Raw genomic sequence first — 144,179 nt, forward strand, 5'->3', positions numbered from 1 at the left:
TAATGTGTAATTAAAAAAGGATTATTTTTTTATTCCTGGTATAGGATTATTTTGTGAAACACTGTTGTGTTTTGAGTATCTCACTTTATCTAAGTGCTCAACAGTAAAACTCTGTGTCAACATATGGCAGGGACCTATTTGTGCACAGGTTCAATCTGATTGATTTGATCAAGGCATTACTGTCGCTCCTTTGTTCATATGTCAGGATTTCTTTCAGAAACAGAACTTCACGTAACAAACGAAGCAACAGTAAATGTTGTATCCTAACTCGTAGCACTCATGAAGAGTGAGTGAGTTTGGTTTTACACCACATTCAGTAATATTCCATGTATGACGGCGGTCTGTAAATAATGGAGTCTGGACCAGACAATTCAGTGATCAACAGCATGAGCATCAATCTACGCAATTGGGATACGATGACATGTGTCAAGAAATATCCAGAACATCTTCAAGCATACGACAGACGCTCGTCTTTTCACTTCCATTGAACAGTTTGTTTCAAAAAGGGGTTTGTCTATATCCTCTTCTCATATTATACAAATGAAAACTTTTGAATTTTGAGATAAGTTCAAATTCATAGATAATGATGAATTTTATGGAGAAGCATGTACAATGTGAATGACCCCCTAAAAAAAATTATGTATAAAATAAGTGACCCCCCTGCATGTGATGTACAAAATCAATGACCCCCCTTCCCCTTCCCACAATTTCTAAGCATAATTTTAAACATATTTTTATGTACAAAATTGCTGACACTCCCCCCCAGTATGTATGTACAAAATTGATGACCCCTAGCTCCCCAGAACAAAATGGGTGACCCCCATAAAATTATCATCAAAACACCCCCACCCCCGCCATAAATTATGAACGGTCCCTAAACACAAGACACTGTACCTTTACACATAAGACACTACATGTATATATATGCTCAAACATACGACACTGTTTTACACATAAGTGTCCGGACTTTTGCACACGAGACGCTGCACTTTCATGCATAAGACACTGTACCTTTACACACATGACACTGTGCAGCTGGGCTTATTACTGATTTCAGCTGGAAAAAGTTGGGAAAACGACTTTAGATGTTATCAACACTCGTAAATATAATGTTAAAACATGTCTTTTTTCATATTTTAAACCAGTGTTGACATATTTGATATCAAAACACACAAGGAAGAGATTCTTTTTCATTTCGGGGGAAAAAAGTAATATTTTACTTCTTCGCGATCAACACTCAACGGGCACCTGCTCTGTAAAAATATGAACACAAACCCATTCAAACCTTCCCGCGTGGGGAAAGTGTCATGTGACCAGCGGAATTTGATGACGTATTGTTTGGCATGCAGGGGGTCTGAGCATGTGCGAGTAAGCGAAAACATTGATGGCTACCTTTCGAAACACAACCAAATGCAAGTGACAAGTCGACATTCTCGCCCACACAGGTATATTTACTCGGCTTGGCTTAGACTTTCGTTGTTACCCTTTCACACCAAGCAATTTAACTCCGTTCTAACACACGCACCCCGTTTTAACGCAAGCACTTCGGTCATAAGTACTTTCGCGTTTTCCCACAACTGCGTGTGGTGTTCATTCATAAATAGGGAACATTGGACCGTCGGCCGGAGGTTGGGTAATAGGCTTGGACAACATGGGGTCGTTCTGTCAAGAGGCTTAATAGGCTTGTGAGAGTTGTGCTTTCATTACCGCAGTCATGAACTAGCATTAAGCAGTTGTTAGCGAGTCCGCACACATTCTTTGAATATCTAGCGTATTTAAACCCCCTGTTGCTTTCGGCGTGTTTATTTACGTCACGACAACATAGTTTATGAGTGATATATGGGCTTACGCACTACTTCGTCCGGATGGCTAAACATTATAATGTCATGGTATTTAGGCAGGGGTTCTTTCTTAGGTTTATTATTATTTACACATTATATGCAGTAAAGAGGGTTTCGCTATTATGGCACAGTCAGAAGAGAGAGAGAGTGAGGCCCTTTAGGCTCATCATCAGCTCAGGGCCTCAGTCCCCTTTATTACAGACCCATTCCCAGACAGTGTAAGGGATGCTCCCCATGTCGTGCTGCCTAGTCGAAAAGGTCTCCAGCGCATATACATTGGAGTTACATGCATTATACAATCATATACAGCTTGAATACACAGATGACTTTAACAGAATATCACGCTTTGACATTGCATTGTAAATGTGTTGTGATGGTTTCAAGTTGATACAGTTGTCATTAGAAGACAGGAATTGTTTAAATGCTACAGTAGGTGACTTGGAGAGGTATTTTGGAAAGTATGTAGACTCCCCAACACTGCATCCTTTTTGCATTACCCAGACTGTCAGAAGGGCATTGTTCCTGGCAGCAAATCCCAGGTACTCTTCCAATCTCAGTCAAGAGACTGGGAAATTTCAAACCTAAGGCACTGAGAACAAGGGGGAGACAACTTGGTACTTGGGATGCAAATGTAACATTTCGTAAGCTAGGTCTGTATATTTGCCATGTTTTTCCTGAATCTTTCCAATCACATTCATGTCAAAAGGGACAGAAAGTTCAATGATATAAATAATTTCGTTAGTTTTATCAGAAACGACGAGGTAAGGTGTGTTGGCTTGCATATATGTAAGGTCTAATCCAAAGTGCTTAACAGTGGCATGGTATCTCATTGAGCTAGCACTATATACAGTCAAATCCCAATGAGTCGAATCGCTGGGGACCAAGTAATAAATTCGACTTATCGATGTATTCAAGACATAGGTATGTCTATGAGGGTAGAAAAAAAGATGATCCAGTCCTAATTCTTCCGCCTAAGCAGTTGTTTATCTAATGATTTCCATATCACTAATAGGGGCACCTTATCAGTTCCAGTCTGATTAGCACAGGCAGTGATTTCCGTAAAATCACTAATCTGCCTTTTGAACTCACCCGTCAATGGCGGAAAGGTGTGAGCCACGCTGGTTTGTTAATTGGATCAGTTTGCTACACCAATCAACTTCTCATTGACTGACTTCGGCTTATGTATACAAGATTGCTGTTGTTTGAATCTCTTGGGACCAAATTTCCTTCTCGAGTCATCGTGTGTATTTATGAGACGAATTTGTGTAACCGGTATTCAAATGATGACAACTATAACAGGGAATGGTTGGGACCGACAGGTACTTCGAGTTATGCATAATATTTGAGACACCGGCATTCGACTCATCGGGATTTGACTGTATATGAAACCAGCTTAAGTCTGGGCTAGTACAAGCAGCCACACATACACATGCAGGCACGTCGTCATATGAGCGAAATATTCTTATGTACCACCTTAAACCCCATTTCACCTCACCTCACCTAATCCAAAGAATTTCATAGGTGCTCTTCATACTCAGGGTTGTACCATGGATGGATCTATGGGTCAAAACAAGAAGCCATGTTGAAAACTGTAATGAAAGGCCCAAGCCATACCATCATGTCGCTTAGGATACTGTGCTTGTGCCAACGCTGTGCACCCACTGACGAGTCTTGTTAAATTCATTTATAATCTACATTTCATGTTTACATTTTTGTTCAAAATCCCACATTGATAATCTTGAGACATTAGCATCACCAAATTTTATGCAAAAGATGCTAACAATATTTAATAAATGTTTTCCTTCAGTTCCATGTATTGCGTGTATGAATTGTGACGCGTAATAATAATGTCCATATTGGTGCTGAAAATGAGGTGTGTGTCATCATTTACAAATTTTGCCTGTATGATGTCTTTTGTGTCTCAAAACTGCTTAAATAATGATTTCCTTCACAATAACTAAAAATGGGTGTCATTCTGGTGACATATATTTTGCTAAGGTTTCAATGAAAAAGTTAATAAAAAAATCTTTACTACACGTTCTTGTACTTTTCTATAGTAAATATGCAGTGTGTCACATCATAGTGGACCGCCTCCGTGGTGTAGTGGTTAGAGCGTCTGCCTGGAGAGCGGAAGGTCGCGGGTTCGATCCCCGACCGCGTCATACCAAAAGACGTTAAAATATGGTACTTGTTGGTCCCTGCCTGGCGCTTAGCATTAATGGGTACAGCAAGGACTCGGCTCGGAGTCAGTATAATGTGTCTGAGTGGGGTATTCATGCTTCACTGCGGCATGGTATCTCAGTGAGCTAGCACTATAAAACCAGCTTCAGTCTGGGCTAGTACAAGCAGCCGCACCTACACATACACACGCATGCACGTCGTCATATGAGTGAAATATTCTCAAGCACGACGTTAAACCCAATTTCACCTCACCTTCACCTCACCTCATAGTGGGGGCCACCATTGTGCATTTGCCACTGCCTGGGTCAGGGAAACGCCAGCACAACATACATAGGGAACCAGGCTGAATCTAATGACAATTAGAATTAAAAAGACACCTGTCTTGTACTCAGGCATCCTTGATTATTGCAGGTGTTTTTTCTCCATTCTTCTGTGGTAAATACCCTGGGACCTTTTGCCTCCATGTGGCTTTGTTTTTAATCTCCATCTCTAGAATCACTAAGTTCAGAAATTCTGTTACGAATTAGCTTGAAATTAACAACAAATGCATTTGTAAGTGATTTCCAGCCTCAATTGAAAATCTCTATTTGTCTGATCAAAATAATTTAAAAAATTAATTGTGGGGTGGAAAAGATGTCAGATTGGTGGAGCTAAGTCATTTTAATGTCAAGATGTATTTAAAACGGTATGTACAACAAGGGGAGGCACTCACTCACTCACACCCTTCTAAAGCATCATTTACCCAATTACTTTCTTGATATGGTGTATTTAATTGGACCAGCAGTATGTCTTTAACAATTCTATTTGGTGAAATTATTTTTGAAATATATAAACATGGTAGGCAAGCCCTTGCTATGAGGTATTTTAAGATGCATTTCAGAGGTCCAGTGACAGTCACCTTGCTGCTTGTTAGTGTCACACAGTATACAGTAAATTGACAGCTATTTTTAGAGTTGTTATGCTCAAGCTGGTCTAAGAACGAGGCTGTAGTAATAACCATTTTTAGTTTTCAATAATTAATTGGAGGTATATGTACTGGAATTGTGAAAGATGGTACTGAAACTGAAGTGGTTCAGTCATGAAGAGTGGTTCAGTCATGAACAGTTGCGTCAGTTTTGATATAAGAATGCTGGAAAGTGCACTAGTATGATACGCTTAATAATGTCCTGTGACATTAACTCATTTAATAATATATTATATGGATCTCAGTATTATCCAGTACACTGCAATATGTAAGTTGTAATTCCATCACCCATATATAATGCCCTGCCAAGTGCACAGTGATATTACTCAACTCTATTGTGAAATGATGATTCATTTTGTCGTGACACATACTTTGAAATTTCTGTTTGACATATGATACGTGCATATCATTTTACTGAGTGCAGTTGTATTGATCATGATATTTATTCTGGGGAAAATCGTGATAAGGCCACACCAATTTTATTTCTTGTTTTACAAATTTTTGTCCGCAGAAAACCTAAAGGCGGGAGGGAATAAAAAAAATCACCAGTCGAAGCAAAAAACCCCATGAGTTTCCATGTTATCTCATTTGGTTTGTTTATATCAACCAAATATAAGTTGAGCGAGTTTAGGTTTCACACTGATTTCAAGAGCATTTCACTTATGTCAAATTAACATTAGGATTTTATTTTTTGAGCAGGGAAGATTTATATTTTTTATTATTCTTGAAAGAATACGACCGGTGGATCCGTAAAATGAGAAATAAATATGGTCTGGCTAATGTTGAAAAATAAATTGCCTGAATGTTCTTGTTTTTTAAATTCTTTTAATTAAAAATGGTAAGTTTTATTGTGATTCGCTACAGACTTGGGGCTGAATATTGGCAAGTCAAGATACGTCCCTGGAGTTTGCCTGTTGGTAAGAGACAATTTAATGGTTGGATGATCAAACAAAGTGATATGGTTGATGGTAATGGCAGTGCTATGAAATTTGGGAGTGCTCATATTGTTCGAGTACTTACCCAGCTTTGTAAAGTTGGGCCTTGGATAGTCAGGTTGATGTATCTTCACAATACAATATGTATGACTCCAATTTTGATTGGATGAGAGGTGGTGGGGTAGCCTAGTGGTTAAGGTGTTCACTCATCACACCAAAGACCTGGGTTTGATTCCCGACATGGGTACAATGTGTGAGTGATCAAATATTGGGTGGTGTAGTATGTACAGTCAGGATTAGGAGACCAGATCCATTAACAACAGGATAAGAGAAAGATTAAAGTTTTTATCAACACAAGAAAGAAACTTGTTGGAGGCGCATATTTAGTCCAGATATATATTACCAGTGCAAAGAGTACTGCATTTAAGAAAGAATGTTGTGGTTAATCTAAACTGGCCTTTTCTTGAGCAGTTGACTTTGACTTAGGTCAAGTGCTCTTTAGTATTCTGTTAAGAGATAAAAGTATGAATCCTTTGATAGTGTACTCTTTGCAGTAATTACATGTAGGCCAAACCATTTGTCAATTGCTTGTACAATCAGTGTCACTGTCAAACACTGAAGCTCCCAATATATCGCAAGTAAGTTTGGGAATACAGGTACCAGAATCGCAATATATTGCAATACAATTTATTTGCTAATATACAGCCCTATAGATCAATATGAATAATGTTGATCACTGGATTGTCTAGACCAGTTTCAGTTATTTACAGACTGCCGTCATGTAGCTTAGATTTTGGTGAATATATTAAACAACGAACAAAACAAACGTGCAGTGGAATAAACGTGAGGAGCCAATCTAACAATGTAGCTGAAAACTAATAAACTAAATTTCGAATACTTACCTTTGGCCTAAACAAGGAACTAAACGGGACAACTATAACAAGTGAGAAAACTGTGGATGATTTATAATCAACTGTGATTCTCTTCAAGTGATTCTAAGTGAAGAAAATGAACTATTAATGAAATGTCTAAATACCGCTAATTGTCTAACCTCTAAACACTACAAGATTCTCATGCAAGTACAGCAAAAAGCCACTAATCTAAGCCACAATAGCAGAATGACCCTACAAGGCTAATAAAGAATGAATCAGTCCTACAAGTCAAATGCCTTAGAACGAATGGCCGGTGTATCATTTTCAGCCATCTTACTCTTAAAACTTTGCCTACTCGTGAAGGTCCGGGTTCGAATATTGATCTTCAGTAACTCATGCTTGTCGTAAGAGGCGACTAATGGGATCGGGTGGTCAGGCTCACTGACTTGGTTGACACATGTCATCGGTTGCCAATTGCGTAGATCGATGCTCATGCTGTTGATCACTGGATTGTCTGGTCCAGACTCGATTATTTACAGACCGCCGCCATATAGCTGGAATATTGCTGAGTGCAGCGTAAAACTAAACTCACTCACTTAAAACTTTGCATTTCACATGCACGTGTATCCATCCCCGGGTGTATTTTAGCAACACGACCAGTATGCACTGGATCAAAGGTACAGAAAAGCTGCGTATCTGCATAAATTACGCAAATATTTATGTGGAAACTCAGTTCCTATTACAAGTATGCTTGATATTTTGTAAATACTAATAATTTTGATCTTACACGCGTACACGCAAATATGTTGAATCTTAGCTTGCGTACCTGTGCAGAGATGAAATAACTGAGGACTATTCAGACGTTCTATTTCAACACATGAACTTGGCAACTTGCAGTCCTCCTTATCGTTTCTCATATCACAGATGCAATATTAATAATATGTAAACCTTGTTATATTTTTACAATTAATGGAAAATGGCAAAATACCCAATGAAGTTTGAGTGAGGTGGGTACAATTTATTTGGTTACTCAAAGGAAAGTTAGGATACCCAATTGAGATGAACACAAGCGAGTACATAACTCAATGACCCAAAAAGTTATCTGTAGCACTGACTGGATATGCTTGGGCGAACAGTTTTAATGAAAAACCAAAATGTCTTCAGAACAATTGTTTTATTATTGCCTCTGATCCTGTGGCAATTCCGAGTGCGGCGTAAAACTCAACTCACTCACACACTCCTGTGACAATTATGGGTTAGGTTGCTCCTGTACCACTGCCTTACAGCATGATGTACTACTGTGCTGAGCAACTGCTGTCAAAGTTGTATTTTTAGTTATGGATTTCGTGACAAAAGTTTTCGTACTGCACCCTACGTTGTTTGACCCCCATCAAACAGCGTGCAGTAACCAACCATTCTACTAGTGCATCTAGGTGCAGTGTTAAACAAGCAGTTCAATGTGCAGGGTAATAATTGTGAATGATAAGCCAATTACTTTTAATTTGATTGTTATCATCTTTTGCTTATTAATTAATTATTTAATTAGGCAGGTATAAAAACATGTTATTTTTATTACTGCTCAATAATTTAGTGTTTTATGAAGTTGTTGGATGATTTTTAAATTGAACAGCTAATTCAGGAACATGTCCAAAATGAAGAGTTAGTTGGCACTGACGAAAAAATGAATAGCTACTTCTGTGGGGAATACTAAATGTCCAAATTTTTGTGTTAATTGTAAAAAATGTAGAGATTGTTTCATTGTGCTCAGTAAATACAACTTTGTTGGATAGGTATTGATACAGCTGGGAAAAGTTTCTTCCAGAATATTTCCCTCCCCAATCAAACCAAATGGATGCCCCTTACTACTGTTTTAAGTGAAGTATGTGTAATGTGTTAAAAATAACCTGCAAGTGTTACCTCTGAAAAGATTACAGTTACCAGAAACTACATAAAATACATTCAATTGATTATTACTAGTATCTAAAACGTAAACACTATAATATTGTATAGGGCTTGAAAATGTTCTTATTTCAAACTAATGTGAGTAAGTACATATTATTGTGTACTCATCCTTCAATATTTTATGTCACTTGCTCTTTTAATTTTATACAGTTTGATGTCCTTAGTTGATATTCTTACCATTTTCTGCAATTAATCTTAAAAAAATTTTTTTTGTCAACTTTTAATGTTGATTTTGCATATTGTTCAGACTGAGTTTTTATCTGAACATGTTTATTTCCACAGCACTGAGAGTGTTTTCTTCTAAGCCTCGTGAAATCTGAAAGTTCTCTTCTGTACTATATTTTCAAAATCCGATCACAAGTCCATATTTAGGATCTGTTGCTTGAAGATACTTACGATGGTTAGTAAGTTCAAACTCAGTTCAAATGGGATATGATGACATTCGTGAAGTCAATGTGCCTGACCTATTGTAACCCTGACCTTCACAGATTCCACATACTTAATGGTTGCTTTGATAATGTTCATTATGTAATGCGTTTGAAGTTGTACTGTCTGCTGTTTAATGATTCTTTGGCCAGACCCCTGCATGACTGCCTGTCCCAGATGGATTAAATTTTGGTTCATCATGCAATAACTCTTGCTTTGATTCTTCACGTCTGAAACGTCTTCTTGCTGTCTCATGTTATGTTCTGTGGACAACCAAACACACTTAGTCACCACACAATGAAAATAATCTTCAATACTACACAACTGGAAAGAGAGCGGCATATTAAATTCCTATGTGCTGAAAATAGGAGTGATACATGGTATATACAACTAGTTTGATAGGAATTTGGTATACGAGTTTATGATAGACAACTGGTGAGATTTAGGCATGGTATATGATGCTATAATAGAGAACTGACGAGACTTGAGGCATGGTGTATAATTGTATACTATACAACTAGTACACAACTGAGGCGATACCATGTTATATGATTTTACAGTAAATGTCTGATGGGTTAGACACCCGTATATAAATGTATGCTACAAAACAGAGGTAAAAACTATAGTATATTTTGCTGTTATAGTATACAACTGATGGGATAGAGACAGGGTATATGAATGTGTACTACATGATGTGAGACTAAAACATGGATGTTATTTTACAGTAGATGTCTGATGGGATAGAGACATGGTATATACTATTGAACCTGTGAAACAGACATGGTATACGGTGTATAGTACACAAGCAGTGAGATAAGCGTGTTAGTTGATGTGTTAATCACCTCCAAACCCGATTAATACCTGACCCCCCACTTAGCTGAGATCAATAGCCAATGTCGGCTTTTCCCCTCCTCGACTGACCCCCAGGGCCTCCTGTAGGAGTCCGGCAACAAATTGACGAGCTGATTACTGTATACATGTGAGTTAGCTTTGTGGGGGGTACCTGTTACAGGTAAATCTTTGCAGGGGGTCCCCAGCTGGGTGAGCTGGACAGGTTGACTGGAACCTTTATTCATGTTCAGGGCCTTGTGTTGGAGGTGAGGTGAAGGGAAGATGAATTTAAAATTTGATTAATTTGGCCATGTGATCATTGACATTTGTTTTCTGCCATTAATTATTTATGGAAGTAGTTGCAGGTAAGGGCAAGCAAGTTTTGAATGTGAGCTTTGATTCTCGGACTGTGTATATGGGAGGGATACTACATTTATATTTTTGCAGTTTCTGCATGGATCCAGACACCCATCTGGTATGTATATGGTATATGTCATGTTGTTATTGAATCAAGGTTTACCTTGCATCACCTCACACTCATTCTGGTGGTGCTATTTGCAAAAGCTCTTGGTGGTGTTATTTAAATGGGGTACATACGGGGATGCTGTTCTCAACGGGGACATATATAATGGTGGTGCTCTCTTTAACATGAGAGACATTAAGGTTGGCTATTTTATCTATAATGGGACAGAAAGGAGCCTACTTCCTCAACAAGGGTGGTACTCTCCATTATAGAGGACATTTGGGAGTGTTCTCCCGTAAACCCATGAAGATCCGGGTTTGAAATGGTCTTCAGCAACACATGCTTTTCGTAAAAGGCTACTAATGGGATTGGTGGTCAGGTTGACTGACTTGGTTGACACATGTCATCGTATCCCAATTGCGTAGATTGATGCTCATGCTGTTGATCACTGGATTGTCTGATCCAGACTCGATTATTTACAGACCGCTGCCATATACATGTAGCTGGAATATTGCTGAGTGTGGTGTTAACCAACCAACTCGCCCTAAAGGGGTACATTTAAGTGTGGTACTCCTCAACAGAGGCACAACCAACCAACTCGACCTAAAGGGGTACATTTAAGCGTGGTACTCTCCTCAACAGAGGCACATTTAGAGGCGATACTACCTTCAACATGAAGGATATTTGGGAGTGGTTCTCTCAATAGGAGCACATATTTGGGTTGTACTCTCCTCAACAGGAGCACATTTTTGGGTGGTACTTTCCTCGACATGGCACAAGTAAGTGACAATACCTTGGTTACAAAGCATTGGACTACTTTCCTTATTTGGGACATTGACAAAAATACTTCATCCCAACTGTTTGGTTTTGTATTGCATGAAATGATTTAGAGATAGGGTCTGGTCTGCAGGAGTTTCCAAAGATCTGCTGCTCTGTCCATAATATTTCCCTCTCCAAGAATCCGGGGTAATCAACGAACCCATTGTATACCACTGTAATGGCAAACTTGTGTGGGTTTCTGGTTTAATAGTACCTGGTTGATATCTATTAGCAATATACAACTAGATGGATATAAGTAGTTAAGCTGGGTTAGACATCACTGAGATCTGTGGAACTTCAATCGCAAGATGCTGTGCAGAGATAATTGAAATACTGCACAAACAGATGCACACACTCGTTCGCTCGGCACACTAAAGACCGGGTTCAATTTCCCCCATGGGTACAATGTGTGAAGACCATATCTGGTGTCCCCTGACGTGATATTGCTGGAATATTGCCATAAGCGGCGTAAAACTGAACTCACTCTCACAGATACACACTGAAATTAAGTTGAGTAATTAAGTTAGAAAGAGCTATACTCAACAAAAAGGTTAAGGACCACCCAATATTCAATATTAAAGTATTATATGGAACATAATAGGAACTATTAAATACTTTAATATTGAAGATTGGGATAGTCCTTAACGTTTTTGTTGAGTATATATAATGAAAGTAGCAAAGGTATGTGTACTGTGCCTATTAGCTGCTTGCAGAGTTCCATGTTCAAACATACCTTCCACAATCCATGATGATTGAACCCAGCTGCAGATCCTTGTGTCTCATTCTGACATCTTTCTTGAAAGACTAAGAGGAGATATATAGAATAACATACTTGAGACTCGGAATTACTGACTGAGCCTCGTGAATTGGTGCCATATTATTCATTCACTTGGGGAAGTTAGTCCATAACTACTACGCCAAGACTCGTGAGATCTACCTGTGTGTTGTACATATAGTAGGTAAAATTACTTGGATGCTCGTCAGTTTCAGTGTTAGGATAAACTTGTTGGTGTCCTCAGATCATCAGTGGGGGCGGTGGGGTAGCCTAGTGGTTAAAGCGTTGACTCGTCACGCCGAAGACCCGGGTTCGAATCCCCACATGGGTACAATGTGTGAAGCCCATTTCTGGTGTTCCCGCCGTGATGTTGCTGGAATATTGCTAAAAGCGGCGTAAAACCAAACTCAGTCAGTCAGATCATCAGTGTTTAACAAAGATGGTTCTGGTAATCTTCCATGGCAGCATAATTTAAAATGTCATTGTAAGCTCAGCTTAACATTGTCATCGTCAGTGAGAATTTGTAAGCTCCTTGTTCAGAGCTCCAGACAGTGTTTTGAGACTTTCAGTACTTAACCTGGAATTATCATTTATATTGGTTGTTGATTGATGTCAGTGGGTGTTCGTTTATTTTCACTCCCTTGGGTTCAATCTGTTGGGTATTCGTTTATTTTCACTCCCTAGGGTCCAATCTGTTGGGTATTTTTACACCAGCGAATAAACATTTCAAAATAATTCTGCTTAAAATCGTGTTTCAGTCAACCTCCATTTGTATCTGTTCATGTGCGGCCTCAAGTGTGTAACACGTCACATACATAAACTCACAGCAGTGATATATGTATCTAATTAACCATCAGCATGATATAGCTTCTTGTTTATGGATTGTACAGTACTGTTTATGTATGTGTGAGAGCCAGTGAGTAAGTTTAGTTTTACGTCACCTTTAGTAACATTCCAGCATTATCACCGCAGGGGACACCAGAAATGGGCTTCACACATTGTACCCATGTGGGGCATCGAACCCGGGTCTTCGGCGTGACGAGCGACCGGTTTAACCACCGCCTTGTTCATGTATGTACATGATGCCTGTAAGGGTCTGTGGGGTTGCCTTGTGGGAAAGGTGTTCGCTCGTCACTCCGAAGACCTGGTTCTATTCCCCACATGGGTACAGTGTGTGAAGCCCATTTCTGGTGTTTCCCCACCTAGATATTGTTGGAATATGAGTGAAAGTGTGCATAAAACACATTTACTCACTCACTCACTCACTGATTCCTTAAATACAGGTACATAAGTTAAAAAGGATGCATTTGGTAAATAATGCATTGTAAACAAATTTGTTTTTTCTAACTTATTTTTAACAATTTTAATGCTTATTAGTATGCAAGCAACTCAAAATTGAATAGATAATGGATATTAGACAACTGTCAGATTGCTGCAGCTTGTAGGTCATCGTGAGTGAGCATTGATATGTTTTAAGAGTTATTTTTTAGTTGTATTGAATTTGAAATAGGCTGAAGCACAGTAATTACAAAGTGTCCACATATTTCACCAGCCACCAATTTGCACATATTCCTATCTATTGATAATTAACTAATATTTTTTGTGTTGTATAAAAACTCTTGTAATCATATATTGCTGTACGTGAATGGGAAAACTGATTACACAGTTCTGAAAGCACTCAATCCCAGCATGCTCTTGTGTCAGTCGGGGACACATATCCTGTATGAAAATGTGTAACAGCTGTTCCTGTTTGGGTTTGGTTTCTTGCTAAATTGTAAGAAATGTTGATAGAGGATGCCATTGTCGTTTTAGAGGCTCTTTGTCTCTTCACGTCAAGATTATCCAACAGAAATATCAGCCTGGATCCTCCATTGCAGCAACTTGGAGGTTGAAGAATACCCTTTTTGTGCAACGACCCAGCACATCACAAGATAAACCATTTGTCTGAACTTCATGAAATTCCTTTCATGAAAAAACTGATAAAGTTTAAGCTCGCTTATGTTTTCCTAGGGAGACTTGTGAAATCGAGATAAGTTATATCTTGAGACTTCCTGAAACACCCTGTCGGACTATTCCGAAAATGTGCCACCTGGTCTAGCTCTACCCATCATGCATCTGCTTCACGCAACTTTATAAGCTTGAATCATCAATGATAAACTCAAGCTAGGTTTTGTGATTTTTTTGTCCTGGCAGTTACATTCTGCCGTTTCCGGGCCACCCAGTACAGCGAGGGGGCTGATGGCGAGCAGCTTATCTGTCGGGAATATTTTTAACATATATGCGCCATAAATGATGTCGGGGAAATCAGTCCCCAGCTTCTTTCTGGTGCACTTTGATAGATTCGCAACTGCAGCTGGTTAAATCTGTGTTAACCAGACAAGACTGTCTCGATAAATAGCCATTTCAGTGTTAATGAATCAAGTCTGTTGCTTATGTCGCTATTATCTGATCTTTGTAGATTTGAATGATGGTACATACATGTTGTATTTTTTTAGTGCTTAGAAATTTGTAAGTGCAGCCCACTTGTGCAATTATAATCATGGTATATCTCAGTTGAATCTGGAGTTTGCCTGGGTTGACATTTTTTGTTTGTTTACCAGACTTGTGTTATCAGTTCTTAATATATGATCTTTTGTGCATGCAGTTGCATCCCTTGGTTGTGCTAGGATGTGCTCATCCCAGATGCATACTTAATTTGGTCATGTACATGGATTTCATCACCTGGGTCTTTTTAGCCTTTTTCATATTAAGCTAATATAGCCTTGATATGTATCCTGTTCAGTTTTGTTTCCATTACAGGGATAAATATTTCTATGTCAAAACAGAAATGGATATTTTATTAATGTTCGTTCTTATTTGATATTCTGCTTTTTAAAAAAAAATAATAGCTGGAATTCATAAATTTCTATTCACAATATCAGGTACAGTTTCTTTCAATTACAGGAATAAATATTTCCATGTCAAAACAGTAAAGGACATTTTTATTAATTTTCATTTAATATTGTGCTTTTTGAAAGAAATAGCTTGAATTCATAAATTACTATATGCAAAGTAATGTGTTTTATAAATCAATAGTACATATGAATTAACTATGTGTGAATGGGTTGAAGTAGCAGACAGTTATCGTGGCTGTAAAAGGGTGTGTAACAACTCATTCAAGGTATATTTATATCTACCTGCATTTAACCATAGAATGTTTGTTTACTTTTAATCCCTGGTTAAACTTGCAACAATCACCAGTAACTACTTTTCTGGTGTCCCCGCCGTGATATTGCTGGAATATTTCTAAAAGCGACGTTGAACCTTACTCACACACTCACTCACTCACCAGTAACCAAGGCAAAGGTATAAACCCTGCTGATGGAACCAAGGATGCAGAGGTACTGTAAGTCCCAATGGTCCTTAATACAAAAATTGTAAGTATTCGGCTGATGGCATGTCTTTATGATAAAGTTGTCTTTTATAAGTTATTATGTTGTTTCGCTGTTCGTCTGATTATTATTGAGAAAACCCTGCATGTTTTAAGCATCTGAAAAACCATGGATATGTACGATAAACACTGTTGATTACAATCCGCACTGAATTTCACTAGTTTACAACGTGATTAACCAGAGCTCAACAGCGGATTTGTTGATGTGCTATTTTCGATGACGTGAAGATGTGTGATCGCTGGGCAACTTTTTTTATGGGAGCCACGGATTACCCAGCGGTTTAACTGAATCCGCGGTATCGCGAAGAGCGGTATTGCGAGGGATGACTGTATATGGTGACCTTATCTTTCTTACTGGCAATCTGCAGCCCCATTTTTATTTTGTTTATCATGGTTTAAAAGTCAGATAGTCATTTTTCATGAACAATCTGTGATATATTGCTTGCTATATTACTGTCCTTAGGTGACAGTTTTTAAGGTATTGTAACAGTACAACTTGTTCCAGTCATAATATGACTGAAATATTGCTGACGTGACTCTAAGTATTAACTCATTTATTCCACCAGTTTCATTTGAACTCTGAAACATTCTCTTGACTCTATGATTTGTAATGCTGTTTTAACTGTAACATGTTGCTTTGGAAGTTACTCCCATATTGGAGGGTTAAGAGGATTATTTCTTTGGACATTACTTGTTGGACGTCACTCCTCATTTTGTGGTAGATTTCCAACATTGGGTTATTTCCTTATCTGTCATATGGAATAGAAATACTTCATCCTCAATAACCCATAATTCTGCTGACTGACTTCAGAGGCTTCAGAACTTCAGGATGACAAGTGATCCGTGTTCAGATTATTTAAGTTTTATTTAAATCTGGATTAGGTATTAAAAATCATGATGACTTACTTTTTGTGATCCCATTTTTCAATTTTGAAAAGTTTAGTGGGCGTTCTTTTAAGTCGGACACAATCATTAACTAGAGTCAGTTCTCGAATATTGTACAGGCTCCTAAGTTCCGTACATTTTGATTTGTGTGCAATAGGTTATTATGTTATGTGTGGCATCACCTGACCTTTGTCACTTGAAATGTGGTAATTCCCAACTCTATTTTTAGATAGCGTGTGGATTTCTCATGCACTTTCCCTTTCGAGATACAATTGGTTATCGCTTTGTGCACTTTCGCAATAGCGACTCTCTCCAATCATTAACTACCATGCAAATTCATATTACAGAGGCATATAGAAAATCACTCATTTTCATTGCAGTTTTGTATAAAATTATGCTGAACATTTTAAAATAGTTTAACCATATATGGAAAAATTTCATTGATTAAATGTTTAAGAGAAAGCAATATTTTCTGTAAGCAGTTTTCAGCAAATTATTGAAGTTGAGCTTATATGCAGTTGAGTTTTTATATAAATTTCTTGTGTGCATCGAAATTCCTTGATGAGATCTTACATGTCATCACAGATTACAATGCTGGTAAGTCATGGTTGAAGATTATTGTGACGCCACTCTCATGTACTTGTTGTAAAATGGGAATTAATTCTTGTTCTGTTTGATATATGTATATATATATAGCACCCTGTCTCTGATGATTTGACATTTAGTCTGGGAATCTTGCCTGTATCACTTTGTTTGGGAAATAGATTGAAATAAAATACGCTGTTTGAGAACTTGACACATGACAGCTTGAGATGCAGAGTGAACACAATACCATTAGACATCTTAATGTTCGCTATGGGCGACCTGGATGATTGACTATGAACACAGTAGCTTGAATATTGCCAACAGGTGTAAAACAGCAAATATTAATAATTACTTAATAAAGAATCTAACTCGGCCTCTGTATAGCTGTGTTGCTTTCTACCTGGAATGTTAGACACCCTTTATCATGCAGGTAACAGGTTCACTCAAGGTTTATCAAATTATCGTGTTTTTGGTTCTGATTACAATCCAATAGCCTGTCCGTTAACAGACTACCAAACATACACACCATCTGCTCTGGTGGTCTGGATTTACGATCAAAACCAGACACCTTTGCTAAAAAAAATCGGATCTCTTAGTACACACATGTATGGTAAGAAATAACTGAGGCTGTTCATTCATGCAGGTGTTTGAAGCGGCGTGTGTTTCACCTGTTGTGTTTCAGGAGGTAGTGTACAGACGAGACAGAACAAAGGACGCTTTACGTGTGAATGATATGATTGTACCTGAATGACATTTGGCAGTTCATCAGATAATTGTCTCGACTCTTGGGGTCAATGATTATAGGTTGAACACTGTTGTTTTGAGGGTATTTAAATGTCCTGTATTATATTTCACATGGAATATAATTTTATGAGAGCATGATGTAAGTGATTATGATCTTACATGCATTGACTGCCTTGACTTTTTGTCACCAAAATAAATGTTTATTTTCATTCACTTGCGAAATACTTAGGGAGACGTTTTTTTGTAATATGTCTGTGTGAACACAAATATTTGTTAATTTGACTGTTTCCTGGCACACTTAATGGCAGTAACTTTTGATTTCTTGTTGATTATTTTATGTAAATAATACAGTTTGTAAACTTTAAGTTTCTCTGATGCAGGAACATGGTTAAAGGTCATGAAAATATTTCAGTATAGATATGATGATGGATTAAAGAAAAGTAATTGTCATGTAATTGGTAGATCGATGCTCATGATGTTGATCACTAGATTGTTTGGTCCAGACTCGTATATTTACAGACCGGAATATTTCCGAGTGTGGCTTTAAACAACCAACCAACCAATCATGTAGTTGGTATTATATACCAGCATAAGGACACATCCTGACTCTGCAGTTTGGGTGTTTATTCATCACACTGAAGGCCTGGATTCCAGTAACAAAAGTGTCATGTATGTGTAAACTGTGACTCGCAATTTTGTGTCCTTCGTCATAAACAGATGTGGTGAAAGATTGGTCATGAAATGATTACAAGTGATTTGATGGCATTTGTTGCTCTAACTCAGCAATGTTTGATATTGTAATATTTCCATAACTTGATAAACTAGTGATGCAAAAAACAGAACTCGGTCACTCCATCCAAAAATAATGGATCTTGGTGAAAGATTGCCACATGCCTGGAACACATACCTTCAGATCTGGATGATAATTTGAAGGTAGTTCAAGTGTTCAACTCATTTTCCAATACAGTTCTGTAAGTGGAGATCCACATTGATGAAAGGGGAAACACACTGGTCACTTTGTCCACCACTGAGAGCTAGTTAGTTGTAGACTTAACGAGAATATGACCCTTCTGTGAAAACCCTTGAAGAGAGGAGGTAATTGACTTTATTGAATGTCTAACTGTGAAGTAAATATATAGGAATACATACTTATACATGCTCATTTAACAGGGTGGAGGCATAGTATATGGCTACTTGTGTTCCATGCTGGGACCTATTTCAGGGGGCGTCTCAAAACATACTTGATCTATATCTTATATTGGGGATGAAGGGTAGACATACCAGAGACCATATAATCAGTCTATGGTCTGAGACATTACTTGTGAAGTATGTACAGGATGTACTTCTGATAATTGGTGAATATGTCAATATTGATGCGTATATTATACTGGTGGTCCTGGAATAATGTCGTGTTTGAGTCACGGCATGGTACACTATAACTGCCATTAACACTGTGGGTTAATGTTATCATAGGCATAAGCTATCCAAACACTCATTATATTGATTTTGCTGTTCAAATGTAATAGCTTTTCAAATGTTTAGATAAATTGATTAGAGTTTATATTTGGATCTGATATTTGACATTTTCCCCATATGTGGAAACTGAAAAGTAGTTCTACAAATTCACATAATTAATTTACATGACTTCTTGTTTGTCATTCGTTGATATTATGAGAAATAATCCATACCACTGAGATACGATGACATCCCATCAAATAGGCTTCTAAACCTTACCTCAGGCTAATGGTTAAAGCATTCGCTTGTCACACTGAAGACCCGGGTTCGATTCCCCACATGGGTACAATGTGTGAAGCTCGTTTCTGGTGTGCCCCGCCATGATGTTGCTGGAATGATGCTAAAAGTGGCGTAAAACTAAACACACTCACTCACTCTAGGGGCGGTGGGATAGCCTAGTGGTTAAAGCGTTTACTCGTCAGCTGAAGACCCAGATTCGATTCTCCATATGGGTACAAATGTGAAGCCCATTTGTGGTGTCCCCCACCGCGTTATTGCTGGAATATTGCTAAAAGGGGCATAAAACCATATTCACTACTCACTCACTCATTCTAAGCATGGCTTCCATCCAATCCTTCATAAAGGAAAGAAATGAATATGACACAGTCCCTGAGACAGTGGGCAGTTCCAAGTATTGGTCGACAAGACGGCTTGTTATTTCACAGGGTGTGGGTGAAAATGAGATTTACGAAGTGGTTGGGGCTATAATCTTTCAATCAGTATATCAGCCTTATGATCACTAGATCACCTTACCCTATAGACAAACTGTCTCCTTTCATTATTTGCCTATCTTCTTTTTCATAATCCCTGCAGTGGAACAATCGGTGAAGCTTTGGGTGTCCCTATTATTGTGCTATGTTCCTATATCATTATATTGCTATGTGTAAAGTACAGATCTACTGTAGAACATTTCACACTTCTGTGAATCTCATTGAATTAATGTGAGTGCTGACCCCTTGTCCAAAATCGCTCATGAAATTATTGCATGTAGCTCCACCTTTGAATTTCTTCAAACACTGTCTCATTAAACAGCAAGCAACAAGAATATTGAACACTTTGATGTGTAAGAGGATATTAAGTAAGATGACACAGGGTTTAATATCCTGTTCAAGATTATTGAACTTGAATAATATGTGTGTGTCTTGATTTTAGTGCTTGCTCGCAGAAATGAGTGAGGTTTTACACTGCTTTTAGCAATAGTCCAGCAATATCACAGCAAGGGACACCAGAAATGAGCTTCACACATTGTACCCATGTGGGGAATCGAACCCGTGTCTTTGATAAGTGTATGCTTTTACCATTAGGCTATGCCACCACCCTGTCTCCAAGAACCTTGAGAATATACTAGAATCAAATAGGAATCCTACTCAAGCCTAGGATGCTTTGGCAAGTCTAGATTGCCTTAGCACTAGAAATAAAGCATTGTTCTGGGCTCCATTGGGATTTATTTTATAAATAACTGTGTGGGTGTTTATTTTTTGGGATAAGATGACTATATTTTTGGGACTAAATGCCAGCCTAGCTGAAATACCAGTTCAACCCGGATACCTCACACAGTATAGGGGTATACTGTACTTACCATGAGATTGCTGGCCCCTGTTTAATCCCCTTGGCTGAGGGCCAGTCCTGGTTATCGTCTTTTAAAGTCTTCTGGTATGACACAGCATGGGATAGAAGCCTCAACCTCTCCCCACTTGGCCATGGAGGCAGAGGTAGTTATTAACTATTGTTCAGTGTTAGTGTTTCCCACTTACTGGTGATCTAACTTCAATGGAATCAATGGTGAAGAGTGAGTGAGTTTCAGTTTTACCCCACTTCAGCAATATTCCAGCAATATCATGGCGGGGGACACCAGAAATGGGCTTCACATATTGTACTCATGTGTGGAATCAAACCTGAGTCTTCGGCGTGACAAGCGAACGCTTTACCACTAGGCTACCCCATCACCATGACATGACATGAAGCCCAAGGAATATGTCCCTCCAGAAGTGGATCCCATGATTCATGTGATTCATGTCACTCATACTTTTCACATGAATTTCATAATTTCACTAATATTATGTATACAGGGATTTTCTAGGATTATAAACTATGTGCCTTTGGCTTGCAAAATGGCAAAATAGTGTCATATTGTCTGAAATTTAATTCTTTTGAAGCATCCATATTTTTGTAAATTCTGAGAATTAGAACATCATTTATTCAAATTTTGAAGTTTTACTGACATTTGCTGCAGACTTGGGCAAACAATGGTCTCTTAGCAACTCCTAATAAATCCCTGGCACAGTATATATGTTCAAGAGCTTAGAATTCAAAATTGTTTTTCTTACTTCCAACAGTCGTGTGTCTGGGTTAGGCACTGTGACCTGGAACAAAAGATTATTTTGAATATTGGCTGAACACACAAGTTTGTTTAAATAGATACCTTGTTGGGAATACTGAATGGAAAATACAGTAAACTACAGATATTATGAATTGGACAACTGATTTCAGTTCATTATAATGATAGTTCATTGCACACATTTTGATTAAAGCATACACCAGGTGGCAAATTTATTATAAGCGTGTCAGTTACTGTGGTATTAGTGTGTAAGATGGTTTTATATCTTTTCTCTGTCCATATCTAATAAAATATAATATATAAAAATTACAATTAAAATATATGTAACTGTGTTAAGTTCTAAACATTAGGATCAACACCTTTTTCTATTTATTAGTCATGATACCACTAAACTACAAGTTACTGTTGCAATGTTTAGCATTATATAAATCGTGATCTGTGGAAGTCTTAAATTATGTTTTCGTATTTTCTTTAGCATTTGCAACAGAGTAAATATCGTCCTCTAATAATACCATGATAATTCCCTGGACTGTTTGGAAGAAAATAATTAACCTTTATCCCCGATGCCATTTGGTATGGAAAATAGATTATATCACAACAATATAGTTTGTGGTTGTCTGTAAAGTTATAACTAGTTGTCTGTGTTTAGAAGGTGGCTATTGTAATCATTTACGTTATAATAATTTCAAGGTCTATGAATGTTTACATTTTTCTTAGCATGTTTTGGATATTAATCCAGGATATTAAATTACAGGAATTTTCAAGTGAATAAATAGAAAACTGTTGTCCTAATGACTGTTTATATTGTAACCACTTCCTTTTTGTGGAGGCAATGGCTTCCGGGAATGTGTTACCCATCGCGTTAAACAGGTCTGTTACATCATGTGAGCTGCCTTAAAGCAGATAACATTTACAAACAGTGAGGTCAACAGTCTTAACATCAGGGTGAGAAAAGTGACTTTGACATACTCTTCGTTTCATCTAATCGGCAAAGACTCTACCAGTTGACATTGTTTACATGGTTCGTACAGAGGTTTAGATAATCTATTCCAGTATGGACATAATCCCCATTTGTGGGATTCCTGGGTACCATTATGAAGTGTGCGACATTTTAGAAATGTCAGAGCTACCTTTGTGTTGTATTTTGGTCTAAATATAGCCTATCATTTAGTACATGTGCACTGGCTATTGATATTACCTTGACTTCTGATTAGTTTTGCTGTGAGAAATCATATGTGTTATACATGTACTTAAATGAATGCATCTGATATCACTATATGTCCCACATCTTGTAAGGAACTTGTACATAGCTAATAATTTGTTAGCGAGAAGTTTGGATCCAACAACAAATAGCAATTTTGAGATTCAAGAATGATTCCTGTTATGTCCTCTGACATGTAAACAAAATACAGCTATACAAAATCTCTGTGTGTAAGGACCTTTTGCTCTTGGCATTAAACAAATACTGAAATAGCAATTTACAATCTATTTAAAATGATGGTTTACATTGAATTGATACGATACCTCTCTGCCTTTTGCATGAAGATCAAGGTACACATCCCTATGAGGTCAGGCCAGGTGAACCTTCTAGTGAACTCTCTTCTTAGAGTACTGAATCTTGTCGTGTTTCGCTTGGAAGCTTTACTCCAGTATCATGGATATATAAATATACACCATTGGGAAGTCAAAATATATTGCATATTTTTTATATATATATCTGGAGCCCTGTATTATATAAATTTTGTCATTTACCTCAGTGCAGTGGCATCTTACTATGTTTCCTGTGGTATATTTTTTTTCCAGATGGAATTTCCAATCTGAATCGAGGCTGTAACAAAATGAAAATGAATAATTTTAGAAAGCAGCTCTCTGATTAACACATGAGCCCATTCATCCTTCGTTTCAGGTCAAAGTTTTCAGTCAGGGTTCGCCTAATGGAACCAACTGAGGGGTCCATCTTCCCCAGAGGAGGACGTTAACTGACTTTAAAAGTCCATCCCAGTTTCCACCCTTACCAAAGTTGGATCAATTTCTGGATTGATTTGAAGTCAGCCAGTGGCTATTAAGAGTTATGTCCTATCTATTTCTTTTCTGTTGACCAATCAAATTTCACGTATCATATTATTTACATTTGCTTCAAATAGAATGGCTGTGGTGTCCTGACAAGTCATCAAGAAAGTGTATCTGTGATGGGATAAAATCAGTCTTACCTAATGAAGTGCATCTGGTTTAAATACATGGAAACATTTGGAAAATATCTGTTCACTGTGGATGGTACACATGCTCTTCAAATCCTGCATTTCATCGAAATTTGATGGAATTTGGCAGTTAGCAGACCTGGTGTCGATTTGATTGGATTATGCATAGACTCCAGCCAAAACGTAACTCCCAAACTCAAGCTTTGTTCAACACGGTGCAACTGGACTTCTGTTGTCAGTTAACTCTTGCCTCATGATGATTATTATAGGATATTTATATAGTGCTCATATCCATGCAACTTGTGACAAGAGGTGGATATCAGAATAAGATATTTGAATGAGCATTTGATCCAATTGACATCAATCAGCAGGGTTGGCTAAAATGATCGATAATGGGAAAAATCGTTGATAGTTAAAAGTATTAATGATTATTGATATGAAAATTGTGTTATGATAATATTGTATGTTAACTTTTGTGATAGAAAAAAAGTTTTAATTTTCTCACACAATAGGCAGTTTTAGGACTTTAATCATGGGCTGCTTCTAATTATGTTCAGGATGCTGTTTTGTTGAATATCTGTGCCAAAACATGTCACCACTCGCCAGTGATGTACACCATCTTCATTTCCTTTAGACAAATTTGTTTTCTTGCTCAAAGTTACCTCCCCGGTATTTATTGATAATTGATAGATATTTAGAAATGTGTAATAAATTGATAAAATGTTGATTTCAGGTTACCATGGTTTCTGTGACATATTATCATTTGATTTTACAAATAATATTTGTGAGAAGCCACCTGTCAGTGTCTGGTATGGAACAGCTGCAATTATCCAGGAAGTAGGAGGGTTTGACCATGTTTTTCAACACAATCATAATTGTATTATTTGTAAGTGTGATACATTTCTGTTTGTAAGGTAGGATTGTGTTGAGAGTGCATATGTAAGCCATACAGCTGGATTGCCAGCATCAGCAGTCAAAGGGAAATAACTCTATAGTCATGTCTGTTGTAAGTGTTCTGAATCTAAGCTGCTCCACAAAACCCTCTTGAGTTCAATCCCTACAGAGTGACCATTCTCACTGTGAATGGTAAAGTACTTTTTTTAAAGTCTGTTAAACAGTCATCTGAAAAGTTTTTAACTTGCAAAAATAAAATCAAATGAATCAAGACCTTCATGGAAGCAGGATTTTGTAGACTTCAAAACCTAATCAGTTAAAAGTGAGGAAAAGATTATTTCTTGAAGGCAATGGGTTTTTTAAAATATCAGCTGAAACAAACTTTAAGCTAATACTGTACCGGTATTTATGACTGAAGAACAGAAAATTATCTGAAAAGTCTATAGATCAATGCATATTTTCAGTTACTGATCAGGATTTTATTCCACAGACAGTGTAAAGCAATAGAGAAATTTAAATCCTGCCTGAGGTAATTTTGTTGACATTATTTTGTGTGTCGTAATATTTTGATGTCTTATAACCTGAAAGTATGGTCTTGACAGGAGGATGACACTGTTAGACTCACATGGGTTTCTTTGTTGTTAAATGTGACACTTGACATTTATCCTGCTTTCTAAGATACTTCGCTAAAAGATCAAAGGCACCAACAATCAGTCGATAAAGTACCTACACCTTTTGCATGATGCCACACTGTATTGACATCACTAACACCATTCTCGTCTCCCCCTCATGAGGAAACGTACCCTTGGTAACCTCCGTCACGATGCATGTCAGTTGTCATCGTACAGTCTCCTATATTAAACTATTCCATAACGTCCTTATCTGGGTACATTGGCATGCGCTTGACCCAGTCCCAGTCCCAGTCCCAGTCCCAGCCCCAGTCCCTTAACATTTTAAATATACTGATAATTATATATTTATTATATATTGCGTGAATTTGGCATGACAGTTTACAATTTCAGTAAAATGCACTCTAACCAGATTCTTCATTTGGACAGTTTGGTATTGATAAAATATAAATGATTGAATCTGTCTTAACTAATGTCAAGTCAGTACTTGTCACCAGATTTTGGTGATGTTGATGCTCATGAGATTCTCATATTTGATTAATTTGTTGCAGCTCTTCCAACCTCTAATGTAGCAACATGGAACATCATCAGAACCCTGATGCCTGCATGGCTGCTGTCTGGTTCTTGTCATGATCGTAAGTACTATCAGTTACAATAATATACTTACGCCAATCTCTGGTTCTTGTCATGATCGTAAGTACTACCAGTTACAATAATATACTTACGCCAATCTGTGGTTCTTGTCATGATCGTAAGTACTACCAGTTACAATAATATACTTACGCCAATCTCTGGTTCTTGTCATGATCTAAGTACTACCAGTTACAATAATATACTTACGCCAATCTCTGGTTCTTGTCATGATTGTAAGTACTACCAGTTTCAATATTGTACTTACGCCAATCTTTGGTTCTTATCATGATCGTAAGTACTACCAGTTACAATATTGTACTTACGCCAATCTGTGGTTCTTGTCATGACCGTAAGTACTACCAGTTACAATATTGTACTGATGACAATCTCTGGTTCTTGTCATGATCGTAAGTACTACCAGTTACAATATTGTACTTACGCCAATCTGTGGTTCTTGTCATGATCGTAAGTACTACCAGTTACAATAATATACTTACGCCAATCTCTGGTTCTTGTCATGATCGTAAGTACTACCAGTTACAATAATATACTTACGCCAATCTGTGGTTCTTGTCATGACCGTAAGTACTACCAGTTACAATATTGTACTGATGACAATCTGTGGTTCTTGTCATGATCGTAAGTACTACCAGTTACAATGATATACTTACGCCAATCTGTGGTTCTTGTCATGACCGTAAGTACTACCAGTTACAATACTGTACTGATGCCAATCTCTGGTTCTTATCATCATCGTATGTACTACAAGTTATTGTACAAACACCTTCCTCTGGCCCTTCCCATGATGTACTCAGATACAATATTGTACTTACAGCATGTTCTGGACAATGTCATGAACGTAAGTACTATCAGTTTCAGGACCGCCTCCGTGGTGTAGTGGTTAGAGCGTCTGCCCGGAGAGCGGAAGGTCGTGGGTTCGATCCCCAACCACGTCATACCAAAAGACGTTAAACATGGTACTTGTTGGTCCCTGCCTGGCGCTCGGCATTAATGGGTACAACAAGGACTGGTCGGCTCAGAGTCAGTATAATGTGTCTGAATGGGGTATTCATGCTTCACTGCGGCATGGTATCTCAGTGGGCTAGCACTCTAAAACCAACTTCAGTCTCGGCTAGTACACATGCACATACACACACGCATGCACGTTGTCATATGAGCGAAATATTCTCCAGCGTGACGTTAAACCCAATTTCACCTCACCTCAGTATCAATTTCAGTGTTGTACAAAGTCCACGCTCTGGTCCTGGTCATGAATTACTCAGGTACAATATTGTACTTATATCACTCTCTGACCCTTGTTCATGATGTATTCAGTTACGATATTTTACTTATTCCAACCTACATATGATTCATTTCTTAAATCTATTACTTTTCACAATGTCTGAAAACACTTATTGCATTTCAAATGAACATATGTTATCAACAAAATTAGAATTATAAACTATGTTTTGCAATGTTATTGAAAAAACCCCGCTGATTCTCGGACACATGCTTCGGCAACGGGTCCACATCAAAGTTGTCAAAGAGCAAAGTAACGATGTTTCGAGGATTTAATTAAACGAATTGAATAAACTAAAGAATAATATAAAGAACAGTACTAATAAAAGTTGTTAAACGTACATTATGTTTGAGCAAGTTTGAAAATGGTTTCTAAGATGCCTAGCTGTTAGAACAATCAAAAAAAAAATACATTATGAGACAATAAAGGTATAGTTTTTTGATGACGTAACAATTGAATGACGTTATCCCGTCACTGCACCATTCTAGTGTGCCCCCTCGTAATCGAATTATTTTACATTACGTCACAATGTAAGTGACGTCACGATGCATGTCAGTTGTCATCGCCTCGTACGGCCTCCTACAGTAAACTACTCCGTTGCATCCCATTTCTTGCTTTGCAGTTGCTTCACGCAGCTAACATCACTGGTGGAAACATTACGTTTATGTTTTCCGACGGTTAAAATGTCTCAATTCGACTCACAAGTTTTCAGGGACACGGTAACGTTCGCAATGTTTACATTCCCACAATGCAATCGCGTGGAATGTCGCTGACTACTCTGCTTCATCTGGATGTACTGATCTAAACTTACGTTGGTAGAAGAAATGCGACGTTGATATTGCCCCATATGGTTTACGTTAATGACAGATGTAATTAAAATAATTCAGAGAAGATATTTAATCCGAACGTAAACCGTCATCAAACTGTTATCATTTGTTTTTTCTGGTAACATTTGTCTTAATGTAGGGGCAGACACATCAATAGAACAAGCACCAGTTAGCCCTGTGCGAGGATTCTTAATTTAGGTCACCGACACCGCCATTTGTTTTCTGCCTTAAATTAATCGTAATTATCCTTAGAAAGTATTAAATTTAGCATCTTAGAAAGATGTAAAGTTAAGCTCTCTACCCCAATGTGTTTTTGTAATAAAGTATAGTTTTGCCCTGAACTATTATAATTAAAGCACTAGGGACGGGACTCCGAGTGCTTTGATAATTATAATAGTTCAGGGCAAAACTATACTTTATTACAAAACACATTGGGGTAGAGCGAACTTTATTTCTTAAGTGAAATATATATCTATACCGAAACGTCGCTATTATACAATAAAGAAGTTGATCATCCATAAAGACTTGTCATTCCTATTGTTTGGAACTTCTAGAATGCCCCTCAAACAGTTTGTACATTATAAGTTACTATTCCCATCCTTTTGTGTGCAAACATGAAATGTAAGTCAAGTAACATCTCAGCTTCCGTTGCCTCGAACTTCATGCTCTGACACGATGTTTAATGCTAAAATATATGCTTGAAGCATTTTTGCCACAGGTCATAACCAACCACGATACATCAACTAAGTTGCATAAGGTGGTGATTTTGTACGTAACTCGATCAGAATAGGATGATTTTACCCAAAACTTTCGTCTAAATTGTAAGTTTTCGTTTACGAGGACGGTATCCACTGCTGTAATAATATTGGTTGCCTTAGCTCACGTGCATGATTTTGACCAATCACGATCCTTATAGCAGACATTTGTAACTACTCGTGTCATTTCATCAAGCCGCTTGTAGGTCATGGAAAGAGGCGAGTAGTTACTAATGTTATAGCAGATTGTTGCGAAAAAGCGTCATTAGAAACCAACATTTATCCAATAAAATCGCTTCTTACAACTGCGAAAAAACTCCTGTTACTCCGTGATATTCATAAAAACTTTCAAATATTTACCGCTGTTGTGTCATGTTACCGTGCGTAGTAGCAATACTGTTTTACAAGCTTCCTTAATAAACATAAGCCTCAACTATGACCTCAGAGCCTCGGTGTCATGGTGTCATGGCAATAAAAGCCTCTGGTTGACTAAACAAACTTTCACAATATATTGCAATACATATTGCAATACGCTAACACATATCGCAATATATCGCAATACGAACATTTTGGCGATACCCAACCCTAACACATATCATGGAATACACACGTAAACAATATGTTTTGATAACACCATTTCACAAACTGCCAAGTCCATGCCCCCTGCTGCAGATCAACTGTACATGTTAAGGTGCTGTTGTTGTTCACACATTCACAAAGTCAAAACAGTGGACAAAACTATTTTGAACTTGGATGTGTTTTCTTCGATTAACACTGGAAGATAGTGAGAAAGGTATATGGTGGTCTATGGTCAGGTCACAAATAAGCTGAAGTTTAGGAACGTTGGGCGCTGGGAGTCCTTGGATGGGTGACAGTGTTTGACAGCTTGACTCTTGAGAGTTTCTAGGACTTCAGTCCTGCACCACAATGAAGCACGTGTGATACATGTGGTCTCACCTTAGGCAAGGGAGTTTTTTCAAAATTGCCTCTGATCACCCAACAGAAAATAGGTACCCGGTGGAAAAGCCATGAGAATATTAACCTTCTAGCACCTCACAGACAGCATGGGGTAATGATAATCAGATAGTGTGTTAGCCCTTGAGCATTCGTTATAAATTTCACTATTATGATCCTTTATGGATAACGAGTTCTTTATTATATTATGATGCATCATTTGGGAATAGATAACAGATAGGTTTAATTAGCATTGATGGCCGAGTGCTCTGTTCTCTTGTTTTTTATCAGTTCATTGTTGGCGTATGGGATGAGATATCCTTGATCTCTTTTGTTTGAGGGCTTGTCTCGGTGGATTTGAACTGCTTCTGACAGTTTTCTTTTGATCAAGACCTGGAATTTCTTTTGGTAATATCTGTACATTATCCCACTTGATGTTGTAAAAAGGTTTTTGATTATGTGGTCTGAGATGGCTGATTTTCAGTCTGAATTTTTTGGTAGGTGTTAAGTGTTCTTTGATTCTGAGGTTTATGGGATGAGAAGTTTCACCTACTGTAAACGTACTTATTTTCGCGTGGTGCAATTTTTGCGGAATTGACAGTTTAGACTACATCGCGCGGCCAATTATTCGCGCAATCAGTAATTGCCGGAACTGCGAGCTGTCTCTTTGGCCGCCACTAATAGCAGTGAAAACAAACAGAGTGGCTTAACCTGTCAGGTGGCGTTTATTGCATACTCACAGGAAATCCCTATGTGTGCGATATACTAGTACACAGTAATCCGTTTACTCACGGAAGAGATGAAAAACACATCAGTCTTATGTTCCGAATTCTGACGATCTGACGAATTAACTTCTACTGTATATGAAGCTCTTTGTGATTTCAAACAAGCCGGGTTGTTGTGAATGAGATGATTGAGTGTTAAGTGACAATATACGCTTCATGATGTACTGGTAAATAAAATCTTAATGAATAAATAAAATACTGCTGTATTATTTCTTTCCGAGTCGTTTTATTATTCATCAACTTCTAAAATGCCGATCAACAGACCATTGGAAGATCATGGTTTGTACTTTTAATTGTCTTGTTCTTGCAGACAGAATCTGGGTGCAGCCTGAACGTTTTGATGAAAGTTATGGACTGAATATGAGAGAGAATTGAACTTTTTCATTTCAACAATTGCAATTGAAAGAATGCAAAGGCTATTTGCCAGCCATTCGAACTTGTCCGAAATTTTCATACTTCCTAGTCCTTCGCAACTTAAAAACATGACTTCCAGTGGGTCCTCCTCCTGTGGCATGTTTTTGAGGAAATAGTCAACACAACAAGCCTAGTTAATCTTTTATACAAAAACTGTTATAAAGGTTGCAAATAATACTCCCCGAAGTTGTGATGGAAAACAGAGGTTGCTACCTTGTATTTGACACCTGTCCTGTTTGTTAGTCACACTTTGAATAGTGAGAGGAAATCGCTGCATCCGTGGGTAACTACATTTCAGATGACCTATTATGCAACAGCAACAAAACATATGTTGTCCGAAAATCGCTTTTAATGGAAGTTGAGTATGAAAGTCTTTGGAATTGGCTCACTGACTTGGTTCATGCATGTTATGTGTTGAGTGAGTGAGTTTGGTTTTATGCCACTTTTAGCAATATTCCAGCAATATCACCACGGGGAACACCAGAAATGGGCTTCGCACATTGTATCCATGAGGGGAATCAAACCTGGGTTGTTGGCATGACGAGCAAACGCCTTAGCTAAGAGGCTACCCCACCGCCCCTGTTAAGTGTTGAGCCCATGTTAAAACATTTATTTTTTTATATTTATTTTTTTATTTCCATTTTTATGTTACAATTTCCATTACAGCAGCTTTATGTTCTCCAATTGAAAGTATTTTAAGTGTACAGTGAGTAGTGTTGATGTAAATACATAATGTGTACATTACCTATGTTAAAACATGTTAAAGTTAGTCACAAATTGATCTGTAAAAGACATCAAAGAAATGTGATATATTGTATTGTGTATCATGATCATCACATTGTTACAGTAATTGAATTGCAAATAATATCATAACCCAGCTAGTAGCAAACTCAGTGATAACTTATTGTCACTTGATTGGAATTTTTACAAAAAGTATTTGGACTTTTTGTGTGTCCCTGTGGATGTGCTAATAATTTTGTTTGCGTCCATTGTCAAGTTTTATGCATATAGGATGCAGGAATTCACGTCCTGTAAATCCCTGGGTTAGGGGTGGGGGGTAGCCTAGTGGTTTAAGCCATGGAAACTATTTTCGAGAAACATGTATGTGTTTCATTATAGACATATATTTATCTTTGATAATCAGGAGGAGACACATTTAAGGTTTTGTCAAACACGTTATTGTGAAATGTTAGATAGACAATAGGAATGTGGTATTGATATTTTTAACATCCCTGCTACCCCTTCTGGATCTGCCCCTGCAGGTAGATGTAAAGCTGTCAGTTCTATATACTTTATTATTTGTTAAATGAATTGTCTGTCTGTTTCGTTCTACATTTGTGTGTGTGTCTCTTCCTAATTTATGGCATTCCTTGACATAATGATCATTGATGGATGTTTTTGGTCAGAATTAACTGTGCCTATTGTGTACCAGCTTCTAACAGCCCTATATGTTTAAATGAAGCATATATTACAACAACTGTTTCATGATGAAAAAGTACTAGATAAACATTCATTTCATTTAAAAACATAAGGTAGTGTTAAATTATTTTTTTTTTAAATCCTCTAACTCATATTGATATAGAGAAATATGTGTATGGTCGTTGATACAAAATCTTTAAAAAAATTCTTTGATGTTAATTTCTGGTGATTAAAACCGATGAATCACACCCACTCTCGATAGTTTCTGGAATACAAGTGTTTTTCAATGTTTGTGGCTCTTAATGTGGACTTTTGAAAAAATTCTGCTTGTTTCATATGCTTTGTAAATGATTTTATTTCCTATTTTTGATATACCCAATATATCTCCTGTCAGAGCTGTGTTAGTGTGACTTGACATGAACAATGATTTTAGACAGTGTCCTGTTACACAATAACAAAGAATGGTCACTCGCCCATGAAAGAGATTACAAAACGTAACATACAACAAACCAACAATGCCACAAACTCATTTTAAGAGATTAAACTGTGTACCAAGCTCTGTAAGATAGATATGTACCACTCTATAACATAGGATTAAAACTGTAAATGCCAAAACTGATTTCTCATGAGATGTTAATTCCTATAAATATCCCAGATGTCAAGTGGCTATGGACTGATAATGTTTGTACAATATGTGTTAGAAACTTGCATGGGGTTTCCTTTGAGGTCCCAGGTAGGGGGCCTGTTGGCACCACTGCGTGAGCTATCCTGCACGGGGGCCCCCACGAAACATATCGCACCCCTGTGATCGCGTATCAATGGTGGCCCAGCGATTCTGGTCGCTGATTGAGGATAAGCGGTACAAGATCTTATCTTGTGGTATATTGTTGGTTAACAAAGGAATTAATATGTCCAACACGCGGATTATCACGACACTATGATGAAGTGGCTCTAGGAGCAACACAAGCGAAGTGTATTGCGATATGTCGCATGACGAGTATCTATTTGCTGTGTACAAATTGGCATAGTGGTGTGGTTTGTCTTATTGCGTGAACGATTATACTTTTGAGGGGGGTTAAACATCTAAGTAAAAGACTAACTGATCGTGCAGATGAATTGTAATCTGTTGACCCCTGTTTTAGTAAATGAAATGGCCTGCTGTGTTTGTTATGGTAGTGTGGACGCTGTTATTATCTTCTTTAAAGGGGTGTTAGGTGATTGACAGGGGGTAAAGAAAGCACTTGTTGAAGGAGACATTCGAGCCCAACTTTGGTTGACGACAGTTTAAGTACTGTCTCTCCATCTTGAGCTAGTTGCTGAGACCAGCATGCGAGGGCAGGTATGTGCTAGAATATAGGAGGTCATGTCATATTTAGTCGTGGTAACTTGCTGTAAAAATGTGTTCTTTGCAGTGCTAATATGTTTTGATACCATGATATTTTTTAAAGGGTATTTTGTTTTATCAGTTCGAAAGCTTTTTGTTAGTTTGATAATTTGGAGTGCAGTTTGATGTATTTGATGTCAAATTGTGACAAAGTCATGTTAATTATTAAAGTTGAGGACTTTAAATAACAGAGAAGGAATTAAAATGTTCATTTGCAAATGGATCATTAGTCTTAGACTTTGATGCAGATATTGATGAATGGTCATGTATGAAATCGGAACGGTATAGACTTGCAGAATCATTAATGTGAGTTTATGGATCTTTCTTGACACCATTTGGCTTGTCCAGTAATTTTGGGAAGAACGAAGGGTTTACTTCAAATTGTTGTTTTTGATTGTTCTTTCTTGTGAATGAAAATATACAAGTTTTATTTCATCCTCTCGTCTCTGTTGTCCATCTGAAATCAAGTACAACTGAAAAGTGTTAACCACGATTATTATGATGAGATGTGCCGTCATCATTTTGGGACGTGGCCACCATTTTCCCGGAATATGTTTTGAAACAGAGGTCGAAATCTATACCTTTCCAAAATGTTTTTCATATTGCTAGCCACGTTATGATGAAATGGTGCTTTCTGTTTTAATGGCAAGACGTTTCATCTAATAGTTTGGCATCATTCATTGAGCAAAGTTAAACAATGCTGGATATTTCTTCACTCTCTTATTATAGCTTATAGTTGTTGTGATTTAATTGTTTGTCAAAATATCACCACAATTAAAATAGTCTGTGCAAGCAATACTGCCAAACATAGATTGCTGATAGGTTGATCTCGAATGATGACTGATCAAACTTTTCCATTTGTAAAAAATAATCAGTAATTTCCCAAAGCCCTAGAACAGGAGTGCTGTTCCACCTGGTTAGTACTGAGGTGCTATTATGGAATTCCAAGATAATTATTGAAAAAGTTGTTTCGGCAAATATCTAATAAATTTTATGTATAAACTATAGAAGTCTTAAGTAAATGAATATGTTGAGATAGGATTACAGTCTGTCGTTTCACTACTTTGTGAGACCTGCTTGCCCTGCAATACTCGCAGTGAATGCACCTTGGTACACTACCGATCAAAGTTTGTAGGAAAAGGTGTGACAGCGTATCCCAATGTTCGACCACTTCTTTCTTCATATCGTCAATATTTCTAAGTCCTTTTTGGTTTATTCTGTCCTTCATTACCCCCAATACATTCTCAGTAGGGTTAAGATCTGGGCTGTAGCTGGGACAGTCTAAAACTTAAACATTTTGTCCACAACCACTGTTTTGTGTTTTGGGTCATTATCATGCTGGAAAATCCAGTCATCTTCATCCAGTGTTCGGGCCATTGGAAGAAGGTGATCATTTAATATGTCAACATTTTTCCAGTGTCAATACACAACGGCATCACTCAACGTGATTATATCCCACCCCACACGTGAAATTTTGGGCTGTTTTGGGCGTTGATGGATAGGTTTCATGGTATTTTTTGGTCCAAATTTTCACACAGTTCGAAAAAAGCCAGACAGAACTTTCATCAGAAAGGAAAACATTATCCCAATCTTGATTTTCGTGAGCCTCACACCACTTTAAACGTCTTTCTTTTTGTGCATCTTTCATCAATGGTGAGGGAATTCCACGTTCTTTCACCCAGTTAAGTCTTTGTAATTCTTGTCTAAGGGTTTCATTACATACTTGAGGACTTCCGCTATTAATCATCTCATAATATTCTCAACACTTTTCAATTTTCCCCTACTCACAATCTGACCAAGTCACCGTCGATCCGTAGTACTGAACTTCCTTGGCCTCCCTGCCCCTGTCTTGTGTTCAATCTTAACTTGTGACTGAATATTCTTTCTGACTGAAAGTTGTATATACTGTAGACAGAGGAATGGCTTGTCTACTCACCCCTTTCAAGATCATCTAGAACCAGCTTTTTTTTTCTTCTACTGTCAAATCTGCCATGTCAACAAAGGAAGCCGTCTGCTACACCATGGGAGATAACTCTTGATGTAGTAAGGTGCATTCTTAAGCCTACAAGAGTTGCCTCCCATATTGAGTACCTTACTACATAATGTAACACCTATTTTAATATGCTATTATCAGTATTAGGAAACAAAGATTTCGCAATAATTTCTGGGAGAACTGTATAATTGGTAGTACTGGGATACAGTAATACCCTGATGTACAGGAGTGCTATTATTCATGACAGTGCTAGGGGTAGGGCTTCAACGAGTCCATTTTCTTGGACTCGAGTACTCGAGGGGTGAGACTCGACTCGGACCCGAGTACTCGAAATTCATACCTTTCAAGAAAACAATAGCGTAACTTGCATGACATGTGTTCCGATCACACAAGTGAACACTTACTTCATTCCGACTTTATATCGTTATGTGACTAACATTTCCCATTGGTCAGAATCAGTATTTAGATGTTTACTTGACAAATGTTTTTTTCATCGTACTTCTTGTACTGCCTGCAAAACGCAGTGATATACCGCACAGTATGCATTTGGTTATTTTTCTCTTTTCTCTATCCAGATCAAGATACGCCCATACATTTGATTTTTTTATCTTTCTCCATGTCTATCAATTGTCAAGATAGTTACCTGATCATTTTAAGAAGTGAAATCTCAAACGATGTATAATATTTACTCTCATCTGCAGACTTGTAACAACTAATACCATACAGCCACACCGTGTGATGAGTAAACTATTTAATCTAGGTGTTGATAAAAACATTATCAGATGGGTTAAAGAATTCAGGGTACATAGAACTCAGTATGTCAGTGTCAATGGCTATCAATCTTCTTTTCTCTCAACCTCTACTGCAGAACCAAATGGCTGTGTTCCTTCATCCGTACTCTTCGTTTTGTATACCAATGACTGTTACTTGTCAATAAATGACTTGTTTACTGAGAAATTAGAAGATGACGCCACTGTTACTGCCCTAATTTCTGATTCTGAACATTATTATCATCAAGACATTGACAAAACCGTAATGACAGTTTTTTTTATCAAACTTTTATTCAAAGTGTGTTGACCTACAATTTTCTATGTTGGTATGGGGGTCTCTCTCATTGCAACAAAAACAAGCTTTTCAAAATTGTTAATACTGCTTGCAAAATTTCTGGGGTGTCTTTCAAGTATATTCCCTTTATCTATGAGCGCCAGATTGTCACAAAGGCAACTAAAATTAGATTTGATAGTTGACATATTTGATCTCACCATTTTGAACTACTTCCTTCTGGACGCTGCTGTCGATTACCTTCCCTCAAAACAGAGTTTTACAGTCTTTCATACCATCAAGTATTCGTGAATGCAACAAATATTTTGAATCACCATCACATGATTACAACTAGAATTATTCAGCCTCTTTACCTATGTGGTTAATTGAATTATATCATGTCAGTTTTATTGTGTAAATAGCATTCGTTTTGAGCATGTAATTATTGTGTATATTTTTGTGAACTGTGTACATATTCATATTGAGACAGTTGGATGTATAAGAATTTCCTCCGGGATAATAAAGTTATATCTTATCTTAATATTAGACGTTAACGTCCGCTCATGCTTAGCACATGGCAGGCAGTCTGTCAACGTCAATAATTCGAGTTATCTCCCCTTTTCGAGTCCTCGAGTCCTTGAAAATGGACTCGAGTCCAGCTAAACCCGACTCGTCCTTGAGTACCCGTGGAAGCCCTACTAGGGTGCTGTTCTGTCTTGTAGAATGGAAGTTCTGTTTCAACCTGCCAGTACTGGAATCCTACCTTGTGTTCCTGTATGTCCAGTACATGATACCTGTGGAGTAGATTTGTGGTTACAGTGTTCGCACATCATGCTGAAGACCCAGGATCAATTCCCCTCATGGTGACCTGTGAAGTCCATTTCTCGTGTCCCCCGACATGATATTGCTGGAATATAGCTAATAGTGGCATAAGACTAACTCACCCTCTGCTGTGATGAAATATGAATACTTAAGACAGTGTTAAACCCATTTCACTCACTCACTCCAGTTACCCTCCTCACTAGGGTCTTTTTTTCATGGTGAATAGAAAGTGGGACTTTCATATCATAAGAATCATCAAAACATTCTTATTTTCGTTAAAATGAACAAAAACAAGTTGCTTAAGCTAGTTGTGATCAACACACAGTTGTTTATCACAGTTCGACACTGTAGACCTATAAAGTTATGACAAACATGGTTCATCAGCATTATTCGTGCAAGATTGAAGAGGACACAACTCACCAATCTCCACGTAGATATCACAATGGTAAGTGTTTAAACATTTCTATAATTTTAGATGGAGAAAAAAGCTTCTTTTGCTTATGTTAAGTCTTGGGTGGCAGTGACTTATTGGTGCAATTAATCAAGAATATGTTTAGAAAAGTTTGAACTTGTAAGTTCTCAGTGTCTTTATGGTGCAGACCCTGACTGCTGCAGAGTTAAGACCTTTAGGTTTTAGGGGGTATGTACGTGATATTCAGTTTGAATACAAGATTGCCCAATCATGAGGGCATGATTGCATGGTTGCCTTGTTTCATTTCTTAACTTTCTCTGAAAAATCTTCCTGTGTGTGAACTTGAATGAATGTATTGCTGCTCTTTGTAATATTCCAAAATATTGAAAAGGACACCATCTGGTGGAAAAGGACACCATCTGGTGGAAAAGGACACCAAGAATGGAAGTGGTTAATAAACACCTCCTCAGACATACAGTGATAACTTGAATATTGTTCTTATCAGTCTTAAGGGGGCGGTGGGGTAGCCTAGTGGTAAAGTGTTTGCTCGTCACGCCAAAGACACGGGTTCAATTCCCCACATGGGGACAATGTGTGAAGCCCATTTCTGGTGTCCCCAGCTCTGATATTGCTGGAAAATTGCTAAAAGCGGCGTAAAACCAAACTCACTCACTCACTTAGCAGTCTTAAACCCATTTCACTCATTCACTATGTGCATAAAACACAGAATAAAGTGACAGAATAAAGTGTTATCAAACATACTGACTAACGTAAGGAGTTCTCTAATGTGACACATAGTGCTGGAACTGTGTGCAGTCTTCTGAAAGCTACACAGACAGACAGACAGACAGACAGGGATTGTTGTTGTTTGTGTTGGGAATCTGAGCCAGATTGGTTGTCTTTGTATGGTCAGTGAAAAATGAGGGTTCCTTCTGAACTTTACACACAGTGAATCATGTGAGCGGCTGTGCTAGTGAGACCCTTTAACTGGCTGACGTCAGTATGCATGTCAGGGTGCTGTCCCATAGCGCCTCACAATCTTGATCCAGTCTTCTCACCTCTGGAAGTTGTCTGTCTCACAGACTCTGTATCAGGGACATTCATAACGTGAGGAAATCTTGCCTTGCTTCATTTATGGCTTTAGAATTGCAGAAAGGGCTTGTCAGAAGGGGAAATAATGCGGTGCAGGGACTGCGAGACAGACTACCCAAAATGTAACAAGTCCAGATTTTTCCATACTTCCGGTTCTGAAAATCCAACTCACTGGGACTTCTCTTTAGTTGAAATGTAGTTACTTGTTTGTATGAATCAGTCTACATGAAGACCTTCCATCTAAGCCTGCACACATGATTTTATTCATTTAGGCTTGTTTAAGATATTTGTCATCACTATTTTTATTTTTTTTTGTTTTATTCTTGGAATAGAAGAAGTGTACAATGTAAATAAAGATGAATAACAGCTGGACACATCCAAGTTTTTTGGGGTTTTGTTTACACATAGATACAACATTCGCTCACACATCCATACTATAGTAATCCAGAAATATATTACTTCACATTGTCAATGTTTACTCTTGAAAAAGTTTTTCGTATGGTTTCTAGAAACCTTTCTTTGCTATAATATATAATATTTATCATCACTATTGATTTTCCTTTCAATTCCTGTAAGCACATGAATGTATAATGATTTGCTAAGTATTTCAAGTTTTCAAATAAGTGTTCATAATGCAAATTATAAATTTATGTTATACTATTTTTTTACATTTTTTAATCTCAATAGTTTGGTATTTCTTATGTATACAGTTTGTGATTAACCGCTCTCTGCTCAATTTCTGAATGATTATTTTGTCCGGATGACAATCAAGGAGTTGGTGCAGGGGATTGCATATGTTTGTCACAGTGACATTGATATAATTCCCCAGAAGGGTGCTGGGGGCAGTTTAAGAGTCCGTTCCTCACGTTGAAGACCAGGGTTTAATTACCCACACGGATATAATGTGGGAAGCCCATTTCCAGTGTCCCTGACGTGATTTTGCTGGAATATTGCTAAAAGTGGTATAAAACCAAACTCACTCACTCACAACAAATACATTTGTAAATGGTTTCCAGCCTCAATACTAAATGTCTGTTTGTCGGATCGAAATAGTTTGAAAATTGATTGTGGGGTGGAAAAGTGAGTGAGTGAATTTATTTTTATGCTGCTTTTAGCAATATTCCAGCAATATCATGGCAGTGGAGTGTGTGTGGAAAAGATGTCAGATAGGTGGAGTTAAGTCATTTTAGTGTCTAGAAGGTATTTAAAACGGTATGTATAACAAGGGGAGGGAATGAATTACTTACTCACTCACTGACTCACTGACTCACTGACTCACTGACTCACTCACTCACTCACTCACTCACTCACTCACTCACAAAGATGCTGTGTTAGCATAGTGCTAGTATATTACTTGAATCAGTTTACAAACACTCAGCATAAGACAAAATATAAAATTGTTGTGTTTCAGGATCACAACCTATCCATTGTTTCACTTGCAACCAAAATGTTGTTACGGCATCTGGAAACAGTCATAAAGATATCCTATTTCTTTGAATATGTTCTATTACGATGTAGCCATTTCCAGTTTGGCTAAAGTCACACCATAAAAATCCTCAGCTTTTTAACAGTAGTCCTTTTCACTGTCGGTTACCCAATGAACAGTTGCTAGGAAAGCTGGAACAAAACTCATCTATTGCAAGTCAGGAATTTGTGTCTTTTCTGTGTGATCTTTGTCATCTTGCAAAATCTTTCATGCAGAGACCACTTTGTGTGGCACATTAAATCATTTCTTCCATCAACTTGTGAATGGAAGGAAAAAAGCATTAAATCCTCTGAGTGAGTTTAGAAAAAGCAATATTCCAGCTATATGGCGCCGGTCTGTAAATAATCGAGTCTGGACCAGACAATCCAGTGATCAACAGCATGAGCATCGATCTGCCAATGAGAACCGATGACAGTCAACCAAGAGCGAAACTGACCACCGATCCGTTAGTAAGCCTCTTCACGACAAGATGTGCCTTTTATGGGAATGGGTTGCTGAAGACCTATTCTACCGCGGATCTTCACGGGTCCACCAGCCTGAGAAGAGACTGTTTGTGAGGGAAAGTATAAATGCCACAAAGGTGTGGAAGACCTTTCCTTGGCAGTCAAGGTGTTAGATAAAGACGTCATGACTGGCACCTACTGACCTAATGTCAAAATAACCACCAGTGTTGAATTTGTATTCCCTGCTACGTGTTTTGCATGGGGGGTTGGTATCATTTTGGACTCAGTGCATCCGTCCGTCTGTCTGTGCAAATTTGTCTTTTTACGGAGCAAGAGCATAAGAACTGTTAAATATTTCCAAACTTGGCACATAGATAGGTCTTGTGGTGAATTGGTAGTTTTGGATTTCTGGATAAATATTTTTTGAATTTCCATGGCAACAAGTTTGACTGAAATTGGTAGTATTGCTCTTTTCCAGTGCAGAACTTTAAAACTTCAATGTTTCTTCACCAAACTTGGTACATAGATAGATCTGGTGGTGAATCTAAGAACCTAATGACATGAATCAACAGTACCACTCTATTTCTCTATCAGCATTATTTAAGTATAGTGTTGGGAACTGGTTAAAATCTCATAATTGATGATTGGTTCATTACAACCAATCAATCATCGAAAATAATTGGGTAGCGTAATTTATGAAATTTGTGAATGCACACAAAAATAAGGAAAATAACATGTAGTTCTTTGGGGTTTTTTTTGCAAAATTTCACATCTTTAAAGGATTATGTTAGGAACATAAATTTCTTAGAGTCTTTAAGATAACTTCAATCATGACTTGGAACAAGTTTGTGGTGCTTATGAAATGTAACAGACTAAACCAACCTAGTGAAAAATACTGTTAATGAAAACAAGTGTTCCAGAATTGTTTGCGTTTGATTATGAGAAAACCTGATCGATTGCTTGGTCGTTTAGTCACTGCGACCAATCTTCAATTATTTCAATTAATCGGACCACCACGACTAAGGTACATCAAACCTTGTAAGCACTCAGGCACTCTTTTGTTGATACAAGCATGCCAGTATATGTTTTCGTTGGCTAAAGTCACACCATAAAAATCTTCAGCTTTTTCAACAGTTGTCCTTTTCACTGTCGGTTGTCCAATGTGCAGTTGCTCAGGAAGCAGTAACAAAACTGCAGGTTGGGAATTTGTCTTTTCTGTGTAAGCTTTGTCATCTTGCAAAATCTTTCATGCAGTGACCACTTTCAGTCTATGTAAACTAAGGCTCAGTATTATTCATTACACTGCTATACTGAGTCTAACAAACCCTTGTAGAAGGTCACGTCAGCTAACCTTTTGAGTTGACCAATTCTGGTGTCCCCCGCCGTGATATTGCTGGAATATTGCTAAAAGCAGCGTAAAGCCATACTCCCTCACTCCCTCATATTTTGATCCATATACTACTTACATATTGAATATTGGGGCGGTCCTTAACCTTTTTTGTTGAGTATACATTCAATCAGCAGAGATCAAGGGTATTAGATCCTCTTATTATATGAAGAGCTAATCATGCAATAGACTCTTCTAGTTAGTTCCCAATCCAACTTATAACAACACTGTAATCCTTACTGTATGTCTTGTTTCATCCAATTATCCATGTGCTATAAGTTACCAGTTATCTGTCTGCTCTTCTTTTAAATGTTAATCTGAAGCTTATCACATATCATGCTTATATAAAATCGTTTGGTGGAACTCATTCCCGCTTGAGCATGGTGTAAGAATATTCATTGACGAATCACTATGAGTTGTTGTCATTAAAGTTGTACGTTTTCTTATTTGCCCACCAACCTCTAGAATAATAGTCAAACAAACAGAAAAATCAAGGTTATGAACGGTCCCTTAGGGTGAACCGTCGCCTCCTCAGTTCATAGAGGAAGATCTTGCCAGGATGGGGAAGAAAAAGCATAAACAGGAGAGGGAAGACCAGGGCTTGGGTGCACCTTCCCCTCCTCAGTTCATAGAGGAATATCTTGCCAGGATGGGGAAGAGTTTGCATAAACAGGAGAGGGAAGACCAGGGCTTGGGTGCACCTTCCCCTCCTCAGTTCATAGAGGAATATCTTGCCAGGATGGGGAAGAAAAAGCATAAACAGGAGAGGGAAGACCAGGGCTTGGGTGCACCTTCCCTTCCTCAATTCATAGAGGAATATCTTGCCAGGATGGGGAAGTTTGCATAAACAGGATGAGGAAGACAGTTTCTTAGAGAGGGGGTCTAGCCAGAGAAACTACTAAACTGGACCAAACCAAGGAAGGGCTATGTCTCTCTCTGTTATCCTAGCACTGTTCCATGTGGTCCTCGGCTACTTATTGTAAGGAGCACAGATTTTACATTGCTGACAAAAATCACATTTAGGAGTAAACTGTTACTTTGTTAAGAATGTTCATTCAGTTAGCATAAGGCATCTGAGGCTCCACAATTTGAGTTACAGAGTTGTGTCCCCTGGGTGTTTCAGAACCCTATGATTGTGGACTTCAGTTCCCTTGGTTATGTTTCCAAGTTTGTCAGCATCATGTCCTTGCTTGTGGCTCCACCAAAATGGAAAACCTCCGATACATGCATCACTTTAGTCATTCTTCCCACGAGCTGAGATGCAGTATCATACTGGAAGACTGTTACAAGAAGCATTAAAGCCAACTCCCTCACTGAATGAAGGTGTTTGTTTGAGAGAAGTACCATGGAATCAGCTTGTGACAAAAGTTTGAGACAAACAGTGAGATACATAGAATGAGGACAATTTTTATGGATATACAACTTTTTTATTCTTTAGTCAAAATGAAGAAGTTGTATATCCATAAAAAATGTCCTCATTCTTCATCTCCTCAACTTCTAGAATTCCAATCAAAGAAGTTAGATATGTGTTTGAAATAGTATAAGAGTTACTGTGAGATCTGTATCTGTATAATTAAATGATACTCTTAGAGGTTTATGGCAACAGACAAACCAATAGCAATGACTGTATTAGATGAGAGTGATGATATTTGAGACAGACTGAAGTGCCATGTCTACATGGTAGAGTGACCTGTCAGTCACTGAGTGCAACTGAGTGGAGTAATTTGTGTGTTTAGACTGGGGGAGAGAGATTCCTGATTGGCTCTGCCAGTGTGTAACCCTACACCAACCACCACTAGGGTCACTAATCAGCATGCAGTTCTATAGGGAGAAGTGTCTATACTGTATAATGCACGCCATATGGACAGGTAAATAGGGTGATAATATAGCATAGGGCCACATATGCATATCAGATACTGTATATATTTCTCTACCATTTAATATTAATAACAAGAACATCAACATGATCTGAATTTATCATTCTGTACACAGAGAATGTTGATGAGTTCTAGCTACATTTTCACTCAGGTTGCAAGAACAGTTAACAGTTTGTAACAAACATACTTATAACAAGGTAATGGATATACTGAACAGTTTTATTTATAAGTATTTTACTCAGAATGTGTATGATTATAACTATGGTTGTAAACAACTGTCGGTTACCCAATGAACAGTTGCTAGGAAAGCCGGAACAAAACTCATCTATTGCAAGTCAGGAATTTGTGTTTTTTTCTGTGTGATCTTTGTCATCTTGCAAAATCTTTCATGCAGAGACCACTTTGTGTGGCACATTTGGTCATTTCTTCCATCAACTTATGAATGGAAGGAAAGAAGCATTAAATCCTCTGAAACATGATTCACTAACCTGGGAGACTGGGAGGGGAAAGTATAAATGCCACAAAGGTGTGGAAGACCTTTTCTTGGCAGTCAAGGTGTTAGATAAAGACGTCATGACTGGCACCTACTGACATAATGTCAAAATAATCCCCAGTGTTGAATTCATATTCCCTGATACGTGTTTTCCGTCTTCCGTCCGTCTTTTTATGGAGCGAGAGCATAAGAACTCTTTAAATATTTCCAAACTTGGCACATAGATAGGTAACCACGGTCAAGCATGTCCTGCTTGACTGTGTTGAATTCTCCATCATAAGGGATAAATATTTCAATATCAAAACAGTAAAGGACCTTTTTAATAAAGTTAATTATCGTTTAATCATTGATTTTTTAAAAGAGATAGATGTGTTAACTGAATAATTGATATATGTTTTGTAAATAGATACAGTTTTATAATTGGTAGTTCAGATTATTAACTTCGATTGTTAGTGGCTGTATCCTCAAAGGGGGTTGAAGTAGCGTAAAATTATTGTCCTCCTGAGAAGGTACGTAAGTCCCCAAAACTTTCAAAGTGAAATTTTCTCGTACCAAGTTTTTGAACGTAGTATTTTTGTTCTTTTAAATGTTGGCTAAATTATCCTACAATCGCCAGTGGCTGAAGGGATGGTGTAAATCCAGCTAGGCTCCATGTAGGTAGCAAAAGTAATGTAAGTCACCATGGTTCCTAGATTGGTGATCTACCTTCAGTTGTTGGCGATCTATAGCCTGTGTTTTATATTGTGTTGTCTTCTTTAATTGGAATGTTTTAGCTTTGTTCGCTAGTTTTATGTTATATCTGTGATTATCTGGTATTTTTACTGTCCATCGTTGACAGGTTTTAATCTTCAAAATATTTTCACTTTTTATTGTATAAATTGTTTTCTTCACGATATGGCTGAGATATTGCCAATGTGACGCTAAATAATAACTCACTCACTCACTCACATAGATAGGTCTTGTGGTGAATTGGTAGTTTTGGATTTCTGGATAAATATATTTTGAGTTTCCATGGCAACAAGTTTGACTGAAATTGGTAGTATTGCTCTTTTCCAGTGCAGAACTTTAAAACGTACAATGTTTCTTCACCAAACTTGGTACATAGATAGGTCTGGTGGTGAATTGGTGCCTTTTGGTAGTTTGAATAGAATAATTTTTGCGTTTCCATGGCAACAAGTTTGACTTCGACTAATATTGGTGGTAGTGCTCTTTTCTGGTGCAGAATTTAAAAACCTTTCAATACTCTAATTCCACTTTGTGGGTATTCAAGAACCTAATGACATGAATCAACAGTACCACTCTATTTCTCTATCAGCATTATTTAAGTATAGTGTTGGGAACTGGTTAAAATCTCATAATTGATGATTGGTTCATTACAACCAATCAATCATCGAAAATAATTGGGCAGCGTAATTTATGAAATTTGTGAATGCACACAAAAATAAGGAAAATAACATGTAGTTCTTTGGGGTTTTTTTTGCAAAATTTCACATCTTTAAAGGATTATGTTAGGAACATAAATTTCTTAGAGTCTTTAAGATAAATTCAATCATGACTTGGAACAAGCTTGTGATGCTTATGAAATGTAACAGACTAAACCAACCTAGTGAAAATACTGTTAATGAAAACAAGTGTTCTAGAATTGTTTGCGTTCGATTATGAGAAAACCTGATCATTGCTTGGTCGTTTAGTCACTGCGACCAATCTTCAATTATTTCAATTAATCGGACCACCACGACTGAGGTACATCAAACCTTGTAAGTACTCAGGCACTCTTTTGTTGATACAAGCATGCCAGTATATGTTTTCGTTGGCTAAAGTCACACCATAAAAATCTTCAGCTTTTTCAACAGTTGTCCTTTTCACTGTCGGTTGTCCAATGAGCAGTTGTTGTGGAAGCAGTAACAAAACTGCAAGTTGGGAAAAAAAAATTTCTGTGTAAGCTTTGTCATCTTGCAAAATCTTTCATGCAGTGACCACTTTCAGTCTATGTAAACTAAGGCTCAGTATTATTCGTTACACTGCTATACTGCGTCTAACAAACCCTTGTAGAAGGTCACATCAGCTAACCTTTTGAGTTGACCAATTTCTGGTGTCCCCCGCCGTGATATTGCTGGAATATTGCTAAAAGCAGCGTAAAGCAATACTCCCTCACTCACTCATATTTTGATCCATATACTACTTACATATTGAATATTGGGGCGGTCCTTAGTCTTTTTTGTTGAGTATATATTCAATCAGCAGAGATCAAGGGTATTAGATCCTCTTATTATATGAAGAGCTAATCATGCAATAGACTCTTCTAGTTAGTTCCCAATCCAACTTATAACAACACTGTAATCCTTACTGTATGTCTTGTTTCATCCAATTATCCATGTGCTATAAGTTACCAGTTGTCTGTCTGTTCTTCTTTTAAATGTTAATCTGAAGCTTATCACATATCATGCTTATATAAAATCGTTTGGTGGAACTCATTCCCGCTTGAGCATGGTGTAAGAATATTCACTGACGAATCACTATGACTTGTTGTCAGTAAAGTTGTACGTTTTCTTATTTGCCCACCAACCTCTAGAATAATAGTCAAACAAACAGCAAAATCAAGGTTATGAACGGTCCCTTAGGGTGAACCGTCCCCTCCTCAGTTCATAGAGGAATATCTAGCCAGGATGGGGAAGAAAAAGCATAAACAGGATGGGGAAGAAAAAGCATAAACAGGAGAGGGAAGACCAGGGCTTGGGTGCACCTTCCCCTCCTCAGTTCATAGAAGAAGATCTTGCCAGGATGGGGAAGAGTTTGCAAAAACAGGATGAGGAAGACAGGTTCTTAGAGAGGGGGTCTAGCCAGAGAAATACTAAACTGGACCAAACCAAGGAAGGGCTGTCTCTCTCTGTTATCCTAGCACTGTTCCATGTGGTCCTCGGCTACTTATTGTAAGGAGCACAGATTTTACATTGCTGACAAAAATCACATTTAGGAGTAAACTGTTACTTTGTTAAGAATGTTCATTCAGTTAGCATAAGGCATCTGAGGCTCCACAATTTGAGTTACAGAGTTGTGTCCCCTGGGTGTTTCAGAACCCTATGATTGTGGGCTTCAGTTCCCTTGGTTATGTTTCCAAGTTTGTCAGCATCATGTCCTTGCTTGTGGCTCCACCAAAATGAAAACCTCTGATACATGCATCACTTTAGTCATTCTTCCCACGAGCTGAGATGCAGTATCATACTGGAAGACTGTTACAAGAAGCATTAAAGCCAACTCCCTCACTGAATGAATGTGTTTGTTTGAGAGAATCACCATGGAATCAGCTTGTGACAAAGGTTTGAGACAAACAGTGAGATACGTAGAATGAGGACAATTTTTATGGATATAAAATAAAGAAGTTGTATATCCATAAAAAATGTCCTCATTCTTCATCTCCTCAACTTCTAGAATGTCAATCAAAGAAGTGAGATACGTGTTTGAAATAGTATAAGAGTCACTGTGAGATCTGTATCTGTATAATTAAATGATACTCTTAGAGGTTTATGGCAACAGACAAACCAATAGCAATGACTGTATTAGATGAGAGTGATGATATTTTTCCTTATCCTGACTCATGCTCTTTTTGCTTGTCTTCTTCTTCTTGCGAACATAGTGGAACACTTGTATCTCCCTAATTGAAGCTCCCTTCAATTTAAAATCACTAATTAGTATTCACCACGAGTTACCTCCTTTCCACAAGCGCGGGAACGAGGGCGCCACCTCTACCCATGTGCCTCACTCTCTCCTTCTTCGCCCAGTGAGCTGGACGTGAGAGCGCCTGTGTCTCCCGACATATAGACATCTATAGAGGTTTAGCTAGTATCCTTCAACGATTATATATTGATATTTAGTCGTTTTTCTACAGTTTATTCACGGGACGCCGTGTTTGTTTCAGTGGATTACGTTGATGAAAATTCTGTACTATTGCAGATTACGTTTTTTATGCTGCTGCTGATCCACCTTTAATATGATGTACGGCGCCATGTTTATTATATTCACATTGCAGTTGCGGTACTAATTTATCCAATTCTACCTCTTTATTAATATTTACTTTGCGTTTGGCACGCACAGCAGATAGGTCGCGTATGCAGAGTCTAGTATGACTGATACACGGAACCCTCGCCAGTCTACTGCTGTTGGCCGACTCCCCTCCGTGTGGTGTTCCGCTAGAGTGGTGGAGAGGTGTGGGGCGTAGTCCGCCATCTCCAAGAAGCATTCTGCTTCCCCAGACATCCCATCGTCGCAGCAGAAGACTAGAGGGTTTTTCTACTACATCTCAACAACCCGAGACCGTTCCCATCGAAGTTTGGGCCTGTATGATGATCAGCCGGTCATCATACGGATGTACATCAAAGATTGACCGATGTCGGCACAGATCAGCATGCAGCCTGATGTACCAACGCAGATATGCGATGATCGTCCTGAGGGTCCCATCATTACCAACACTCAAGCGCAGGCGTCGCGACACCCAGGGCAGCGTCGACCTCTGAGGGAAAATCAGCGAAGTCTACTAGGACTTTCTCAAGCGAGATTGTTCCAGCCGATGACCTGGACCTCTACGATGATCAGCTGATCATCATACCCGACGACGCCACAAGAAGCGACCCGGGGACAGCTACAGCGACATCAGCAGAGATCACCATGCAGCCTGATGCCTCTACACTGATGTCGGACGATTTTCCGTGGACCCCTCCATTAACACGCAGATAAAGCACCGGCGACCTCGTCGCAGACCATCCCAGAAGACATGATGCGACAAATTATGAACATCATGGAGGACCAATATCTCGCGGTAGCAGGGTCCGAACCAAGCGAAGGCTCCAAGCGTGAACAGCACCCCAGAGGCACCCCCGTCAGCGTAGCAGCCAGGGGCGATGTCACCTTCGGCGAAGGAAGTCACGGACCACCTTGACGGAAGGACCTAGATGTACAGCTCTTCGGCGAAGGCCTTAGCGGCGAAAGGACCTAGATGTACAGCCCGAAGGCGGAAAGAACCTAAATGTACAGCCATGGCGAAGGACTTCGCGAAGGCAGGATAGATCATCACCTTATGCGGTTTCATCCCTAGATGTGGACTCGGACCATCAGACATCACGGAAGCCTTCGCGAAGGTCATATCGTCGTTCCCCGGACCGGGCGCAGAGGAAGCCAGGCGAAGGCATGCGCTTGAAGGACACCTGAATCCAGATCATCATCATCTAGAAGGACATCGAGGGACTATACAAGAGCTTAGCGAAACTATCAAGCGTTCCCCTCACAAGTCTCGAGAAGATCAACCCATAGACAAGTTGATCATCGATATCAAGTATAAGAACTACAATCGTATATTGGTTCTGTTGAATCCATGGCGAGGCGTATGTTAAGCTGGCCTAAATAGATCTAGAGCGATCAATTAGACACTTATCACCAGACCGTAACACGACTTCTGAATATGATAAGATGATCCATGCGGCCATACTTAGGCAAGCGCTTAGCCGATCCCACATCCTGTTAAACACAGAGGCTGTTCCACGAAACAAAGCTCATATATATATTTATATATATATATATATATATACTAATCGGGCTTTGATTTCGACACCTTAGCGATGGTCGCGAAGGCTAAAGTGGCTCAAGTCTACTTCACCCAGAAGATCTAGAAGGGATGCCGAGAACTTAGCGAAGTCTCGGCGTTCACCGAGGAAGTCTCCTCAAGGTTTCCATATACTAGCCACTTTCGTCATATATAGCTACTCGTCAGTCCGTTCAAGGCGTCGCATAAGTTGATTATCAACTGTATGCCAGATGCCGAATCTATAAGCCTCACGCGAAGATAATTGCTCAGGCTATTTACAACACAGAACGTCCGCTGTATTATTAGTCAGCGACATTTCATAGATCTTCACAGAAATCAACTATTCGTATAAATTGCTAATATACAATCCCGGACGACGATACGATTATCTACATGCGTGACCATTACAGCATATCTGCAGACAATTCAATATCGAGAAATTGAACAGCAGCCTTGTTACAGCGAGTATAACTCTTAATCGTCAAAGTTTCTGAGAAGAAATATGTACAACAAGTTCAACGTTAATTCTACAATTATGACGATACATTCATGTATACAGTCTACAAGCTCACAACTTGCAAGTTGTTTATACCCTTATATATAAGGAAGTGAATTATATTCAAAACTGAAATTACTTTCCGCGACAACCAGGAAAATAACCTACCCAGCATAAAATTACAGAAGCGAGATATTTTCGCCGGAGGTTTCAGCGGTTACCATTAACCCTCGAAACACGTGGTCACTCGGATAACCCGGGAAGCTACGGTGAAGACCGGCGTTTATGCTAATATCAGCGGCGACAAGAATTTATTCAAGGTGGGTTTTCCGCTACACCGGTGACATCTGGCGGGTATTATACAGAATCAAAATGCCTTGTTCTGATTGGACGCTGAGGACAGCGACCTACACAGAGGTCGATCTCTATTCACAGTTCAAGACTTACGTCACAAGTGACAACTATATATCAGTGAGCGAGCAAGCCTCATTACAGTCCAGTTAACCTGAACATTCATGATTAGACTGCCTTTCTTCAAGATAGAGACCTCCCTGTCAAGTTAAGGCGAGGATCGGCAGTCAGGCGATTTTACATAAAGCTCAAGCGAGGACAGACACACCTGGTTGTGCACCTACATCGTCAAGGACTTATGGCGAATTACCTGAGCGAAAGATACAAGTGGATCTAAATCCTGGCGTTTCAGACTACAGCTGAATTTCATCAGCGACTAACACAACTAGATGGTTAGTAAACCTACTAAACTTCTGTTTGGAGAATAAGCGGAAATTTCCGCCCAACCTGGGGATATGAATATAGTGCTCCAACACCTCACAAGTGAGGTTTATGAACACGCCTGGATGACATACTTGGACCCCATGATACGATGATTCTATCAAGATGGCCAGCAAGAGCACTGTAAATTTATCTCCACCAAACCAAACAGGAGTAAAAATGCAACAGATTATTTCCTCTATCATCAACTTACGCAGAGAGAAGTCTCATGTACTATATCTCCATTTGGATCAGAACTGTCATACTACGTGCATATCGCGGATGGACCTATTCCGACCCTCCATGAGCTTAATACTCATGATATTATAGCTAACTTACTTCTACAATTGTTCCACACAAATGTGATTGAAATATTGGAGGGTTTTATTTCTGGAAATCGATATGGTGGTTGCAAACCATTATCTGAGAGATATCACCACCGAGGGCGTCTCAGGTATACACCAATTGATCCCATGGTCCTCGCACAACAGCTGACAGTTCTCGGGAGAAGATAAGTCAATCTAACAGATTTTTACTTATCTTATAACAATACTAAATAGCTTCATGCTATATATAATTTACTTAAGTTCCTTTTATCATCACAGTACTATGATTATTACATCATACAATATATAAGTTAACAACTCTACAGAGTTTGTTATTATATATATTTACCTTAAGTTATTCATATTTTAAGAGTAATATTATGGTTACATGATAAATGCATCAGCTAACAAACTCTACAGAGAGTTTGGCTATTTTATACATAGCTTAAGTTAATTAAGCTAACAAACTCTCACGGAGTTTTACTATATATAGGTAACTTAAGCTAATTATACCTTAAGCATAGTACTATACTCATATTATTAAAATATATTGGCTAACAAACTCTAAGGAGTTTTGCTATTATATAGGTAGCTTAAGCTTATTCATATCTTAAGCTTAGTACTATGTTTATATCATATAAGTAGATTAGCTAACAAACTCTAAAGAGTTTTTGCTATTTGGCTTAAGTATCATCATATTTCTAAGCAATATGGTTATATTATAACATGTATTAGCTAACAAACTCTACAGAGTTTTAGCTATTATATATGTAACTTAAGCTTATTCATATCTTAAAGCAGTACTATGTTTATATCATATAGGTATATTAGCTATCAAAACTCTAAAAGAGGGTTTTGCTATTATATATTTAAGCTTAAGTTTCATCATATTTTAAGCTTTATAGTTACATTATAACATGTATTAGCTAACAAACTCACGGAGTTCTTGCTATTATATATGTAGCTTAAGTTTTCCTTCATAAGCTCAATACTAGGTTTATATCATAGCTAACAAACTCTAAAGGGTTGTTTTAAGCTATTATACAATTAGCTTAAGTTTTCATCATATCTTAAGCAGTATGGTTACATTATAAAGGTATTAGCTAACAAAACTTCGGCCGGAGTTTTGTTATTATATATATATAGCTTAAGTTTCATCATAACTTAAGCTCAGTACTATAAGCTTAGTACTATGGTTACACTATAAACATATTAGCTAATAAACTCTACAGAGTTTTTGGCTGTTATATATGTAGCTTAAGTTAATAATATCTTAAGCACAATACTATACTCATATTGTAAAATATATTAGCTAACAAACTCTACTGAGGAGTTCTGCTATTATATATGTTGCTTAAGTTCATTATATCTTAAGCACACTACTATACTCATATTGTAAAATATATTAGCTAACAAACTCTCACGGAGTTTTGCTATTATATATGTAGCTTAAGTTAATTATATCTTAAGCACACTACTATACTCATATTGTAAAAATATATTAGCTAACAAAACCCTACAGAGTTTTGCTATATATATGTAGCTTAAGTTAATTATATCTTAAGCTCAGTACTATACTAATATTATAAATATATATTAGCTAACAAACTCTACAGAGTTTGGCTATTATATATGTAGCTTAAGTTAATTATAGCTTAAGCACAGTACTATACTCATATTATAAAAATATATTAGCTAACAAACTCTACAGAGTTTGGCTATTATATATGTAGCTTAAGTTAATTATAGCTTAAGCACAGTACTATACTCATATTATAAAAATATATTAGCTAACAAACTCTACAGAGTTTTTGCTATTATATATGTAGCTAAAGCTTATTCATATCTTAAGCTCAGCATTATATCTATATCATATAAGTATATTAACTAACAAACTCTAAAGAGTTTGCTATTATATAATTAGCTTAAGTTTAATCATATCTTAAGCTTAGTACTATGTTATATCTTAAAGTATTTTAGCTAACAAACTCTAAGGAGTTTATACTAGCATATTAACAAGCTTAAGTCTATTAGTCTTAAGCATTGTATTAATGTTATATATACTTTATCATAATAAGTACATGGTAATAACCTTTATATGGCAGCTGATAAGTTAGCAGCAGGAATTCATCAATTCAGTGCCTTTATGAAGTTCCCATAGGGTTATTACAATCATCACAGTTCAAATCACTAATTATTAAAAATCCAAAGTATTAGATATTCCCACCTCCGTTCCGTAGGATGCTACAAGCAAAAAGAGCATGAGTCAGGATAAGGAAAAATATGTAATTTTTGGAGTAAAATTGATATTTTATACTTATCCTGACTCATGAGGTCAGCCCTCCCATCCTCCCCAAATAACACTTTGGATTTCCCTGTAAATTCAAATGTTGGGCTCAGTATATGAGGAGAGAGTGAGGCACATGGGTAGAGGTGGCGCCCTCGTTCCCGAGCTTGTGGAAAGGAGGTAACTCGTGGTGAATACTAATTAGTGATTTTAAATTGAAGGGAGCTTCAATTAGGGAGATACAAGTGTTCCACTATGTTCGCAAGAAGAAGAAGACAAGCAAAAAGAGCATGAGTCAGGATAAGTATAAAATATCAATTTTACTCCAAAAATTACATATTTGAGACAGACTGAAGTGCCATGTCTACATGGTAGAGTGACCTGTCAGTCACTGAGTGCAACTGAGTGGAGTAATTTGTTTAGACTGGGGGAGAGAGATTCCTGATTGGCTCTGCCAGTGTGTAACCCTACACCAACCACCACTAGGGTCACTAATCAGCATGCAGTTCTATAGGGAGAAGTGTCTATACTGTATAATGCACGCCATATGGACAGGTAAATAGGGTGATAATATAGCATAGGGCCACATATGCATATCAGATACTGTATATATTTCTCTACCATTTAATAAGAACACCAACATGATCTGAATTTATCATTCTGTATACAGAGAATGTTAATGAGTTCTAGCTACATTTTCACTCAGGTTGAAAGAACAGTTAACAGTTTGTAACAAACATACTTATAACAAGGTAATGGATATACTGAACAGTTTTATTTATAAGTATTTTACTCAAAATTGTATGATTATAATTATGGTTGTAAACAACTGCATTTAGTTAGAATTGTAGTTTACTTAAAGGCGCTAGTTCACACCTCATTTCTCTAAAAAGTAGATAATGCATTTCACTCAATAATACTATCGGCCCTCAGGGAAGCTACCATATAAATTGGGGGTGACTGAGTATGGTTTTACGCCGCTTTTAGCAATATTCCAGCTATTTCGGGGACACCAGAAATAGGCTTCACATGTTGTACCCATGTGGGGAATCGAACCCGGGTCTTCGGCGTGACGAGCGAATGCTTTATCCACTAGGTTACCCCACCGGCCCATTTATTGTAGAACAATGTTGTCATTGTATTTCATTGTCTCTTGAATATCATAGTCCTATGCAGCTTAGAAAAGAAGTTCCTGGAAACAGTATAAGTATAAGTATAAGTAACACAATATATGACATACCTTAATGTCTTCCTGTTAAGGTGCACATATTGTAGAAGGAAAGCAGCACCGTACATTTATGCAGAGTGATTTTAAGTTTTGACTTCTCAGGCAGTCCTTTTTTATGGCAGAATAATATTTACATGTTATTTACACATTTCATTGTTTGGGTATATTTGAGTGTCTGCCTTGTTCAATCATTAAACCATTAAAACTACATCAAACTATCTAAAAATAAATGTTAATGTAGTGTATCACAGTAGCTTGTAAATAATCAAACCAATGGTTGAGAGCATGAGCAGCAACACATGCCTTCAGATGATGTGAGGGGGGTGGGGTAGCCTAGTGGTTAAAGCATTCGCTCGTCACGCCGAAGACCTGGGTTCAATTCCCTACATGGGTACAATGTGTGAAGCCCATTTCTGGTGTCCCCTGCTGTGATATTGCTGGAATATTGCTGAAAGTGGCGCAAAACTGAAAACCCACTCACTCACTCAGATGATATGAAGTGAGCTAAGTCCTGCACCTGACTTGATATAATGAATATTGCTCAGACTGATACTCTGTCATGAATCCTTGTCACAAAGAAACCTCCGTCTGATGGATACTATGAAAGTTACCATGGTGATACTTTTTGTAATGTTTCCTTTCTCTATGTATCCATCAGTTACTGAGTGAGTGAGTGAGTTTAGTTTTATGCCGCACTCAGCAATATTCCCGCTATATGGCGGCGGTCTGTAAATAATCTGGACCATACAATCCAGTGATCAACAGCATGAGCATCGATCTGCGCAATTGGGAACCGATGACATGTGTTAACAAAGTCGGCGAGCCTGACCACCTGATCCCGTTAGTCGCCTCTTACGACAAGCATAGTCGCCGTTTGTGGCAAGCATGGGTTGTTGAAGACCTATTCTACCCTGGATCTTCACGGGTCCATTAGTTACTGAGAAGACATGATCTGATAATAGTCATTTAGAAGATGTCTCTTCACCAGTTGGGTGTGGACAAGCGTTCGATTTGTCTAACAGGGTATTTGGTCTTTCAGAGGGGTTAGGTTTAACAACAGGGCAACACAGGAATTGGTAAGGACAGGGTCTTGTCTTGCAGGAGTTCGGTCTATGATGTTGCGGACAAGGTGTATTCTACTGGTTAAAACGTTCGCTCGTCATGCCGAAGACCCGGGTTCGATTCCCCACAGGTACAATGTGTGAAGCCCATTCTGGTGTCCCCTGCAATGATGTTGCTGGAATATTGCTAAATGTTGCATCCACCTCACCCACTCACTCTTTCAGTGTGTGGACTTTTGTGGGTTTGGTCTTTCAGGATTTGGACTTTCAGGGGTTTTGTCTTACAGGGCCTTGTCTAGCTCAGTACATACATGTGACTTAGTCTCCCTGTTTGTTTGCTGCAGATTCAGCTAAATGTGTCTGAACATCCGCTGCTGGTGAAGGATGAGGCCACCTCGATGGAGGGAGGCAATCCAGGCTACTCCACACGGCATCCAGTCAGGAATGGAGGAGGAACTCATGGGGAGGAGGAACAGGTTCACTCCTTGGGCAGCAAATCAAGTAAGTGGGATTGTTTCAGAACACAGTGTTTCACACTTATTGTTATCAGAGGTACAGATAAGCTGCGTATCTGCGTAAATTACGCAAACATTTATGTGAAAACTCAATTCTTACCAAGCCTGTTGCGTACAAGTACGCTTGAATTTTTGTAAATACTCAATATATTTTATCTTACATGCGTACACACAAAAATGTCAAATCTTTGTTTGCGTACAGGTGCATAGATAAAATAACTGAGGTACATTGAGAGGTTCTATTTCAACACATGAACTAGGCAACTTGCAGTCTTTCTTATAGTTTCTCATATTACAGATCCAATATAAATAACATTTAAGCGTCATTATATTTGTACAATTAATGGAAAATGACGAAATACCCAATTGAGTTTGAATGAGGTGGGTACAATTTATTTGATTACTCAAAGGAAAATTAGGATACCCAATTGAGATGAGCACAAGCGAGTACATAACTCAATGACCCAAAATGTTATCTGTAGCTCTGTGTTATATTGTGCAGGAAAGCTACTTTTAAGATTGAGTCATTCAAATCATTTCCAATGAGGAGAGTGGAGATGTAACTGGGATGACGGTCTCCTTAAGATTTCAGTGTATAATGCTACTCAAAAGAACTTAAAGATCAGCTGATTCTTTCATATTACTGTAGTTAATCGATACAAGGTCCTGGTGTTCTTTGCTGGTTTTGAGATATACATTTTCGAGTCAACTATTTTAAACATTGCTTTTACGTAATGTGTTAATTTTCAGACAATATGGCTCCTGGAGTGGCTCAGTCTCCTGGAACCGGGCACTTCCACCACCTGTCTTCCCAACACTTGCCACTCTGCCTCACAACCAAGGATCTTCCACCCTCACTTCCTGTCTACTGTGGGTCATGCACACAACATGATGTCATCATCTCCCAGGATGGACTGCAGCCTGGAATCATCACATCCTGCTCAATGCCACTGGCCATGCCACCTATTAATGAACCAGTGATGATGACGTCAGTGATTGGTCCATCAAGTGTCCCCCTCCCGCCTCTAGTTGACCTCTCATCAATGAAGGTAACTGAATTTAACATTACATGTAAGAAGGGATTAGTGGTTGTAGTGGCAGCCATTGTGGATTATTATTATAGGATATTTATATAGCGCACATATCCACGCAACTAGTGCATGCTCAAGGTTCTGGTATTTTTTCCCTCGATCATTGGATGTCAATCTCAATGGCTCATCGTATTATCAATCTCAACTCCCTGGGGAGTACAATGTATACAACTCTTGCTGCCACTAGGCGCACCAAGTTATTGTTGTTTTCTCATCCTAATGAGGTGCCCATTCACAGCTGGGTGGACTGGGACACATAGTCACAGTACTTTGTCCAAGTTCACTGCACGTTGCTGTACCCGCAACTAGGTGTTTGCATGTATTCATGTGGCCACCATCTGGTCTGTTACCAACAGATTCGTAGGTTGTTTTAAGTGCACAGGGTTGTGTACTGTACACTAGGGGTTGTGACAACACTGAAAGAGTCTGCACACAAAGTTGACTCCAAGGTTTTTACACCCAGTCACAGGTGGACTCGATCCCGTCACCTCAACCTCGCTGGATCACTAGCCTGGCGCCTTAGCCAGCTCGCCCTCCGCACCCCATAATGTCTGATTACAATGGTTTGCATGAATGAATTGGCTGGCGACAATGTCTTCAGTGCAGGTTATGGTGATTACTTTAGGGGAGTCCCATGGGATTATTGTGGCTTTGATATGGATACGGTGGAAACCAAGACCTTAGATATCCAGAAACCTTCCATACCGGATGATATTTACATGAAACAAAATATGTCCTTTATAAAATACTTCAGTTAGCGGGAAATCCTGCTTGGATCTGGACAGTGATCTTAAATACCATCAGTTGAAAATATAAAGTACTTACCTGACAACAACTATGTGATGTTTGTTGGGCAGCCCATCATCTCGCATGCAACATCAACGGGATGGGTATAATGTCTAAATCTACTCATGTCAATCTATTTTATCATGTTTATTCTATTTTATTAATTTCATTCAAAATTTCACTGCAACTAAAACAACACGATATTGGAATATATTATTGCTGATACCAAATTAGTTTCAGATACAAATTTATTACAACCACTGTGTTAGCCTTTCTTGTGCTGTATTATTGGTTGTTTAACTAAATCACCGTAGATTGGGAGAAAACACCCAATTGCTATTTCCGGCTTAGTTTTGTCTCAAATTTCACATTGACATTAGCCAAGTTTGTTAATCCCTGTTCCATCACATGAAATGTTGAAGGTATATGATGTAGTGTTTGACTGAGCATGATACAATAAGATCATGTGCATAAAATAATAGAGATTTGTTGTTTTTGCACCTGTAGAATTTAGGAAGTGAACGGATTTGGCTTTACTGAAATTTGTTTTCAGCAAAAGAAAGGTTTGACTCTAATGGAATTATTTGTTGTTTAAATGTTAGAAGCTTGAGACAAATGTATGTCTGATTATTAATAACATCATGAGACAATTTGGTAACATTATGTGTCATTTTAGTTGCAGTTATCTCCCCCCTGACAAGGAGCAGATGTCACCACCAGGTGGAACCGAGTGGGAGTGTAGATGGATGCAGTGCGAGCGTCGGTTCTCTGCTCTGGATGACCTGGTCAATCACGTCAATGACCAACATGTAAAGGTGGAGCGCCCAGACATTGACTACCAGTGTAAATGGACGGGATGTCCCAGGCAGGGGAAGGGCTTCAATGCAAGGTGGGTTCAGCCTCCAACATCACTGTCCTCGCATGGGTCCAATGCTGGCCACATGAGGGTACTAGGTTCGCACGGGCATGAAAAAAACTTATATTTGGACATATTACCCCAAAAGGCCTTAAATTTGTTTCACCCTTGAAAAGGCCCTAATTGCCAGTGATTTGCCCTAGAAAGTTTGTATATCTAGCAAAACTTGTCAAGTTATGTTTTTACCGGAAACTAGTACATACTGAAAGTACCTCGCAGTGACAGTATTTGTTAATCAATTTCCATTGCAAAGCAAAACTTTCCTAGTGCAGCGATGTAGCTAAGGGTTATTTCCTTCTATTGGACGGTCGCACATTTGACCTTGTATGTATTCAATACTTATTTGTGATATGTGTTTCTATAGTTCCTGAAAATTGATGATTGGGCCTGGAAAAGCCCCTAAAAAAGCCTTTAATTTGATTTATGAACCTTGGGTTATCGAAATGAGGATTTGGAGGTCACTCGGTGTTGTTCAGCTGGGATGTGGCCATCAAATGAGGTTTCATGTTGCTTTTAGCAATATTCCAACAATATCATAGCGAAGAACACCAGAAATAGGCTTCACACGTTGTACCCATGTGGGGAATGATAACCCCCGTCTTTAGCTTGACGAGTGAATGTTTGAACCATTAGGCAACCCCCCTCAATTGGGATGAAAATGAGGATTGGATGGTCACTTGGTGTCATTCAGCTACGTTGTGACAGTCATGAATGAATTATTGGGATGGGTGGGTGAGTGAGTAGTGAGTGACTGAGTGAGAGTGCTGTTAGCAATATTCCAGAAATATCTTGGTGAGGGAAATATCTTGGCGTCACTCATTGTACCAATGTGAGAAATCGAACCAGGGGCTTAGCGTGATGAGCGAATGCCTTAACAATCTGGCTACTCTACCACCCCTGAGACAGGGGACCAAAATGAGGGTTGGGTGTTCGCTGAGTGCCATTCAGCTGGGTATTACTGGTCATTATGCAATGGCTTAGACTTCATTTTGTATTGATAAAGGTGCAGGATTGCTAATTAATAGAGAAAGGACTTCCAAACCCATGATAGCAAAGACTCTACCTTGACATAGCTGGCTCGAGTTGCACTATAGAGAACTGTTACTAATGATGAGGCAGTGTTGTGACATAATATACATGTATAGGATGTGATGCTGTTGACAGATACAAGATGCTGATACACATTCGGACTCACACCAATGAGAAGCCTCATCGATGTGGTCTGTGTGGCAAGTGCTTCTCACGCCTGGAAAACCTCAAGATTCATAACCGATCTCACACAGGTAATGAACATCTAATTCTGGATGCAACCAGTTGAGGACAACTAACTTATGGTATCATACAATTATAAACAGTCAACTTAGTGACTTGGTTGTTTCTGGCTAGTTGCGTGTTTGGGTGGTTGGTTGGTTGGTTTGTTTAATGCCGCACCCAGCAATATTCCAGCTATATGGTGCTGGTCTGTAAATAATTGAGTCTGGACCTGACAATCCAGTGATCAACAGCATCAATCTACTGGTTGTTTCTGTGTCAATGTACGCGACAATGTTGATCTTGGTTTAAAACATTAGTCACCACTGCATTTTCAGGTCCAGTCAGGATGTTTTTCCAGGCAGCTGGATTCCTTACAGTGTTAAGCAACAAACCAACAAAGTCTTTGATTGGTGTTTCAGGAGAGAAGCCATATGTGTGTCCAGTTCAGGGCTGTCACAAAGCATACTCCAACTCCAGCGACCGTTTTAAGCATGTGCGCACACACCAGGAGGAGAAGCCGTATGTGTGTAAGATGCCAGGATGTCATAAGAGCTACACTGACCCAAGCTCGTTAAGGAAACACGTGCGGACAATTGGACACCATTTCCGTGGTGATGGATCAGTAACGCCAAAGTTGCAGCGGAGTTCTCCCCCTTCCCCAGTGCCTACTCCTCCGATTACAGTCAACAATCTCATCAATCTTACGCCTTCCAGTGGAATGCTGGGAAGTCTTTCCCCCCATTTCCTGCCTCTATCACCCAATCTTTTCCCCGTGTCATCTCTTCATTCATTGTTCTCACCACCTGTCTTATCCTCATCTCATTCATCATCATCATCAAGTATCAGCATACAAGCAAATCATTCAGGAATAATTGTGTCAGACTCACGATCCATCCATTCTGAAAAAACTGATAGTCCCGTTGATATAAAGACTACCTTACCTTCTCCAAGATGCCAAGATGGTCCCCTCGACCTATCAAGAAGTCCATTACCTCAGCAAGCCAAAGACGATGAAACATCAGACATGGACTATGTCCAGGTTGACTGACATAGAAGGGGAATGCTTGGCCCTGATTGTGTATGATATAAAATATTTATTTTTACCCAGAATATTCCGTTTCGTCACATACAGATATGGGAACATTTTATCACCTTGTTTTCATGTGTTGGTACAAATACAGCAAATGATTTAAGGTAGGAATAAGTCCTGATTGTATCAGCAACACCCTTGATGTGTCTTTGGTCTGCTTTTATTTTATTTGAACAAATTCATTTTTTCTTTGTTTTAGAAGTTTCTACATGCTGATACCTTTTTTTCCCATTTCTGGAAAATCACTTTACTTTTTTCATCACTTATTTAGTGACATTTTTTTAAAAGAGCAGGAACCAGAGATATCACAATCTGTCTGCCCGCCACGTGATTCCCATTCTGATTAATAGTAAGCAACTGATCATTGGGAGATGTAGACTTCATAAACACATCGGTATGTCACTATGATATTCTTGGTGATGAGTTTGACAGTCGCCATTTTGTCCTTGACCTTGTCTTTTGTTATCACAAAATGGAGTGGAAACTCATCACTGGAATGACCTTGGACAAATCCCATTTTGAATGAGGCTATCAGTCCAGGTATTTTCTGTTCATAAGTGAAACTGCTCGGTTGTCTAGTTGAAGCTAAGACCATGTGTGTCTGGTGTGCCTACCTGGATACCTATAAAATACATTAATGATACTGATACATCTCCCAGACTGGAACAATCATTCTTTGTGGTCAGACATAAGTGCTATGTTTTATTTATTGTATTTAACTCTCATCTTTGTGAAGATTGTTTGAACTGATTATATTTATGGTTATGTTACATTACTCAACAAAATGCTCATTTAGGCATTTAACTGAAGTAAGACATATACTTAAGGGAGGTAACTCCTGCTTATTCCAGGCAATACTGACAGGTGAAAGGCAGTATTGGGATTTATCAGAGACGATTATAATCCTGTGTCACTGTCTAGGTGGACAGGATGGGATGCAGGTATGTGGAATGTGTACTTCAGTGAGCGGCATTCCGTTATCTGCATGGGCAGAAGTCTTGTTAGTCTTTGTTTTGTTCATTTATTATCTTGTGTTCTTGTTTTGCTGTTTATTAACAAACATTCTGCTCCATTTAAGAATGTATATACTTTTTAAGGTGAAGTGTTTTGAAGTAGGTGTATAGGTGTACACTACCAATTTAGTTATTTTGGAAGGTTTTTAGTTGAAACTGAAACTTGAAGTGTGCTTATTAGTGCTACCAGTTTAATATGAACTATAATCAAATAAATTCCACAGGTTGTGCTACAGAGGTTTGTGATTTCAGTTTTATGAAAGAAATTTCAAATTGGGGACTAGTCATTTCTTACAGGAGTGGAGGCTAACTGTCAGAGATGATTAATTTTTATTGAGACTTGCATCCCCATTGATTTGCTTACCTGTAGAATAAGTGACTGGTCTTGTTGATCTTCTCACCTGTACAATAAAGTATTGGTCTTTTTGATCTACTCTCCTGTACAATAACATATGGTCTCTTTGATCTACTCACCTGTAGAATAAGTCTCTTTGATCTTACATGGGCTGCAGGTTAAAGCCGAGGTCATGCTAGATGTCTCAGTCAGAGAGGGATCCATTTAAATGTGCGTGCTCAGATCTGCATTACTTTTCTGAACTGTGATTCTGCATATTGTGATAGAGAAACTTGTTTGTCCAGTAGCCTTTTTTTATTAATTTATGACCTCAAAGAATGTTTTATTTAACAAAAATTCAAGATGCATGGTACAAAATATCCCAGCATGTATGTCAACATACATGGCCATGGCTTGGAGACTTGTTCCTATCTGTCATTGCCCGGTGTCATTTGTTTTCCAATCGTGGATACAAAATAAATGCTAATAATTTGATTTTTATACAATAATTGTTTCTGTTTATGCATCAATTAATTTATATTTGTGTTGGGAAACATGCCTACAAATGATTCTGTTTATTTTTTAAGTATGGTAACTTCTTGACTGGTACGTTTAAAAAAGTTAAGGTGCTACCTTACCCATCTGAATCTGTGTGTACAATTGGAAGCTTGATTTTGCACATTCAGTGGATTTTCGGTGCCATCGTTTGACTTGAGTAAATCAAGTCTTTTGTTCCGATTTCTTTAGTTACCATATGTATATAATCAAGTTATCTACCTTTTCATTAATACTGACAAATTACGGATTGATGACTCTCAGGGAATTAGATCACATGATAACCATTGTAAGTTTACCTCAACTATCAAGCATAATTTATCAATTCATATTGCCAGAGCTGAAGTACTGGAAGTCTACTTGCTTCGCCCTTGAATGTGGAAGCAAGGTTAACCAGTCTTCTATTATTATGCAGAGTTGCATCCCTTCTGCATGCCAGGAACCTATGGTAGTAGAGCATGTGATGATTTGTTCCCCATTATGTTTCTAAGTTTGTCGGGGAGGTGGGTTAGCCTAATGGTTAAAGCGTTTGTTCGACACGCTGAACTCCCGGGTTCGATTCCCCACATGGTTACAGTGTGTAAAGCCCATTTCTGGTGTCCCCGGCTGTGATATTGCTGGAATATTGCTAAAAGCAGCGTAAAACCATACTCATTCTAAGTTTGTCCACATCATATCCTTGCTCATGAGGGTAACCAGTATGATAAATATAACTTGACTATCCCCAAATCACTTCAATATCGCACCCGACTTTTAAGATATCCTTTGAAAATATGGTTACGAAATTGTATTGAGTTACTTTTCAACAACCGACCTTATGGTATTGTATGTCAAATCAGCAAGTTTAGAAGAAAGTAGTGCTTATTTAAATAATGTCATGACAAACTACGGGGAGAGTTCTATGGATATACTTTGTACAGCTTCTTTATTATTATGTGAGCAACATTTGGGTGTAGCTGCTAACACCGTTATCAAGCAAGTGATGTACGATACTACAGGAAAAGTTTATACATGAGTCAAGTCTGAACAGTCAGCTGATTGATGTGATGACCATGACAGATGAACTATTGTAAGGTAAATAAACTGGTGGTCCTTCACTTTTTGTATTTAGTAGTGTATGGGTTATTTAAACGAACATGGGCATATTAACCACACAGCAAATACATATTGCCATGATATTGCTAAAAGCAGCGTAAAATCATACTCACTCACTCACTTTATGTTGAAATATTCCAGTTGTTACAGTGATACAGGGGCTGATACTGCTTTTTGAGAAAGGGGGGATGCACACTTCATGTTCACGCAAGTTTCAATGGTCATTTAATAAACTTTCAGGACAAAAGGGGGGTGCACACCCCTGCACCCCCCCTCTGGATCTGCCTATGGTGATACAGTTGTATCTTTCGTTCTACAGAAAACCCCTAAATCAAATATAATGTACTTAATGCCATGATGTGCAAATGTCAGCATGACCTTTCAGAAATATGTATCAACTGTCACAATGTATGTCAATATTGTAATCATCAAATACAAGTTAGGATTCCTTTTCTGCACCTTATTTAGTATTTTCAATGGGAATGGAGGATGTCTGCCACGGATCTAAGGCAAATTAATTTCTATTCATGGAATATGAATATCACATTGGATTTAAGTGCTGTGGCCAGTTGTTTTGTGTTTATTACTGTTTTTAAGAATGTAAGAATAATGTATATAAAACATAAATTGAAGGGCAAATCAAACATCAACATTCGTTTCATGATTTGCTATATGTCAAATATTCATTATACTTATGGTACGTTTATATTGATAAATGACACACTGCTTCTTTCAAGATATTGTTACCATTCCATTCATATGTTAATAACTTGGCATTTTCAACAAGACTCTAATATACTTGTCAGTGTCAGTACATGTATATCATTAGGGGTGAAATGGTACACTCTTACTACTGTACGGTACGTATTGTGGTACAAGGCCTTCGGTTCGGTCCATTTTGGTTTGGTAACTTATTTCCCGGAAAATAGCGGCCGTCTAGCAAAGAAATGCATAGATTTTGACAAAATTATTAAATTTCTAGACATTTTAGAAAAAGGTTAATGAAATGATGGTACGAAAACCGAAAATGCATAGATTTGGACAAAATGATTCAATTTCTAGACATTTTTAAAAAAAGTTTAAAAAGGTTAAGAAAAAGACGAAAACCGAAAATGATGAATTTTTTGGATTGCGTTATGGTTAAACGACAGGAAGACAAAATACTGCGGTTCTACTTATAGCGCTGTACACCGTTTCACCCCTTATATAACATACTATCAGTACTGAGTTAATACTAGCATGAAATGCATTTTTAAGTTCCTGGTTGTCAGCATTTATTGTAGAATTGCATTCACTCATTGATGCATTGTAGTGTAGTGACCTGAGTTGGCCGGTATATATCTTTCTGAAATCCACTTCATAACAAACCATGCATGATGTGGAATAGTATCTATGCCCTTGTGGGGATTCCATCTTAGAACAGGTTCAAAGTAACCTCTGCCTGTTGTATGAGGTGATGAAATTGATCAGGTGGACAGGCCCATTGTCTTGTTTGATTGAGTGTCATTGTATCTAAAAGGCATGGGATACTGCAGATAATATACAATGGCTTGATTGTCTGTTCCAGTCATGGTTATTAACTGGCTGCTGTCACATCACTGGAATATTACTGAATGTAGTTTCAAAATTAACACATCCTAACAGGAATTGCGTGGAAAGTAAGGGCTCCGGATTCACATGGTATCACTATATACAGTATCACCATGTTAAGTGGTATCAGTTCATAGTGAATATAGAGCAGAACAAAGTTATATGACAACTGTGTAGTATGTCATTCATATGACTTCATGTTTTGGATAAATTATTTCAAGGTATATAGTTTATGGTCTGGCATCTGTTCCTGGAAGTTTTACACAGAATAGATTACAAAATGGCATTGTTTCCTTTGTATCAAAGCAGAGTGTTGATAATATTCATATATATAGTCATGTGTCTGAATATATTTGTTTATATATATGGGTGATGAAATGTGTTGTATGAAGTGCATTGATACATCGGGAGTTGTTGTGATTGAGAGTGTTGGTTGTTGAATGAATGTTGTTGAAATAAATACTTGTTGATCTCTTTCACGTTGGTTGTTACATCATTTCCAGAATCTTGCATCCTCAGTTATCATGGGAATTGTCTCCTTGCTCTTCCATTTCATACCATGGACCATCCTCGATAATCTCCAGGGTATATGTTACGATCACTCTCCACTATACCCTTGATGCATCCACGGCTTGGCCCAAAGATTTTATTACCTCCCTTTGCTGGCTCCGCATTCTCACAGTAGCCAGTCAGCTAAGCCGCCGTTACATCCGAGCTTGCCAGTGTCAACAAAGATAGCGGTCGCAGTCGCGAAGGTTTGTTCGCAGTGACACTCCGATTTTTTAGGAAATAATACAAATTGACAGATCTGTAACTTTAAAAAAATATATAAAAGAACTCCTTCTACTTCTTTCAGAGTACCTCTGCATCAATTGTGTTGCCAAGTTTAAACGGTTAGATAATATAGTGGAGAGTGATCGTAATGTATACCCTAGAGATTATCGAGGATGACCATGGACCTACTTGCACCATAACTTCACTTATTGTCAAATCTGAATGACTTGACTTCCATAAAACCTGTCAAGCAAATGTTGTTTTTTGTTGATGAAAAGCAACAATGATTCAAAACGGACAAGTTTTGTTTCTCTTGCTGTGAAATTGTTGGAATATGTCTAATAACAGCCAAAAGAAACTCGGGGTAAACATCGTTTCCAGCTATGCATTCTGTAAGATTCTTCTGTCTCAGTCCCCCTCATGGGCACAATGTGTGATGCCATCCCCCTGCTGATGGAATATTGCTAAAAACAGCCCAAACCCGCTCATTTGTTTTACCAGCTGAACATACCACTGAAAAGGAGGATCGAACAACTCTCTCGTATTACTATGGATAATCTGAATGGTCTTTAACTTTTTAGAGCTGTATATGATTAATATGAAGGATTTCCTTTTAAGTGGCTGAAGCTTTGAATGAAGATCTAAGGTATATTCCAGTGAAAGAGGCATTTTGTGTGATTTTAACTCTCTGCTCACTTCCTGATAGAGGTGGTGATTCCACTTCCAAAATACAGTTTTAACTAATACTAATAGGTTGAGGGTATTTGTCACAATAAAATGGAGATACCTTTGATAACTGTGGATGAGAATCTCGACACAGACACTCAGGATGCAGAAAACACAAGATACTTGTCCTGCAGCTGTTTTGCTGTGTGGGCTGCTTCAAACCAATCACACGTCTTAATTACATTCTTACTCTTAACTCAGCAGCCATGACAAAACGCTAATGACATCATTCACTGTTTATTCCTTCATGTAAGATGAGATGCGCTATCCAATATATAATAACATGAACACTCCACATACTAGTACACTGTACATATTTACAGACAAACTGAAGACGTGGATCACAACGGAGTCTATTCAGGAGAAGATAATTTGGTACTGACACTGCTTCCTATAGTTAAACATGTTAAAATATTAATGCATCTGGTATTTGTCTTTAGAGATATTTATTATTCAGGATAATATTTAAACAAAACAGCCAGTAGCATTATTACAATTAGGCTAAACAAATATTTGGTTCTTTGAAAATTAACTATTTGTACTTGAGAAAGTTCTTGAACAATTTGTACATCTCAGATGTTAAAAAATTCCACACAACCTGAAAGCCAGACATTTACCCTGCAGATTACTTCCTATGTATGCTGCTTGACACAAAATCTTCATAAATAAGATCTTCTACAACTGTTTCATGTTTGGTGGTCCATGGTGGCCAGTGCCAGTCTTGTATTCACAAGGCAATCCTAGCTCTATGACTGTTGTAAACCAATGTTGAAATATAGGAGTTTGGTAGTCATAGTGCTTTGAGAGCTTGGTAAAGCAGGGCCCAGATGGACAAGACCGCATTATGGTGGTTCAAGGGAGCATACTCTCTCTGTGCATCATACATGCAAATGTGGGCCCACACTCGAAACTAAACGACATTTGAAACCATGTCAACATCGAGTTATGAGTGTCTGCCGAAATAAATACTCATAAATACAATCTAAGTGTCACTTATTCACTATTCCCAAAAATTCTTTTCAAGAAAAATAAAAAAGTTTTCACTTTGATTTTCCCACAACCTTCTGATTTTTCAGTAAAATTTAAACATCTTTACAATTGTTAACAAATGCTGTTCTTCATATACATGATTTCTAAATTGTATAGTGATAGATCATTGTTCTTGATGGATCAAGCAATGGACATGCCAGGTCAATCATGCATTTTCTGAACTAAACAGCATACCTCCAGTGTGTATTTAGAGTTGGCTCCCTTTGAAACTCGAACCACTGATAACTTGCATATCTCAGTTTGTCTTTCTTCAGCAACAAATGCCAGGTAATCAAGTGAACTATGTGGGTACTAATGAAAATTACCATGTAGGTTAATGCCCTTATGCACAAATTTGGACCAGAACTGGACCAGAATCGTCAGCTTCTTGCATCTTTGGTTCTGAGGGTAAATGTATCACAAGAAGACTGAAGAATAGAAAGACTTCCTGCATATCAAGTAACCATGGTAACTGTGCAAGACATACAACATCTTAATGATAATTTCAGTTTGAGGCTATCTCCTTAATTCCAAATCAAGCATACTGAACCAATCTCCAAAACACTGTCATCATGGTAGGTTGATCTGCAGCGGGTACAAATTTGGCCCTGATTGCAATCCTGATCATCCACACAAACACACACACTGTCTAGGAGATGGTGACGTCATGTTTCTTCCTTCTTGTTTTTAGGTTCAGGGTTGGTTATCTCCATGTCAATCCTCTCCTTAGCCCGCACGACCTGAAGTTGTCACAAGAATTCAAATACTAGTGAGTAGTCATGTCATGATTCACTGATACATCACTGGCATGCTTCGAATGATACGATACATGATTGATTTGTTTTAGTATTGATTCATATTGACAAGAATCAATTATTATTTTAATGTTGCAGTGATATTTCATATAAATCATTTTTGTTAAATACAAACAAGACATTACTAAATGTGAACTTAACACATTTTTCTCTTGTAATTGTGACTAGACTTGGTGAGTGGTTGGTGGATACTTGGCTGTTGGTCAGTCTTCCCTTCTCTTGTAATCTCTCCCAAAATATTTGGCAAATGGTGAACTATGGTATGAGCTTGCCATCAAGGTAATGGCTGCTTGTTACGTGGAAAATGTTGGAAATGTAGTATTGCGATACATATCGTATTGTGACATCAGTATCAGCATATGTATCGTCTTGTGTTTGGCACCTGAATCATGACATCCCTGTTAGTGAAAATATTGCTGAACTGTTGCCAAGTTTGCAGGTTTTAATATTCCAACAATACTGTCAATAATAACCTCACAAACTGATTACTAATATGACTGACTGACTGAGTTTAGTTTTACGTCGCTTTTAGCAATATTCCAGCAATATCATGGCAGGGGACACCAGAAATGGGCTTCACACATTGCACCCATGTGGGGAATCAAACCCAGGTCTTCGGCGTGACGGGCCAACGCTTTAACCACTAGGCTACCCCCCCACGCCCCGATTACTAATATGATAAACTTAAGACAAGAACCCAAAACAGTCACATTGTTCAACACAATTAGGCAACGCAAGTTCTGCCCATTTATCACAGGGGCGGTGTGTGTCATGCCGAAGGCCTGGGTTGGATTCCATGTGTGTAAACCAATTTCGGGTGTCCCTCACCATGATATTGCTAAAAGTGGTGTAAAACGCAGGGCCTGTTTTGTTAGTTTATGGAAGTCTAAATTTAAAAACATTTGCCTGGTCAGCCAATCAAATGCAATAGTGGCATTATCTATATGTTCAAGTCTGAACCAGAAAAAACAGGGATTCAAGCATGTATATAAGAACCACACATCTCTTATTGACATTCTGTTGTAGGATAGATAACATACCTTAGACTGCACATAGAATGAGCCACCCTTGGACTTCTCATTGACAGCAAACAAGTGGTCATATTTACTCTGTATCAATTCTTTGTCTGTGATTTCCGACACATTAAGTACCTGCTTTGCCTCCTGCAATATTCAAATGAGTGAGTGAGTGAGTGAACAAGTAGGGTAGTGATAACATCATATTGAACAGTACTTCAGTTCTTCATGCTTGGGGTGTCAGTTTTATGTTAGAGAAAGAAACGGTCTTAAACACCTACCACTTAGATGATACCATACATTGTCAGGATGAATATTACAGTACTTTCATAAAAGTATTATTTTTTCCAAACTGTATTAAAAAGCTCTGAAAAATGATATAAAGCTTGGGAAACTGAAACTAAGATTCTATCACTTTTCCACTATGTCTGAGTTGCATTCACAGCACCACTTTGTCTGACTATGGGCTGAATATAAGACAGATAATTTAGTAAGTTCAGGACATTCAATTTAAACTATCCCTGCATAACAGTATTCAGTTTCATGTATTGACAAAGGACTTGATTTAAATATCTAGCAAATATTATTAGTACTTCGCCATTATTATACTGTAAACACTATGTCAACAAAATGGAATACTGGTTCATCCTGAAACAAGATAACAAGGATGTGACCTTAATCATGTCATTACTGAAAGTCCTGTCAATGAGGGATATATAGTATAACATTATCACAGCAATATGATTCCACCTAGAACGACATTATACTTGTAAGCAGGGGGTGGAAATAACTTTCAAATTGCTAGTGTAATACAGTGGGATGTAAATCACTTGCCCTGATAATTTTTCCACTCACAGCAATATGATTTTAAATAAACAACATAATTAATATTGGAAAGTCAACTGGACACCGGTACAGTGTGATATACAAATTTGCTTGCCCGACAGAAAAAACCACTGGACTCGGGCGTCGGGCAATGGGTTATTTCCACCCCTGGTAAGGCCAAAGAAATCCCCAGTAGCAACATCATACCAGATGAAGAGGCAAGAAGTAGTTCTCAAACAGTCACACAGTTGAAAAGATATTGTTCTCCGTAATAAAGTGTCATGTATTTAACATCACACCTGCAACAACATTATACCTGTAACGTCATCCCTGTAGCTGTGTCTGCAGCTGCTCTCCTAGCTCCCTGTCTCCCTCCCCCAGCCTTCTGGGCTGCCTGTTGGCTGGCTGCATACTCCTGCTTCAGCGCACGTGCAAATGCTCGACCAACAACCTGTGTCCCAGCGACCAGGATCTGTGCTAGATACTTGGCCTATAACAAGATACCCGTGAAGATTCAGGTTAAAATTTGTCTTCAGCAACCCATGCTTGTCGTACAAGGCAACTAACATGATTGGGTTGTCAGGCACGATGACTTGGTTGACACATGTCATCGTATCTAAATTGCATAGAGCGATGTTCATGCTGTTAATCATGGGATTGTCTTGTCCAGACTTGATTGTTTACAGACCGCCGCCGCCATATAGCTGGAATATTGCGGAGCGAAGGGTTAAACAAACAAACCAAACCAACCTATAACAAGAGAAGCATAAGTGAACAATTTCCATGACGCTTTTCTGTGCAATCATTAAAGGTAACACTACAGTTACTCCAATGAACAATAGTCAAACATATTCAGGGATTAAACTAGCAGTGTAAGTTAATGTTCTGTGAATCTGATTACTGTAATCGTATATATTTTCACGGGGTGCAATTTTCGCGGAAAGTTCACAAAAGACCTGTTAGCGCAGTTGTTTTTTCGCTCATTTCAAATACCTGATTGGTTTCACTCAAGCTGGACTATTGTGATTTATGACTGAAGTAAGTGAGCTTCGTTCATTTTGGGATTACGAGTAATCAGATATCAATTAACTGATAAACTGACAACAAACATTTGCTGATTGTGATCGCTATTACTGGTATATATGCCTCTATTCCTTTATATATTGTTTTGATGTTGTTGTCTGAGAGAATAAACAAATTGCATGTTGTTCCTACTTGAGTATTTGTCATGACTTGACCATGAATATTTCCCTTGGTATAATTATTGGCGCACAATCTTTTTGCGCAAAAAGCGCGAAAATTAATCCCACATGAAAATAACTACAATTACAGTATTAAGCAATCAGTGCAATAATCATGGTAAGAAATTAAAATATATTCTGCAAAAACGATCCGCTACATTGGTGCGGTCTCCTAAAAGTACAAATATTACCCAACAAAGAATTCTACTGGCAAACATATGTTAATTTTGAGCCATGCTTACTAATCTGTTTCATCAATTGTCTGTCTTCTGATTTCTTTAATTCAAAGATCTATATTTGAGCTATGGCTATCAAAACAGTCTTTCTGACACATATTGAGTGTATAAATCTAAAATGTCACTTCAACAAAACATCAACAGTCGAAAACATTAATAACTGGCAAGAACGGAGCCTGCCAATAGCCAGAATTGCTGCTGTTGTGGGTGGAAGCCTACTGTTGGTGTTCAGAGTTTTCAATAAATTCGAAAGCAACAATATCATTTCTTCTCATAAGATATGAAAATTATCCATACCAACTGGACACCATTAATTCAGACACAGTAATGAAGTGGAGAAAAAGTTGTGTAACAAAATGAACTGTAACCGTTGGTGTTCTAATGTCTGTTACAAGTTAGTGAAGTCTGATGTACATGGTATAACCTTACTTTGTTGCATAACGCGCAATGGGCAACTATTCCTGAGAATCCCAGATCAGTAAAGCGAGATAGCCAGTACAAATTAGCTCCATTGGCGCATCCACTATACCGTGTCATCCCCAATACGTGATACGGTTTTCTTTCCGTAAAATATTCAACTGCTAAAACGTCGGATGAAATGTCATTTGATCAGTATGTCTGGTACGGATTCTCACCGGAACACCAGAGTGTGAATTCGAGGGGGCCAACTCGACATTTTAAATCATGGGCAGGTTTACTTACTGCAACTGTTGTACTCATATCTCCAACACGCCGAAACAGATTATATTCAACTGCACTACCCGTTGAATCACATGACATACTAACCATTTATCTGCTGTAATACTGCTAGACCTTGCACATGTCCTCTATTGACACCGGAAACAACGCGATTCCCTCCCGCACTAAATGTTCGTAAATTCCTCACAGTGGGTATTTCACGGAAAGAGGGGTCGCTTGAATGAAATTGCGAATGAGTTTGCTCATCAACACCATTATGAGTTAAGATACAGTGTAGATATACATTAATCTCTCGGTGATATATGAGTTCTTTAGGCCCAGAACAGAATCATTATTTGACATTAAAAATAGTTTGGCTTTTAATATCCTGGGATCACTTCTTTCAACATTTTTCCAAAATTTACCCCGGTTCTTTATTGGTGAATGAACTTCCGGTTTTGCGTGTCACGTTATCAACACAGCAGATTCTGACTCGCCACTGGTGCAATACGTACGAGGAAAATATTCACATTCGCCATGCCGAAAGACAATTTGAGAGAATATCTGGATGGGAATGAACTGGATCTTAGTCTCAATAACCTGTCCGTTGTCCCTGTAAAAGAACTGGTAGGAAATGTTGTCAAGTTTTATGCTAGTTGAAAGTGAAACCGCTCATTTGTTTAACTATTTAAAACCACTTTGCTGTTTCCATTTTCAACCGGCTTGATCTTTCCTGATTTATAGTACGGAGATTTGTTGAATAACCGGGTAGCATTCTCATGTATGCTTTGCATCTTGCCTTTGGTGCATGCATTTCTTTGCTGCGGTAGTTCTCAAATTACCCATCTACAATCAGACTTCAGTGCGTAAACATGATAAATGGTGGCTATTATGCAAGTCAGCATAATTCAGTTACATGATCATGGTCATGGCATCTTGAAAATGGTTGAGGTTTGCCATCTAACCATTTACATAACCGATCCAGGTTTTAGAGGTTTTAGAGTTTGTTTGCTAGTCATCTTGTGCCATCAAGTGAAGCCATATGATATGAAACTGGTTGTGGCTGCAGTTCACCAAGTGCTTCTGTCTGTCTATATGGAGCTGGGACAGGTCAAACTTTTTATCTGGGTAGCCAATGTAGCATTACCAGACCCAACCTTGGCATCCATATCAGCTATATTACGTTTTTGTGTTCGTTCCATTTTCTGACATTCATCATGTTCATGGCGACTGAAACCAAATGGAAAGTGGTGTTTGGTCATATATTTGTAATATATGCTCCAAATGTTTATTTTAGCCACATCAGCAGGGACCTTTGCCTCTATTGCCTCTTTTTTTTAAACATTGGATGTTTGAAGCCTGATGTGTCCACATAGAAGATGTTCCATCAACCTTAACATTGTTTAAAGCTCAGTTCTGTACTGCACAAGTTGGATTTGTTTTTTTCTGATTCGTGGAGTTTAGATCTCAATATGTTTCTTCTGTGAGCATATACTGATTATATATATGTAGCTACATATATTTGCTTCCTTATATATGGAGAATCCAATGATTTGAATCCTTCTTCAAAAGAAAAAAAAAATTTTTGGGGACTAAGCTGGTTATCATGGTTATTGTGCTGTTCAGGATACTCAGGTTCACTTGGGACACTATTCACACTATTATTATTAACCACTTGCTTGCTTCGTCCAGACACTCCATCACTTAAATTGAATGTGTGAGTGATTACTTACCATGTATTCATCTGTGTAAACATTGTTTCATTGTAGAGTGCCATACCCAAAGCCACACATCTGGATTTATCCTGCAATGTATTGACGTCATTACCTGTGAGTAATACATTAGCAACTCTTCAGTATGTTCAACAAGATTTATGTTTTCATTATTATCCACATGTTGTTCCAGTTCTTCAGTTGTGTCAGACTGTCTCATGGTCTGGTGGATAGAGCTTCTGCTTTGAACTCAAACTGTAAAAGACATTTTAAAGATGGTCCTTGTTGTTTCCAAATGTGGCACTATTGATTAAAGGGCTAAAATATGCACTTGTTAACTTGCAGTCTTTTTAAGTGTCCATGATCAATCAACTTATTTTATTCAGTATTGTATGGAAAATATGAATACAGATACAAAAGCATGAGCAGTGCTGATAAGGGACAGTGTTTCTAGGCATATTGCTGAGATAGTGTTTCAGTACCTATTGGTGAAAAAACAATCAATGCCCATTGCTTAGACAGTGTCTCAAGGCCAGTAACATAAATTGTATGACTGAGATAGTGTCCAAGGCCAACTGTTGAGATAGTGTCCAAAACCAATCATCATGTCTCTGTGAATTCACCTGAGGTTGAATCATGAGGTTATGTTTTAATTGTTTCAAGGACCCCTTCTGCAACCTGACTCATTTGGTCAAGATTGACCTCAGCAAGAACCAATTGACCTCTCTACCAACCCGGTTTGGCAATCTGACCCACCTTCAACATTTGGACCTGCTAGGCAACCAGCTGACCATTCTCCCCATCAGCTTCTTCAACCTCCAGAAACTGAAATGGCTGGACCTAAAGGACAACCCCCCTTGACCCTGGTTTGAAGCAAGCAGCTGGGGACTGCCTGGATGAAACACAGTGTCGCAAGTGTGCTAAAAATGTAGGTTATCAATCATATAGTCATCATATTAAATATGACCGCCTCCGTGGTGTAGTGGTTAGAGTGTCTGACTGGAGAGCGGAAGGTCGCGGGTTCGATCTCTGACCGCGTCATACCAAAAGACGTTAAAATATGGTACTTGTTGGTCCCTGCCTGGCATTTGGCATTAATGGGTACATCAAGGACTTGTCAGCTCGGAGTCAGTATTATGTGTCTGAGCGGGGTATTCTTGCTTCACTGTGGCATGGTATCTCAGTGGGCTAGCATTATAAAACCAGCTTCAGTCTGGGCTAGTACAAGCAGCCGCACATACACACACATGCACGTCGTCATATGAGCGAAATATTATCAAGCACAACGTTAAACCAAAATTCACCTCATATTAAGTATACTTCCCATCTTTTGATAGTGTGATGGGATAGCTTAGTTGTTAAGCATTTGTTCATCATACTGAAGACCTAGGTTTGATTTAACTATTTTGTACAGTATGTGAAGCCCATTTCTGGTGTCCTCCTTTGTGATATGTTGCTGGACGAGTACCCAAAGTGCCTTAACCCAGACTCATTCACTCTCATATTCTTGTCTGGAAGCAGAGATCATTATGTTGCGTAAGTCAGGACTTGTTGAAATGTATACATATGACTATTTTTTAAAGCAACATTATTTGTAAATGTCAGGTTTAACAGATATGTCAGTGTGCAAATTATGCATGACAATAATAAGCTCCTTGTTATAGCCCAAGATAAAAAATGTAGCTGGTCCTAAATTTCAAGCAAAACAGAGGGAAAGTTTAGTCTTCAACGTCTTTTATACCATTACAAAGCTATCAGTTACACTCAGAGTATCACTTTCTAACTTCTGTAGCATAAGAATATGTTTTATGTTTTGTAGAGAGTTAATGACTTGTTTTTAGAGAGTAATCGTTCAGAGAGTAACTTACTCTGTCATCCAGAAGGGATACAGAAGCCAGATGGTTATAAGCCTGTAGTCCTGTGATCACTGACCTTTTGGTCCAGAATGTCTAAAACATTTTGATTTACATTGAGTGAACTTGTGAGCAGTTTCTCTGCAGTGTTCAAGGTTTTGAGTTGAGGTGGTGGTTATAATCATGATTATACTGCAGCTTCATGAAATGTAATAGTTATGAACTGATCATGCAACATCAGTTACAGTAATTGTGTGGAATGAGAAAAAAGCGAAGGATCATCTTCAGTGGGCTGACCAACATTCCTGCTGTGTGTACGATGGTGTATTGTTCCTTACAGGTTCTGCTGTACATGAAACAAGTCAACTCAGAGGCAGAGAGGCGAAAACAGAAACAGTTACAGGAAGCTAGAGGTGAGGGTTGAGCTTTTCACTCACCATTGTCATCATATGTAAAGTTATTGGTCCAGCTTTGTGTGGGATGTCACTATCATGAGCATGAGCATGCTTACGAGCGTGGATTTGTGCGCACTATAAATAGGCACTATTTTTCCTTATCCTGACTCATGCTCTTTTGCTTGTCTCCTTCCTCTTGCGAACATAGTGGAACACTTGTATCTCCCTAATTGAAGTTCCCTTCAATGTAAAATCACTAATTAGTACACCACCAAGAGTTACCTCCCTTCCACTGGCTGAACGAGGTGCTATACCCACCTACCCATGTGCCTTCACTCTCCTTCTTAGCCCAGTGAGCTGGGCGTGAGAGCCTGTGTGTCTCCCGACACACTATATCCTTTGATTATATTTAGTTAGTTACCTCTTATAGACATCTATAGAGGTTTAGCTAGTATCTTCAACAATTATATATTGATATTTAGTCGTATTTCTACTGTTTATTCACGGGACGCCCGTGTTGTTTCAGTGGATTACGTTGATAAAAATTCTGTACTGTTGCACATTACGCTTTTTATTCTGCTGCTGATCCGCATTTAATATGCCCTAGCTGTACTGCCATGTTTCATGTTATTCACATTGCAGTTCGCGGTACTAATTTATCCAATTCTGCCTTTAATAAATATTACTGCGTTTGAGAGGCGCGCAGCAGATAGGTCGCGTATGCAGAGTCTAGCCATGACTGATAAACCTGAACCCCTCGCCAGTCTACTGCTGTTGGTCGACCCCCTCCTGTCTGGTGTTCGCTAGAGTGGTGGAGAGGCGGGGACGAGTCCCCGCCTCCAAGAAGCGTCCTGCTTCCCCAGACATCCCATCGTCGCAGCCGAAGACTGGAGGGTTTCTACTGCATCTCAACGCGACCTCTGAGGGGAATCAATGAAGTCTACTTGAACTTTCTCAGCCGAGATTGTTCCGTCGCGAGATTTGGGCCTGTATGATGATCAGCCGATCATCATACCTGATGTACATCAAAAGAATGACCGATGTCGACAACAGTGATGTCAGCGCGAGATCAACATGCAGCCTGATGTACCAACGCTGATATTCTTCCTGAGGGTCCCGTCGCTACCAACACTCCAAGCGCAGACTTCGCACCCCAGGGCAGCGTGTCGACCTCTGAGGGGAAATCAACGAAGTCTACTAGGACTTTCTCAACCGAGATTGTTCCAGCCGCTGAACTGGGCCTCTACGATGATCAGCCCGATCATCATCCCCGATATACGCCACAAGAAGCGACCGGAGACAGCTACAGTGACATCAGCAGAGATCGACATGCAGCCTGAGGTCTCTACACTGACGTCAGATGACTTCCTGAGGGCCCCGCCTCTAACATCGCGAGAGAGGGCACCGACTAATTCGGCCGCAGACCATCCCAGATGAACTGTTGCGGCAAATCATGATCATGATGGAGGGCCACTACAGACTGGAGAAGCAGCCAGCCCAAGGCCTGAGCCTTCGCGAAGGTTCCAACGCAGACGACACCCCAGAGGCACCCCCATCAGCGTAGCAGCCACGACGAAGCCACCTTCGCGAAGGAAGTCGCAGACCACCTCGACGAAGGACCCAGATGTACAGCCTTCGCGAAGGCCTTCGCGAAGGCAGGATAGATCATCACCTTCCTTGGCTTCATCCTTAGATGCGGACTCAGACCATCAGACCTCACGGAAGCCTTCGCGAAGGTCAAATCGCCGTTCCCCAGGACCGGACGCAGAGGAAGCTTCGCGAAGGCCTTCGCGAAGGACACCTGACTACACAAGAGCTTCAGCGAAGCTATCAACATTCTCCTCACAGGTCTCCGAAGAAGGTCAACCCATAGGTCGCCAGATCACCCATAGCGATCTCCGCTGTTCGCCGCGCTCACCGATCTCCTCGCACATCACCACGCCGACATCGTCTCACAGGTCACCACACAAGTCTGCACACAAGTCTACAGTCAGGTCTCCCGAAGCGTCACCCGACATAGAGATAGAAATACACAGTCAACCATCAGAAGAGCATCAACCTCTCATCAGCGATGCTGGGATAGAAAATGATGGAGGCATCTTTTCTCAGACGCTGAGATCACGATATTGGATGGTGAACAACCTAGATCTCTCTTCACCTTCCAAGAGTGGCAACTTCGGCGCAGACATACCTGATAAAGGAAGACGAGGCAGACGCCATCACCTTACCTCCGATCGACTTCGATTGCTGCGGTGCCACAGTATGTGGACACAGCCTACCATAAAGCCATAACAGTTCAAACGCCAGAGGCGATATGTTCTTGGCCTTAATAGATCTAGAACGATCAATGAGATTCTTATCACCAGATTTAGGTGACACGACTTCTGAAGATGATAGGATGATCTACTCGGCTCTACTTATGCAGAACCAGCAAGAACCACACCCTGTATGAAGCTAGCGCCATATATTGATCGGATTCTAGACACTTCGCTAAGGAAGTCCCAGGCCACCTCAGCGAAGGAGCTAGAGCCTCACCAGTTACAAGGGACGCCACGGAGGAGTAGCGCCACCGACCCCACATATTGCTGAGTGCGGCGAAAACAAAACACTCACTCACTCACTCCTGTTGAACACAGAGGTCGATTCGCTGAAGCAAAGCCATATATTATATATATACTGATGGGGCTCTGACTCGATACCTTCGAAGGTCGCGAGAGGCTAAGTGGCTCCAAGTCTACCTCACACAGAAAATCTAGAATGGATACTTTCGAGCTTAGCGAAGTCTCGGCATCCAACAAGGAAATCTCCTCCAAGGTCTCCATATATTAGCCACTCGTCATATATAGCTACTCGTCAGTCCGTTCAAGACATCGCATAAGTTGTCTATCAACTGTATGCCATATGCCGCCTATAAGCCTCACGAAAGACAATTGCACAGGCTATTTACAACACAGAAGCGCCGCTATATTAATTAGTCAACGACGTTTCATAGATCTTCACAGAAATCAACCTTTCTGTATAGATTGCTAGAATATGCAATCCCGAACTACGATACGATTATCTACATGCGTGACCATTACGCAGATCTGCAGACAATTCAATATCGAAATTGAACAGCAGCCTTGTTACAGCGAGTATAACTCATAATCGTCAAGTTTCTGAGAAGAAATATGTACAACAAGTTCAGCTTTAATTCTACAATTATGACGATACATTCATGTATACAGTCTACAAGCTGACAACTTGCAAGTTTATTGTACCTTTATATAAGGAAGTCGGAATGATATTCAAAACTGAAGTTACTTTCACGACAGACAGAAAAATAACCTACCCAGCATTAATATTACAGAGCGAGGTATTTCAAGGCCGAGGTTTCGTTTACCTTTAACCCTCAAACACGCGGGTCACTTGGGTAACTTCGGGAAGCTACGGTGAAGACCGACGATTATGCTAATATCAACGACGGCAAGATTTTTATACAAGGTTTTTTCCTGCTACACCGGTGACATCACAGCGGGTATTCTACAGAATCAAAATGCCTTGTTCTGATTGGACCACGTTGGACAACGCACTCCGCGAGAGGTCGATCTTAGTTCACAGTTCAAGACTTACGTTACAAGTGACAACTATATATCAGTGAATCGAGCAAGCCTCCTTACAGTCCAGTTAATCTGAACCTTCATGATTGGGCTGCTTTCTTCAGGTTAGAGACCTCCCCTGTCAAGTTAGGACGAGAGGCACGGCAGTCAGGCAATTTTACATAAAGTTCAACGAGGACAGACACACCTGGTTGTGCACCTACACATAGTCAAGGACTTAGCGAGCGAATAACCTAGACGACGGGATACAAGTGGATCTAAATCCACAGCGCCTCAGACTACAGCTGAATTTCATAATCAAGCTACTAACACAACTAGATGGTTAGTAAAACTACTTAAACTTTCTGATTGGAGAATTAAAACGGAAGTTTCACCCTCCAACTTGGGGATCTGAATATAGTGCTCCAACACCTCACAAGTGAGGTTTATGAACACGCTTGGATGACATACTTGGACTTCATGATACGATGATTCTATCCACGATGGCCAGCAAGAGCACTGTAAATTTATCTCCACCGAACCAAACAGAAGGGAATAATGCAACAGATTATTTCCTCTATCATCAACTTACGAGAATGAAATCTCACGTACTATATCTCCGTTTGGATCAGAACTGTCATACTACGTGCATACAAGACGGATGGACCCAATCCGACCCTCCATGAGCTTTTAATACTCATGATATTAGAGCTTAACTTCTACAATTGATCTACACAATGTTATTTGAAATAATGGAGGGTTTATTTTCTGGAGATCCGATATGGTGGTTACCAACCATTATCTGAGAGATATCATCACCGAGGGGCGCCTCAGGTATCCACCAATTCGATCCCATGGTCCTCGCACAACAGTTGACAGTTCTCGGAGAAGATAAGTCAATCTTACAGATTTCTACTTATCTTATAACAGTACTAAATAGCTACATGCTATATATAATTTGCTTAAGTTCTTTTTATCATCACAGTACCATGATTATTACATCATACAATATATAAGTGAACAACTCTACAGAGTTGGTTATTATATATTTACCTTAACTTAATTATATCTTAAGCATAGTACTATACTCAGATTGTAAAAATATATAAGCTAACAAACTCTACAGAGTTTGGGCTATTATATAGGTAGCTTAAGCTTATTCATATCTTAAGCTCAGTACTATGTTTATATCATATAAGTATATTAGCTAACAAACTCTAAACAGTTTTTGCTATTTGGCTTAAGTCTCATCATATCTTAAGCAATATGGTTACATTATAACATGTATTAGCTAACAAACTCTACGGAGTTTTTTTGGCTATTATATATGTAACTTAACCTTATTCATATCTTAAGCAGTAGTACTATGTTTATATCATATAGGTATATTAGCTATCAAAACTCTAAAAGAGTTTTTGCCATTATATATTTGGCTTAAGTTTCATCATAATTTAAGCTTTATGGTTACATTATAACTTGTATTAGCTAACAAACTCTCTAATGGAGTTTTGCTATTATATATGTAGCTTAAGTTTTCCTTCAAATCTTAAGCTCAATACTATGTTTATATCATATAAGTATATTGGTTAACAAACTCTCACGGAGTTTTTGCTATTATATATGTAGCTTAAGGTTTCCTTCAAAGCTCAATACTATGTTTATATCATATAAGTATATTAGCTAACAAACTCACGGAGTTTTTTTGCTATTATATATGTAGTTTGTTGTTTCCTTCATAAACTCAATACTAGGTTTATATCATATAAGTATTTTAGCTAACAAACTCTAAAGGGTTTTTGCTATTATACAATTAGCTTAAGTTTCATCATATCTTAAGCAGTATGGTTACATTATAAAATGTAGTTAACTAACAAAACTCTACTGAGTTTTGCTATTATATATATAGCTTAAGTTTAATTATATCTTAAGCTCAGTACTATGGTTATAACATAAAAGTATATTAGTTAATAAACTCTAAGGAGTTTTTTCTTTTTTTTGCTATATACATTTAGCTTAAGTCTAATCTTATCTTAAGCTTAGTACTATGGTTACATTATTAATCTATAAGCTAATAAACTCTACAGAGTTTTGGCTATTATATATGTAGCTTAAGTTAATTATATCTTAAGCACAGTACTATACTCATATTGTAAAAATATATTAGCTAACAAACTCTACAGAGTTTTGCTATTATATAGGTAGCTAAAGCTTATTCATATCTTAAGCTCAGCACTATGTCTATATCATATAAGTACATTAACTAACAAACTCTAAAAAGAGTTTTGCTATTATATAATTAGCTTAAGTTTAATCATATCTTAAGCTTAGTACTATGTTTATATTTTAAAGTAATTTAGCTAACAAACTCTAAGGAGTTTATACTAGCATATTAACAAGCTTAAGTCTATTAGTCTTAAGCATTGTATTAATGTTATATATACTTTATCATAATAAGTACATTGTAATAACCTTTATATGGCAGCTGATAAGTTAGCAGCAGGAATTCATCAGTTCAGTGCCTTTATGAAGTTCCCATAGGGTTATTACAATCATCACAGTTCAAATCACTAATTATTAAAATCCAAAGTATTATATACTACCCATCAAAAGTTTAGACTCACTTAAAGCACTCACTATATGTTATGTATATGTCCACCTCCAATCTGTAGGATTCTACAAACAAAAGAGCATGAGTCAGGATAAGGAAAAATATGTAATTTTTAGAGTAAAATTGATATTTTATACTTATCCTGACTCATGAGGTTAGCCCTCCCATCCTCCCACATAACACTTTGGATTTCCCTGTAAGTTCAAGTGTTGGGCTCGCTAAATCAGGAGAGAGTGGAGCACATGGCCAGAGGGTGGCGACACCTTTCCCGCCAGGGGAAACAAAGGGGAGCAACTCGTGGTGAGTACCAATTAGTGATTTTATTTTGAAGGGAGCTTCAAATAAGGAGATACAAGTGTTCCACTATGTTCGCAAGAAGAAGAAGACAAGCAAAAGAGCATGAGTCAGGATAAGTATAAAATATCAATTTTACTCTAAAAATTACATTTTTACTCTAAAAATTACATTATTATTATCCTCCAAGTGAGGAAATTATATATATTTTTTAGATATTGGGAAAAAAACAGTAAAAACATGTAGTCAAATTTTCATCTTGGGTCACCGTCCTGCTTCCTTTGCTAGTAATATGAACATGTCAAATGTCTAACACATCTTTGATTTAACCGGTGTAAAGAGCCAAATGGCCCCCCTCCTTCAGCAGTGAGCAAGTGACAGCAGTTAGACTCTCTAAATATAGTTGGAATTATGACATTTTTCTTTTCTAATGTAACAATTATCTCCCACAACACATGCAGTGTCAGTGTTCAAACACAAATTAGCCTTCAGGGGCTCAGTCTGGATGTCATTTGATGAATCTGAGACTTGGACCCTTCTACTAGTACTAGGAAATGTTTGGTACCATGAGTGAAAATTATGCTCATGTGTGTTCACTATTTTGTCAGTTAATAGACTAAAGTAACAGGGTGGCAAGAGACTAAGGCACTTATTTGAAAAAACAACCTTTGCGAAAATACAAGTTGATCAAGCTTACTCCGACAGTCAATGTGCATGGACTGACTGTTGCAGTTTCCTGGATCCTTTATGAAAGCACCCAGTTCTTTTAGAAAGTGATCAGTCGTTTATGGAAATAACAATCCTGTATGAAATTTGAACCTGTCTGTTGTGAAAGTTTCCTGTCCTTTATGAAAATGGCCAATGTGTTTTAGGAAAATGACCAATTTTGATGAAAATCATGTCTTTTGTTAGGGCACTCATTGGCTCTGATATACTTGAGGATCCTGCTTAGTCTGCAGCCAGGACGGCCATGGACACTGTCACATATCCTTGTGTAGATTGTACATGTACCAAGTATTTCAATTATTCAGAAAAGGAAGCTGCAGAGAAGCTGAAGGAAGAGGAAGAACTGAAGAAGAAGAAAGCTGAAAAACTAGCTGAGAAAGAACGAAGGAGAAAAGAACACCAGGCCCGGAAAGCCCAGGAGAAGAAAGAGAAGAGGGAAGAAGAAGGGGAGAAACTTGGTGAGAATTGTGACACATCAGTGGTTAGGATGACGTGGTCAAACACAGTGACTTGGTTGATTGACTCCTTTCAAAATAACACTCCATGTTTTGTCTGTGATTGGCTGTTACACACTTGAGAGCCATGCATTTTCTAAACAAATGATCCTGGGCTGTGATACATCTTGCTAAAAACCAAATATCAACATAAGAAATATATCTACTGTATCAGAGTATGAATCGTATCACACCCACAGTGCATGGTTGGGGGTTACACGATTGTTACATCCCAAGTGTGTACCATCTGCATCACTTCCTGCGCATGGGGTCATATGTTTCTATCTTTGCTTTCAGAAGAAAAAGAAGTTCGTGAAAATGGTGTCAACAAAACCAAGGAGACAACAAAAGGTATGTACTGTGTTTAGAGACTTTATTTACCTGAAAACATTTTGAACAGGAAGTTTTTGTTTCAGCAGCATGTTGTCAGAAGAAAAGAGAAAAAGTACCCATTTCTGGATCAGTGCCACATTTGCTTATAATACATTGGCAACTAATACTTAGTTGGTTTTTGAATGTGCTTGAGTTGGTTCTAAAGGTATAGTGTACATTCATTTCATAAGCCAAGTGGAAGAAGTTGAAATGTGTTCCCTCAGCCTTTCACACATACACTTTGCTCTTGTGTGACAGGGTATTTTCTCAGAGTTTGGCATACAGTTCCTGAATATCTGAAATATGTTCATCAGTATATGGTTGTTTAGCAACATGAGTTGGGTATTGAGGATGTTTTTATTTCAGCACCAGTTTAAATAGTTCACAGACCCTTGATGTCTTATCACTAAAGCTGTTAGTGAGATCCCTTGGTTGTAACAAACTCAATGCTGTATTTGATAGCCCTAATAAAGGAGGTCGACCTCCCTGACTGTTGATATCATTGGAACTGTTAATTAGATCACTGGTGGTAGCAATTATTAACACTCTGAGTTTTGAGTGTATTTCTTTGAGTTATCAGCTATGTATGGTGTACAGGTTTCATTTCTTTTTCACTTTAGTGGACTAGCCATGAAAGTCTCACATTGTAATTTAATCATGTTCTGTAATGCTACAATATCGGTTGTCTTCTGAAAGGTTTCATCACTTAGGCGGTAACGTTTAGACGTTTCATAGGTTCTTTTTCTGTTTCAGAAGGAGGCTGCCTAGGAAGATGTTGTTTCTTGTTTTTCTCGATGATGGTGTTGTTGCTTGCCATCGTGGTTGGAGTACAGTACTATTGCAGTCAGAATGAGGCTCAGCAGTATTGCAAGACATACTACCAACCCGCGAAGAATTTTACACAGCAACACTATAGATGTTCAAGAGACTTTGTTATAAATCTTTTAGAAACCAAGTTTGGTAAAACTCCTGTAACAGACTTCATGACCAGATCAATGTAATTGCAAATTTCATCAGAGTTAATCCAAAGCATTCTTTCACCAAATGTGCCACGTTCATAGAATGATTATATCAGTGAAAACGGTCTGTTTGATCTGATTGTGAATCATGAGATTATACTGCGAATGTATGTGTTGTGTGTCGGGAATGTTTTGGTGTGGTCCTTCCCATTAGTGGAAATGGCCTCTGTTCACTCAGCAGTGAATGGGTACCTGGTGGGATGAGATGGTGATGACTGTTGACCTTCCAGAGCCTCACAGGCAGCTTGGTTTATGGTGCACATGGATCCATTGACCGGGGTATAATGTCAGAGCTTTGAGCATACACCTTGTGTATGGGAATTAACACACTATATGCACACTCATTATTATTATTATTAGAGGCAGCCAACCATGGGATCATCTGGTCACAATGACAGTAAAACTGTAAGGCGATAACCATATCAGTGGTGATGGATGTGTCATGTTTTGATCGGAGTACATGTATAATTTCGTTGAGCGCTGGTTTGATGGTCCCAGGTCTTGTCCACCTTACTGGTCAGCTGCCTATGTGTCTCTAGTTAAAAACTCATTTATACATCTGATCTTTGTGGCCAGGCATTAATATTCATGACTGGCAGTTTTGAACTGAGGGGACATTCCTTTCAATGTTCCCCAATAAGATTTCGTATCTAAGACTTCAATTAATTATTTCTTCCAAAATCTGAGGTCTAATTATGTCTCTCTTTTTGACGTATATTTTTTAAACAAACTATTCAAGGCATCTGTGAATATTAATTGCTGACTGATGTGATTCAAGGAGAGAAAGGAGGGGAGATGCTCATTAAAATGATATGAGGCAGGGCATTGATAGTGACACAGTCGATAGTGCCCAGGGTGCTTAGAGAATTGACTGAGGCTTTTAAAATGTGTACACTACAAGTGTCAGAGGTTGGATGGTTTGAGAGCAAGCTTGGTTCAAGGGTCACAGAAACATGGTGTGAGGGTTACTAGTCAAATATATGTACATGTACCCTTTCTACATGGTTTCCTGTAAAATAACCAAGAAAATTAGAAATTACATGAAAGTTTTTGAGCTCAGAAAAGTAGACTTAGGAATATATTTTACAGATTTGTGTAAAATTTGATCTAAACCTGTTGGAGTAGATCAGTTATGGCCAGTACTGTAATTAATTTAATTATGGTCTGAGGGTATGACACTTGTTGGCATTAACTATGGAAGGAATAAGATGGCTGACAGGATTGGAACGATGCATGATACATGATATTATATGTATCACCACATTGAACATATGATGATTGAATTTAAATGTAAACACATTTAAGACACAATGTAAACACAATGAAAATAGTAACAGGAATAGTAATTATGAATCATAAGTAACAACAATGTAAGTATATATGTTGCGCTCAGTAATATTCATGGGATATGATGGTGTTCTGGAGATAATCTTAACTAGAGATTGCTATCATGAGCTTTATCTACACACTGCTATGGGATATTATGACATACATCAACCAAGTCAGACATTCTGATTACCTGACCCCATTTGTCACCTCTTACAACAGGGGCTTACCCGGGCGATTGGGGGAGCCTAGTGGTTAAAGTCTTCTCTCGTCACGCCAAAGACCCGTGTTCGATTCCCCACATGGGTACAATGTGTGAAGCCCATTTCTGGTGTCCCTCCACTGTGATATTGCTGGATTATTGCTAAAGCGGCATAAATCCCAACTCACTCATCTCTTACAACAAGCATAGGTTTATGAAGACCTCTCCTAACAAGGATTTTTACAGATAGCAGGATGAGATAGTCTTATTATGAAGAGGAAGCTGCAGTGTTTTCGTTTTTGGGACCTGTGAAGGTCTGGGTTTGAATATTGATCTTTAGTAACCCATGCTTGTCGTAAGAGGTGACTTACAGGTTTGGGTGGTCAGGCTCGCTGACTTGGTTGACACATGTCATCGGTTCCCAACAGCGAAGATCGATGCTCATGCTGTTGATCACTGGATTGTCTGGTCCAGACTCGATTATTTACAGACCGGGGCCATATAGCTGGTATATTGCTGAGTGCGGTGTAAAACTAAACTCACTCACTCACTTCTTTTCTGGGGGGATGAGTTTCAGAACACTGGCTTGGTTGCATCAGATAAAGTGTTTATCAAAGCGTAAATTACAATAGAAATACTTAGTTGTATGAAGCCAGAAACAATGCAGACCATTGGAACCGAAATTTTCATGGAATAAGTTGAGCAGAGTTGAATTAGCTTTTGAAATAGAGGCTTAGAAGAATGAAAAGTTGATAATTAAACTATTGAATGAGTATCTGCCTGAAGACTTGTGGAAACTTCTTGATGAAGGAATTTACAACTTAATGTATCAAGATGTATGTTGGAAGTAATTATAGGTTCTAAGATTCAGATAGCACAGTTCACTGTTTGCAGATACATACATATAGATATATATGTATATGTCCTAATCAAAGGCAATTAATTGGCTAACAACACCATTGGTTTTAATTCCAAAATCTTAGGATAGTCCAACTGGACTAATGGATAGTGATTTGCTGATAAGATTGGACAGGTTTTTGCACTGATGCACTAAATTCTGCCACTGACTTTGACATTTTTTGTGTTAACGATTAATTAATCTTTCTGTGAAGGTTCTACAGTGGAAGCCCTCTAAACCGGCATTCATTGGGACCGGCAAAAATTGTCGGTATAGAGGGCGTGCTGGTTGAGAGAAATTTTCCCTTTTTTATGTTGATAGTCATCATATTCTTTATGCACCAATAAAGATAACATCCGGTAAAGCACAGAAAAACAAACCAGTCTCATCGCAGTTAAAGACATCTTCAGGCGCAAATCCATCAAAGTCTGGAAGCGGGACTTAAACTTGTCAACATCACTCTGATCAACACTGGCACTTTCGCCGCTCACACTGCACTGTTTGATGTCGTATCGTGTCTTCCTGCGTGCCAGCCAACCATCTGATGCCTTAGACTCGTTGACATTTAATTCTGAAGCAAACTGAATAGCTTTCTCTTTCAAAACAGGGCCAGAAATGCAGTGCAGTAAAAATACTGAGTGTAAATTTTGTCAAATTTACTGTTTTCATTCACACGACAACTAATTCATAATACAAGTGACACTTGTCACTCACCAATTTACCTCACCTACTTAGGCCTAATCTTTATCCATACTCCTTTTATCAGGCAGCATCAATGAGCTTAATGCCGATGGTAATGCACTGTGTTGTTAATACACGTTCAGCTGATCAGCCAATCAACAGAAGAGCCGAGATACTAGATGCCGGTTTAAAGAGCATTAATTACTGTACAAACAGTATGTCTATTGGGCAGTCTTTGTTGTGCCGAAATACGGAATAGATTGATGCCGGATTACAGGGTATGTATATGATCATAAATTAACTAGCTTCTGCCGGGACCAAATTCTAGTGCCGGTATTGAGAGCATGCCGGATTGGAGGGCTGTCGGTTTTGGGGGCTTCCACTGTATTTATTATAAACAAAGTTCAGTGTAAGAATTGACAGAGTTTTGTGCTTCTGTTTGTATAAACATTAACTATGGTTCTTTGCATTAATTTGAATTGTACAATGTTCACACCAGTTTACATGTTTGTACCTCTATAAACGCCCAATATATGTCAGTTCTTAAGTCAATAAAGCAAGCAGTTATTGGTCTGAACATACCCACACCTTCGTGTGTGGTATATATAATATATGTGTGATGTTTCTAAGCAAATGGTGAAGGTTTTATGTCATTCTTATAAGCTTGTTTCAGAATGTTTGAATCAAGAAACAGCTCAACAGCATGTAAATATGGAAGACAAGGTGTTTCACTTAGGTTTACTGCTGTGCAGTAGAAACATTTTCGTGTTTTCTTTTAGTGTTTGAGGCCATGTGTGGCTCATTTGTCTACTGCACAGTGCAGAGCTGCATGTTAATGCTACACCCGTGGTCTTTGGTTTCTTCAGAGTAGCGGCACCTTAGACCAGCTGCATTCTAGGTTTTCTTCGGAGTAACCTGCCATTCCATGATACAACTGAAATACTGTTCAAGGTGGCGTTAGAGGCAGTACATTCACTCAAGAACGTATATCTCCCAGGACAAGGAGAGTTTGCTGTAGAGTATCTGGAATATTTGCTTTTCCCATTTTTTAACTGTCAAAAGTGTATTTTTGTTGTGAAACATGCTATTTATTAAACTTTTAAGTAATGAGCCCTCATTTACCACAAGCTTCATAGTATGAATGGAAGAAATTTAAGCTGGTTTTATATTTAAGGTATCATGATTGTTTGCATTTTAAATGTTAACTATCTACATGCATTGGTTTGATTTTATCTGCAAATAACCAGAAGCCTGCTCCCATAATGTAACCATAGTAACATAGAATTACGATCTTTATACCATCAGGTGCAGTGGGGTAGCCTAGTGGTTAAACCGTTTTGCTTGTCACGCCAAAGACACGGTTCATTTCCCCGCTTGTGTGAAGCCTATTTCTGGTGTCCCGTTGTGATATTGCTGGAATGCTGCTAAAATGGCGTAAATCTCACTCACTTACTCATACCATCACTTCTTGATCCTAGGTTTTCATGTTTAAACATGTCATAATTGTCTGTAGTTATGCATATAATATACTGCTCAAATGAAGTAAAGACAATACATTCTTGCATGTTGCTGTTGTTAATCTGTTTCGTTTGTTGTCACGTGTATATGGAAACTGATGCTACACAGCAACAATCTTCTTAACCATAGATACCAGGTATCTCAGTTTGTCACGGTGAAATATGTCTTGAATAATGATCATGTTGTCCCAAAATGTGCCCCATTTTGTAATTAGTTCCACGCATGCTTAAGTATTGGTGCAATGCATATTTCCGCAGAGCTTCTTACAAAGTGAGAATGTAACATTTATGTTTTTGTTAAATTGTATAGAAATACAATGTACAGGTCTATGTAAATTAAGAATATTTGAAAATAAAAGATGAAAGGATTGAAATTTGTGATATTTTGAACAGGGAATAAAGGGTTATGACTGAATGTGTCTGTTAGTTCATGATACTTTCTTTTAGAAAAGTGTAGATCCACAGATTAAGGTGCATTGACAGTGAGGGGGAAATGTATTGTGTCATTGTATAAAGGACTAGTGCCAGCCCACCAATACCTGGACGAAGTGTACAATTGTCACGCCGAAGACCCAGGTTTGATTCCCCACATGGGTACAATGTGTGAAGCCCATTTTGGTGTCCTCCGCTACGATATTGCTAAAAGCGGCGTAAAAACATTCTCACTCACGATGTGTACAGTCTACCAGTTTTAGTACCCTTAATGCCAAGCGGGCTGGCTATTGCATTCTGGTGTGTTTTACTGCTCCATATAGTTATTTTCAGTATATACTTGTCTGGCATTCTAGACAAAGATGGACTGCATTGCAGTGCAACTATTAATGCATGCATGTCAGTAAGTATTGTCCATAGACCCTTCCACGGACAATACACAGAAAGGTTCTGGCAGCCATGGTGTCCTGCCCATATCATGACACACCAGGTCTAAAATCTGTGATGTTGCCTTACACTGACATTCACAGATGTAAGGAAAACACCCAAATTTGTCCATTCCTGATAGAGGGAATTTCCACTCCTCTTAAAACCTTACATGAGACCATTGTGACTCCCTTTTATTCTGGGCAATGCAAGTATCTGGCAAGAATGTCTGGAGTTGTTAGTGGTGGTACAACATGTGATTGCTGAGCATCTGCACAATTTCTAACTCTGCTGACCTGATTTTGGATTAATTGATCCTGAACCCTTCTTGTTGATATTGGCCATTTTCTGTCAGCATGTTAAGACACAATAAACATATTGGCTACTTGATGACGGTTTCAAACATACCAGTAGCCCTTAGGCATTCTTCTCATTGTAGATGCTGCTTGTTTCATCGCATTGAAGCAAGGTAACCGGAATAGTTTAGATTCAGTGCAAGACAAAACGGACATATTTGACAAGCTAAATCAGATGAACACAATTTTATTATCATGAATCATTCAGATAACATAATAATCAATTACAGCAGGCAGTGGACAGCTATACTGGCTAGAGAATCAGCCCATCAGTTTACCAGTTGGACATACAGTACCTGCAAGAAATTCACAAGCGGTGTCTATTTTACCAGCATCAGCTTATTTTGGGAGGAAGTTAGTTGAGTTACAAGTCTTCTCAGTGATATTGATAATAATAATATGGCAACTTATATAGCGCTGAACTCCAAGCCGCAGAGACATGCTCTAGGCGCATTCAACATGGACATTTTTATCCCAGCTAAACCCAACCTACCTGTGAGGCGCTAGAAGGTTAAGAGTCATATGACTTATCCTGCCAGGTACCCATTTTCTGCTGGGTAAGCTCGGTCAATTTTGAGTTTGAGTGAGTGACTTTAGTTTTACACCACACTCAGCAATATGCCAGCTGTATGGCGACAGAGGCAATTTTTAACAAACTCTCTTGCCTAAGGTGAGTCCACATACGTGCTTCGTTGTGTGGCATGACAGAAGTCCTAGAAACTCTCAAGAGTCAAGCTGTCAACATGGTCACCAATCAAAGGACTCTACGTGACCAACATTGCTTAACTTCAACTGTTTTGTGACCTACAGGACCACCACATGGCGTGGACATACATACATATTGAGGATGACTTGGCCATTCATGGCTCTAATGGACACCTGACAAGGGAGGTAAGAAAGGGAGACAACTTCTTTATTATATAATGATGTGATGTTTCGGGATAGGATCTTATGCCATTGTCAAGCGTGGGTGTACAAGAACCTGTGCCGAAATGTTGCATCAAAATATTTGAAAAAAGAAAGTTGTCATCCATAAAGTATCTTACCTTCTTATCATTCATCAACTTCAACCAAACTGATGACAAAGTTGAGTCTAAAAGTTGATTATTTTGTTCTTAAGTGTTCATTTAACTTAATTTTGCGTGCATCCAGAAACAGGCTGTCTATATTAGACTAGTTTATATCGATTCTTGTCTCACATGACCTGTCCCTAAAGTGTCATAAAAATACAATTCACATTATTTTACAATCACTTTGTGGAAGAATAACCTCTACAACAAAATACAAAATGTCCCGCCCCTACTCTCTCAATTTAGAAAGCAATCATTAGGAATAACGACTGAAGCTGGCTCTATTGAGTCACACAGCTAAATATGCTGTCTTCAATCCCTGAACATGGTGACTACTCCATTGATCACGGAGATTGTAAAATTTTGAATTGTAAGTAAGCATGTTACGGCCAATAAGCAAAGTGACAAGCTACCAGTGAGGACAACAAGTGTACTTCTAATATACATACACAGTATTCAGATAAGCACCATACTGCTTGTTTACCAATCCGGTTCCTCTTTTGGAAATAAATATGTTTAAACCATACATACACATATGTAGGAGACATGGCCTCACTGTTTCACAGCAAGGACCAAATGCATATAAAAAGTGATTCACAATAATAGTTAACAACAAATAATTCCACTTATTACACTGTCAAACTTAACACCACTTAAACAACAAGAACCAAGTGTAGATCACAATCATCCATATTAATCTTTTATTGAGTTCTAAACTCAAAATGACCTCTGTTGAATAAAGTTTTGATTGATGCTTATTTGAAAAGTTTTGATTATATTTCATCATCATAACTGAAAACAATTAAATTCATCCATATAAATCAAAGAAATTTTTTGGGGTAGGATTCAGACCCAAGGCCAGCTAATCCTTCCGAAGGGAGACAATTCTGGATAGCCACTGTACCATCAATGCAACTGAACAGCTGAGTGAGTGAGTTTAGTCTTACGCCACTTTTAGCAATGATCCAGCAATATCACGGTGGGGAACACCAGAAATGGGTTTCACACATTGTACCCATGTGGGGAATCAAACACGGTCTTCAGCGTGATGAGCGAACGCTTTAACCACTAGGCTACCCCACCACCCCACTAAACAGCTAAAATATGAACATGGATATGATTCCTGGGAAAGACCTCTTGAAAATAAATGACTCAAATTAAATTATGTCACTTGGTCTGATAAATTTGATAACTCATAACAATCAGACGACATCAACAAACTTAACAAATGGCAGACTTTCACCAACAATAATACATACAATAATGAAATGGTTTCTCATATACCCACATCGTTCCAAGTAAATACAGAATACTGAAATGCTTAAAATACCCAAGTCCATTGTATTCATGTTAACCACTGGAATCTGAAGCCTTTCAGAACTTCAAATTCCTCTGCATGAGAGTGAATCAGTGTGTGACAGTGACTTGTGTATCTTGCAACTTCAGACATGAGCTGTATGATGATCCAGTATTGATAAATCCAGCCAGATTAACATTCTATGTAGATCCACAACATGAGGAGTGAGTGTGCATGGTTTCATGGCACTTTTTTTTAAATATTTCAATGAAACAATCGCAGCGGAAACGACAAATCGGATTCACACACAGTACTTATGAGGACAATTGAACGTGGATCTTCAGCTCAACACCTTAACCACTCGGCTTCCCAACAGCCCATACTGTAGACGTGGATCAATGGAAACAACTACCACCACCACCAAGACTAACTCAGACCCCCATTTTGGTTATTTGTAATATTCCAGCTATATATGTGGCACCCGGCAAATAACCAAGTTTTAGCAGTCAAACCTGTAAAACATGAGCAGTGATGTGAGTCTCTGAAGAAGGGTGAGATGAGTCACAGTCCGACCACACATGAGCAGTGATGTGAGTCTCTGAAGAAGGTGAGATGAGTCACAGTCCCACATGAGCATGTGAGTCTCTGAAGCAGTGATGTGAGTCTCTGAAGAAGGGTGAGATGAGTCACAGTCCGACCACACATGAGCAGTGATGTGAGTCTCTGAAGAAGGGTGAGATGAGTCACAGTCCGACCACACAATCAAATATAATTTCTTCTTACAACCAGCAAATGAACGCTGGGGACCAATTCTAATATATTTCTGTAATAAAAAGCTAATTAAAAAAAAGAAGAAGATAAAAAAATGATAGACAACATATTCTGCCATGTCAGTGTAGCCTTAGTGTAATGCTTTACGTCACTGATGGGGTGTTTGCACAGAATCAGGCGCTCAGGCAAGTCTATCATGCAAACCAAAACAGTTTCACCTACTGTGACCACAGACATTAAGGATGGGGGAGTGACTTTTGTATCATGCAGCAGACGGCACAAAAAATTTTGGTTGTCTCAAAATACCACAAGAATCTTATAATCATCGGAATCTAAATAAAGAAATTAAAGTAAATTTTTTACTGTCAAACAATTGTCTCAAGAAACATTTGATTTTCTAATCCAAATTTCTGATTGTAAAATTTCTGTTCTAATGTGGAGGACAAATTTGAGGTACTGGTGAGTTTGACATGACTATGTAGTTTTTCAATTCATGCAGGGACTGACAAAACAGTTGCTGATTGGTTCGATTTTGAATTGACATGTGACAGGAGTGATGCATGACATTTTGAGGGACAGATCTGTTGTCCTGTGTTTTTCTATAGAGAGTAGTATTCAACTGGATCGGGTGGTCAGGTTCTGTGATGTGCTTGCTCGCCTGTGATTGTATTGCTCATTATCCATCACTGCCTATTAACTGCTATATAGCTGGAATATTAGTATGTGTGTAAATATACAACCAAAGTAGAATACAATGTCGTTTAACTTAATTCTCCATATTCCTGTGCAAGAATTAAAAACCCTCATAAACTACTACTAAAAGTGAAGGATCATCCAAGTTTTTCAAATTACTACAGTTAAACTGATATGCCAAACCTTTTTCAAAACATGAGAGAGTTAGATGATCCTTTACTTTGTTTTGAGTATTATATATCCAAGGGAATCTAATAGCTGATATTGCCTTCTCACAATAATTAAAGTTGAAATTTTAAATTAGCATATTCAGTGAATATTGACTACACAAGCTACAGCCGAGAGGACTGCACAGAGATACACTCTTCTCAATCCTGATTATCAAAGCTGATACTGCAGACACGATCAACAATAAATTAAGAGTAAAGACTTAAAAGTTCATTTTGTCTTTCAGCATACATCATGAAGCTCCCAGCCACAACAGGAATACTGCCACAAAGACTGTGACAAGTGAGGAGACAATGATAATGACTGTTTTGTTTTTCTCCCAAAATGTTAATTCCACAGTTTCCTCCAGATGCTTGCGCTTCTTCCTCCTGCCTTTCATCTTCCTCTCAAATTCTTCCAGCTCCTGCTTTTGTTTCTTCTCTTCTTCCTCCTTCTTCTCCCTTTCAGCAGACTCTTTCATCTATAAATGAAGTATTTACCTTTAAGCAATGAAGAGACATTTTTCACTTGGACAGATTTGCTTTATCTCATTTTCATTCCATCCCCTGAGATGAACTTCTCTATAATTAGGGTTCAGAAAAATAGGATTCTTTGCTGATCAACTAACAGTACCAATCAATTGCACACAAGCCTATACCAGGCACCGATGCCACACACACAAGCCACACACAGTAAGTGCAATATCAATAAATATCAAGCACACAAACTACACACATCAAGCCACATAGATCAAGCACACAAACAGCATAGATCAACCACACAAACAGCACAGATCAAGCACACAAGCCACATACATCAAGCACACAAGCCACATATATCAATCATACTAGCAACATATATCAAGCACACAAGCCACATAGATCAACCACACAAACAGCATAGATCAACCACACAAACAGCATAGATCAAGCACACAAGTCACACACATCAAGCACGCAAGCCACATAAATAAGCACATACGACACATACATCAAGCACACAAGCCACATATATCAATCATACTAGCAACATATATCAAGCACACAAGCCACATAGATCAACCACACAAACAGCATAGATCAACCACACAAACAGCATAGATCAAGCACACAAGTCACACACATCAAGCACGCAAGGCACATAAATAAGCACATACGACACATACATCAAGCACACAAGCCACATACATCGAGCACACAAGAACATATATCAAGCACACAAGCCATACAAAATCAAGCACACAAGCCACAAACATCAAGCACACAAGTCAAATATCAAGCACACAAGTCAAATATCAAGCACACAAGCCACATACATCAAGCACACAAGTTACATACATCAATCACACAATCAACATACATCAAGCACACAAGTCACAAACATCAAGCACACAAGCAACATACATCATGCACACAAGCCACATAATCAAGCACACAAGCCATACAAGATCAAGCACACAAGCCACACACATAAAGCACACAAGCCATACACATCAAGCACACACACATCAAGCACACAAGCCACACACATCAAGCACACACAAATCAAGCACACAAGCAATACACATAAAGCACACACACATCAAGCACACAAGCCACACACATAAAGCACACAAGCCACATACATCAAGCACACAAGTCACATTCATCAAACACACAAGTCACATTCATCAAACATACAAGTCACATACATCAAGCACACAAGCCACACACATCAAGCACACAAGCCACACACATCAAGCACACAAACAACCATACACATCAAGCACACACACATAAAGGACACAAGCCACACACATCAAGCACACACACACATCAAGCACACACACACATCAAGCCACACAAGACACACACATCAAACACACACACATCAAGCACACACACATCAAGCACACAAGCCACACACATCAAGCACACACACACATCAAGCACACAAGCCACACACATCAAGCACAGAAGCCATACACATCAAGCACACACAAATCAAGCACACAAGCCACATACATCAAGCACACAAGTCACATTCATCAAGCACACAAGTCACAAACATCAAGCACAGAAGCAACATACACATACATCATAGCACATAGTCACAAACATCCACATAGCAACATACATCAGGCACACATACATCAAACACACAAGGTCATCAAGCACACATCAACATCAACACACAAGCCACATAGCACACAAGCCAAGATCAAGCACACAAGCCACAAACACAAGCACACAAGCACACACACACATCAAGCACACATCAAACACACAAGCCACATACATCAAGCACACAAGCAACATACATCAAACACATCAAGTCACAAACATCAAGCCACACACATCAAGCACACAAGCCATACACATCAAGCACACACACATCAATCACACAAGCCACACACATCAAGCACACAAGCAACATACATCAAGCACACAAGCCACAAACATCAATCACACAAGTCACATACATCAAGCACACAAGCCACACACATCAAGCACACACACATCAATCACACAAGCCACACACATCAAGCACACAAGCAACATACATCAAGCACACAAGCCATACAAAATCAAGCACACAAGCCACACACATAAAGCACATAAGCCATACACATCAAGCACACACACATCAATCACACAAGCCACACACATCAAGCACACAAGCAACATACATCAAGCACACAAATCAATCACAAACATCAATCACACACATCAAGTCACACAAGCCATACATCAAGCACACAAACATACATCACACATCAATCCACACAAGACACATACATCAAGCACACAAGCAACATACATCAAGCACACAAGCCACAAACATCAAGCACACAAGTCACATACATCAAGCACAAGCCACACAAGCACACAACACACACATCAATCAACACACAAGACACATACATCAAGCAAGCACACACAAGCACACATACACATCAAGCACACACAAGTCACAAACATCAAGCACACAAGCCACATACATCAATGCACACAAACCACATAATCAAGCACACATCAAGCACACAAGACCACATACATCAAGCACACAAGCACACATACATCAAACACACAAAGCCATACAAGATCAAGCACTTCACACACAACATAAAGCCACACACACACATCAAGCACACAAGTCACACACATCAAGCACACAAGCCACATACATCAAGCACACAAGTCACATACATCAATCACACAAGTCACATACATCAAACACACAAGCCACATACATCAACACTCAATCACACAAGCCACATACATCAAGCACACAAGTCACAAGCATTCATCAAATCACACACAAGTCACATACATCAATCACACAAGCAACATACATCAAGCACATAATACATCAAGCACACAAGTCCACAAACATCAAGCACACAAGCCACACACATCAAGCACACAAGCCATACACATCAAGCACACACACATCAATCACACAAGCCACACACATCAAGCACACAAGCAACATACATCAAGCACACAAGCCATACAAGATTCAAGCACACAAGCCACCACAAGCACACAGCCACAAGCATCAAGCACACAAAGCCATACACATCAAGCACACACATCAATCACACAAGCCACACACATCAATCACACAAGCCACACACATCAAGCACACAAGCAACATACATCAAGCACACAAGCCACAAACATCAATCACACAAGTCACATACATCAAGCACACAAGCCACACACATCAAGCCACACAAGACACATACATCAAGCACACAAGTCACACACATCAAGCACACAAGCAACATACATCAAGCACACAAGCAACATACATCAAGCACACAAGCCATACACATCAAGGACACAAGCCACACACATCAAGCACACAAGTCGCACACATCAAGCACACAAGTCACATCAAGCACACAAGTCACACACATCAAGCACACAAGCCACACACATCAAGCATTCAAGCCACACACATCAAGCACACAAGCCACACACATCAAGCATACCAGCCACACACATCAAGCACACAAGACACATAGCTCAACCATAGAAACCACACACGCCAGCCGAAGTCAAACATTCCAGCCAAAGCCACACACAGTGTACATCAGTGTATCTCACTTTCTCCTCCTGCATGTCTTGTTCTCCTCTATCTCACCTTTTTCTTCTCATCCTTTGTCTTCTAGCACACATCATCACAGTCTAACACAGCCTTCTCCCCTCCATCTTGTCGCCGCACAGTGTTGCAGATCACCTCCTTCTTCTTGCGGCGGCATGAACAGAGCACCATCACCTTCTTCTTACACTGGCCAGGACTTGGGCAGTCTCCGCTGTGACACGTTGATGGACACTGGTGGCCGCATGAGAGCTGCAGACAGACGGTAAGTCAGTATGGCAAAAAGGAACTACACATACTTGGGACAATCCAGTATTTGAACCTAGACCTCTGATGTTGACACACTGGTAAGAAGTGAGGTATTTCCCACCTTAACAAGCTGAAGAACTGGATGGTGAATAGCAGTACTGTTATCTTCACAACTTCTTGAGTGTTGTTGACAGTAAAGTGGACTTCTGCTGAACATTTTGAACATTAGTTTAGACTGACTGACTGAGTTTGGTTTTATGCCGCTTTTAGCAATATTCCAGCAATATCACGGCGGGGAACACCAGAAATGGGCTTCACACATTGTACCCATGTGGGGATTCGAACCCGGGTCTTTGGCGTGATGAGCCAACGCTTTAACCACTAGGCTACCCCACCGCCCCACACATTAGTTTAGAGTGATTGCAGCCAAAATAGAGGATTTATAGCAATGATGTAATTGGAGGTAGAGGGTAAATTAAAATCATAGGTTTCTGTGACTTGCATCACCTGGATCACTCATGCCCTCAGATACAGTGAAGATGATATACTACTCACTGTGTTGGTGCACTGTCCAACACAGGACTGGAGTTTGTCTTGCTGGTCCTTCATGGTGACAGTCCAGTCATGGCAGGGGATGTGTTTGACGACGGCCTTACAGTGGCATCTCATCCGCACCATGCTCGTACAGTTGGGACAATCACCGGGGTGACATGGGAGGCGACAGGGGTGCTTGCATCCCACCGGGCGGCCCCTCTCACATGGTCTCTCACATGCCTCACAGTTCTCTCCTGCCTGGAAGAGGTAAGTTTCTCAGATTAAAGCATATTCTTTAAACTTAATTTATTATTAACTTGCTAAAATGTTTAAAAAAAGGCAATTTTGGGTGCATTGTATCAAATCAGACATGACCACAACTGAGAAACTGTTATAAGAGTTAGGAGACTTAAGTCTTTAGGAAGTATACTAGACACATTTCCACAAGAGCAAGTCCAAGATGATTTTCTACGGAGATGTAGATTTAGAAAGGACTAACATTCAGTTAAAGAAACCTACTCCTGGCTAGATTTTCTCTGGAAGTAGGATAAACACAGCCTTTTCTCTCAACGTGACCCCAATGGAAACCTACCATGTTCTGGTCGACAGGTCCAGTGACAATGTGACCCCAATGGAAACTACCATGTGCTGGTCAACAGATTCAGTGACAATGAGACCCCAATGGAAACTTACTGTGTGCTGGTCCACAGATCCGGTAACGATGTGACACAGGATGGGACATGTGTGATTCCCACATGCCAGCTGACGATCACATGGCCGTGCACAGGAATATGGTGCAACTTCAGCACATGGAATGTTTGACACCTGTGAAAACAAATCATGGTTAGCACCTAATACCATGTGTATAGGCATGATCTATTGGCAGGGCTCCAGATAAGGGCTGTATCAGCGTATGTACAGATAGAAAATATGCACGATATGGTAGGAAATATTTGTGGAAAACGTAGCAGATACGCACCACAGCAGTGGTGTACGGTCTTAGAATCATTTTTAGTCGTATTTATCGGAAAAAAGTATTGTTTTATTGTTCATTGACCTGTTTACACAAGAGTAGCAATGTTGTGGTGCATATACGAAACGAAACACAAGATTACCGATACTCCAATAATTTCCATTTAGTACTCTAAATGGACTCTAAGGTTTTCCCGTACTCATATACTGAAAAAATAAGGAGTACGTACTCCTGATGTTGAAAAATTATCTGGAGCCCTGTATTGGGATGTTGTACTGTGGTAAAGGACCTGTGAAGACCTGTGTTAGGGATGGGGTGATCAGACTTGCTGACTTGGTTGATGTCTTTGTGTCCTATTTGTGGAGACTGATGCTGATAATGCAATCACAGGGTTGTTATGTTTAGACAGAGGTTTAGATCTTTCAGAGACTACACTGATATAGCTAAAATATGGCTGAGAGCAGCGTTAAACAACAAAGAGTAATGCACTAATCTTAAATACCACTACGCATTCAGGTGCAAATATATTATAACCCTGTTTAATAAGAGTTGTTACTTCCCTTGAAAGTTGTCTCCCCTGTCAAACTCTTTCTTGGTAAAAACAATGAAGTATTTCCGGGGAGCAAAAACAACCAAAAAGGAATGGATGTCATTCCTGTTGCATATGGAACAATTATCGTGGGAAACAAATCAATGGAAAATACATATCGTTCAAGTGAGCACCTAAAAATAATTTAACCCAGCTCCAGAAAAACTTGCTGTTGTGAGGTTTTACAGATCTGACACATATTTATCGCTGTTGTAGGCTTACACTACATCTGACAATCAGGGTCTGTGCTAAGCAATATTCATTGCACAGAAACAATCACTTACAGCTCATTATACAAAGCCTTTGCCACATTAGGCAGAGATTAGAGTTACCTCCCTTACCTCGTGTTTACCCATGCATTCTGTAGGTATGGGAACCTGGCATGGGGGACAGGGCTTCTTCATTGTCTGTATCACATAGGCAGGCCTAGCCTCCCAGGGGCCTGCTCGGGGTCGCTGTAGGGGAAGGATGGAGTCATTACACAGATCAACCAGAAGTACCAATGATCACATGATCTCATTTTATCTGAGAGGTAACCCCTACATGGCACAAGCTTTTACAGTAGGAGGCTGACTAGAATCTGACATCTTTAGTTGACATTTCAACTGAAAAACCTTCTCATCTTTCCTGCAACTAAAATACTTTCTCATCTTCTCTTCATCTAAGTTACCTGTGAAGGTCCGGGTTAGAATTGATCTTCAGTAACCCATGGTTGTCGTAAGAGGCGACTAACGGGATTGGGTGGTCAGGCTCGCTGACTTGGTTGACATATGTCATTGTATCCCATTTGCGTAGGTCGATGCTCATGCTGTTGATCACTGTATTGTCTGGTCCAGACTCGTTTATTTACAGACCACCACCATATAGCTGGAATACTGCCGAGTACGGCTTAAAAATAAACTCACTCACTAGATCTAAGTTTTCTCACTCATCTTCCCTCCAATTTAAAATCTTCAAGGTCTCTACCAAGGATCTTCTGAGGAGGCCACAGAAACACAACTCTGGATTGTGTGGAACAGATATACAGAAACCTACACACGTCTCATAAAACCAATAGGGCAACAATCGTAACTCATACCCAACCACATTTATACACCACTCAACCAAACTCTAGCATGGTTGATAAACATTTTTCTACAATCACTGAAGATTTCTCCACCTGGTCTTCCACCTTGACCTTGACAGCATCGTGACATTTGACTGGGCACGTGTGTTCACACTTCGGTAGGGGCAGTAGACACTTCTGTTGACACGGTGGGCACTCGTCAAAGTGACATCGATGTTTGTCTCGCGTTGGGTGGTGGCAGTTCGGGGCTATCCTAGACAGGGACACAACAATCTCAACAAAGATGGGCATACAAATACATTCCATGATATGACGGTAAATTGGTATATTCCAACAATTACTTGGATTGAAATGTTTTCAAGGTTTTTTGTCTATACACGGTTGAAGGAGCAACTGATACTGTTGAACTTACTGGCATTTCTTGTTGCATTTGGGTGGTGTCATGTCCTTCTCCCTCCCACACGGCACTGTGATGGACGTGGACTTGCAGAAACATGACACAGTCACTGTCAGAGGGCACGGGTAACATGGGCCTGCCATACAAACAATCAAAGGTGAAAATTGTAATAAATTTGGCAATTTTAACTATAAATTCTATATTTATATACTTATTCCATCTCACATGATACTGTGTGGACAATACAACCATTGGAAGTGTCACAGATGAGGAAAATACAACCACTGCAAGTGTCACAGATGAGGACAATACAACCACAGGAAGCATCACAGGTGAGGACAATACAACCACTGGAAGTGTCACAGATGAGGACAATACAACCACTGCAAGTGTCACAGATGAGGACAATACAACCACTGGAAGTGTCACAGGTGAGGACAATACAACCATAGGAAGTATCCCAGGTGAGGACAATACAACCACAGGAAGTATCACAGGTGAGGACAATACAACCACTGGAAGTGTCACAGATGAGGACAATACAGCCCCAGGAAGCATCACAGGTGAGGACAATACAACCACAGGAAGTATCACAGGTGAGGACAATACAGCCCCAGGTGAAGTGTCACAGGTGAGGACAATACAGCCCCAGGAAGTGTCACAGGTGAGGACAATACACCCCCAGGAAGTGTCACAGGTGAGGACAATACAACCACAGGAAGTGTCACAGGTGAGGACAATACAGCCCCAGGAAGTGTCACAAGTGAGGACAATACAACCCCAGGAAGTGTCACAGGTGAGGACAATACAGCCACAGGAAGTGTCAGATGAGGACAATACAGCCACATGAAACATCACAGGTGAGGACAATTCAACCACATGAAGCATCACAGGTGAACACAATATAACCATAGGAAGTGTCACAGGTGAGGACAATATAACCCCAGGCAGTGTCACAGGTGAGGACAATACAACCCCAGGAAGTATCACAGGTGAGCACAATACAACCACAGGAAGTGTCACAGGTGAGGACAATACAGCCCCAGGAAGTGTCAGATGAGGACAATACAGCCACATGAAACATCACAGGTGAGGACAATTCAACCACATGAAGCATCACAGGTGAACACAATATAACCACAGGAAGTGTCAGATGAGGACAATACAGCCACATGAAACATCACAGGTGAGGACAATTCAACCACATGAAGCATCACAGGTGAACACAATATAACCATAGGAAGTGTCACAGGTGAGGACAATATAACCCCAGGCAGTGTCACAGGTGAGGACAATACAGCCCCAGGAAGTGTCACAGGTGAGGACAATACAGCCCCAGGAAGTGTCACAGGTGAGGACAATATAACAACAGGAAGTGTCACAGGTGAGCACAATACAACCACAGGAAGTGTCAGATGAGGACAATATAACCACATGAAACATAACAGGTGAGGACAATTTAACCACATGAAGCATCACAGGTGAACACAATTTAACCACATGAAGTGTCACAGGTGAGGACAATATAACCACAGGAAGTGTCACAGGTGAGGACAATACAACCACAGGAAGTATCACAGGTGAGGACAATACAGCCCCAGGAAGTGTCACAGGTGAGGACAATACAGCCTCAGGAAGTGTCACAGGTGAGGACAATACAGCCCCAGGAAGTGTCACAGGTGAGGACAATACAACCATAGGAAGTGTCACAGGTGAGGACAATATAACAACAGGAAGTGTCACAGGTGAGCACAATACAACCACAGGAAGTGTCAGATGAGGACAATATAACCACATGAAACATCACAGGTGAGGACAATTTAACCACATGAAGCATCACAGGTGAACACAATATAACCATAGGAAGTGTCACAGGTGAGGACAATATAACCACAGGAAGTGTCACAGGTGAGGACAATACAACCACAGGAAGTGTCACAGGTGAGGACAATACAGCCCCAGGAAGTGTCACAGGTGAGGACAATACAACCATAGGAAGTGTCACAGGTGAGGACAATATAACAACAGGAAGTGTCACAGGTGAGCACAATACAACCACAGGAAGTGTCAGATGAGGACAATATAACCACATGAAACATCACAGGTGAGGACAATTTAACCACATGAAGCATCACAGGTGAACACAATATAACCATAGGAAGTGTCACAGGTGAGGACAATATAACCACAGGAAGTGTCACAGGTGAGGACAATACAACCACAGGAAGTATCACAGGTGAGGACAATACAGCCCCAGGAAGTGTCACAGGTGAGGACAATACAGCCCCAGGAAGTGTCACAGGTGAGGACAATACAGCCCCAGGAAGTGTCACAGGTGAGCACAATACAACCACAGGAAGTGTCACAGGTGAGGACAATATAACCACAGGAAGTGTCGCAGGTGAGGACAATACAACCACAATACATCAGAGGCAAATATATATAGGAGATTGTATTAATGTCCTTGGAAATAGAAACAACAATACCTTTTCCACATCCATGAGAAATCTCTGCTAAAAGCATAGTCAATTGTACAACTCTGACAGTGTGTTTGACACCCCACATTCAGCAGTATTACAGCTGTACGACGCGGTCTGTAAGCAATATATTGTTTTTATCAATATGAAAAAGAAAGAAAGTGATTAAATGTATCTTCCTCATTTCTTCATTTATGGTATCCATGTTAACTACTGACATTACAAGCCATGAACTACTGCCATGCTCTGATACTGGTGATCCCCACCACGTACTGACCTCTGTGACACCGGCTGGCACACTTGTGGTTGCGGCATCGCAGCGTCTTCCCACACACCTGCTCACAGGTTGGGCAGCTTCCATCACAACACTGCAACCAAACACAGCATGTGAACATCACAGAACATAACTCTCTAATATCAGCTATTTACTCTTTCAAACACTGTTGTGTTGAACTTTGATGTTGATCTTAAGTTGTCTTGAAGTAAACATTGGTAATTGTGTATTCCTACTTCATTCATGATTTTAGATATGTTGAGCCTCGGATAACACAGTGTTTTTGTAGGTCCCGTCAACTTTGACAGTGGTTAACTGCAGTTGGTAATTTTCCAACAATGGGTAGTTTCATTAGACTACGCCAACACATAGAAACTGTAGCTGTTATTTATGCAAACAAGAAAGTCAGGTGGGAAGTCCTTTCCGTGTTCACAAACAGATTGTTCAGTTACAAAATTTAAGGGGTCATAAAATAAATCCCAAATGCACAAGTTTGAATCTAATGGTCCAAAGAATTTGATAACAATTAGTGATTAGCAATCATAGTGACCATGGGATTCACTGTACCTTTCTCTTGCAGTAGTGCTTGCCACAGTCCCTCATGATGGAACACTTGACGTCGCACAGATACTCCTTGCTACACAGGACCTCCTTCTGCTTCTGCCCACACCGACAGCGCTTCAAGGTCATCTGACGACACTGGAACATAACATAAGACAATCACAGTTATTGTAACTTCAACGAACCAATGCTGTTTTGTGACACTGATTTGCTATGTCCAAGAAAACACTAAATAATGAAGTGTTGTTTGTTTGTTTATGCCTCACTCAGCAACATTCACGCTATATGCACTAGTCTGTAAATCGAGTCTGGACCAGACAATCCAATGATCAACAGCATGAGCATCGATCTACGCAATTGGGACATGGCTGTGTCAACCAAGTCTAACCACCCAATCCCGTTAGTCGTCTCTTACGACAAACATGGGTTACTAAAGTCCAATTCTCTACTGGTAAATGAAGCATTGACCAGATACAGCAGTTGTTGATAGTTATGACAAACATTGAGGTAGGTAACAAGTTGTAATTACAAGATGCATTTGAAATATCATAGAGCACTTATTAAATACTTAAGAGAAGTCTATATAGCCTGCGGTCATTAGACTAATATTGGGGTTCATTAGGCTTTAAAGATTTCGAAAGTCTGCCCAACATTATTGGCATATACCACTACTTGTGGAGATTGAAACAACTGTTAACTGTAAAGATTATTTATCCTAGATTGCATCAACACTGACCGATCCACACTCTCCCTGGTGACATCGCTGTGTACAGGTGTGTTGCCCACACATCAGAGTCTTGCCGCAGGTATCGCCACACGTCGGGATATCCTCGGTACATGGGAGTTCATACTCTGACAAAAGACACAGGTAAACAATCTGGTTCCACATAATACTGACTGACTGAGTTTGCTTTTACGCCGCTTTTAGCAATATTCCAGCAACATCACGGCGGGGGACACCAGAAATGGGCTTCACACATTGCACCCACGTGGGGATTCGAACCCGGGTCTTCGGCGTGACGAGCCAACGCTTTAACCACTAGGCTACCCCACCGCCCTCCACATAATATACATAATTGAAAAAGAATTCACAATTCACTGGCGATGATACCATAATTATTTGAATGGTCGTTTAGCTCATTGGTTTGTGCATGTGGCAATTGAAGAGATCTATGTGAATCTTTTGAGCCATCCTACGTACATCACTGTTGCAAAGTGATGACTGAATATGCAGTTACTGCTCAGAGAATCTACACTGAAACGTCGCTGTATGCAATAAACAAGAGGCTGTTATCCATAAAGTCAAATTATACAATTATAGACTGGTGATGAGGTCAATACCTGTTTTTATGGACCTGCGAAGGGCAAATATTGACCGAGGACAAAGTCGAAGTCCGAGGTCAATATTGCTTTTCCCGGGTCCAGAAAAACAGGTATTGACCGAATTCACCAGTCCATAATTGTTTTATTATGTAATTACCGAATAAAAAGCTTCTAAAAACCAAAACATGTCCATTTAGTCAAGAAAAGTAATTTTATTTTCGCTACAAACCAATAATGCTGTCAACAATACATGTAAACCATCGAATGACGTCATAGCTTGACGTCAAAATCTATTTTTAGTAACTCAAGTCAATGTGACTTTTGGTGGGACCTTAGTTGGAGTCAATATGCTTTTCTGTCGACGGTCACGTGACCGCCTCTAGACCAATCAGGTAGCCGGGAAAATATGCTTACATAATAAACTTCATTATTACTCAGAGACAACCATAGAATTGATACATTAAAGTTCGACACAACAGTATTTGGTTTCACACTAGACAAACTTTATGGATAACAACTTCTTTATTACGAGAGTGTTATGTTTTGATACAGATTCTTGTACCGTGGTCAAGCAGGAATGTAACATGAAGTGGAGGCAAAGTAAAAGTATTTGGTTTCAGTTCAGAAACAACAGCAAACAGGGTATTTTCTATTGCACAACTGAGAATAAAGTGAATTATCTGTCAGACGTGTTACCTGTTTTTTCACAAGGACATCTTCTCTTCCCCGATCTTGGACAATCACCACAGGCTCCCTGATGACAGATGTCCTCGCACAGATGATTGCCACATCGCAGAGCTTTGCCACATGGCTAGGAACAAATCAGTGAGAGTGAGTGATTTCAGTTTCCAGCTGTTTTAAACTTTATTTGAGATACATCAATACATGTCAACTTGATGGTGAAGGAAAGCTTTGGTGACATCAAAAGCACAGACATTTTCCAGACAAACCTAGAAATATAACGTAGGCAAGAAGGGAATTCGAACTCAGATTATACGTCACTGGCATGCCTAAGGGAAGCAACTCTGAAGAGCAAATTGAGGGGTCCAATACACCATCCTAACACCTGTCCCTCACAAGGAACCTACAGATGTGTACATTTTCAATACATGTTAACAGAGAACATTCTTTATCATATTTAGCAAACAATTCAAAACTTTGGAAACAGAAAAATAGGTAAGTAATCCCAATCAAAACTACTATTTGTGTTTGTTTATGTTTATCTGTTGTTTACACTGCACTAGTAATACAGGTGTGTAATACAGGGCCCCATTTCACAAAGCTATCGTAGTGTAACTGTTGTAACTCCTATACTGAAACATAGACTTATGACAGTCGTAGCGCTGCGATAGCTTTGTGAAACGAGCCCCAGGTCTGTAAAGAATCCAAAGTAGATCAGACAATTCAGTGATTGACATCATGAGCATTAAGCCATGCAATTTGACCTCACGGACATCTAATCAACAAAGTCACTGAGTCAGAGCGCCGGATCCACTTAGCCTTAATAAAGGCATAGACTGCTGGATACACCTTCCTCCCTTGAATCTCCATTGGTCTAATGTACATGAATTTGTTGAGTAAACAGAACATTTTGGACAACTATTAAATTCAAAACAAGCTTGGCATGTGTGCCATAGCGGCTCTCCCCACCTGGTCACACTTCCACTGTGGGGTGGCACATGGTCGAGTGGAGGTCTTCTTCCCACACAGACAACTCTGAACACTTGTCTTAGGACACGGCTGACATTCCCCTGACAAAACAATTTACTGTTATTGTGGACATGGATAAAAAGACAATCAGTCACAAACTACAAGCCTTGACAAAGACAAATGACAACATATGTTAAATATATCATTCCTTTGATCACATTCCTCATTAACATTTATTCATCAACACTTTGGGTGTTTTCATTTTGTTATTAGATTCCTGAAAATCAAAATCGAGGTAAAACAGGTGAAAAAGGAGAAAAACCTAATGTAAAAAACACATTTCACTGGCAATAATGCAAGAGTTTTGTGTAAATGTCTGTCTGTGGATTAAGCTACCTGGGTGACAGGGCTGTTGACAGTTGTGTTGTCCACAAGACAGTTTGTGGCCACATGGCTGACCACACGCCCACTCTCTCCCACTGCATCTCTTGACCTGCGGCTGCTGGCGTCCACAGTAACACTTGGACTTGACCATCTGTGGACATGGCGGACAAGGCCCTGGAAGGCAGGAGGACAGGTTACTATGGTGACCATTGTGGTTTCAGTGTGATACAGAAACAGTTGTTTGAAGATACAGTTCAAACAGTGCTTGTTATCTACAATGTCAGACAGAAGAGATCAGGCGCGTTAAGTTCAGTTTAACGTAGGGGTGAAACGGTATACCGTGGTATTAGTAGAACCGCGGTATTTTGCCTTCGGTTCGGTATACCGTAATGCAATCTAAAAACTCAGTATTTTCGGTTTTCGTACCGTTGTTTTATTAACCTTTTTAAACTTTTCTAAAATGTCTAGAAATCAAATCATTTTGTCAAAATCTGTGCATTTCTGCATTATGATCATATCTCATATACCGAACCGAAACGGACTGAACTGAAGGCCTTGTACCGCAATACGTATCGTACCGTGGTAAGAGCGTACCGTTTCACCCCTAGGTCAACGTCAGTTTGAATAACAGTTCCTATGGTGTGTCAGGTCATGTTGGGAAAAATAAGCTGCATATCTCAGATGTTAATGAAGCCTACAGGCATGGGTCAGGTATTGTCGTACCAAAACCATAATGATGGTGAACCTGGGATTTGAACCCATGAATATAGGATTATATTTCATCTAAGGGATACAACTCTGCATGGCGAATTGCTGCACCTAAGATGACCAGGGCCCCGTTCCTCAAAGCGATCGTAGCGCTACGACAGTCGTAAGTCTATGTTAAAGTATGGGAGTTACCGATCACCTTACCGCTACGACAGTCGTAAGTCTATGTTAAAGTATGGGAGTTACGACTGTCGTAGCGCTACGATCGCTTTGAGGAATGGGACCCTGGCCATATTTGACTCTATATCCTAATGCAGTCATCAAACAGTGCCAGAAACCAAGGTGGAATAACTCCAGCACTGTTGCAATACTGATAACTCTAATTTGAAATTCTATGATTGATGGAATTGTAGTCACCTTTTTGTTAAATATTATCTCCAAAAGTTACATTCACAGTATATAAATTCATCAAGTACACATTAACTGTAAACATTAATGCTATATGCATATGTAGAAGCATGACTATCATAATTCACTGTTCACATGCGCATCACAGGCAAAATGAATTATCTCCCCTTGCCTTACGAGCCAGCAATGGAACACAGTTGTAAGGTGTCACAAGATTACAACAGCACTGTATTGCTGGTGTATGTAAGTGTACATGGAAAGACTAATATATTTAGAAATTGATTTGCTCCTGTGAAATGGCCATCTATCTCAAAAACAAGAAAATTCATTCAAGTTGACTGGGTTCCTCTGTACTAAAACAGATATACAGGTACAGCAAACGTCTCGTAGATTGTGATTGGATGAAACCCAACACAGTACTCTTTAGTACTCAATATCATAAACAGAAATATCAGAAAACATGAAGTTTGTACAGGAAGTAAACTTGTTCTTCCCAAAATTTACATCATCAGAGCAATTATTATCCGATGTTTCTATTATTCAAAACAAGGATGTTTTGTATGCACACCTATAACATTACATGATACAGATTTGTACCACAGTTTTGGGCTGCCAGCTGTTGGCTAATGCAAGGGGAATGAAATTTTTAGAGTAAAATTAATATTTTTATACTTATCCTGACTCATGCTTATTTGCTTGTCTTCTTCTTCTGGCTTAACCTAGTGGAACACTTGTATCTCCCAATTGAAGTTCCCTTCAATAAAGAATCACTCATTAGTACTCACCACGAAGTTACCTCCCTTCTGTAAGCTGGAACGAGGGGGCCACCCAAGCCCATGTGCCTCACTCTCCTTTTTGCTTTTGAGCCCAACACTTTCTTTTTCCCGAGAAATCCAAAGTGTTAAGTGGGGAGGACGGAGGGAGTTTATTCATGAGTCAGGATAAGTATAAAAATATTAATTTTACTCTAAAAATTTCATATTTTTCTTATCCTGACTCATGCTTATTTGCTTGTAGAATCCTACGGATTAGGAGGTGGGATTATATATACTTTGGATTTTACTAATTAGTGATTTGAACTGATATGATTGTAATAACCCTATGGGAACTTCATGAAGGCACTGAACTGAATTCCTGCTGTTAATATAACAGCTGCCTTTAAAGAAGGTTATTACAATTTACTGCATATAATAAAAGTATATAGAACATTAATTAAGCTAAAGCCATTAATGTGATAGTATAAACTGTTGATAGTTTATAATGAATACTTTTATAAGAACCAAAGTAGTAAGCTTACAATATGTATATATATAAGCTATAACAGAATTGTGCTTAAGGTATAAAGATAACTTAAGCTGTATAATAGTAACCAACTACTGATAGTTTGTTAACTTATACATGTTATGAAATGAACATATGACTGAGCTTAAGGAAGAACTTAAGCTGAACATATATATAATAGTAGAAACTCGTAAGAGTTGTAGGTATATATATATTATGATATAAATCATAGTACTGAGCTTAAGATAATATTTTAACTTAAGCAAATATATATAGATAGCATGTAGCTATTAGTACTGTTATCAGATAAGTATAAAATCAACAAGATAGACTTATCTTCTCCGTGGAACTGTCAACTGTTGAGCGAGGACCATGGGACCGAAATGGTGGATACCTGAGACATCCTTGGTGGTGATATCTCTCAGATAGTGGTTGGCAAACACCATATCGGATCTCCAAAACATCCCTCCATGATGGTATTCAATGAGCAATTTCCATGTAAAGCCAAAGTTGAAGCTAGTGCTCTAATTTCGTGAGGATTAGTAGCACTTGGAGGGTCCAGTCCAGCTGCCTTGTAGGCTCTTAGTATGACAGTTCTGATCCAAATAGAAATGGTAGTGCGCGACACTTCTGTCTGTGAGGCGGTAGATATAGGGATAAACAATCTTTGAATTTCCCTCTACTTTGCTTGGATCTTTGGAGATATATTTTCAGTGCACGACAGGGCAAAGTGATAAGTCCATCGTATCCCGCGGTCCAAGCATGGATGAGAGAGCTGGGACATGGAACAACCTGTCTGGTTGACCTGGTAGTTGATTTTTCGCTATAAAATCCCAGCTTAAGTCCCAGATGAGCCATGTTATGAATATCATCAAATCGTTCTCTCGTAATCCAAAGCTGAATTTCAGACATCCCATGCAGTGGCTAACGCTAGCAGGAATAAGGTTTTGTGGGTCAATGATTCATATGACGCAGATAACAATGGCTCGTAAGCCTCACTTGTGAGGTGTTGAAGTACCACATTTAGATCCCAGGCTGGCGCTTGAAACTTCCCGCTGGTCTTCCAATCGAAAGGCACGTAACAAGGCGAAGTAACTCCGTGTTTTGGTCAATTTGACTCGCTCATTGTTATGACTGAACTTATGGCTGCAAGATAAGTGGACAGTGTAGATCCTTTTAGATTCTTAGTTTGACGAGGAAACATAAGAAATCTGCCACTTGAGGATGTGTAGCAAATCTGGCTGAAAATCCTTTCTTAGCAGCATAATTGACAAATCTGAGCCATTTGTCATCGTGATAAGTTACTTAGTAGAGTTACGTTAGTGTAAGCGTGACCGCTTCGCCGCGCCTGGTGGAATAACCTCTTATTCAAACATGCCTTGATACAATCCACACGTGAAGTCGGAATGCTTCTGGTGTTTTGTGCACTTGTTTGGTGTGCGGATGTATCAGTAGATTGAGCGTAGTGGGAGCTGAAGTACTGGTTTTCCGATTCCTAGTATGAGGTCTGGAAACCACGCTCGCTGGCCAGTATGCAGACCAAAATCAGATCGAGGCTCTTCGCTTGACTGATTTTTAGCAAGACTTGTGGGATTAACGCAGGAGGCGGGAAAGCGTACGCGTTTAGTCCCTCCCATGATATGCTTAGTGCGTCCGTTGCCCAAGCTAACGGATCTGGCACTGGCGATACGAAGGTTGTCAGTTGATTGTTGAATCGGGTGGCAAATAGGTCTATCAGAGGAGATCCTATTTCCATGATTATCTGATTGAATATCTCTGTGTGGAGCATCCATTCTGTCGGCGACGGTTGGTGCGGCCGAGAGAGACCGTCTGCTAACACATTCTTTGCTCCTGGAATGTGGCAGGCTTTGATACGTATGTTTAGACTGTCGACTAAATCGAACAGTTTGAAACATCGAGTGAGAAGATTCAGTGATCTTGTTGACCCTTGTTTGTTCACATAAAACGCCACTGTTGAGTTGTCTGTGTGAATCATTAACTGAGCGTTCTGTAATAGGTTGCTCCAGTGACCTATGGCGTTTATGACTGCTTGCATCTCTAGCAGATTTATGTGACATAAGCTCTCTTGAATGCTCCATAGGCCTGACGCTGTCCTGCCGGTAAGGTGGGCTCCCCAACCTTTTAGTGACGCTGGTCCACGTAGAGATGTGTTTTCGATTCCGGCTCTACTAAGGAGACGCCTGCGCAAACATTCAATCTCTTGGTCCACCAGAGTAGATGTGGTTTGATGTAATCTGGTAGACTGAACGGTAGAGGGTCCTCGAGATGGGCATTGATGAGGACTTGTAATGGACGTAATTGAAGCCTGCCTCTGAGTGTCAAGTCTTGAGCTGATGTGAGTAGTCCCAGTAGCCTCTGCCACTGACGTAGTGGTAACGGAGAGAGTAGGGCTTGGGGGATCAGTTGTTGTATCTTGATCCATCTGTCCTCCGGGACTACCATACGATTCTGCGCTGTAAGGAATCGTGATACCTAGAAACTGCAGATCCCGCGGGCTCTAGGTCCGACTTGAGTAGATTTATTAACCAGCCTAACTGCGCTAGTAGCTTGATTGTAAAGTTCAGCTGTAGTCTGAGACGCTGTGGATCTGGATCCACCTGTATACCGTCGCTCTAGGTAAAATGCATTCCGCAGGCCTTGACGATGTAGGTATGAGACAATAGGCTTGGTTACTCTTGTGAATATCCATCCATAAATCAAGTGATTCCAAGGGAAGTACTTTCCATTGGTAGTGTATGCCGCCTAGCATAAATCTCAGATATTTCCTTGAACTGGGATGAATCGAATGTGTAGGTATGCGCCCTGCAGATCTATACTTACCATGTAATCTAGTGGACCTAATTAGATGACGGAGTTGAGGTAAATGTATCATGCTAAACGCTGGTGGTTTGCATAGAAATTCTCTGTTGAATGTGCTCATGTTGTAAATGAGACGATACTTCTCTTTGGAATTCTTTTTCGCACTAGGAAAACTGGGGAGTAGAAACCTGGTATGATGTTTTGCTGATCGAGAACTTCTAAGGCCTGTTTGTTTAGTAGAGACTGAACTGTTTCTCTTAACATCGGAAGTTGTGCCAGATGAACGTTGAACCCTGGTGGGTTGACTGTTAACGGTGGCTTGGCCTTGAGTTGTAGACGATATCCGTACTGAAGGATGTTGGATACATACGGATCTTGAAGTATTCCCCAGTTTTCCCAGTGTAGTTGTAGACGTCCACCCACTTGAGAAGGTTGTACTGGGACGACTGGGGGTGGAAGACTCCAGTCGTTCCGAACCTGACTTTCATCGTTTAAATCCACGGGCACCTCTGGATGATCTGCCTCTAGCTGATCCTCCTCTGAACTTGTTGTACGGGCGACGAAAGGAATCCTTGGGATTATTAACGGCCGCTAATTTCTTATCCCGTGCTCTCTGTAGCCCTGAAAACTTGGACTTGCCCGAGTACCTCTGTGCTGATTGTTTAAAGACGTGCGCTAATGTATCCATAGATTTAATCATGAGTACTTCTCTAGAATCTTTTGATACTTCCTTGGAGACCTTGTTAATGTTGCCACCAAACAGTAAGGGTGAAGACCATGGAGCTGTGTATAGGGGCTCTGTGAATTGTTTATTCCAAGAGCAGGAGGCTAGTAATCCTTGCCGACGTGTCATGGTAGTAGTTTCAGTAAGTGCTGAAAGATGGTCTGTAAGGAATTGTTGATCTTTTTCTGCATAAGTAGAGCTGAATAGATCATCCTGTCTTCCTCATCCGTGGAGTTCTTGAACTTGGTGATGAGAGTTTCGTTAACAGTCCTAGATCTGTTGAGTCCAAAGAACATCCTTCTGGAAATGGTATCTAACTGGGCCATCTTGCGATCGTCTACCCTATAACTTCTGGACTTGGAATCACTGATAAGTTTAAAGTTTTCATCAATCTCCTGAGTCTTGAAAAGGGCTCCATATTATGTCCATAAAAACTCTTGGCATTGAAGAATGGTAAATGGGTAAGTTGAGTTTTAGCAGATTTGGAGTAGGCTGTATCCAGTTTAGCAGGAACGGCTGCGTATAGGATCCATAGGAGGCACGGTGATATGATCTACATCATCATCTAACATCAGGTAAGTTTGGGCTGTATCCTCGCTCTTAGAGGGAGAGGCCAGTTGTAATTCGCTTTACCATCCAATACCTTATCTCAGCCTCTGAGAAAATGATACCATCGCCCTCCTCTGACGATGGTCGATATGTCGGAGTCCTCGATCTGTAAGAAGATCTATGTGAGGACTGAGGAGAACGGACTGACGAGTGGCTAGTGTATGTAGACCTTGGAGAAGACATCCTTCGCGGAGATTGTGGGCTTCGTGGAACGGTGATGGCTTCGCAGACGCTTCTGGACTTCTCGAACGCTGAGGGCTACGCTGATCGCCTTCTAGGCGATGTAGAACCACTTAGCCTTCGGCCCCACGCTAATGTCTGGAGTCAGTGTCCGATCCGACATATGAGCTTTGCTTCGCTGGACGCCTTCGCATGACGACAAAGGTGCGTGCTCGGGCGAAGCGCTCCTTCTCCTCGCAAGCCTCTTGCAAAAGGTGAGGCTCTGGCTCCTTCACGGAGGCGCCTGGGATACCTTATGCAAAGAGCTCACCCGGCAGGGTTGCTCTTCGCGGAGGCGCTGCCTATGGGCTCAGAGGCCCCACGCTGAAGCCAAGGCGGGCTCTGAGGCCCTGTATGACTTAATATGGGGTGGGCTCTGAGGCCCGTGGCTCTGAGGCCTCTGTAAGCCGTAGCAGTCTTCCATCACCCCTCATTATGTGGTTGATCAAGTCGCCTGAAGCGGTTGCGCTGATGAGGGATGTCTCTCTGCAGAGGTGACGGACCCTCAGATAAAATTTCTGGAGATAGAGTCGGCATCTCCGGTTGTGTGTTCATCTGCGCTGAGGTGACAGTCGCAGAAACGGGCCGCTTCTTGTGATCTAACTTCTGAATGATAATTGGCAAATCATCATCATATAATGCTAATTCTGTAACTGGTAAGATATCAGAGGCAAAATTATTAGATTTTGTTGACTTCCCTTTAGATGAAGGTGTAGATCTTGGTGTACGAGTGTATGTAGATGATATGGATGGTTTCCTCGACTTGACTGAGAAGACGGCAGCTCTTGAGATGCAGGTCGCTTCTTGGACATAGCGGATCAAGGCCCCACGCTTATCCGCCGAGGGAAACTCAGGCATGCCACCAGCCGGTGGCGGTCCTCAGTCAACAGTTGACATGAAACATTAATTTGCGATCTATTAGCCATGTTTGAATTCTGTTTACGGGATTTATCTGCCTTCCGTCTATAAACGGAACATAAATATTTGTCAAAGGCAGAGATAGGTAAATTGATACAAAATTTACAACGAGAATCAAAGGAACATGGAGTAATGCAACTAGGGCATTTTAAATGTGGATCGGTATCAGAATAACGAAGTTTACATTCTGTGCAATTTTTCATTAATGTAGCCTACTGAACAAACACGACTAACCGTGAATAAAACAGCAGAAACACAATTAATAATCAATGCAAATTGAATAATTATATTAGTACTACCTCTATACTAACGTATAAGAGGAACTAACTAAATATAATTAAAGGATATAGTGTGTTGGGAGACACAGGGCTCTCACGCCCAGCTCACTGGGCTTAAGAAGGAGAGAGTGAGGCACATGGGCTTGGGTGGTGCCCTCGCTCCGCTTAGAAGGGAGGTAACTCGTGGTGAGTACTAATGAGTGATTCTTTATTGAAGGAACTTCAATTGGGAGATACAAGTGTTCCACTAGGTTCGCCAGAAGAAGAAGACAAGCAAATAAGCATGAGTCAGGATAAGAAAAATCCTCTAATTGCTGAGTTACTTCTCACTCCACTGTATTGAAGGTACATAACATCAGCCAGTAAATTACAGCAAGCATCTACGCGAGTCATGAGTCTGACTACTCAAACCTATATTACATAAAGCACAGCATACAAGGAACCCATCTTATGAGGAACTCCCTAATGGTTAGGAAGGACTCAGCTATTACTGCCAGCATTCTAGTGAGCTGATATGGGTTTCGAGGAATTATCCCTCAATACCTACCAAAACCAGGGTAGAGCCGATGTAGGTCCAATATCCTTGTCGGACTGATATACTTGTTGGTAGACGCCCTCTCGCACCCACTTCTGGATACAAGGGATGTGGAACATGCAGAAACATCCTTTACAGTTCCAGATCTGAACACAAACAGTGACACATGTAAAATCATTTTAGCAGTCTTTTATGTCAAACAAGAAGACATAATAATCAATGTTTTTTAACTACACCATGACATTCATGTCATGAAAACACATACCACATTTGTTTTCCCTATCTATAACGGCTTTTGAGAAAATCTGTCCCCATCATGGGGATATCATGCACTAAGTCAAGAAACGCATCACAAGGGCCATAACTCCGTAACAAATTGTAACACGGTTTCCGTTTTCGTACTCCATCAAGGCATTCATGTCCCTGAAAACACATACCAAATTTGGTTTTCCTATCTATAATGTTTTTTTAGAAAGTCTGTCCCCCTCATCTTGGACGGATGGAGCTCAAACCTGTATCCCCCTCCTGGTTGTCTCCCATTAGTTACACAGTTTGAAATTGCCAATTGTTACACAGTCAGATTACAACAATACCCTCGGCCTTAATAGACTCTTCCATTCTGATGAGCTGAAGGAATAGCACCCAAGCCAACTCCCTTCATACAATACAAAGCTCTTTACATGTTATTCCATTCAATGCAGAGTGCGAAATAGTTTCCAAATTTTGCTAGCCATATGGACTAGCTTTGCCTGGAAGTTACTAGCCCACAAAATTATTCACTGGCCCGAAATTTGAATGTAATATGATGAACATTTTTATCAGGCCATAATCTTGCATGATTTAATAGTGTATTACAACTTAACAAGTCGGAGAGAGTGATATACATGTATTTACAAAATGACCCCATGAAAATTCACTAGCCATTCGGGCCAGTGACTGTGGAGATTTACTGGCCCGACTGGATTTTTACTAGCCACGAGCTAGCGGGCTAGTGGCTATTTCGAACACTGACTCAATGTAAGATTATTTTTTCATTAGCTTTAGATACAAATTACATACAATACAAAACTCTTTACATATTTGCATGAACATCAATTCTTCCACGCAAGGTGAGATTATCTCTTTCCTCAGTTTTACATACAATTGTAATTGAGTTAACTCAATTATACTGAGGAATGGAATCTTGCTATAAATATGCTTTTCCAGCAATATTCCAAATTGCCATACACACATGCTGCCCATGTGAAGCGATTTCGATATGCTTGGCAACCACTAGGCCAAATACACCATGCTGTGGAAGCCAAATTGCCCACAGCAGAGATCAAGGGATGCTATATTCATTGCACACAAGCCATCTGATGCAAGACGCAAGACCTAGGACTAGTGGGACAGTAGAAGGATGACCCTGATGTTCAACAATGGATCCGGCGTGCTGCTCCTGCCACTTTTTCCCTTGACGTTAACCTTACTGAGGACTTCAATGATTATATGGTTGTGAACTGGATAGACTATGATGCCAGATTTCCTCTCCACCTGTGGAACCTTCACCAAGCACGAGGCCCTCGCACAAACAACAACCTTGATGGCTTTCACAACAGACTCAACTGAACCTTGCCTCATAACCACCCGAACTTATACAGATTCACTGCCGTTTTTCGGAAGATAGAGACCACAGATCAAGTCAAGCTTGCACAGATTGACTTTCGGGCAGCTCCATCTACACAGAAACGGGTCTACAGGGAGCTAGAGAACAGGATCCAGAGATTGAAAGACCAACTCCAGCAGAGAGCCAAGTCACCGCTAGAATTCCTTGACGCCATCGGACACTATGGCTAAACCTCGTTTTCAGATTCTGTGACTTTGTCTTGTTCTATCGTGCTTTGTCATATTCTGATTTGTCCAGTGCTTCTTATGTTGTCTTATTCTCGGATTCAATATGGTTTGTCCATATTGTTGTAAATAGTTTGATAAATCTTAGTCTAGTGCTTATAGTGCTTTGTCTTATTTGTCATACACAAGTGTGGGTTATTCCATTCTAAACTATTAAAGGGTAATAGGAAGGAGATTAGATATGCAATCATCTGTAAAGTTGTTTGTATAAGGGTGTGAAACTACTGGCAGATGTAACTAATGGGATAATGGTGGGGGATAATATTCCTCTGCACTCTAGGGCTCATTCCCACTTACCCAACTTGCTGGGGGGATTAAAAGAGATTAACAGTGACGGGTCAGTGATTGTGCAGAGTGAATTTGTTACCCCTGCTATGGTTGTGACATAAGGTCACCCAGCACTCCAATCAGGGCCGATCAGAGCAACCTGATGACCACCGGTGAACATATTTCACAAGATAAACTATATGAACCATATTCATATCATTTGCTACAAATTGAATTTTAATTAAGTGAACTATGCCAACAACAAGTATTATAAAGTATGGAGATTTCCTTGTTTCTCCATTGCACTATGGCAAACTTTCACGTAAACACTTGTTTCATTCCCAATGGACACGGCGATCAGTACTTGGTCTACAGGGGCTGTAAGTTCAGTATCAAGAGTGAATGAGTGAGTTAATATTTAACGTCACATCGGCAATATTTCAGCCATATCGTGACGAGAACATGTTTGATATTGAAATGGAATGTGTGTATATTATATAACCCTGTCGACAAAGGACAGTAAACAACTAGAATTTCACAATTACAATTAAATCTAGTGTGGAAAGTTAAAACTAATAGCACTATGTGGACAATACAATATAAAAACAGGCTACAGATTATCAACAACTGAAGGTAGATCACCACACTAGGGACTTAGTATCAAGACCCGACGAAGGACTGTGTTTTCCACCCCGACATTAAGGCCATTGGCTTTTTAAAGATGGAACAATGCTGGGTGGAGGCATGTGTTCTACAGCTAAGAAACGGTGCCAGACCTCCACCTAGGAGAGAAGATGAGTTGCACTGAACCGTGCCTTGGAAATGTACAAGAGACTCAGTATCACATTTAACTGGTAATTAAGTGTGAAAGGTGTGCTGTGAAATACTGATGTATAATATGTGACATGATGTTGTATTAAGTTGTATAAATGGATAACTTGTATGCATATAATTAATAAATACAGACAAACATTGAATCAAACGTAGAGGCATTTTATCCCATTTGGCCCCGGTTACTATTTCACAGGGAACCAAATAAGGGATTAAAGGGGATTATCACACCCCAGTGATTTCTTCTACTGAAACAATAGGAGTTGGGTAAGTGGGAAGACCCCCACTCTAGCACACCTGAATATGTGGTCAGCAATGGTCAACAAAGGCAGACACTTAGTCAAGTTGACATTCGAACATTTTCTGCAGAAATACCACGATGTAAAAGGTGGCAAAGGACTCCATTGGCAATCTCAGGGGAGAAAATACAAATCTGAACTTACGAGCTTTGACAAACTTGGTTGAAATTAATTTATCGTATAAGTTGAATCCAACAACTAACTAAATACCTAATGTTATTATGGTTTATACAAAATGTTTGATAAAAATAAAACAAATGAACATGTATGTTGTTGAAACATGCTAACCGAGTATAGACTTTTACCACATACCATCTGTAACATGAGATATTTGGGATTACACTTTCTCAGTAATCTAGGACTTCCAGCAGCCATATAAAAAAAACCACTTGAACCTACGGAACAAGTATGGGTGCCATCACTTTCATGGATATAGAGCAGAAAAATTAAGATAGACTATGCCACTCCACTGTACCTCACTGTATATACGAAGTCAGCAGTGTAAAATGTCAACAAAGGCAGACACTCAAAAACACTGATATTCAATATTTGTAGCATTTCACTTACTGGTTCTTCTCTCTTGATGGTGTCGATACACACAAGGCAAGCTGATGTGCTCGATCGGAACGAGTGAAGTAGGTCATCCTGGGCCTTGTTCACATCAACACTGCCACCACCTGAACATGGTCAAGGTCATACAATTGAAGTAGATATTTGGCTGATCTTGTTCTGTCAGGAGGGTGAGTGAGTGAGTGAGTGAGTGAGTGAGTGAGTGAGTGAGTGAGTGAGTGAGTGAGTGAGTGAGTGAGTGAGTGAGTAGTGAGTGAGTGAGTGAGTGAGTGAGTGAGTGAGTGAGTGAGTGAGTGAGAGTAATTTAGCAAGTACTGTGGCAACACTGTATTCATTATGCAAACTTAGTGAAAACTTATTTTGCACAATTTGAGTGAGTGAGTGAGTGAGTGAGTGAGAGTGAGTGAGTGAGTGAGTGAGTGAGTGAGTGGAGAGTGAGTGAGTGAGTGAGTGTGGCAACACTGTATTCACATTATGCAAACTTAGTGACAAGTACAATGAGCACAATGAGTGAGTAGTGAGTGAGTGAGTGAGTGAGGGCAACACTGTATTCATTATGCAAACTTAGTGAAAAGTGGAGGTGAGGTGAGTGAGTGGTGAGTGAGTGGTGAGTGAGTGGTGAGTGAGTGAGTGAGTGAGTGAGTGAGTGAGTGAGAAGATTTTAAGTCACATCGGTAAATATTTCAGCCATATGGTGACTAAATACAATGATTGAAATTCATGAAAACATGGTTAGTGATCTGAGCAGATTTTTTAAATAACCTTGTTCATTTTAGTATATTTACAGTTGTGCCCCGTTTACCCGAACTCAAATATCCGGAAAACTTGCCTTCCGAACAAAAGTTCCTTAAAACGAATTCACAACGTTGTAAAATTACTCACTTATCCAGAAACCCGGTTTCCGTAAACCGGACGGTCATTTTCACATACAAAACGCTAAATTATATGCATTTTTTTCTCGTTTATCAGGAAGGCTGAGCACCTGTCAGTATGTTTACACACGCATTTTACCAAGTGGCCTTGCGTGCCCTAACAAAAAAAATGTCGTCAGTCTTTGAAGCATGAGAGGATTAACTACCTGTAATTAGCAAGGTGACACAGAGTTAATTTTGAGTTGCTTTTGAGGCGTGTCAATTTGTGGGTCACTATAATTACGCTGATAAACTAGGCTAGATGTCCCCGTTATTTTGGTAGTGACTTTAATCTGGAAGTTTATGTTAGATACAGGAACCACGCAAAAGCATGCATAAAATAAAAACTGTTTCAAGATTGGTTGCTAGCATTTGACAGACAGATGAGATTGAGAGGTAGGTGTGTTATATTACTGATGGACAATGCAGCTCACCACACCCCCAATGTGAAGTTGACACATGTCAGATTGCACTTCCTGCCGACCAACACAACGGCACACATTCAGCCGATGGATGCAGGAATCAACCGTGCTTTTCAAGCACATTACCGCAAGCTCGTTGTGAGACACTTCTTTGTATGTGTTTTAACATATGGTCCTTGGAAAAACACAAGTGTCAGGATAAACAGGGCACGACTGTACATTGAAAAAAATTCTTCTGGTAGGCACAATTAAATTCCAAAAAGTGAACGCCTAAATGTTTTTATGTCAGCACCATGTGGCACACTTGCAAAATATACCTTTCTATTGGTTTAAATATTAGAAACTATCTCACTCTTGTGACAGGTATACTTGAGCAAAACAGTATTCCTTGGAAAAAGGGCTTACTATAATTTTTGAGTATCCACTGAAGATTGATTCCAAGACATTGTTTCCAATGTCATCTTCCTCCTCGGAACTGTCTGACTGATCACAATTGTCCTGCAGATGGCGCTGTATTGACTGCTGATGGGACTCACTGACTTCCTTGAACCGATGCTGGGCAGATTTATTATCTTAAAAGAAACATTTTTCTAAAGAAACAAAAAATACAATTCGACAACAATAATTTTAACATAATGTACATTTAGTAACAATTCTTTATATTTTTATTTAAAGAGAGAATACTGTACCAGTACATATTCTGATCTTGACATTCTTCAGAAAGATAATAAGTGGTGAATAATAAATTACTGAAACGATTTAATAGAAAAAAAATTCTTGTCACTTTAGACTACTATTTTTTTTTAAAACAACTTTAATGGCCAATATTCAACCACAAGTCCACTGAAAATTTCAGTATAATTTCGAATTTGGGTGAGTGAGTGAGTTTAGTTTTACCCCGCACTCAGCAATATTCCATCTTTATGGAGGCGGTCTGTAAATAATTGAGCCTGGACCAGATAATCCAGTGGTCAACAGAATGAGCACTGATCTACGCAATTGGGATACGATGACATGTGTCAAACAAGTCAGCAGGCCTGACCACCTGTTAATCACCTCTTACGACAATTTGAAATTTGGATTATATAATAGTTCAGTTCCTGTTATTAAAGTTCTAAATGATGTTTTCAGTGAGTGAGTGAGTTAATATTTATCGTCACATCGGCAATATTGCAGCCATATGATGACGAGACCAATTAATTATTGTATTAGAGAAAAATAAAAGTAGAAATTAAAAGCCTGCTGACAAAGAACAGTAAAACTACCAGTGTATCACAGATATTCAAGTAAAACTAGCATGTTATCATAAAACGATATTTATAAAGTGAACAATACAATACAAAACCAGGCTATAGATTGCCAACAACTGAAGGTAGATCACCATACTAGGGACCTTGGGGACTTACAGTACCGATGTTTTGAGTGAGCAGAATTGACTTGAATGGTTTGAATGGTTTATTATACAATCTCACATTGAATGTAATATCAAAACACTTGAACTTAATAAAATAAAGACGTTACCATCAGCCCTGTTATTGTTCCAAGCAGAGCTGCCAACTTGTTTGTTCTTGTTTTGTTGCTGGTCCCCTGCACCCCGCCCTCTTCCACGACCCCTCCCTTTCAAATATGCCGGAGTGACATCCATCTACAAACTAAAGGGGAGGGGTTTCAGCGAGCTGAACAGTACAGGCATTTATCGGGACCAGTTCAATCACACGTTGACATTCAACCCCAAGCCTGCAGCAAATGCCTAAAGCGTCTCAACATATATGAGCATAAATAGTAACTGTTATAATATTTGCCATGTATTGGAAAATGTTGTCAATGTGATAAACCAATCTGATGAACCAGGTATCTGATAAACATGCAAATGAAGTCACCTAGCAGGAATGTTTTGTAAGTTTAGATACTGGCCGTTCTTCTCCAAGGTTATGATAACATACATAGCTGAAAATCATTCACCACTTTAAGAGACTGTTCACTCATTCACTGTTTTTATGTGCAATGTGCAACTTCCTTCATGCATCCTTTTAAGTTAGTTAGTGAGTTTAGTTTTATGCCACACTCAGCAATATTCCAGCTATATGGACCAGACAATCCAGTGATCAACAGCATGAGCATCGATCTGCGCAATTGAGAAACGATGACATGTGTCAACCAAGTCAGCGAGCCTGACCACCCGATCCTGTTAGTCGCCTCTTACGACAAGCATGGGTTACTGAAAGTTCATTCTAACCCGGACCTACACGGGTTCCTTTTAAGAGGACATTCTAAGATATACATGTATTACCTTTAAGATATTATGATACAGAAACACACTCAGATAATGAATCTCTTTCAACAACTACATAAGAAACATTATCTTCCTGAGTCAAGGGAGTTAACTCAGTATAAAAGTCCAAGTCAAATTCCAGCCGTGTGCGAAATATGCATTATGTTGGAAAGCGCCAAATCATCATATCCACCCTTGTCGAATTTGGCTTTAATAGTGGAGATACATTTAGGCTTGACGGAAGAGTCTATATAGTAAAATATAAATCACAAAGAAATTGATGTCCGATTTGAACAGTGAACTGAAGGATTTGCAAAGCATGGGTATGATCAACCATGCATTGACAGATACTTTACATATCATTTCATGTTTTTAATCAAAGTCCTCAAGTAAATTGATGATCTTCGTTACCTACTACCTGATTACCTACTATTTTACTCTTGAGTCCTTTATCATCACGAAGTATCTTAAATCTTTATTAGTATATTTATTGAGTAATAAACAGTTAAAAGGTAGAACGAAAAACCACCGAAACTAAAAGGCAGCACAATACCTCTTGAAAATTGGAATTTATGTTTTGCTGGTGTCAATAAATTATTCATGGTTTCATTAACTTTGAAAAACAATAACAGGCTAACATGCTTTACAAAGTACGTGGCAAAATTATCTTAATGCAGATTACACAAATTGACACTGACACGGTCATGAAACGTCCGTTTCTGGATCATTCTGTCCACCCTTATAATTTATAAAGATCTAACAGTGCGCAAAGAGGCTGGTGCCACGAAACTGTCGTCATAGAGTAAAGTGCTCTCAGCTTTTAATCTGAAAACTAACCGCTAAGCTATTAATATGACGATTGGCCCCCCTGTCGCGGTACCGGTAATGTTTGCTCTGGTTTCCTCTGATAACATTTAGATTCCGAAATGTCTCGCCGACGTGGGAGCTGACATGTTGGTTTAGGAATTGTGGGAACACATTATATGCGTTATTTTTATAATAATGTTTGATTCAAACTATATTTCATCTAGCATTGAACGGACATATCGTTAAATATAAAAAATCCTCACCTCTAAACGATTTAATCAAGGATAAAGATGATTTATAATAATTCCAATAATCTCATAACAACGCGAAGAGGAGTGAAAGAAAATGGCGATGGTTTGACAATTTGTGTTGGTCAGCCACCTGTTTCTTTTAGTTGTTATAGTCACACTGGGGGAAGGGTGTTGATAAAAAACGAAAGAAATCCCTAGGTGATAACGCTGCGTATGAATTCAAAGGATAAAGAAACCTCACAAGGCGGGATCGAAGCCGCAAGGTAACATGACAAACCCTAGTCGGGAAGCACTTCGTACCACAGCCTCAGTTTGAATAACGTAAAAAATGTTTTTAATTTTGTGATTTTCCTTAATAGTGTATGTGTATTTTATGAATTGTTTACCCTACATAACCATAAAAGACTCAGCAATCAACTTACGGCATAACTGAACAATTGCCAACAAGCAACATTCACAAGCTCTTACAAATTGGCATCACCGAGGACCGAAATCAAAACAGTCGGAGCAGACCATAATAACAACATTATGTGCAGCTTGTTAATGACCCAGCCATCACCCAATTTACCAAAATAGATTTGGAATAAGATGCAAGCAATACCAAAATAATAATTTTTGTTTAAGGCCTCTGAAATACAGGACGCGTGAAGATCTGGGTTAGAATTGATCTTCAGTAACCATGCTAGTCGTATCGGGATCTAGGGCTGGGACGGGATACCCGGGACGGGTGGGTAATGAGTTGGACCCGGGTACCTGTCTCAATACCCGGACCCGTTATGATCATGTGACTACTAGATTAAACAATGTAGTATGTTATTCTTTCATGATTAAAAGGTTGCAGTGTCTTTCAAGATTTAGACATAATTTACAGTTGATGGTTAAGATATTGAAAAACTGGAAATTTTAGCCTCCAGGCTGAAGAATATATTGCCATTTCTTTCAAATTTGATGTCAGGAATTAGCATAATGGGTAATACGGTGTGGGGTACCCGGGTAGAAAATTTGGACCGTTCCAGCCCTAATCGTATCGCAATTTATTATGTAGGTCGATGCTCATGTTGTTGATCACTGGATTGTCTGGTCCAGTTCAGACTTGATTATTTACAGACTGCCCCCATGTAGTACTTGGAATATTGCTGAGTGCTGTGTAGAACTTATTACTTATTATTATTGTTAAAACTAAACTCACTCACTCACTCTCTCTGAAATACTGTCAGTGTGAACTGTCAGGTTAACAGCTCTTTAATTACCTTGATGTCTTATCCTCAATCATTTAGCCTTGTAGGTGTTCTATATATACCATGTATACTACGGTATGTTAAAATCTAGCTATTGCAAGTAAATATATAGAGATCTTATTTGATTGGACAAGTTTCTGTGCTTAGTGAACACTGAGTGTCAATTTCAATTGCAGATTGTCAAAAAATTACCTATTTCATATTATATCCTGTCAAAATTGATGTCACTTACTACAATCTAAAGGGAGGTAACCATATTCCTATTGCAAAAGAAAAATGGCTCCTCCCGTATGTGAAATCTGTAAAATGAAATCCTATTCACACCAACTTTAAGTGAAATAAAAACTAAAACCTCATCTTGCAGTAGTTGAATATATGTTCATAATATTGATATTAAAGGTCTCTAAATGGCATTTGTAAGTGATACACATATAGAGTCAAAATGTATGGATGTCAACCTCTATGATAGGGGGACATGATGTTTCGGAGTATATTATTTCCAAATGGCCTGTTTCCATGTTATTTTGTGTCATGTAGAAGCATGACAAATGAAACATGGATGGCATTTCATCTTAGACATCATCTTGTTCATCTTGTTCACATCATGCAACTGATGCAGATGATCAATAAGACAACAAATCCCTCTACCTGAATTTAGACTTAATGAACTTGACAAATGATATACAGCCATATCCGACAGATTGTTTTGAGATTTTCCTGTTGTCCTTTTTCATCAATAAGCATGACATGTGAAACATAGTTGAAATGATCTTTACACAGACCTTTACTGGTTTCTTTGTAAAGAAATCACAGTGTAAACTGGATTGTCTGGTCCAGCAACAACTCTCATCATATAGCTGGAATCACACTGAGTGTGCCATTTTACCAATAGATATAATTCTTTTTTGATAATATGCATTTTTATGCAAGCCATATAGCCTAACTTCTATTTCAGTGTCTCTGATACCCAAGCTTCCACTGGTGCCAGTGCTCTGCCTAAGAGTGAGGACAACATGTGAGTTGACAAATCGACATGATTCTTTATGTATGATCCACAACTGGTGTGTGTGAACTTTGTATTTCACTCATGTTAAAATGAGTTCCAGGAGTTTCTAGGTTGTCAGTTCATGTGGACACCAGAGTCATATAACAGCCTTGCAAACTCCCACCTGCCCGACCGTCCGGGACGGTCTGTTTTGCGACCGGACGGTCAGTTTAAAAAGTTGCACGCCCGATGGTCTGGCTGTTAAATCAGTGTAATTTTGTAATGCATATAATGACTAAAGCCTTGACTGAAAAACATTTGAAAACATGTGTTATTGTGACAATAACCTGACATTAAACAGTTCCCTCCTCTTATTTACGTAACCTTCTTTTTATTTTGTCTTAATCCAGAAAATTCTGGACTGGCAACTTTCCAGCCGGTCTGGTAACTTATGAGAGTTACCAGTCCAGTTGTCTGGCTGAAATTTTTGGGAATTTACAACACTGCATATAATTAAACCAATACTTGATTTGGTGGGATGTTTGCAATTCTTAGAAACAAGATAACTGAAAGGTACGTCCAGAATTCATGATATACAGTGATAGGTAATCAAATGTAAAACTTTCTGGGAAGACGCTGTAATCTTCAAATCTTTAAATCTTTATTTCTGATACTATGAGGCCACGGGCCTATGAGTACAAAAACACCTCATCGGTGCAGACATGAAATAAAATGATAACAATGAAAGCATGTATAATATATACAATCTTAATATGACAAAATTGATTTCCTTTTTTCGAATGCATAAAACAGATATTTAGCAGTATTCAAGGAAATGTCTTCATTTTTGGATGATAACAACGAATTGAATTTTAGTATATGGGGAAAACATAGAATTGCGACAAAAGATATTTACGCCTTAATTCAATGTAGGCTGGACAGAGAAGTAAGAAGTGATATTCATTTTCAATTACGCTTAAGTTACACATTTTGCATGTTCTTTGTTCCGGGAATGTTATAGTAACGGCCTCTTTCAATTTCTAAACTATGGGAACTTAACCTAAATCGTGATAAACAAGATCTATATTTGGATACAGTAATATGAGTTAAGTATGTTTCACAAGGAATCGTTAATTTAAAATTACAATACGTAAACATTTTGGGGCTCTCAGATAAATCACTATGGCAAACTTGCCGAAAATTATCTTTCAGTCGTTGAAAAAACATTTTAACAAAAACGTTTTTATCTCCGTAAGTGTGTGATACCCAAACATCACCAAAACCTAATTTAAATATGATATTTCTAACCTTGGTAACCCAGTGTAATCTGTAATCACTAGTTCCACTGACGTGGTCAGAGCAAGGTAAACTTACTGCATACTTTTTGACAAAAGCAAAAGCAGTTTCTTACCTTTAACATGTTTTATGTTCATTTGAATAATCAGGAAACGAGCAGCAGTGCGCCAGCTGATTGAGAAGTACTACACTCAGCTGACAGATGGGTGTGGCAAGGCAGACTGTGCCAACAAGGCATGTGCATCGTGCCCTGGATTTTGCTATAAGCACATTGACCGCAATCAATTAGCAGTCCATGCCATGAAGTTGTGCCAAGAAAAGGCGGATCTCTGTGAACAACAGCCTAAGAAGGTGGCCAAGTTTCCCGTCCAAGAAACCAACCAAGGCACTTCTTCGTCAAAATCCAACAAGCCTGATGGGGATGGTGCTTCAACATCTGGACATACCAGTAGTAAAAGTATTGTCTCCGAGGCCAAGATATACACAAGAAGTAGGTTGTGTTCTTTGAGCTAATAGAAGCTATAGAGCTAATAGAGGTTGATGAAGAGACCTAAGTTTTATTTCCAGATCAGTGTGTTGAAAGCCAGCGTGTCGCTATATGCCTGAGATATTTTCAATGTGCACTAAAAGTTTTGCTTTCTCATTATAAGCCAATACAACTTTATGTGCCAACAAATTTAAATGAAATAAAACAATGGATATGCTACAGATTTTTGTTTCACTCTCATGAGTGAAGTATAATACTCAAGTAAAAAATCAAAGTATTTTATATATGGATAATGATAGTCAGTTACTGAAAAAATGTAGTCATCAAGAGCATAAAGTAATTTAGTTGTTGACACTGTAATAAATCAGTTGCATGGATATAGGCTTATTATGAAAATCAAAACTGTCTTCATGATTTTGTCTGAATAAATATTTTTTCATGTTTCAGTTCCAGAAGTGAAATTCCTAACACTTGAGAAAATGAAAGAAGTAGTGGATAGGTGTAAAGCACAAAATGATTGGGCAGAACTGATAAGAACTGTTGGAGAAGTGTTCAATAACCCAGAATCACTCCTGCGGAGTTTTCGGAAAAGTGAAAGCAAACCTGAGACCAGAGAAGTGTCTGCTAAAGTACACGGAGAAGGGGGAAGGGCCTCTTTCTAATCCAGTTCAGGAGACATGTGGAGCAAGTGCCATGGCAACAGCCACTGCCACACTCTCGGCATCCGATATCCATAATGAACACACATTAGACCTAGACTCATTACGGGAGATGTATTCAATATTAATGGACATTCCCGATCATCCATTTCAGGGTGCTCTGAATCATGCACTTCTTGTTCTTTCAAACACAGTTGACATGGATTTGAAATACCACCATGCGTATGATCGTGATCCCAACTATATCAACATCTTCATCATAGTGCTAGAGATTCCACTTCTCCACAGCCCTGAATTTATTGAAAGTGCATTTCCTGTGTTTTGTCGAGCCCTAGGTCAGTTGTCAGTTAAAGGCCAGGCAAAGCTGGCCCAGGTGTGGTCAACATTCGGGACAGATAAACTTCGGGAAACATTGCAGTCCCTGCAGCAGCTCATCACAGTGAAGGTGATAAAGGAGGAAGGCCAGTGGGGGCGGGGTTATCATTTGAACGATGATGAAGGAATTCTAAATGCAACAAAAGTCATGAAGATATTGTTCTATGCCAGTATTTATGGTGGTAAGAGAGACTCACAAGCACTTTTAGAAGAAGAGAAGAAAACAAACGAAGCTGACGACAGTATTCAGAATGAATTTCTTCAAGGTGCTGTAGCACATGAACCAAAGGAGCCATACCAACAGAAGGAAGACCCATTAGGAAAGGAACTAGGTGTGAATGTTCTAGACTGTAGAGAACCCTTAATACCATTTGAAGAGTTTGTTAATGAGCCTCTAAATGAGCATATAGACATCAGCACAGATTATGCATACTACAAAACAGACTCTGATTTGAAGTTTTCTTTTGTGACACATAATTTTATACTGACCACAGCGTCGAAGTACACCAGTATGTACTTTGACAATAGAATCCGAATGTTGAATGAGAGAAGGACATCGTTCTTACATACAATAGTTCATGGAGGACCTCCAATGCCGTATCTCCGAATTCGTGTTCGGCGAGATCATGTGATAGATGATGCCTTAGTTGCGGTAAGTTTTTCTCAACATGATTTCTTTATTGTGTGGGGTTGGGGTTCTGGAGGCTCTGGCTGGTCAGTTGTCTACAGCACTGCAGACTTGCTTCCCTTTGCCAGAAACCCTGGAATTGAATCTGTTTATGATTCTTGGTTTGTCACACTTGATCATGGGTTTCACAATAGAAGTTAAAGGTTTTGACCTAAGAAAGATATTAAAAATGAAATGCTATTAATGGTTATTACAACTTGAACTTGTTGAACATGCTGAACATATAACCAGGGGTGGAAATAACCCATTGCCTGACACCCAAGTCAAGTGTTTTTTTCTGTTGGGCAAGCAAATTTGTATATCACACTGTACTGGTGTCCAGTTGATATTCCAATTTTATTTATTTTGTTTATTTAAAAAATCAACAAGAATATGGCCGGTATAGTGGAAAAATTATCAGGGCAAGTGATTTTACATGTGCCACTGTACCGGAGTAGGAGTACACTAGCAATTTTAAAGTTATTTGCACCACTGATAACTGATGTAAGTTTATGGATGTTTATGATGCTTTGCAATTTTCTAAACTTTCACCTCAGCACTTTAGATTTTTGAGAGTAAACAGTAAACTACAGTTTTAACAAACCCAAATGACCACAACCTTTAGTTCTTTATATGCATGTTATCAAAAAAATATAGCAAGAGGTCAGGACTAAAAAACAGTTTATGTCTATCAGTTCATTACAAGCATGTTCGTTTTTATCGTTATTTGCTGTGCCCAAAGGCAAAGATATATGTTGTAAAACTTGGTAATTGACATTTAACTGTCACAGCTCTAGGATAGTGAGTGAGTGAGTAAGTGGGTTTAGTTGTACGCCACACTCTGCAATCTTCTAGCTATATGGCGGCGGTCTGTAAATAATGGAGTCTGGACCAGACAATCCAGTGATCAACAACATGAGCATCAAAGCTCTAGGATAGCTGTTTGGAACAAGGCCATAGACTCAATACAGCCATAAGAAGAAGATTGCTGTATGAAACAGGCTTTTGACTTACAACTGTCACACTGCTAAGATTGCTTTGTGAAACATTATTGTCATAAAGCGTATAGCTTTTAGAAACAGGATTTTAGATTGACAAGATTCTTAGTGCTGTGATACCTTCATGAAACAGTTTATAGAAACTATAACTGTGTGATGGACTATCAGCTGTCATAGCTAAGATGGCTGCGTGTAATAGCAGGGTGCGATTTCAGTTGTAGTTTTTTTCAGTACCTGCACCAACCTGGCCTATAGATTTGGCTGCATCATCAGAATTTTGCACCGTAAAATAATGTCACTGGTTCTAAAAAGTTATATAAATTCATAACAAGTACTCAGTATTAATATACGTAGAACCAAACCTGACCCCATGATGTTAAATCAATCTAATTTTGACAGTTATTGATCTATAACCCAGTTGCCCATTGCTATCTGAGTGCTATGATGTCTGTGTTTCTGTACCCTTTTTCACAAATCTTTCTTAGCTGTGACAGTTATAAACATTTAACCCTATTCAGTGTGTGATTTAGCTATTTAAAACCTGCACTGGTGCATGTTTAAAATGGCTGGTGCAGGTTACTTTTAGTAGCCCAGTGCAGGTAGCAACATCTTGGAGCTGTCATCGTGTGTCTTAATTAGAAGTATGGAACTGCAAGTGATACGTTTCTCTCCGCATGATTTGTTACAAGCAGAAACATTTGTGCACTCATAAAGCAGTTACGTAGCAGTAATCATATAACTGAGATTTATAAACAAAGGTAAATTGAAACAGAATCATTCATGCTTTTGTGAAACTGAGTGATAGACTTACCACTGTCATATAGCTAAAATAGATTTGTGACACATTGTCATAGACACACAGCCGTCATAGTGCTAAGATAGCTTTGTGACACATTGTCATAGACACATAGCCGTCATAGTGCTAAGATAGCTTTGTGACACAGGGTCATAGACACATAGCTGTTATAGCACAAAGATTCTTTTGGGCAACTGGTTGTAGATCTTTATCTGTCAAAATAAGATTGCTTTGTGAAACTGGGATGTAGACTTAAAACTGTCATATGACCAAAATGGCTTTGTGACACAGGGTCATAGACACATAACCATCATAGCGCGAAGATTCTTTTGGGCAACTGTGTTATAGATCTATAGCTGTCAAAATTAGATTAGCCATCATAGTGCTAAGATAGCTTTGGTGAACTTGGTTATAGACTTAAAACTGTCATATGGCTAAGAAGTTACTAAGATAGCTTTGTGAAACATGGTTTACAAACACAGAGCTGACATAGCCGTCCATGGCACTAAGTTAGTTTTGAGCTTGGCTATAAACTTACAACTGTCATTACTAAGACAGCTGTTTGAGACAGGGTTCAGCATGGTCAGTGGGACTGTGACTTGAATCACTTGATGTCTCACCTTGATGATATGATGTTTGTTTAGCTGGAGATGGTCGCCATGGACAACCCAGGGGATCTGAAGAAACAGCTGTTTGTAGAGTTTGATGGGGAGCAAGGTCTAGATGAAGGCGGTGTATCGAAGGAGTTTTTCCAGTTGGTGGTTGAGGAGCTGTTCAACCCAGATATAGGTATTTTATACTAGATACAGGCACAATGTGAGCAAGAAATTTTGTGCTGTTAGTGATCATAGAAATCATAGTGTAATGTTACTTCTGAAAGAAGCTTTGATGAGATATGGGTCAATGGTGTTTGTCATTAATAGTGTGGTAATACAATCCATCAGATAATCTGGGATGGAACAGAGTAGAAACAGTAACTGTTTTCAATGATTTGCATGTCATGTTTATGAATACATATATTATTGTGTGAAAATATATATTTCTCATAGGTATGTTTACGTACAACGAATCAACCCACCACTTCTGGTTTAACCCAATGTCCTTTGAGAATGACGGTCAGTTCACCCTGATTGGTATTGTCCTTGGTTTGGCAATATACAACAGCTGCATCCTGGACATCCACTTCCCCATGGTTGTCTACCGCAAACTGCTCGGCAAGAAGGGCACATACGACGATCTCCATGATGTAGACCAGGTATGGAGGTAGTTTTGTGGGAAACACTATCTCACCAAGAAGCATAAGTAGTATTTGACATTCAATGTTGGTCTGTCTCGAGACCATAGAGAATTAATAGAAAAAAGCGTCAAACTCAAGTCTAACATGATTTTGCATTTTTGATTCTGGTCTTGAAATAAAGCATTGTTCTGGACCCCCTTTTGTGTTTTAATTTTTATTTAAGAGAGAGATATTTTGAAATGAGATCCTTTCATAAATGGGACTAAATGTTTATGAATATGGCGTCTACTTTAAGTAAAACTTCAGTTATTGTCAGAAATGACTTTAAAGTGTCTTTTAAATTGAAATTCCAGACTATTGCCAGTAGTCTGACTCAGTTGCTAGAATATGAAGACGACGACATTGCCGATGTGTTCATGCAGACATTCAGGATCGGACATTCAGATGTGTTTGGCTCAATACTGTCTCATGACCTGAAGGAAAATGGAAATGAAATATTTGTCACTCAGCAAAACAAGCAGGTAAGCATTTACCGTATACCGGGAAATTTTCGAGGTACTAAAATTTCGAGGTTTGAGACCCCCAGAGCTTTCGAGGTGATTTAAATTTCGAGGTTTGGGGGCCTAAAATATATAAATATTTTAGACAATTTTAATTTCGAGGTTAGAAGAAAGTGCCCAGAAACATGACTTACCGGATTAATACTCAGTGAACTATCGACAAGTAGCCAGTGATAACTGCCGTCTGACTGTTATTACTACCGCATACCAGTCCATGGCAGAAATAATAGTAATGAAAACAACCCTTTGTTCCTTTGTTGTGATACATTACCCATGAAAACACTCTGTCGGCAGTGTTCAAACATGACGCCATTTTTCTCAGGCGATATTGTTTTTAACAACTAACTATAAGCATGTATGATGGGTCTCTGCTGAAACTATGTTGTTGTTAGAAAGCTGACAAGTTGACCTCTTTAGCTGAAACTGACCAACTGCACGGATGCCTTACAGCTCGAGGATGTTTGTGTAAACAAGCCCCTTAAAGACGCGCATTCATCAAACCTGGCATCTCCGATGCAGTCCGTTTGCAGAGAGTGACATCGGTGTATTGACAGTTGGTTTGACTTCAAATGTAATATACCTAAATATTGTCTTACTGAATTTTGGGGGCTAGTATTATTAGCTGTGAGAGAGTATAAATGAATGGCAACTGGCCCACTCTGAACATATTTCGCTCACTGAGATGTTCTGCAGCTCGGAGCCGCTAGCTAGTAGCTGCTAGTGGTGGTCCGATTATTTGAAATGATCGAAGATTGGTCGCAATGACTAAATGACCAAGCAATCAATCATGTTTTCTCATAATCGAACACAAACAAGTTTGTAAGATATGTTTGCATTAACAATATTTTCACAAGGTTGGTTTTGTATGTTGCATTTAATAAGCACTAGAAGCTCATTCCAAGTCAGGATTGAATTTATCTTAAAGACTCAAGGAAATTTATGTTCCTAACATACTAGTCATCCTTTAAAGATGTGAAATTTGCAAATGCATTTTGTGCAATTTGCTAAAGTATTCATAAGAACTACATGTTTGTTTTTTTATTGTTTGGGCATTAACAAACATACCTTATTGTTTGTGAATTAACAAACATAATCAGGAAAATTTGATCAATGACGTTAACCAATTATTTTCGATAATTGATCGGTTGTAATGAACCAATCATCAATTATGAGGTTTTAACCAATTCCCAATGCTAGTAGCTGCAGTATTATTGATGAGTCTTGAAGCAACATTTACTCACTCACTCTGAAGCTGTTATCTGTATCCAGATGTTGTTTGAACACATCTACGAATTTTGTATGTAATTAATTAGTCCATTATTCAATGCTAATGTGTATAAGGTACATATTAAAAGAGGTTCACCTGTATCCATTTGGCAATGGTTGGGAAGGCTTTCAGAAGAGTTACTTCCCTTGTTCAAGTGCTTTAGCTATGATTTTCAGTCTTTTGAGCAAAGGATGATTGTTGCTCTATGTTAGCCTTTACTCAATGCGCTCAGATATTTTTTTTAACCTGGTCTTAATACATTAACTTTTGTATCACCACTGATATATATTCACAAATCTGTTATTGTATGTTTCTGTGCATTCCCTCATGGCTGGATTGATCTGAGTACAATTCAAATTGGCATTACATCATGCTCCTCACTCATTCTGGTCAATGATTCTGCTGGAACATAATGATGCAAGTATTTTCATTATGACTGTTTAATTTTCAGGAGTTCGTTAACCTGTATGCAGACTTTATCTTGAACAAGAGTATAGAGAGCCAGTTTCGTGCTTTCAAGCGAGGTTTTCTGATGGTGACAAATGAAAGCCCTTTCCGCCTTCTGTTCCGACCTGAGGAGGTGGAGCTGTTGGTGTGCGGTAGCAAGGTAAGAGAGCTTGTTTCAGGATCCTTGTTAGAATGGATTAAAGGTGTAACGTTAAAAATTTCTTATGGTCTGTAGTTAATAATAATGTTGAATTATCTCCCTTTTTAAAAGGCATTCCATGAGGTAATACCTTGAGGTGCAAGCTTCAGTTGTATTCTTACATTCTTTATTGTATGGAGACTTATTTTGTTTGTGATGTTACGGTCTGATGTGTGGGAAATGTGTTTTAGGCACGCTTTTGCTCAGTCCATTTTGATATAGAATTGTTTGTGTCATCTGTTGTCGGTAATTGAAATGAGAATCATATACAGTCCAGGGATTTAGCTTGGGGTCAAAGGGACTCAAAGTCTTTTTTGCATCGTGATGGATGTACTCGGCATATGTTTTGTGTCAGTATTTAGTTTTATGCATAGGTGATGGAGGATAAATATGAAAGACTATCTGGATAATTGACAGCCTCCCTGTTTTTTGTTGATGTGATGTCTGCCATGAGAGTTGTGGGTCCAAGATTTGATCCTTGGCCTCGTCTTAGACAAGAAGTTGATTGTGTTGTAGGAGCACTTACCACATGTTTGTTGTGTGTATAGAGTGGGACAAAGCATACAAATACAGAACTGGTTGTAATGGTGGAACCTCAGTTACATCTTATCTGTTGTCTGAGTGACTGTATCTGCATTAGATCGATAAAGGGCAATTGTTCAGCACATTTTGAATGTCAAATTGACAGAGGACAGGGTCTGTTTTGCTATTAGTGTACAGATACACTTGACACAGACAACCCGTACTTAACACTGCTGTGCTTGCAGGATCTAGACTTCTTTGCTCTGGAGGAGGCCACAGAATATGATGGTGGATTCACCAAAGATTCCGCTTCAGTCAAGTAAGTATTTTGAGTGAGTGAGTGAGTGAGAATTGCAATATTATGGCGGGAGACACCAGAAATGAGCTCAAACATTGTACCCATGTGGGTCATGAACCCAGATCATCACGTGACTAGCGAACTCTTTAACCACTTGGCTACCCCACCGCCCTTAAGTATTTGGAAACCCACATTTGAGGCAGACATTTTATTATATCGAGAGGTGAAGCATAGATAGAGCTGAAGCATCCAACAAAAGGCACAATACCATGTCTAGTAGGATATTTGATGTGCAGTATTTCACACAACCCAGTATTTTGGAGTAAATTGTACAATTTTATTGTATTGATCTTGCCATAAAAATACAAAGCTGATTGTTTTAGAAAAAAATTCATGATGTTTCTGTTATTTGATTGAGGACAGCAGTCTGACTTATGGACCAAATATTATGTAACCAAACTGGAAGAAATTTCTTTTTGCAGAATGCCTGATGTTAATACAGTTAAAACAAAAGGCAAAAGGGTACATACTGATACAGAATTATGCTTATGGTTTTATTGAGCTTGATACGTTGATATCGCAGTCCATAACAATAACTTGTTACAGCCAGTTCAGGTGTCCTCTTAGACATTGTATGTCCCTTAGCCATATAGATTAGGGTGATTTTTGAAGAATTAGAAAAAGTGAGAAAGGTAGGATACTTTATGGATGACACCTTCTTTATTATAATATGATGCAACATTTCGGTATAGACTCTTATGCCATTGTCAACGTTGTAAGAATCTGTACAGAAATGTCCCATCATTATATAATATAGAAGTTGCTATCCATGTATCACACCTTTCTTATTGTTCATCAGCTTCTAAAATGCCAATGAAACAGGTTGAGAGTTTGATAGCCTATTAAGTCTATGAATAGTGATGACAAATAAACTAGAAAACTAGATCACATTGCACCTACCTGGACCCTTGAGGACATGAGTCCAAGCACTTCATTGGTCATCGTCCGGTGACTTGTTTTCCCATGTGCGTTCTGGTACCCCTACAGTGTAGGCAAAAGCACATGTTAATATAGATAAATACATTCTTCCTCAGAACTGACCCGTGAAGATCCGGGGTAAAATAGGTCTTCAGCAGCCCATGCTTGCCACAAAAGTCGACTATGCTTGCCGTAAGAGGCGACTAACGGGATGGGGTGGTCAGGCTCGCTGACTTGGTTGTCATCGGTTCCCAATTGCGCAGATCGATGCTCATGATGTTGACCACTGGATCGTCTGGTCCAGACTCGATTATTTACAGACCGCCGCCATATAGCTGGAATATTGCTGAGTGTGGTGTAAAACTAAACTCACTCACTTCCTCACAACTTATTCTGTATTGATTGTGATGGAGGACTATGACCCCCACAGTGGCAGATATTGTTTTGGAATGATGTGATGGCAGTCATTTTTATTTGTTACTTACAGAAACTTCTGGCAAGTAGTGCATAGTTTATCAGAAGACCAGAAGAAGAAACTGCTGCAGTTTACCACAGGAACAGATCGGGTGCCAGTTGGGGGGCTGTCCAAGCTCAAGCTCATCATTGCTAGGAATGGACCAGACTCAGACAGGTACATCTGTAATACTATTGAATTTTAGGCCTGTCTTGGAGAGTCCTTGAAATTAGATTCTGTTTGAAACAGAATTGAAAGTGGGTAACATACCTTGAAAAGACCCTAAATTGTCCAAACGATTCTCCATGTCATGAAGTGTTTGAAAAATCTGTTGAAATCAATTAAAATCTTAAGAAACCAATTTTGATATAATCCTTTTACAGTGAGTAAACCATACAGAGTTATCTCCCTTTGAAGGAGTGCCTGCTTCCATTAGCGTACAATATATCCTGAATCTGTGACATTTTAAGAGATCGGCAAGAATTGTATGGTAATAAGAAAATCCAATAGCAGATTTGTCTGGACTATGCTTCTTGGTTTGTCAGCACTATACACGTTCTTGTGGGCTTCAATGAATAGTAATCATCTTAGGGCTGTATCACACATTCCTAACCCATGCTTGTCATAAGAGGCGACTAATGGGATTGGATGGTCAGGCTCGCTGACCTGGTTAACACATGTCATCAGTTCTCAATTGCGCAGATCGATGCTCATACTGTTGATCACTGGATTGTCCGGTCGAGACTCGATTATTTACAGACCGCCGCCATATAGCTGGAATATTGCTGAGTGAGGCGTAGAACTAAACTCGCTCACTCACACATTCCTTCCACATCAGGCTGACTTGCTGTAATTTGAGGGGGAACTTGTCTCAGGGTATTAGGATGTCAAAGCAAAATTGAATCAAGTCACTGAAAAACAACACTTTAAATACAAGTTGTGTGACGTTTATCAATTATGCAAATTAATGAGTACCCTTATAACATGGAGAGGTTTCAGCCCAACTTACTCACTTTGATAGTGGAAATTGCTGACTGTTACATAAAATAGTGACTGATTCTTGTCCGCTGATGTTACTCGAGGTACTCTTGTCATCCCACACTTACTTGATGCCATGATAGAACCGAAGTACAGATAATAGTGGCGTCAAGCACAACTCACTCTAACTTTGTTCTTCAGGTTGCCAACATCACATACATGTTTCAACGTTCTTCTTCTTCCGGACTATTGTTCAAAAGAAAAACTTCAGGAACGACTGCTCAAGGCTATAACTCACGCCAAGGGCTTCGGAATGCTGTGATCTTAGTGACATTAGTGACAGACCCTTGACTGCTCTGCTGCTAGCAACGATGTAGTCCAGCTCACTTGCATACCAGTCTTTCTTCACTGTTTAGTGAAAGAGCAAGTTCAAAAATTGCAAGCACAAGACCCTCCCATCTTACAAGTATAGCAGTTGGGATGTGGAGCTGTTTCAGGAACAGTTGTTGCAAATTATTGACTGAAACTGTTTATGAAGCTGTTTATGAAGCTGTGTTGATAATGTGCAAGTGATTACGGTAAATTAGTTCTGTGATGCAAGAGACTTGACAATTTTCCAGTTGATTCATAGCTTCTTTGAAAGCTCCTTATATTTCACTGGGTGTTGTGTCTCATCTGTGAAATTGTATTCCTAAAATGTACACCCATTGATTGAAGTGCTGTGGGGTAGATGAGGTCTGTGTCAGCACACTGAAGACCTCGGTTCTAATGCCCACAAGGTACACTGATGCATGTTTTAAGTCACATGTTGAATTGTTTTTTGACACCTGGATGATAAGCTTCTTGCTCATTTACATCCATCCTTGACTAAACACAAGAATAGTAGCTCTCTAATCCCTAAGTTGATTTCTCCGAGTCATGAATAATTAATCATGTCACAGTTGTCTAGCATGCACAAATGGAATTTAGTTTGCCTACAAGTTGACTGGTATGTTCAAACTGCTATACAGAAAGTGAGAAGCATCAAGGACAGATTTTTCATATTTACACAAATCTGGTCATGTATCTCAATTATTTATTTTGTGCTTTCATTGAATT

The 144,179-nt window shown here is 39.1% G+C and overlaps 5 protein-coding genes and 1 long non-coding RNA gene across 6 annotated transcripts in view; 4 read left to right on the forward strand and 2 right to left on the reverse strand.

Annotated features, from left to right (window-relative positions):
• Window positions 1-1,360: 1,360 nt before the first annotated feature.
• On the forward strand, window positions 1,361-64,663 carry LOC124252866 (zinc finger protein GLIS2-like). The gene is made up of 7 exons (XM_046686539.1): window positions 1,361-1,445; window positions 25,839-25,922; window positions 56,893-57,049; window positions 57,814-58,112; window positions 59,617-59,829; window positions 61,021-61,139; window positions 61,530-64,663. The coding sequence occupies exons 5-7, from the start codon at window positions 59,648-59,650 to the stop codon at window positions 62,156-62,158; spliced, it is 930 nt and encodes a 309-aa protein (XP_046542495.1). The 5' UTR covers window positions 1,361-1,445; window positions 25,839-25,922; window positions 56,893-57,049; window positions 57,814-58,112; window positions 59,617-59,647; the 3' UTR covers window positions 62,159-64,663.
• Window positions 64,664-65,514: 851 nt separating this feature from the next.
• Window positions 65,515-67,263, forward strand: LOC124252868. Its single transcript, XR_006892052.1, has 2 exons — window positions 65,515-66,194; window positions 66,276-67,263. It is a non-coding gene; the product is annotated as an uncharacterized LOC124252868 (long non-coding RNA).
• Window positions 67,264-69,364: 2,101 nt separating this feature from the next.
• On the reverse strand, window positions 69,365-74,335 carry LOC124252867 (mitochondrial import inner membrane translocase subunit Tim16-like). Its single transcript, XM_046686540.1, has 4 exons — window positions 74,236-74,335; window positions 72,289-72,462; window positions 71,172-71,294; window positions 69,365-70,056 (listed from the first exon to the last, which is right to left on the reverse strand). Exons 1-4 carry the CDS (start codon window positions 74,236-74,238, stop codon window positions 69,982-69,984), a joined length of 375 nt encoding a protein of 124 aa, XP_046542496.1. The 5' UTR covers window positions 74,239-74,335; the 3' UTR covers window positions 69,365-69,981.
• Window positions 74,336-74,579: 244 nt separating this feature from the next.
• On the forward strand, window positions 74,580-87,834 carry LOC124252865 (leucine-rich repeat-containing protein 59-like). Its single transcript, XM_046686538.1, is given in 8 exon segments — window positions 74,580-74,754; window positions 75,897-75,956; window positions 76,503-76,691; window positions 76,693-76,767; window positions 78,033-78,105; window positions 85,599-85,751; window positions 86,085-86,138; window positions 86,913-87,834. Coding segments are annotated over 8 exon segments (942 nt in total). The 5' UTR covers window positions 74,580-74,664; the 3' UTR covers window positions 87,161-87,834.
• A 5,353-nt stretch (window positions 87,835-93,187) lies between these two features.
• Window positions 93,188-128,533, reverse strand: LOC124252872 (NF-X1-type zinc finger protein NFXL1-like). The gene is given in 18 exon segments (XM_046686545.1): window positions 93,188-97,535; window positions 101,186-101,395; window positions 101,948-102,184; window positions 102,620-102,751; window positions 103,830-103,943; window positions 104,648-104,807; window positions 104,967-105,087; window positions 107,706-107,796; window positions 108,270-108,401; window positions 109,000-109,115; window positions 110,283-110,397; window positions 111,237-111,337; window positions 111,633-111,817; window positions 120,133-120,266; window positions 123,975-124,086; window positions 125,717-125,882; window positions 126,832-126,962; window positions 128,420-128,533. Coding segments are annotated over 17 exon segments (2,478 nt in total). The 5' UTR covers window positions 126,956-126,962; window positions 128,420-128,533; the 3' UTR covers window positions 93,188-97,307.
• Window positions 128,534-128,718: 185 nt separating this feature from the next.
• The window catches only part of LOC124252887 (ubiquitin-protein ligase E3A-like), a 15,604-nt gene continuing 143 nt past the window's right edge, over window positions 128,719-144,179 (forward strand). The window contains exons 1-12 of the mRNA XM_046686564.1: window positions 128,719-128,903; window positions 130,834-130,893; window positions 132,309-132,649; window positions 133,094-133,275; window positions 133,322-134,332; window positions 136,786-136,930; window positions 137,191-137,396; window positions 137,732-137,899; window positions 139,657-139,812; window positions 140,619-140,692; window positions 142,137-142,280; window positions 143,283-144,179. The exon at window positions 143,283-144,179 is cut by the window's right edge and continues 143 nt beyond it. Of these exons, the coding sequence (XP_046542520.1) occupies window positions 128,854-128,903; window positions 130,834-130,893; window positions 132,309-132,649; window positions 133,094-133,275; window positions 133,322-134,332; window positions 136,786-136,930; window positions 137,191-137,396; window positions 137,732-137,899; window positions 139,657-139,812; window positions 140,619-140,692; window positions 142,137-142,280; window positions 143,283-143,403 (2,658 nt within the window). The 5' untranslated portion in view covers window positions 128,719-128,853 and the 3' untranslated portion in view covers window positions 143,404-144,179. The remainder of the gene's footprint in view (window positions 128,904-130,833; window positions 130,894-132,308; window positions 132,650-133,093; window positions 133,276-133,321; window positions 134,333-136,785; window positions 136,931-137,190; window positions 137,397-137,731; window positions 137,900-139,656; window positions 139,813-140,618; window positions 140,693-142,136; window positions 142,281-143,282) is intronic.

This window comes from Haliotis rubra, unplaced genomic scaffold, assembly GCF_003918875.1.
Source record: "Haliotis rubra isolate DU_JTF1 unplaced genomic scaffold, ASM391887v1 Scf528, whole genome shotgun sequence".
Classification (NCBI taxonomy): domain Eukaryota; kingdom Metazoa; phylum Mollusca; class Gastropoda; order Lepetellida; family Haliotidae; genus Haliotis; species Haliotis rubra.

What these genes read in the sequence shown, in the direction of transcription:
- LOC124252866 (XM_046686539.1), top strand. Translation starts at nt 59,648, where the DNA reads ATGTCACCACCAGGTGGAACCGAGTGGGAGTGTAGATGGATGCAGTGC. An exon ending in GGGAAGGGCTTCAATGCAAG is followed by an intron (nt 59,830 to 61,020) that starts GTGGGTTCAGCC and finishes TGCTGTTGACAG; the next exon opens with ATACAAGATGCTGATACACA. An exon ending in TCATAACCGATCTCACACAG is followed by an intron (nt 61,140 to 61,529) that starts GTAATGAACATC and finishes TTGGTGTTTCAG; the next exon opens with GAGAGAAGCCATATGTGTGT.
- LOC124252867 (XM_046686540.1), bottom strand. An exon ending in CTACAGGGATGACGTTACAG is followed by an intron (nt 71,295 to 72,288) that starts GTATAATGTTGT and finishes TGAATATTGCAG; the next exon opens with GAGGCAAAGCAGGTACTTAA. An exon ending in CATTCTATGTGCAGTCTAAG is followed by an intron (nt 70,057 to 71,171) that starts GTATGTTATCTA and finishes TGACAACTTCAG; the next exon opens with GTCGTGCGGGCTAAGGAGAG.